Source organism: Somniosus microcephalus, chromosome 29 (genome assembly GCF_052327205.1).
Source record: "Somniosus microcephalus isolate GS21.2 chromosome 29, FLI_Smic_1.0, whole genome shotgun sequence".
Classification (NCBI taxonomy): domain Eukaryota; kingdom Metazoa; phylum Chordata; class Chondrichthyes; order Squaliformes; family Somniosidae; genus Somniosus; species Somniosus microcephalus.
In genome coordinates this window covers 26,503,695-26,647,873 of record NC_141015.1, presented here as the reverse complement: position 1 = coordinate 26,647,873, position 144,179 = coordinate 26,503,695, and the positions used below count along the sequence as shown (strand labels likewise).

General features: G+C 48.0%; 1 protein-coding gene across 1 annotated transcript; it reads right to left on the bottom strand.

Moving 5' to 3' along the window:
• Positions 1-53,159: 53,159 nt before the first annotated feature.
• On the bottom strand, positions 53,160-125,630 carry LOC147098577 (catechol O-methyltransferase domain-containing protein 1-like). The gene is made up of 7 exons (XM_085970431.1): positions 125,400-125,630; positions 120,385-120,521; positions 116,528-116,633; positions 109,875-109,993; positions 95,191-95,245; positions 63,292-63,425; positions 53,160-54,898 (listed from the first exon to the last, which is right to left on the bottom strand). The coding sequence occupies exons 1-7, from the start codon at positions 125,473-125,475 to the stop codon at positions 54,749-54,751; spliced, it is 777 nt and encodes a 258-aa protein (XP_085826557.1). The 5' UTR covers positions 125,476-125,630; the 3' UTR covers positions 53,160-54,748.
• Between the last annotated feature and the right edge of the window lie 18,549 nt (positions 125,631-144,179).

The following is a 144,179-nucleotide window of genomic DNA, read 5'->3' as shown; positions in this document are numbered from 1 at the left end:
TTATCCCTCAATCAACGTCACTGAAACGGATTATCTGGTCACGATCACATTGCTGTTTGTGAGAGCTTGCTGTGTGCAAATTGGCTGCCGCGTTTCCCACTTTACAACAGTGACTACACTGCAGAAGTACTTCATTGGCTAAAAAGCGCTTTGGGACGTTCTGAGGTTGTGAAAGGCGCTATATAAATGCAAGTCTTTCTTTTTAAGACAACGGCCCCTCTTGTGTTGCCCGATACAATGCCTGTAATTTTACTGATTAACCACACCAATATACCTCTGAATCCTGTTACTTTAGTGGCAAAAATACCTTTGGGCTATGATTGGTTTTTCTGCTACAACATTTTACTGAATACTGACATTTTAATTAACACAGCCCTTCACTCCTGTGAGACAAATTACGGCTGGACACTGGATGGCAGCAAATCTGCCGAGTCCGCCAAATATTTATATGGCATGAGATATGGCAACACGTGAAGCAATCAATCATGGATGAATTGCTTTTTTAAAGTAATGCCTTTTTGGCTGATGGTAATTTCATTATAAAGGTGTCTAACCGATGATTGCAGCTCGCCTGCTCTCCGCATTACCAGCTCGGCGTAGCTTCACTCTCCCTGAGCCAGCGACAAAGGTTTGAGGTGAGAAGCAACCGATCGTTTTCAAATGAAATCCTGCAGCCCTTCAACAGCCTCCCCCCCCCGCCCATCCCCGTAGAATTCTTCCGTGTACAAAATTGTAAATGAGCACTTTCAAAGTTTTGGTAATAAATCTGTTTTTATTGCACTCTATAAAGTACCAGTTGTTTCCATAACTTGGTTTAATTATGACTTATTTACAGCTGTTTAAGAAGGAGCAAACTGTTAGTCCTTGAAATGGCTTTTCATTGTTGCAATCTTCAAAGAGTGTGAATGTTTTCTAAAGTATCTACATACTTTAAGAGCAAGTTTTCCCCCAATCTTAAATGTTACAAAAGGGATATAGGTTTACTCAGACAGCCGACTCTCACTCGCTGTTTGTTATTATGTAATAATATGCTTTAACCGTCAGGTAGAGGAAGCCTGGTTGCTGACATTTCATCCTTGTAATGTATGTACCTTTAAGGGGGGAACTACTTTCTACAGCTCATGTACACTGTAGTACCGGCAGTGACCACACCTGTATATAACGCTGAGTAGTAATCTGTTGTTTCAGTTGCAGTTTGAACCACGTTGAGTAAACACCTGTTGTACTGTTCTCTGCAGTCCTTTTCTTATTATTACACGGACGTAACAGTGGCGACGAGCAAGTTCGAACCTACCTGCAACTCTACATCACCTCCCAGGGATTCGCTCCTGGAGAACAGTGGAAGAAGGTCGAGTCCAGAAGCACGGGCGTCGACCACGGGCAACCGCCCAGTCATCCAACGGAGATTTGAGCATCGCAGGGGGAGCCTGTCGAGAGCCAGGCTTGGCTTTCCAGTCACGGTGGTCCAGCGAAACGGGCTGGCAACAGGTACTGCGCAGACCCTTCCCGGACAGCGACGGGCTAGAGCCCAACCGAGCGGCACAGAAAAAGGCCGAGCAGCGTCGACGGGGGAGAGAGAGAGGGCAGAGCGCACAGGGCGCAGCCGGTGTTCAGGACCGAGCGGCGTCAACGGGGGAGAGAGGCGAGATAGAGCAGAGCGCAGCCGGTGTTCAAGGGCCGAGCAGCGTCAACGGGGGAGAGAGGTGCACAGGAAAACGTGAGGCGCTGCCATTGCCACGGGGACCGCAGAGAGCGGCGTTGGCAGCAACGCAGGAGCAGCGCGCGAAACCCACAGGGCGTCGCCATTTGCCACGAGGACCGCCGAGAACGGCGTTGGCAGCAGCGTGGGAGATGCCATTTTAAGCCGCAGCGGGGAAGAAAGGAAAGCGCGGGAGACACCATTTTAAGCCAGTCTAACCACACCCAAAAATGCCGAAGAGTGGCAGTATCACAGCGTTCGACAATGAAGTCGAAGATTGGACGACATATGTCGAACGCATTGAAGTATACTGCAAGGCGAATGAAGTGCCAGATGACAAGAAAGCGCTGGTATTGTTGAATTCAATGGGTGCAAAAACGTATGGCTTACTACGAAACCTAGTAACCCCAGAGAAGCCAGTAGAAAAGGATTTTGAAAACATAGTGTCAATCCTACAGGACCACTTAAACCCCACACCGCTGCTGATAGCAGAAAGATTTAAGTTTCACAAAAGGAACCAGCATAAAGATGAAAGTAATGCTGAGTATTTAACGGAACTGCGCAAGCTATCGAAACACTGCTAGTTTGGAACGGGACTAGCAGATACTTTAAGGGACAACTTTGTGTGTGGGCTTCAAAGTGAAGGGACCCAGAAACGGCTTCTATCAGAAAAGGATCTTACGCTGGACAAGGCTTTCAGCATTGCAGTATCACACGAAGCAGCAGCACGGGGCACTGCAGAGATACAACGGAGACCGCAAGAATATGGCACAAATGAAATGTCATACGGAACAGTGAAGTGCTATTGCTGCGGCAGAACAACACACGGCCATAATGATTGCTGGTTCAAGGACAAAGTGTGCAGACAATGTGGAAAAGTAGGACACATAGCACGAGTCTGCAGGTCGGGAAAGAAAACCAGCAATAAGAAACCGACCAAAGGGAAGTACAAGAAGGTACATAAGATAACGGAGAATAGTTCAGACGAACAAAAGAGTGATAACGACTCCGAAAGCAGGGAACTGAGTTGTCTGAAACTACATAATGTGATCACAACGGAGGATCACCGAACCATTTGGGTCACTCTCAAGATAGCAGGAGTCCAGGTAAAGATGGAATTGGACACAGGATCAGCTCTAACAGTCATAAACCGAAGGGACTATGAGCGGCTATTCTCACACATACCCTTGAGAGACACAAAAATTATTTTGAAGACGTACACGGGGCAAAAAGTCTACCCCAAAGGAAAAATAAGGGTGACCATTATATATAACGATAAGGAAACACCAAAACTAGACCTGTATGTATTGCAAGATGGAGGACCACCATTACTGGGACGTGAATGGATCCGGAAAATACAACTGGATTGGCATTCCATACAGGCACTGACTGTGGCTGACAAAAAGGATGACGACGTCACACCTGGGCGACTGTCAAAGATCCTAACTGACGCGAAAGAAGTGTTCCAGCAAGGACTCGGAACACTAAAGGGCATGACAGCAACGATTAAAATTGAAGAAAACGCAAGCCCAAAGTTTTTACGGCCAGACCGGTACCTTATGCGATCTGCCCAGCCGTCGAAGCAGAGCTGGAGAGTCTGGAACGTTCAGGTGTACTGTCCAAGGTAGACTGGAGCAAGTGGGCTACACCCATCGTCCCTGTGATGAAAAAGTCGTTGAGCAGCACGCCTGGGGAACCAAGGAAGGTTCACATCTGTGGGGACTTTAAGTTAACAGTGAACCCGGTCCTTCACACCGTACAATATCCACTTCCGCGGATTGAGGATATTTTCGCCTCGCTATCTGGAGGGAAACGCTTCACTAAGATTGATCTGGCCCAGGCGTATCTGCAAATGGAGGTAGAAGAAGCATCAAAAAAAACCTCACAATCAACACCCATAAAGGTCTCTACCAATACAACCGGCTGGTATTCGGGGTAGCATCAGCTCCGGCTATTTGGCAGAGGGCAATGGAACAAGTCCTGCAAGGGATCCCAGGGACCCAGTGTTATTTGGACGACATCCTGGTCACGGGCGAAAATGACAGTGATCACCTTGCCAACCTGGAGCAGGTGCTCACTAGATTGCAGGAATATGGGCTCCGAGCTAACCGCCCCAAATGCGAGTTTTTTAGAAAACAGATCTCGTATTGTGGCCATGTTATCGATAAAGAGGGGTTACATAAGTTCCCAGAGAAGATTGAGGCAGTAGTCAAGGCTCCAGCACCGGAAAATGTGTCGCAACTGAGGTTGTTCCTCAGGCTGGTAAACTACTACCATAAGTTCTTGCCAAATTTGTCTACAATACTACACCCACTGAACACCCTACTGCAAACTGGGGTGCCATGGAAGTGGAATGACGAATGTAGACGAGCTTTCCAGAAGAGCAAAACACTAATCACATCGAAAGAGGTATTGGCCCATTACAACCCAGCATTACCAATTCGGTTGGCTTGTGATGCGTCACCCTACGGCATTGGAGCGGTGCTGTCGCACAAATTCTCAGACGGCTCAGAGAGGCCAATAGCCTTTGCGTCACGATCACTAACCTCAGCCGAGCGTAACTACGCCCAGATTGACAGGGAGGCACTCAGCCTAGTGTGGGGAGTGAAAAAGTTCAATCACTATCTGCACGGGCAGAAATTCACCTTGCTGACTGATCACCAGCCTCTTGTCTCCATTTTTAATCTGAAGAAGGGCGTTCCGGTGATGACTGTGCAACGACTACAAAGATGGTCACTTTTTCTAGGGGCGCACCACTATGAGATTGAATATAAGGGCACGAAACAGCATGGAAATGCTGATGGGCTATCACGCCTGCCACTGCCTACTGCAGAGGAAGCACCAGCAGTGGATCCTGTCAAAATATTCCATTCAACTATAGTTGAATACCTACCAGTAACTAACGCTTGTATCGAAAAGGAAACCTGAAATGACCCGACACTGTCTCGGGTATATGATTTGATGGTGAAGGGATGGCCAGCATATGGCGACTCACTGTTGCCAGCAGTCTCGACAAGGAGAGAACAGCTGTCAGTGTGCCGGGGGACCTTGATGTGTGGATCCCGAGTGGTAATTCCACCCAAGTTAAGGGATAGAGTGCTCAATGAGCTTCATGAGGGTCATCTGGGAGGGGTAAAAATGAAAAGCCTAGCCAGGGCTTATGTGTGGTGGCTGGGAATCGATAAACAAATCGAGGACCTGACCAAGAGCTGCTCAGGATGCCAAAAAGTCCAAAATGCACCACCACAGGCCCCTCTACACCCATGGGAGTGGCCCTCATCTCCATGGCAACGGGTGCATATTGATTTTGCTGGTCCATTCATGGACTCAATGTTTTTAATAGCCGTGGATGCGCACTCGAAATGGCCTGAGGTGATCAAAATGTCCTCCACCACCACTGTAAGGATTTGGAGCTTCTTTAAACTGGTTTAAAGTAATTTTCCTGGTCTTGCAGCCTTTGCCTGCACTCAGACCAATTTTAAAATAAAACCAATTTTAAAACAGCGGTTTCGAATCGCTACCCCACTTTCCAGTTCTGACTGCAGGGCTTATAATTATTGATATTAAAACAGACACGTAGTTTGGATGAGAGAAAAAAATCAAGTTTTATTAACTAAAAGAAACTATAATCAAAATATCAAACTATCCCACACGAACACAGTAATTACAGTAAAACTATATAACAGGGGTTGCAGGCGGCGAAAACGAGGGATACAATGGCTACAATGTTATTTAAACAATCTTAGCAATTCCCTTAAATCACCATCCCCCAAACTCCTTAACTAGGTTGCTATGCTGAGGAGTCAGAACACTTGGCTCACCTGTGGTCCAGTGAAGTAAGTGAGCGAGATAGCTTCAGCATCTATCTTTATACCTGGTGAGCCCCCCCGCCATTCTGCCTTGCAAGGGCTGTGTGCAAAATTCCCCACCCAAAAGGGTCCAATACACAAGAGAAAGCTGTGATTGGCTAACTCAAAGTGGTTAGACTGGATTAATGTGTCTTCCGGAGCTTCCTGGGCTGAAACAAAAGGGAGATACAACTGCTCTATTGTCCAGTGCTGGGTGATTTAGAACCCATTCAAATCTTGAACGATTCCCATTCAAGGTGCAAAAGTCTCTTCTGCAGTTTAGATGTATCCACTCGATATACAAACAAATGCTAATAGCATTCAATTGCTTTGTAAACAAAGCATTGTCCTTTGTCTTCATTGAACCTTACTTCCAGACACAGAAAGCTGCATTCCAAGCCTCTTTTGTCTCGGCCATTTGGTGCCCGCCATTTTTATCCCTGGAAATTTAAAAGCACATCTCCCAGGGATACTTTAATCAAAAAAATGAATCTTCAGAACTGTAAATTATTGCGAATTCTTACACCACGGAGAAAACTATTGCAGTCCTACGGACCATTTTTGCCAGGAATGGCTTGCCAGAACAGATTTGCTCCAACAACGGACCACAGTTTGTGTCCGAAGAGTTCCGGAGGTTCTTGAAAAAGAATGGGGTAAGGCATTACACATCCGCCCCATATCATCCAGCCACAAATGGATTGACTGAGAGGTTCGTACAAACCTTTAAGAAGGCAATAAAGGCTATGTACAATGACAACATTCCGCTGCAGCACAAGGTGGACAATTTCCTGTTCACCTAACGGAATGCAACACAGGCAGTCACCAACCAGGCCCCGGCCATGATGTTCTTTAACCAAAGGTTAAGATCTCGCCTGGATTTGCTCAGACCAAACGTACGAAGAGATGTTGAGAGTAAGCAATTCCAGCACATCCATGAGAAGCCAACAAGGAGCTTCAATGTAGGGCAACCAGTCTTGGCCCGCGACTACCGAACAGAAAAATGGCAGCCAGGAACGATATGCACATGGCAGGGCCCACTAATGTACACAGTGGACGTTGGGGAGAGCATCGTGAGACGCCATGCTGACCAGATCCTAGAGTCACAGGAACAAGTCAACCCCATGCCTCGCCCATACGTACCTGGTGATGAACCCAACGTACAGGTAGCATCTACCCCAGAAACAGTAGCATCGGAAGCTGATGAACCAACCGACGACAGGGGGCCAGAATCGCCTCCGCACCAAGAGCAAGACACTCGGGAAAGGCGCTATCCAGAAAGGATCAGGAAGCCTCCCCAAAGACTGAATTTATAAATAGACTATTTTCAGCTAATGTTGCATGTTAAAAGTGTTAATTGTAATTAGTTTGATATTTAATTGTTAAATGAGTGTTATGGTACTGTTAATCTAAAAGGGGAGGAATTGTAATGTATGTACCTTTAAGGGGGGAACTACTTTCTACAGCTCATGTATACTGTAGTACCGGCAGTGACCACACCTGTATATAACGCTGAGTAGTAATCTGTTGTTTCAGTTGCAGTTTGAACCACGTTGAGTAAACACCTGTTGTACCGTTCTCTGCAGTCCTTTTCTTATTATTACACGGACGTAACAACCCTCAGCACATTATCTGCTTTGGTCAGTTAGGTGCCCATTTTTTCAGATGGCAGCTGTTGCTGATGATTCTGCTATTCCCATTTACACCTCCTCTAGACCCATCTTTTGTTTCTTTACTTGTCCCATTACCATCCCCTTTCACCTCGCACCATCCTCCCTTTTGTCATTTAATCTCTCCTGCCTTCCACCCTATCACGGTCCTTCCCTTTTGTTCTTTCCTCTCCACCCCACCTTTCCCTGCCCCTGCACTTGCTTAAAACCTGGTGCATCTCTCTAACTTTTTCCAGTTCTGACGAAGGATCATCGGCCTGAAACATTAACTCTGTTTCTCACTCCACAGATGATGCCTGACCTGCCGAGTGTTTGCAGCACTTTCTGTTTTTATTTTGGTCAGTTAGGTGTCTGGCACACATAGAATCCCATCATCATGCTCAAGAGTGTCTGAACCAAGTGTCAGCTTGGTTCAACTGGTAACCCTCTTGTTCAAGCCCCACGCCAGGACTTGAGCACATATGTGAGCTATATAGCCTCGATCATAGCTTGGATCACTGATGAAAGAAGACTAATAAATCCAATAGGGAATTCAGGAGCAAATTCTTTACCCAAGGTGATTGGGCAGAAGCATGGCAGATGCAATATAACGTGGATAAATGTGAGGTTATCCACTTTGGTGGCAAAAACAGGAAGGCAGATTATTATCTGTATGGCAATAGATTGGGCGAAGGGGAAGTGCAACGAGACCTGGGTGTCCTTGTGCACCAGTTGCTGAAGGTAAGCATGCAGGTGCAGCAGGCGGTTAAGAAGGCAAATGGTATGTTGGCCTTCGTAGCGAGAGGCTTTGAGTACAGGAATAAGAATGTCTTGCTGCAGTTGTACAGGGCCTTGGTGAGACCACATCTTGAGTATTGTGTGCAGTTTTGGTCGCCTTATCTGAAGAAGGATGTTCTTGCCATGGAAGGAGTTCAGCAAAGATTCACCAGGCTGATACCTGGGATGGCAGGAATGACATATGAGGAGAGATTGGGTTGATTGGGCTTATACTCGCTGGAGTTTCGAAGAATGAGAGGGGATCTCATTGAAACTTATAAAATTCTGACAGGACTGGACAGAATAGATGCAGGAAGATTGTTCCTGATGGTCGGGGAGTCCAGAACCAGGGGGTCACAGTCTAAGGATAAGGTGTGGGCCATTTAGGACAGAAATGAGGAGGAATTTCTTCACCCAGAGAGTGGTGAACCTGTGGAATTCTCTACCACAGAAGGCAGTAGAGGCCAATACATTAAATATATTCAAGAAGGAGTTAGATATATTTCTTAAGGCTAAAGGGATCAAGGGGTATGGGGAGAAAGCAGGGACCGGGTACTGAATTTGGATGATCAGCCATGATCGCATTGAATGGCGGAGCAGGCTCAAGGGGCCGAATGGCCTACTCCTGCTCCTATCTTCTACGTTTCTAAGAGTGGTGAGAATGTGGAACTCGCTGCCACAGGGAGTGGTTGGAGCGACTAACATAGATGCATTCAAGGGGAAGCTAGACAAGCACACAAGGGAGAAAGGAATAGAAGGATATGTTGATGGGGTTAGATGAGGAAGGGTGGGATGAGGCTCGAGTGGAGCATAATGCCAAAATGGACCTGTTGGGCCGAATGGCCTGTTTCTGTGCTGTAAATACTTTGTAATACTTTGCAACTTGTTAATGCTTTTTTGATGAACCATTTTGCCCCCTTACAAAGGGGGTTGAGCGAGCACTTGTCCTTTCTTCCACGGGGAGAGCCGCTCATTCCACCAGGACCCCTGCCCTTCTTTGGCACCCCTATCGATGCAAGGGCCTGCCCTGGTTATTTAAATTAAAAGACCTCTCCCTGAACTTGCACACTTTGATGGTGTCAGTACCTGTGGTCCCAGGATGTTGGCCCAGTAGATTTTCGGCCCGTGAATGCCTTGGAGCGAGGTGGGGAGGGGACAAGAGGGGAGGGGAAGGGGAAAAAATAGGTACTGTTTTTGCTACTTGTTTACGTTATTTCATTACTGTGCAAGTGTCAAGCTTCTTGAGTGTTGTTGGAGCTGCACTCATCCAGGCAAGTGGATTCCATCACACTCCTGACTTGTGCCTTGTAGATGGTGGAAAGGCTTTGGGGAGTCAGGAGGTGAGTCACTTGCCACAGAATACCTAGCCTCTGACCTGCTCTTGTAGCCACAGTATTTATGTGGCTGGCTCAGTTAAGTTTCTGGTCAATGGTGACCCCCAGGATGTTGATGGCAGGGGACTCAGCGATGGTAATCCCGTTGAATGTAAAGGGGCGGTGGTTAGACTCTCTCTTGTTGGAGATACCCGGCACTTGTGAGACGCAAATGTTACCTGCCACTTATCAGCCCAAGCCTAAATCTTGTCCAGATCTCGCTGCATGCGGGCACGGACTGCTTCATTATCTGAAGAGTTGTGAATGGAACTGAACACCGTGCAATCATCAGCGAACATCCCCACTTTTGACCTTATGATGGAGGGAAGGTCATTGATGAAGCAACTGAAGATGGTTGGGCCTAGGATGCTGCCCTCAGGAACTCCTGCAGTGATGTCCTGGGGCTGAGATGATAGACCTCCAACAAACAACCATCTTCCTTTGTGCTACGTATGACTCCAGCCAGTGGAGAGTTTTCCCCCTGATTCCCATTGACTTTGGTTTTACTAGGGCTCCTTGATGCCAGACTTGGTCAAATGCTGCTTTGATGTCAAGGGCAGTCACTCTCACCTCACTTCTGGAATTCAGCTCTTTTGTCCATGTTTGGACCAAGGCTGTAATGAGGTCTGGAGCCGAGTGGTCTGCTTGATTGGGAAGTTTAGTTACTAAACTGTCTAGTTGCCTACGTTAAGGTTTCAATGTTGCAGGAGAGAAAGATTTTGGGAAAACCAAAATAGCACCCGACTGGAAACACAATAGTGACTGCTTTGTTTCTGTGGGGACTGCAGTGGTGGCGGAGTTCATTTTGAGACTTGACTTATTCTCGCATTATAAACTTCCTCACAGAATGATCCAGTTCAAAAATCCCAGAAGAACACAAACTGAAGAAATGTAGGGGTCAAAAGCCATCTTGGGCGGTATTGGCTCGGCTACCTGTTATACGCCCGGCCCGATATTCGGTTCTTTGACTTGAAGAGAGCTGAATATCTGACGGAGCGTTTAACAGGAGGCCGATGCAATACCGCCCAGGCCGAACTCCTATCCCGGGGAATCCTGAGCGAAACGTCAAGCACTCAGTACACGGGGCCTCCTGATACCTGGGATGGCAGGAATGACGTATGAAGAGAGATTGGGTCGATTGGGCTTATATTCGCTAGAGTTTAGAAGAATGAGAGGGGATCTCATTGAAACTTATAAAATTCTGACAGGACTGGACAGACTAGATGCAGGAAGGATGTTCCTGATGGCGGGGGAGTCCAGAACCAGGGGTCACAGTCTAAGGATAAGGGGTAAGCCATTTAGGACTGAGATGAGGAGGAATTTCTTCACCCAGAGTGGTGAACCTGTGGAATTCTCTACCACAGAAGGCAGTTGATGCCAATTCATTAAATATATTCAAGAAGGAGTTGGATATATTTCTTAAGGCTAAAGGGATCAAGGGGTATGGGGAGAAAGCAGGGACAGGGTACTGAATTTGGATGATCAGCCATGATCTCATTAAATGGCGGAACAGGCTCGAGGGGCCGAATGGCCTACTCCTGCTCCTATCTTCTATGTTTCTATGTTTCAGTTGTCTCTCACTGACCCTGAAATTGCTACAGTGTGAACGCACGGTGAGATAGTTCTGCTGTCACCGTTCATAACAGTGGCAATAATGTAATCTTCCAGCTCTTGGATGACTTCATCATTTTGAGTTTTAAGAAATACACAAACTCTCTGCGTCGCGTTTAATTTTCTTTTACATCATTCCTCAATTGTCTATAGATTTATATTCCTGGTTTGTGTTTTCCCATAGGAGTTTATGAGTTGAAAGTTATTATTGAACTAAAACATAATTAGTGCACGGCACAATGTGACCCCCCCCCCCCCCCCCCCCGCCAGATAAAGGGCTTCTATTGTGAAGTATCCCGGCCAAATCCCCTGGAAACCAGACAGCACAGTAAGATGTCACTGTATGATTAATGCAGTGTCCAAAGGCCAGCAGCAATTAAGCTTTAGTTGCACATCTTTTTGTTTTCGTTATTTCAAATGATTTCACAAATTATTAATATTCAAAGAAAGCTGGCTGTAGACTGGGGAAGGCTGGCTGTAGACTGGGGAAGGTTGGCTGTAGACTGGGGGAAGGTTGGCTGTAGACTGGGGGAAGGTTGGCTGTAGACTGGGGAAAGGTTGGCTGTAGACTGGGGGAAGGTTGGCTGTAGACTGGGTGAAGGTTGGCTGTAGACTGGGGGAGGTTGGCTGTAGACTGGGGGAGGTTGGCTGTAGACTGGGGGAAGGTTGGCTGTAGACTGGGGAAAGGTTGGCTGTAGACTGGGGGAAGGTTGGCTGTAGACTGGGAGAAGGTTGGCTGTAGACTGGGGAAGGTTGGCTGTAGACTGGGGGAAGGTTGGCTGTAGACTGGGGGAAGGTTCGCTGTAGACTGGGGGAAGGTTGGCTGTAGACTGGGAGAAGGTTGGCTGTAGACTGGGGAAGGTTGGCTGTAGACTGGGGGAAGGTTGGCTGTAGACTGGGGGAAGGTTCGCTGTAGACTGGGAGAAGGTTGGCTGTAGACTGGGGAAGGTTGGCTGTAGACTGGGGGAAGGTTGGCTGTAGACTGGGGGAAGGTTGGCTGTAGACTGGGGGAAGGTTGGCTGTAGACTGGGGGAAGGTTGGCTGTAGACTGGGGGAAGGTTGGCTGTAGACTGGGGGAAGGTTGGCTGTAGACCGGGAGAAGGTTGGCTGTAGACTGGGGGAGGTTGGCTGTAGACTGGGGGAAGGTTCACTGTAGACTGGGAGAAGGTTGGCTGTAGACTAGGGGAAGGTTCACTGTAGACTGGGGGAAGGTTGGCTGTAGACTGGGAGAAAGTTCACTGTAGACTGGGGGAAGGTTGACTGTAGACTGGGGGAAAGTTGGCTGTAGACTGGGGGAAGGTTGGCTGTAGACTGGGGGAAGGTTGGCTGTAGACTGGGAGAAGGTTGGCTGTAGACTGGGGGAAGGTTGACTGTAGACTGGGAGAAGGTTGGCTGTAGACTGGGAGAAGGTTCGCTGTAGACTGGGAGAAGGTTGGCTGTAGACTGGGGAAGGTTGGCTGTAGACTGGGGGAAGGTTGGCTGTAGACTGGGGGAGGTTGGCTGTAGACTGGGGGAAGGTTGGCTGTAGACTGGGGGAAGGTTGGCTGTAGACTGGGGGAAGGTTGACTGTAGACTGGGAGAAGGTTAGCTGTAGACTGGGGAAGGTTGGCTGTAGACTGGGGGAAGGTTGGCTGTAGACTGGGGCAAGGCTAGCACAGCCGATTGGGGCATTTGTGGGCTGTGCCATGGCATGCTCTAATCCATTTGCATGCCAATGATTCCTCACGCCGTTCATTATCTGGTCTCAGCGGTGCTGTTGTGGGGAGGGGCAGGGCAGGAGCGCGAGTTGTTGAGCATTAGGTCAGACACTTATCATAGGCAGGGATATTATTATTATTACTACTTTTCATAGTTCGCAGCAGTTCGCTTGATCAGCAGCCCATCCAGCACCTTAAACATCCATTACCGGCGCACCGTGGCTGCAGTGTGTGCTATCCATAGGATGCACTGCAGCAACTCGCCAAGGCTTCTTCGAAGGCACCTCCCAAACCCACGACCTCCACCACCTAGGACAAGGGCAGCAGAACACCATCACCTCCAGGTCACACACCATCCCGATTCGGACATATATTTTTCACCGTCGCCAGGTCAATATCCTGGAACTCCCTCCCGAACAGCACTGTGGGCGAACCTTCACCACACGGACTGCAACGGTTCAAGAATGCGGCTCACCACCACCTTCTCAAGGGCAATTAGGGATGGGCATTAAATGCCGGCCTTGCCAGCGACGCCCATATTCCCAAAATGAATTAAAATATAGATGAGGGGCGGTGGCTACTTTCATGAACCCTTGACTACTCACTTTACAGACCAATATTCGCAACAGTATTACATTACCAGCCTATTTTCTCAACGGGTGTATGTTTGGCATAGTGAGACTCAAACTGAGATATGAAGAAAATAAATATTGAAAAAAATACTAATGAGGTAGATTGCCTTCTTAATAACAACAGAGAATGCTGGAAAAACTCAGCAGGTCAGGCAACATCCGTGGAGAGAAATTTGAGTTGACGTTTCGGGTTGAAAGAAGGGTTTCTGTTGTATCCGTGTGTTAATAGAGACACTGAAGACAGGAGTTGGTTTCACAGGTGTTTACTGAACAAAGCCTGGAGGTGAACTAACTGATACAACACAATATACAGGCTTATATAGCCCGAATGGCCATTACCAGCATTACAGTACACAGGGGGCTCTTAAAGGCACATACACTACAATTCCTCCCCTTTTAGCCAACCAGTACATAATATTTTAAGTAATCATTAATTACATGTTACAAGAACAATAATCTACACATTGCTGCAGTTAATCAATTATAAGTCAGTCTCTCTGGAGGCTTCCTGACTCGGTCCAGATAACGCCTCGGTGGTGTAGTAGTTTCTGGTGGTGTAGTAGGTTCTTTTGGCAAGGCTGATTCGGCTTGAATGCCAGTGTCGGGTTCATCTGGTTCCAGTATCACCGGATCGGAGGTAGATAATATGGGTATCTCTACTTCATCATTAGGCGTATAGAGTTGTGGTGTAGGTTGTCCCTTTTCGGATGACTCTATGATCTGGTCAGCATGGCACCTTATTATGCTTTCTCCAATGTCCACGGTATACATCAGCGGTCCTAGTCGTGTGCAAATAGTTCCAGGCTGCCATTTCTCGGTACGGTAGTCCCGGGCCAAAACTTGTTGACCTATCTGGAAGGTTCTAGTTGGCCTTTCATTCATGCCTTGAAATTGCCGGTTCTCCACATCCCTTCTGATGTTTGGCTTGATCAAATCCAGCCGGCATCTTAGGCTTCTATTGAAGAACATCATGGCAGGAGTTTGGTTTGTAACCATATGTGTTGCATTCCTGTATGCAAACAAGAAGTTATCTACCTTATGCTGAAGTTTTATGTCTTCATTACCCATGGCCTTTATGGCCTTCTTGAAGGTCTGGACAAACCTTTCAGCCAATCCATTGGTGGCGGGATGGTATGGGGCGGACGTGTAGTGCTTAACCCCATTGTTTTTTAAGAACTTCCTGAATTCTTCGGACACAAATTGCGGTCCATTATCAGAACAGATCTGTTCAGGCAGCCCATTCCTGGCAAATATGGTCCTTAATACGGTGATGGTTTTGTCCGTGGTGGTGGAGGACATCTTTATTACCTCCGGCCACTTGGAATGTGCATCAACCGCGATTAAGAACATTGAGTCCATAAATGGACCAGCAAAGTCGATGTGTACCCTTTGCCATGGAGATGAGGGCCACTCCCATGGATGTAGAGGGGCTTGTGGTGGAGCATTTTGGACCTTCTGGCATCCTAGGCAGCTCTTGGTCATTTCTTCGATGTCTCCATCGATACCTGGCCACCATACAAACGCCCTGGCTAGGTTCTTCATTTTCACTCCACCCAGATGCCCCTCGTGAAGCTCCTTTAGCACTTTATCCTGGAGTTTGGGTGGAATCACCACTCTGGATCCACACATCAAGGTTCCTCGGCACACTGACAGCTGTTCTCTTCTTTGCGAGAATGCTGGCAACAGTGGTTCGCCATGTGCTGGCCATCCCTTCACTGTTAAATCGTAGACCCATGAGAGAGTCGGGTCATTTCTCGTTTCCCTTTCAATGGCAGAATTTGTTGCTGGTAGACATTCCACTATGGTAGAGTGGAACATCTCCACTGGGTCTACTGTAGGTGCCTCTTCTACCGTTGGCAACGGTAGGCGCAATAAACCGTCAGCATTCCCATGCTGTTTTGATCCTTTGTATTCTATGTCATATTGGTGTGCCCCTAGAAAAAGGGACCACCTCTGTAGCCTTTGCGCTGTCATAATGGGAACAGCCTTTTTAGGGTTGAATATGGAGATGAGGGGTTGATGGTCAGTCAACAAGGTAAATTTTTGTCCGTGTAGTAATGGTTGAATTTCTTCACTCCCCATACCAGGCTGAGTGCTTCCCTGTCGATTTGGGCATAGTTACGCTCAGCTGATTTCAATGAGCGTGACGCAAAAGCTATCGGCCGTTCCGAGCCATCAGGGAATCTATGCGATAATACCGCTCCTACACCATAAGGGGATGCATCGCACGCCAGTCTGATTGGCAGTGATGGGTTGTAATGAGCCAAAACTTCTTTGGACGTGATTAAGTCTTTGCATTTATGGAAGGCACGTTTACAGTCTTCGCTCCATTTCCAAATTACTCCTGTTTGTAGCAGTTCATTAAGAGGGTGCAGAAGAGTTGATAAGTTCGGTAAAAATTTATGATAGTAATTTATCAATCCCAGGAACGACCTTAATTGTGAAACATTTTCAGGTGCTGGGGCTTTTATGACTGCTTCAATTTTTTCAGGTGGCTTATGCAACCCTTATTAATTATGTGGCCACAATATGATATTTGTTTCTGGAAAAATTCGCACTTGGGGCGATTTGCTCGTAGGCCCCGTTCTCTCAGCCTAGTGAGCACCTGCTCCAAATTGGCAAGGTGCTCGTTGTCGTTTTCTCCTGTTACAAGGATGTCGTCTAGGTAGCATTGAGTCCCTGGAATCCCTTGGAGGACTTGCTCCATAGCTCTTTGCCAGATAGCTGGAGCGGATGCTACTCCGAAAACCAGTCGATTGTACTGGTACAGGCCTTTGTGTGTATTTATCGTGAGATACATTTTAGAGGCCTCTTCAACCTCCATCTGTAGATATGCCTGTGCCAAGTCAATTTTGGTGAAACGTTTCCCTCCGGATAGTGAGGCGAAAATATCTTCTATCCTTGGAAGAGGATACTGTATCATGTGAAGGACCGGGTTTACAGTCACCTTGAAGTCTCCACAGATGCGAATTTTTCTCTGTTCTTCAGATTTATCATTATTCAACATTTTCTTCATGACCGGGACGATGGGTGTTGCCCACTCGCTCCAATCTATCTTGGATAATACGCCTACCTTTTCCAAATTCTCCAGCTCTGCCTCGACTGCTGGACGAATTGCGTATGGCACCGGTCTTGCCTTAAAAAACTTGGGAATTGCCGCATCTTTCACTTTTATTGAGGCGGTGATGCCTTTCAAGGTTCCTAGTTTCTCTTGAAACACTTCCTTGGCGTTGGCCAAGATGTCTTTTAGTCGTTCAGGTATGACGTCATCATCATTTTTTTTCTTACTGGTCACCGTCAGTGCCTGAATGGAGTGCCAGTCTAAACGTATCTTCCTGATCCATTCACATCCCAACAGCGGTGGACCACCATCTTGTAGTACGTATAAATACAACTTCTGTATTTCCTTGCCGTTGTATACAACAGGCACCCTTATTTTTCCTTTGGGGTATACTTTCTGCCCTGTATATGTTTTCAAGATAATGGATGTGTCTTTTAAAGGTATATGCGGAAATAGCCGCTCGTAATCCCGTCGATTTATGACGGTCAGAGCTGATCCTGTATCTAGCTCCATTTTAACTGGGGACCCTGCTATCGTGAGGGTAACCCAAATGGTCTGGTAATCTTCTTTGGCAATTACATTATGTAATTTGAGACAGCTTAGTCTCTTGTTTCCGGAGTCGCTATCGCTCTTCTGGTCTTCGGAGCTACTGTCCATCATCATTTGTACCTTTCTGTACTTTTCTTTATTGATTTTTTTTTCCAGTCCGTGGATTTTTTTTGTCCAGATCGGCATACCCGTGCAATGTGTCCAATCTTTCCGCATTGCCTGCATGCTTTGTCCTTGAACCAGCAGTCCCTCTGGTCATGGGTGGATCTGCCGCAGCGATAACATCTCTCGAAACCCTGTGTCATTTCATGGGTGCTGAAGTCCTGTGTCTTTTGTTGTATCTCTGCAGCTCCTCTTGCGGCTGCTTCGTATGATACAGCCATACTGAAAGCCTTGTCCAGTGTCAATTCTTTTTCAGAAAGCAGCCTTTTCTGTGTTCCTTCACTTAGGAGACCGCAGACGAATTTGTCTCGAAGAGAATCTGCCAGTCCTGCCCCGAATTGGCAGTGCTTTGATAGCTTTCTTAATTCGGTGAGGTAATCAGCGTTACTTTCATTCTTGTGCTGATTCCTCTTGAAGAATTTGAATCATTCTGCTATCAGCAGCGGTGTTGGGTTTAAGTGCTCCTGTAGGGTATCAACAATTTCCTTAAAATTCTTGTCCTTTGGTTTGGCTGGAGTGATTAAGTTTCTTAACAGCCCGTATGTCTTTGCGCCCATTAGATTTAGAAGTACTGACGCCTTTTTATCATTTTCTATTCCATTTGCTGTGCAATATACCTCCACTCTTTCCACATATGTGGTCCAATCCTCTATATCATTATCAAAAGCATCAATATTGCCAGCCTTAGGCATCCTGGAAAAAAATGGCGCTTCCCGCGCTTTCCTTTCTATCCTGCAGAAAAAATATGGCGCTCCCTGCGCTTTCCCGCCGCTGCTGCTGCTGACAACGCTGTTTTCCGCGTTTAAAAAAAAAAAAAATTATTTACAGGTGGAGACTCGTTCCCGCCGGACTCTCTGGGGCTTTTCCCCCCCTCTGCTAGGTCCAAACGCCGACCTGCTTTGCAGCGCCGGCCGTCTCCCGAGTGCTCCCCCCCGTCTGTTTCTGCTTGCCTCCGCCTTCGCTGCTCGGCCTCGCTGCAGAGCCAGCCGATGGAGCCCCAGCCCACGCCCAGGAAGCATTATTGCAGTACCTGCCACCAGCTCGGCCAGCTGGTGAAACCAGTTTTTTGGGGGGGTTTTTTCTTGCTTTTCTTCGACTTTGGACGTCTGAGGAATCGATGTCCTTGAGGTGCTGCCGAATTGCAGGTAAGTCCGTTTCCAATTCGTCGCCACTGTTGTATCCGTGTGTTAATAGAGACACTGAAGGCAGGAGTTAGTTTCACAGGTGTTTACTGAACAAAGTCTGGAGGTGAACTAACTGATACAACACAATATACAGGCTTATATAGCCCGAGTGGCCATTACCGGCATTACAGTACACAGGGGGCTCTTAAAGGCACATACACTACAGTTTCAACCCGAAACGTCAAATCAAATTTCTCTCCACGGATGTTGCCTGACCTGCTGAGTTTTTCCAGCATTCTCTGTTGTTATTTTGGATTTCCAGCATCTGCAGTATTTTGCTATCGTATAGATTGCCTTCTTACTTGGTTGGAGAAATAATCTACAACCAAGATACTTCATGTCTGCAAAGCCAAGCTGCCAGATACCCGAATGCCCCTTCAGATGTGTTTTTACTATCACATCTATTTTCAGACAATCAGAAAGTGGTCATCGGGATCGTGCTGTGCACTTGGTGGCAGACCAGCAAGCTGCAGCTGGAAGCAGCTGTGACAAAGCACAGATGCCTCACAAAGTTGGCCCTGCGGTCACGTCCTGCTCAGGGACACCTGGAGAATTTGCACTTTGGGTACTAATTAGGAATCCAAAGCTTTCCCGGGGGCTTAATGTGTATTCGCACGGTGTTTCAGCAAGTGATGGTTAACCTTGTGTTTGACCCTCTGCAGAGATCCAGATGGTGAGAGTAACAGTTCCACCGGCCAGAGAAGTGGTGCGTGAAACGTTAGTCCGTGCTGTTGTTTTGCGCGGATGCCGGGTTGAGGTGCAGCTGCTCTTGCGCTCCTGGTATAACGAGGGAGATTCATCGTAAGTACTGGTAATTGTCGTGGAGCCCTTTCGGCAACATTAGCAGTAAAAGCACCTGCAGATCAGAGCCCCATTCACTTTGGAAGTTGAGGGTCACGGATTGTATTATTTTCATATTTTATTCCTTTCAAAATATATGTTTATATGTTATAACAACAGAAAGTGCTGGAAACACTCAGCAGGTCAGGCAGCATCGAGGAGAGAGAAACAAAGTCAACGTGTCGGGTCGATGACCTTTCGTCAGAACTGGAAGAGATTAGGGAGGAGAGATTTTTAAGCAGGGGCAGGGAGGAGGGGAGGAAAGAACAAAGGGAAGGTCTGTGATAGGCTGGAAGGCAGGAGAGATTGAAAGACAAAAGGGATGATGGTGCAAGGCAAAAGGAGATAGTAATGGGACAAGTTAAGAAACAAAAGATGGCTCTAGATGAGGCGTGAATGTTTATGTGGTTTGACTGCTTGCTTCGCATTGTTTGTCGGCTTCTTACACTTCAGTACTTCAACAACAAAAAGAGATTTTCTGCCTTTGGGTTCGGCTTTATTCCAAACTAGGTCACTGTTAGTTTCAAGTTAATTTCATAAGTATAAAATTAAAGCACTGAAATATTTAGTGCAGTTACATTTTCTTACAGCATCAGCTGTGCATTGTATGTATCCCAAATACAATCAAAATATATGCACAAAATCATTCGTTTCAGAAGGGAAATGATCAGGGACAACCATGAAACGCAGCGTTCAATCTGCGGATCTTGGCAACGCCACCAGTATTTGCCATCATTTAAGTCTCCTGACAGAGCAGTTTTCTGTAAGTATTGTAGTGTCTGCTTGTCACAGTGCATATCAACCGCAAACCAGCTTTACCTGTGACACTTCCAATCCGTTGGCAAATCCTTTCCTAACAGATGAAAATCTGTCACAATGTTAGAGATATTTTGACCACAGGTGGACTGTTTAGTGTGTGCTAAGTTTCACCCTATTTAAATACTGGTCGGCCGAGAGAACAGTATGCTCCACACTCCGCAGCTGTTAAATTTCTCACCAATTTGATAACAGCAGCTTTCGACTGAAGGGAGCTGAAAAGCTGCCTCTCTGTTTCAAGTCATTTGGCACATCCTCTCCTCCTAATACCCAATGTGCTGCAATGCAGCTTTTCACTACATCGTCCAGTCAACAAGTCTCTTAACAACAGCAATGAAAGCATCGCCTGCCTTAGACAACAGCCACAGAACTCAAAGCACTCACAAAAGCAATGAAATACCCAAGTCGCTACTAAAAGTGAATTATGAGTTGTCAGATTGTTGCTAACAGAGAACCAGCCTGCATCGAAATAACCTTCACCATTTCCATTTCCATCGCAGGCTGCGGGGGAAGGAAGCCAGGCTCCATTCGATTCTTTTGTTGCTTAACTTGTCCCATTACCATCTCCGATCAGGCACTTTACAGCCTTCCGGACTCAATATCGAGTTCAACAATTTCAGATCATAACCTCGGCCCCCATTACATTTTGACTTATATTTTTTATCCACACCTTTGTTTTGGCCCTTTCCCCCGCCCCCCCCTTTTTCTCTCTCCCACATGGCAGCTGTCTCCCATTCTGCCAGCGCACTTCACACCTAATCTAGAGCCGTCTTTTGTCTCCACTAGTCCTATCACCGTCTCGTCTCGTTTTGAATACCTCTTAATGTCTCTTCACTTCTCTTTTGTTCTCTCCCAGCCTGGCCTTTTAATCTGTTTCATTTCCTGAGCTTTTTCAGTCTTGACAAAGGGTTTTGACCCAAAACGTTGACTCTATTTTCTCTCCACGGATGTTGCCTGGCCTGCTGAATTTTTCCAGCATTTTCTGTTGTTATTTCGGATTTCCAGCATCTGCAGTATTTTGCTATCGTACCATCTCCTTTTGTCTTGCACCATCATCCCTTTTGTCTCTTAATCTCTCCTGCCTTCCATCCTATCACAGACCTTCCCTTTTGTTCTTTCCTCCCCTCCCCCCTCTCCCTGCCCTTGCTTAAAAACCTGTTCCATCTCCAACTTTTTCCAGTTCTGACGAAGGGTCATTGACCTGAAACCTTGACTCTGCTTCTCTCTCTACAGATACTGCCTGACCTGCTGACTATTTCCAGCATTTTCTGTTTTTATTTCTGTTCGGTAGGACTCCTCTCACTTGTTGAACCAGCCATCGATCCTCCCCCGACCGGCTTCGACACTGGGGAAGTGGGAACTCCCAATGTAGGCAGTCCCTGTGTCTCTGGACCCGGCAACCCCGCCCAACCTTGTATGGAGTGAGTGGAACCTCCAACTCAAACAAACGTATAAAATTCTGACAGGGCTAGACAGACTGGATGCAGGGAGGATGTTTCCCCTGGCTGGGGGGGTCTAGAACGAGGGGTCACAGTCTCAGGATACGGGGTAGGACATTTAGGACTGAGATGAGGAGAAATTCCTTCACTCAGAGGGTGGTGAACCTGTGGAATTCTCTACCACAGAAGGCTGTGGAGGCCAAGTCACTGAATATATTTAAGAAGGAGATAGATAGATTTCTAGACACAAAAGGCATCAAGGAGTATGGGGAGAGAGCGGGAATATGGTGTTGAGATAGAGGATCAGCCATGATCATATTAAATGGCGGAGCAGGCTCGAAGGGCCGAATGGCCTACTCCTGTTCCTATTTTTCTATGTTTCTATGAAGGCTGGGACCTGGGCTATCCTGTCGGAGTTACGTTGGAAGTGCGTTGGAAGGGCCTAGGATTTTGGGCTCCAATTTGGCTCCTTTTCTCACTCCACAGAAATGCTGTGAACATGTTATAACCTCCACAAGATATCACAGACATTTTTGTGAGTTAATCGTGTTTCCTCATCACTGACTCCCCTCAGATCACAACAGGGGAATTATGCAATTTCTGAGTTCCTCATTCACTCAGTACTATTAAATTAAGATGACTGTAATCTGATCAACACATAATTAATGTGCCAAGAATGTTTGATTTGCATCAGGATTTTTATTAAAAATATTCGCAAAACTTGTACCTTAGTCTCTTTAATTATTCATGAATATAAATGAGAAGGCTTCATGACACCGTAGCAAATATGCTACTTTACAAATCCTTTTTAACGTGAAAAAGTGAGTTGGACACAATGTACCAAACAATGAAAACAGAAATAATTAATAATAACTTTATATTTGCAACAAGATTGTACCTTTATATGCTCTGAACTGAAATAATAAATCTCTATGATCGGAGTAAACAGACATTGATCGAGTGCGTGAGGAAAAGGCAACATATGCAGGGCTCTGGGGAAAGAGCAGGGGAGTGGGACTAATTGGAGAGCTCTATCAAAAAGCCGGCACAGGCACGATGGGCCGAATGGCCTCTTTTTGCGCTAGAGGATTCTACGATCCATATTTTATGCCTGACTGACCTGTTTGGACACCATTTACACCTTTGATTGCTGTGATTATCTCTCTGCCGAGGTGTGATAAATGGCAGTTAGAAAGATTACCTGTAAACACCTGACATTATTCTCTGACTATATAAGCTGTGTTTTTATGCATCTCTCCACTTCACCTGATGAAGGAGCAGTGCTCTGAAAGCTTGTGATTTCAAATAAAGCTGTTGGACTATAACCTGGTGTTGTGTGATTTCTTACATTTGTCCACCCCAGCCCAACACCGGCATCTCCACACCTTCCCTTTAAGGGAGGGACGGAGCCTTTGAACACGGCAGTGCTACGCGGCCCAGTGTGCAACGCTGCTGAAGTCTTCGCCCCGACTGCTGCCGATTGCGCTCCAAGAAGGAAGTGGGGTGGGGGGGGCGGGGCTTGATTTAGCGCTCCACTTCCTTCCTGGAGCGCAAACGGCGAATTTTTCAAAAGTTTGAAACCATTAGCGCCTGGCGCTAACTTTTCAAACTTTTTTAAATTTTGAATGGGACGATAGTGAATTTCACCCCCATGGAATCTCCCTTGAGATTCTTTGCATCGTGAGTTCTTAATCTCAGATGGTCCATCGGAATAAGAAACTGAGCATAGACAAAGCATTTTGCTGGAGAGAAGGAGGGAAAGTCTAACGAAGCGTGACCCTGCACCGCACTCATGCACCTCTTCACAAAACAGCATTGACAGAACCTTGGGAAAGGCTCACTTAGCTGTTCTCTTAGTCAGGGAAATATAGAACGCACAGCACACAAACAGGCCATTTTGCCCAACTGGTCTATGCAGTGTTTATGCTCCACATGAGCCTCCTCCCACCCCTCTTCATCTAACCTTATTAGCAAAACAACAACAACAACAGCTTTTACTTATATAGCGCCTTTAACGTAGTAAAACATCCCAAGGCGCTTCATAGGAGTGTTATCAAAAAAATTGACACTGAGCCACATAAGGTGATATTAGGGCGGATGACCAAAAGCTTGGTCAGAGGTAGGGGGAGAAATTCCGTATCGCCCCGTTTGGGACGCTAATTTTTGAAATTGTGAAAAATTAGCGCCAGGCGCTAATGATTCTGAGCTTCCCCCACATTGGCTGTTAGCGCTTCTGGAAAGAGCTGGAATGCTAAACCAAGCGCTGATGACTTACGCAGGGTGGTACAGGGGCGCTACCAGCAGAGCGAGAATGAATTTCAGGTGCAATGCAATCGGGAACGATCCTTCACACTGGCCCCTTCCAGCTCTTAAAGGGGAGGTTGCATCATTGTGCAGATGCTCATTATCAGCAGTGCTGGCTTTAAGGTAACCTGCGAGCAAGTGAATCCCCTGATGGCTCTGGCTGTTCCCACTCCCAGGAGAGAGCTTGTTGGTTCACACACTGGTATTGGAGGTATTGGTGGCTGGAGTGGAGCGAAGGAGGGCAATGCTGTTCCCGGCCACTGGAAGGAGGCCATCGCCTCAGGTGTTCAGGGCAATGTGGAGGGAAGTGGCCCAGGAGGTCTCGGCCAGTAGTGTGGTGGAACGCAGCCTGACACAGTGCCGCAAGAAATCCAAAGACCTCAGTCTGGTCGTCAAGGTGAGTACATGCTTCAACAGGTCCTACATACCAGCATCTCAACCTCAGTCTGTGCACCTATAAAAGGCTCCAGAGACCAGGTAAGGCCTCAGAGCGTCGGCGGGAAACTCGAGCGGCAGCGGGGCTATAAAAGGCTCCGGAGACCAGGTAAGGCCTCAGAGCGTCGGGGGGGAAACTCGAGCGGCAGCGGGGCTATAAAAGGCTCCAGAGACCAGGTAAGGCCTCAGGGCATCGGCGGGAAACTCGAGCGGCAGCGGGGCTATAAAAGGCTCCAGAGACCAGGTAAGGCCTCAGAGCATCGGGGGGGAAACTCGAGCGGCAGCGGGGCTATAAAAGGCTCCAGAGACCAGGTAAGGCCTCAGAGCGTCGGGGGGGAAACTCGAGCGGCAGCGGGGCTATAAAAGGCTCCAGAGACCAGGTAAGGCCTCAGAGCATCGGGGGGGAAACTCGAGCGGCAGCGGGGCTATAAAAGGCTCCAGAGACCAGGTAAGGCGCACTAATCTCCGAACTCGGAACTCAAAGGGAAGGAGAGAGGTAAAAAGAAATCGAAGTGTGACGTCACCAGAAAGCAGGTAAGTGATTGGTTGGTGAGTATTTCTCTCTTTTTAAACTTAAACTCTGTGGTTTATAGTTTCTAAGGTGTGATATTCATCATCTAGTTTGTTTGTAAACCAGAGCCCTTAAATATATCATTTAGCTGTATGGTAACTTCAATTCTGCAGTTTATATTTTCTAGGGTCTCTCTGGTGTAGCGGGGACTTCTGCCATACAAGCGCCCTAGAGTATATCTTTAATTGGTGGTATTGAATTAATTTAAATTAATTAAAGGGTAAGTCATGTCAGGACAGCCCAGGCCCGTGTTATGCTCCACCTGCGCTATGTGGGAATTCAGGGACACTACCGGTGTCCCTGACGACCATGTGTGCCGGAAATGTATCCAGCTGCAGCTACTAGCAGAGCGCATTGAGGCACTGGAGCTGAGAGGGTCGTGGATAACACGTTTAGTGAGTTGGTCACACCGCAGGTAAGGGCTGCACAGGCAGAAGGGAAATGGGTGACCATCAGGCGGAGCAGTAGAAGCAGGCAGGTAGTGCAGGGGACCCCTGTGGCCATCCCCCTCTCAAATAGGTATACCGATTTGGATACTGTTGAGGGGGATGACTTACCAGGGGAAGGCAGCAGCAGCCAACTTCCTGGCACCAGGGGTGCTTCTGCTGCTCAGGAAGGGAGGAAAAAGAGTGGGAGAGCAATAGTGGTAGGGGATTCTATCGTAAGGGGAACAGATAGGTGTTTCTGTGGCCGTAGACGTGACTCCAGGATGGTTTGTTGCCTCCCTGGTGCCAGGGTCAAGGATGTCACTGAACGGCTGCAGGGCATTCTGAAGGGGGTGGGTGAACAGTCAGAGGTCGTGGTTCACATTGGGACCAACGACATGGGTAGGAAGAGGGATGAGGTCCTGCAGCAAGAATTTAGGGAGCTGGGTAGCAGATTAAAGAGCAGGACCTCAAAGGTTGTAATCTCTGGATTACTCCCGGTGCCACGTGCTAGTGAGTATAGGAATAGGAGGATAGAGCAGATGAATGCGTGGCTAAAGAGTTGGTGCAGGAGGGAGGGCTTTAGTTTCCTGGATCACTGGGACTGCTTCTGGGGAAGGTGGGACTTGTACAAGTCGGACGGGTTGCACCTGAACCAGAACGGGACAAATATCCTTGCGGGGAGGTTTGCTAGTGCTATTGGGGGGGGTTTAAACTAACTTGGCAGGGGGATGGGATACAGAGTGGAGCTATAATAGGGGGTGATGTACAGCCAAATATAGAGGAAAAAACAAGTCAGCTTGGAAGGCAGAGCAAATATGTAATGGCACAAGGGAGTAGGGCAAGGCTGGATGGCATTTCTTTTAATGCAAGGAGTCTTGCGAATAAGGTGGATGAACTGAAGGTGTTGATGAACACATGGGAGTATGATATTGTTGCTATTACGGAGACATGGTTGAGGGAGGGGCAAGACTGGCAGCTCAATATTCCGGGGTATAGAATCTTCAGGCGAGACAGAGGGTGGGGTAAAAGAGGAGGGGGTGCCGCAATATTAATTAAGGAGTCAATTGCTGCTGTAAGGATGGATGATATATTAACAGGTTCCTCTAATGAGGCCATATGGGTAGAACTTAAAAGCAAAAAGGGGGCAAGCACTTTGCTGGGAGTGTAGTATAGGCCCCCAAACAGTCAGGGGGAGATAGAGGAACAGATATGTAGGCAAATCTCAGAGAAGTGTGTAAATAATAGGGTAATAATAGTGGGGGATTTCAACTTCCCCAATATTAACTGAGATAGTCAGAGTGTGAAAGGCTTAGAGGGTGCAGAATTCTTCAAGTGCATCCAGGAGAGCTTTTTGAGCCAGCATGTAGAAAGTCCTACAAGAGAGGGGGCGGTACTGGACCTAATTCTAGGGAATGTGGCCGGGCAAGTGTTAAAAGTGTTAGTAGGTGAGCACTTTGGTGACAGTGATCATAATTCGGTGAGATTTAAGGTAGTCATGGAAAAGGACAGAGATGGACCGGAAATAAAGGTTCTAAATTGGGGGAAGGCCGATTTTAATATGATATGGCAAGATCTGGCCAAAGTGGACTGAGATAAGCTACTTGTAGAAAAATCCACATCGGAGCAATGGGAGTCTTTCAGAAAGGAAATTGAGAGAGTACAATGGCAACATGTTCCCGTAAAGGTCAAGGGTGGGACCAACAAGCCCAGGGAACCTTGGATGTCAAGGGATATACGAGAATGGATTAGGGAAAAAAAGGGGTGCTTTTGGCAGATACAAAGGACTAAAGACAGAGGAAGCCCTAGAGGAGTATAAAAAGTGCAGGGGGATACTTAAAAAAGAAATTAGGAGAGCGAGGAGGGGCCATGAAATAACACTGGCGAGCAAAATAAAGGAAAATCCTAAGGTGTTTTATAAGTATATTAAGAGCAAGAGGATAACTAGGGAAAGAGTAGGGCCCATTAGGGACCAAAGTGGCAATCTGTGTGTGGAGCCAGAAGATGTAGGTGGGGTTTTAAATGAATTTTTTGCATCTGTGTTCACTATGGAGAAGGACGATGTAGACATAGAAATCGGGCAGGGGGACTGTGATATACTTGAACATATTAGCATCGAGAGGGAGGAGGTACTAGCGGTTTTAGCAGGCTTAAAAGTGGATAAATCCCCAGGCCTGGACGAGATGTATCCCAGGCTGCTGTGTGAGGCAAAGGAGGAGATTGCAGGGGCTCTGACACAAATTTTCAAAACCTCTCTGGCCACAGGGGATGTGCCAGAGGACTGGAGAACAGCTAACGTAGTACCATTATTCAAGAAGGGTAGTAGGGATAAACCAGGGAATTACAGGCCAGTGAGCCTAACATCAGTGGTAGGGAAATTATTGGAAAAAATTCTGAGGGACAGAATTAGTCTCCATTTGGAGAGGCAAGGATTAATCAGGGATAGTCAGCATGGCTTTGTCAAGGGAAGATCATGTCTGACCAATTTGATTGAATTTTTCGAGGGGGTGACTAGGTGTGTGGATGAGGGTAGTGCAGTGGATGTGGTATACATGGATTTCAGTAAGGCTTTCGATAAAGTCCCGCACAGGAGACTGGTCAAGAAGGTAAGAGCCCATGGGAACAGAAAATGCTGGAAATACTCAGCAGGCCAGGCAGCATCAGTGGGGAGAGAAACAGAGTTAACGTTTCAGGTCTGGGACCCTTCATCAGAACTGGAAAAAGCTGGAGATGTAACAGATATTAAGCAGGTGCAGAGACAGGGGGGGGGGAGGTGGTTAGGAGGGGAGGAAGAAATAGAAAGAATACCCTGTACTTTTGTAAGAGGCAGGAAAGATAAAATGTTGCAAATGGGAATGGCAAAAATCATACTGCATGAAAAATGGGGGCAGGGATAATTATCTGAAATTGTTGAACTCAATGTTGAGTCCGGCAGGCTGCAAAGTGCCCAATCGAAAGATGAGGTGCTGTTCCTCGAGCTTACGTTGAGCTTCATTGGAACAATGCAATAGCCCGAGGACAGAGAGATCAGAGTGGGAGTGAAGCGGTGAATTAAAGTGACAGGCGACCGGAAGCTCAGGGTCACCCGTACGGACTGAACGGAGATGTTCCGCAAAGTGGTCGCCCAATCTGCGTTTGGTCTCCCCAATGTAGAGGAGACCGCATCGTGAGCAGCGAATACAGTATATTAAATTGCAAGAAGTACAAGTAAATCGCTGTTTCACCTGGAATGGGTGTTTGGGGTCCTGGACAGTGGGGAGGGAGGAGGTAAAAGGGCATGTGTTGCATCTCCTGCGCTTGCACGGGAAGGTGCCAGGTGAAGGAGCAGGGCTGTTGGGGGTGATTGAGGAGTGGACCAGGGTGTCGCGGAGGGAGCGGTCCCTTCGGAATGCTGAAAGGGGAGGTGAGGGGAAGATGTGTTTGGTGGTGGGATCACGTTGGAGGTGGCGGAAATGGCGGAGGATGATCCGTTGAATGTGGAGGCTGGTGGGGTGAAAGGTGAGGACAAGGGGAACCACCCCGCTTCCTGTAACGACTCTATTCCTTTCTCCCAGTTTCTCCGTCTCCGTCGCGTCTGTTCTGACGATACCACCTTCCATACTAGTGCTTCTGACGTCTTCCTTTTTCCTCAACCGACGATTCCCCTCTACCGTGGTTGACACGGCCCTTGACCGTGTCCGTTCTATTTCCCGCACTTCTGCTCTCACCCCTGCCCCTCCCTCCCAGAACCACGATAGGGTTCCCCTTGTCCTCACCTTTCACCCCACCAGCCTCCACATTCAACGGATCATCCTCTGCCATTTCCACCACCTCCAACGTGATCCCACCACCAAACACATCTTCCCCTCACCTCCCCTTTCAGCATTCCGAAGGGACCGCTCCCTCCGTGACACCCTGGTCCACTCCTCAATCACCCCCAACAGCCCTGCTCCTTCACCTGGCACCTTCCCGTGCAAGCGCAGGAGATGCAACACATGCTCTTTTACCTCCTCCCTTCCCACTGTCCAGGGCCCCAAACACCCCTTCCAGGTGAAACAGTGATTTACTTGTACTTCTTGCAATTTAATATACTGTATTCGCTGCTCACGATGCGGTCTCCTCTACATTGGGGAGACCAAACGCAGATTGGGCGACCGCTTTGCGGAACACCTCCGTTCAGTCCGTACGGGTGACCCTGAGCTTCCGGTCGCCTGTCACTTTAATTCTCCGCTTCACTCCCACTCTGATCTCTCTGTCCTCGGCCTATTGCATTGTTCCAATGAAGCTCAACGTAAGCTCGAGGAACAGCACCTCATCTTTCGATTCGGCACTTTGCAGCCTGCCGGACTCAACATTGAGTTCAACAATTTCAGATAATAATCCCTGCCCCCATTTTTCATGCAGTATGATTTTTGCCATTCCCATTTGCAACATCTTATCTTTCCTGCCTCTTACAAAAGTACAGGATGTTCTTACTATTTCTTCCTCCCCTCCTAACCGCCCCCCCTGTCTCTGCACCTGCTTAATATCTGTTACATCTCCAGCTTTTTCCAGTTCTGATGAAGGGTCCCAGACCTGAAACATTAACTCTGTTTCTCTCTCCACGGATGCTGCCTGGCCTGCTGAGTATTTCCAGCATTTTCTGTTGTTATTTCAGATTTCCAGCATCCGCAGTATTTTGCAATTTTATAAGAGCCCATGGGATCCAGGGTGCCTTGGCACATTGGATCCAAAACTGGCTTAGTGGCAGAAGGCAGAGGGTGATGGTCGAAGGTTGTTTTTGTTACTGGAAGCCTGTGTCCAGTGGGGTACCACAGGGATCGATGCTGGGTCCCTTGCTGTTTGTGGTCTACATTAATGATTTGGATGTGAATGTAAAAGGTATGATCAGTAAGTTCGCAGATGACACGAAAATTGGTGGGGTGGTAAATAGCGAGGAGGGTAGCCTCAGTCTGCGGGACGATATAGATGGGTTGGTCAGATGGGCAGAACAGTGGCGAATGGAATTTAACCCTGAAAAGTGTGAGGTGATGCATTTTGGAGGGACTAACAAGGCAAGGGAATACACAATGAATGGTAAGACCCTAGGAAAGACAGAGGATCAGAGGGACCTTGGTGTGCATGTACATAGATCCCTGAAGGCAGAACAGGTGGATAAGGTGGTTAAAAAGGCATATGGGATACTTGCCTTCATTAGCCGAGGCATAGAATATAAGAGCAGGGAGGTTATGTTGGAGCTGTACAAAGCGCTGGTTAGGCCACAGCTGGAATACTGTGTGCAGTTCTGGTCGCCACACTATAGGAAGGATGTGATTGCTTTGGAGAGGGTGCAGAGGAGATTCACCAGGATGTTACCTGGGCTGGAGTGCTTCAGCCATGAAGAAAGACTGGACAGGCTGGGGTTGTTTTCCTTGGAGCAGAGAAGGCTGAGGGGGGACCTGATTGAGGTGTACAAAATTATGAGGGACATAGATAGGGTAGATAGAAAGGAACTTTTTCCCTTAGTAGAGGGGTCAATAACAAGGGGGCATAGATTCAAGGTAAGGGGCAGGAGGTTTAGAGGGGATTTGAAGAAGAACTTTTTCACCCAGAGGGTGGTTGGAATCTGGAACTCACTGCCTGAAAGGGTGGTAGAGGCAGGAACCCTCACAACATTCAAGAAGCACTTGGATGAGCACTTGAAACGCCATAGCTTACATGGCTACGGACCAAATGCTGGAAAATGGGATTAGATTAGACAGGGCTTGATGGCCGGTGCGGACGCGATGGGCCGAAGGGCCTCTTTCTGTGCTGTATAACTCTATGACTGCACAAACAACCACACCCCCACCACTCACCCACCAAACACCTTCACCTACTCAAACTCACATCCACATCTCACGCCTTGCCTACAATCACAGCTATACAATGATGGTAGGCGTATCTCCCAAACACAAAGCTGGACTCTGACTCACTTTGTTTCTCTTGCAGGCCAAGATGGCCCACAATAGGAGGGAGCAGCAGAGAACAGGGGGTGATGCGCAGCTCCAGCAGCTCTCAAACCTGGAGGAGCGAGTGCTGAGAGTCATTGGGCGCCAGGTGGTGGGTGCCGTGGCCATTGGCGACGTCGACCCCCTTTGGGGCAACAACGGTATCTTCATCCCCTCTCCTCTCATCCCACTTCCCCCTCACAGCACAATCCTTTCCCACTTTCCAGCTCCTGATACTGTCTGCATTCCTTGCTCCCTTCCTGCCCCCCTGCCCTCACCTTAACGTGAGCCTTGTGCCTTTATGCTTTCAGAGAATCAGCAACCTGATAACCAGCCTGTTCCTGAGCCTCCCACTGAGAGTGAGGTGGAAGAAGAGGAGGAGCAAAGCACCATCACTGCATGTCTCACATCAGGCACCACCTCAGACACTGGCACTACGCGATCTTTAGAGGCAAGTTTAGCAGAGGGGTCTGCACTGGGCGATGTACCAGGGACGAGCGGGCTGCAGCAAGGCCGGGGGAAAGGGTAGCTCGGGAGCCATCGCTGCTTCTCTCTGGTGATGGGAAAGGAAATGTAGTCCCTTCTCCTTCTGTAGAGAGTCTCTGTGACCTCGCGGATGCAGTGATGGACGGCGAACTGCAATACATTAGATATGTCTTCTGTTGCAGACTGGAAGGATCCGCTGGCGTAGAAATTGCGGGCGACGGTGACCTTGACTGCCACTGAGAGAGACGTGGTGCTCCTGATGTGAAGCCGGAGGTCTGGCTGCAGGAGGTGGCAGAGCTCTGTGACCACACCCCTGGTGAAGTGGAGCCTTCTATATGCTGTTCCTCAGTGAGATTGATGTAGGAGAAATGCTCCTGGAATACCCTGGGAGGGTAGGGCCTCCTGTTGAGAGCCCTGTTGGCCCTCCTCCCTCTGGCCACATTTGGCAATCTCTCTCTCTCTGCCTCCGCTGCCTCTGACGTTGACGCTGGAGGGCGAGGTCCAGCGCCAGAACAGCCCCCATTAAATTACAGAAATGTTGCACTTTAAAATCTCACCGAAATTAAAGCGATTAATTTTTCTGAGGCAGAAGACTCCTTCAAGTGGAAAGCGCTGAAATCGCTCAAAACACCTGTTTGCCTCTGTCAAACTGACAAGGCAGCATTCTTTGCCGACTCAAAATAAACCGGATATTCACCCCTTTATATTGCGCATCTCCAGCGCTACTCCGACTGCAAACCGCCTCCTGTAGGGGGCCAGAGTGAATTTCTGAGCCAAGGCACTGTGCTCCCGGATGACGTCACGATCTCCAGGCGCCTGGAGATCGTGGCGCGAGTGGTTACCGCCGCCTCAAACGTTATCCTCAATTTTGCGGGCATCGGTGCTAGTGCCGCGCCCGGTCGCAAAGCCGGAGGCGTTAAGGTACCGAATTCCTGCCCCGTAGGTTTTAAGAAACGTCTTAAAGGAGGAAAGAAAGGTAGAGAGACGGAAAGGTTTAGGGAGAGAATTCCAGAGCTTCGGACCTCGGTAGCTGAAGGCACGGCCACCAATGGCGGAGCGATTAAAATCAGGGGTGCTCAAAAGGCCAGAATTGGAGGAGTGCAGAGATCTCAGAGGTTTGTAGGGTTGGAGGAGATCAGAGAGATAGGGAGGAGTGAGACGATGGAGGGATTTGAAAACAAGGATGAGAATTGTAAATGGAATAGTCATGTCTAGAGGTAACAAAGGCATGCATGAGGGTTCCAGCAGCAGATGAGCTGAAGCAGGGTGGAGAATATCATAGAAGAGGGGAATAAAGGAAGAAATCTAAGTGATAAATAGTAGGGCAAGAGATACATTATTGATGTAATGTAAAGAGCCAGTTTGAGAATCCCAGCTTCAATTTGTAAATCCTCAACATCAGGAAGCCCGAATGAAATCTTGCTTATATTAAGGAGATAAAGTGAAGCCCTGCTTGATCCTTCTTTCCAATTTGAACACAGCACGTTCAGCGGAGTCCCAGACTCAAAGTTCTTTGTAACAATTCCAAGCTCCATTCCGTCCAAATCTTTCCCTGTAACAAACTACACCAGATTGTTAACTGACCAAAAATATCTGCTGCTGTGCACATCCGTCTAACGAGTCCTTGCTGGTACTGATAGACCAGGCTGGAGATGACATCTAAACAGAAAGCAACCATCTAGCAGCAAATACCTTGCGGGAGTCGATCTATAACCATTGAGGAGGCCCCTTCAGCATTTAATGAGCAGCTGTCATTACAGCCAGAATATTGCTTCAGACCATTGCCCTTTAATTAGGCCCCACTTTAGCCTCAGCAAGACTCGTGGGTTTAAACTTTATGAAATAAACTTAAGCCATTTGATGTGGGTGGCCTATTCATCAGCAAAACTTAACAAAGTGTTTTGCGAAACGAAGGTGCAATCATTTCCATTTGACTAAAAGGTCACTCAGTGCGTCACGTGTCCCGCCTGTCAGCCAAGCTAGGAAAAGTCCATTCAGGTTCATAGTCAGTCGCCGTGTTCATAAGAACACAAGAAATAGGAGCAGGAGTCGGCCATTCAGCCCCTCGAGCCTGCTCTGCCATTCAATAAGATCATGGCTGATCTTCTACCTCATCTCCACTTTCCTGCACTATCCCCATATCCCTTAATATTCAAAAATCTATCGATCTCTGTCTTGAATATACTCAACGACTGAGCCTCCACAGCCCTCTGGGGTAGAGAATTCTAAAGATTCACCACCCTCTGAGTGAAGAAATTTCTCCTCATCTCAGTCCTAAATGGCCGACCCCTTATTCTGAGGCTGTGACCCCTGGTTCTAGACTCCCCAGCCAGGGGAGTCAGCCAGCCATGGGAATTCATTACACGACTGGGAATTGAACATTCAACAGCTCGAGCTAATAGAATCCCTTTATTTCCTTGTTCTATCGGATAAGTATATTGTATATTTTATTCAAATTTTTACACCAGTGTCAAAAGCTTCTTCATAAGCTTCAGTTTCTCTGGGGGCCTGTGATTAGATACTGTAAGATTTCATTTCATAAATATTTATGAAGCAAATATTTAACTAGAATGTTAGCAAAGCTGACAGAGTCCTACCCACAGGAATGAAGACTATTTGATGAGAACATTTATGGATGTGAAAGAAACCATAGTGGTTGCAAAATTCAGTGGAATTAATGGATAAGTTATATTTTCTGTGACTATGGCACACAAGTTCTTGTTGATTTGGAATGCAGTATGATTTCTTCTCAAGTAATGGAATTAATTTGTGTCAGATTGTACTGTCGGAGCACAATTCCGACATAACCATATTGACAGTAAGGCTCCATCTGTCCCTGACTGGGCCATTATGGCTATTTCTAAAGCTCTGTGGGTGGCTCAGTTGGGTCAATTGTTGCCCAGTGTGGAACTGGACAAGACAGACCAGAAAGCTCTCAAATGTGGTTGTCAGTAAGTGTTGAGCTAATTGATCTTAGCCAAAGAGATACTGCAATTGGCTTCAAAGCTCCTGTACCAGGAGGAGGGAAAACTGACTATAGTTCCTGGTCCTGATCACGAGGTAGTGATTCCGGCCGGATGCTGCGCAAGGACAGGATTGGCTCTCATTTCCCCCATGGATGAATAGCCTGGCCCCTCCATGTAAGCTCACACATGAGGAATGGCTACTTGGGTGAAACCATTCTCCAAAATTAGGTGAGGGTCTGGGCTGATGCTCATAGAACCATAATTCATTATGAGCCATTGCCTTCAGTAGGAGAAATAAAAACCAAAACTCTGGTGAACAGTTTATATTCCATTCAGGGTTTTATCTTTAGATGTTATGTTTGGATCAACCCTGTACAAGTGCAGTGAATGGGCAGCTTTTTGGTATATTGAAAGTCTATATTTTGATCATCTAGATATTTATCTATAGTACACTTAGCTTGTGCCAAGTAGCCACATCAGGTGGATGCTAAGGATCCCATGGTGCTATTTGAAGAAGATCAGGGAGTTCTCCATCAACCAAGACCACTAAAAAACAGATTGACAGGTCATTCATCTCATTGCTGTTTGTGGGACCTTGCTGTGGACAAAATGGCTGCCGCATCTATCTGCATTGCAACACTTCAAAACAATTCATTGTATTTGGAAAACTTTGGGACATCCTGAGGAACATGATAAGGTGCTCGGTAAATGTGACTTCTTTATTCTTTATGTTATTTAAGCTAATTCTGTGCCATATTTACGCTGGTCAGGTGCAAGTGTGACATACATTTTGCATCGTGACATGCGCTAGACATAAAACTTTATTATAATGAACTGGCAGATTAAATAATGGGAAACTAAGCATGCAGAACCAGAAGACAGAAATGGAAAAGTGGAAAGTGAGTTTTAAACATACCAGGAAACACTTGTTTACTCAAATGATGATAAATGAATCGACTAGGAAATGTAACAGAAGCAAAACATCAGAGTTATTCAAAATACGATTAACTACAAGAGTTAATGTACTGGAGGCATGAGCTTCAATGGATTGAATGGCTTTTCTCATGTGCGACTTTTCTTAAGTTCTAATAATAAGTGAAATTGTTGGATGGGATGAAGCATAAAAGTTACTAGACTAATATGGTGGAAGCTGCCGCTGTTTAATTTATGCTTGTTGGACAGGATGAATTTGTTTGTGCTTTGAGAGTGCCGGGGATTGGAAAACTTTAACTTTAGCCTCCCAGCCTCAGCACCAAACATTCCCAGGTTAAGTCGTTCCAATCGTACAGTAAAGCTGCCTCTCCTCTTACAACGTGCCTTAGCTGCGACCTCAAGATCCGACAGCATCACTGAGAATGCTTCCATTTCCACTACCAGCTGTCTTTAAGGCATTTCTGAGCGAGACTGCCAAATCATGCTGAACGGTGGGGTCGTTTCATACTGTGAAAATGCAAGCGCGAAGTGTCATGTTTAGAGAAAGATTCTATTTTCATACACTTGGCCCTAGTATGTGAACCAGATGTTTTTTGAATGGCATAACACTGAAACCATATGAATACTGCAAAGTAGACGTCAGCAGTGAGGAATATTGAAAGCAGTAATTTTTTTAATTTATTCATTCTCGGGATGTGGGCATGGCTGGCATTTATTGCCCATCCTTACTTGCCCTGGAACATAAGAAATAGGAGCAGGAGTCAGCCATTCGGCCCTTCGAGCCTGCTCCGCCATTCAGTAAGATCATGGCTGATCTTCTACCTCAACTCCACCTTCCCTCACTATCCCCATATCCCTTAGTGTCTAAAAAATCTATCGATCTCCTGTCTTGAATATACTCGATGAATGAGCAGCCGCAGCCCTCTGGGGTGGAGAATTCCAAAGATTCACGACTCCCCGAGTGAAGAAATTTCTCCTCATCTCAGTCCTAAATGGCCGACCCCTTTATTTGGAGAAGGTGGCGGTGAGCCGCCTTCTTGAACCGCTGCAGTCTGTGTGGTGAAGGTACTCCCACAGTGCTGTTAGGGAGGGAGTGGTGAAGGCGACCATCTGTTTTATAGTGAAGTAATTTTATTCAGCAGTTTATCGAGTTATGTTTTGTGCTCACTCATTCAACACCTTTCCAATTAGAAACAACCGCTGGAGAAATAGACTTCCCGGCAGAGTAACCAACGACTGGTTTCAGGCACAGCTGGAGCACAGATGCTTGTGGAACTGGCCTTCCATTTTCCATTAGGAAAATCTGTTGAAGAGATGTTACTTTTATTGAAATAATATCAAGATATATTTCACGTTATTGCACAAATCCAACAGATAGAACTTTGGAGGCAATGAATGAATCCATATTTTTTTAAATATATAAATCTATAGCCTGGAATCCAATCACGGCTGAAAGTCATCTTTAGTCCGTCTTTTTTTAATTCATTCATGGGATGTGGGCATCGTTGGCAAGGGCAGCATTTATTACCCATCACTAATTGCCCTTGAGAAGGTGGTGGTGAGCCGCCTTCTTGAACCGCTGCAGTCCGTGTGGTGAAGGTACTCCCGCAGTGCTGTTAGGGAGGGAGTTCCAGGATTTTGACCCAGCGACGATGAAGCAACGGCCGATATAGTTCCAAGTCAGGACGGTGTGTGATTTGGGGAGCGGAGCTTTGGGTCGGTGGTGTTCCCGTGCGCCTGCTGCCCTTGTCCTTCTAGCTGGTAGAGGTCGCGGGTTTGGGAGGTGCTGCCGAAGGAGCCTTGGCGAGTTGCTGCAGTGCATAAGTCTGAACACCGAGGTCTGTGGGAGCAGCATTGCACCAAAATAGAAATGGAACAAGGTTACACGCAAGTCTAGCCTTTTAAAAAGTTGCAAAGGAAATCAAGTGCCGGATTTTTGAAATGTTTTCTTTCACACAGCTGGGTAATTGCATTGTGAATCAAGGCTGTTACTATATAAAAGCAAGGGATCAGCTTACTTTTTATTCTCGGGATTCTGCTTAAATCACAACAAATGGCCAATTTCAGGAACTTCCATGGAAACACTGCAGTGATTAATATTTTATTACAAAGTACAAGTGCCTTGGGAGCTGCAGTGCGGCTCTTCAGGAGCGAGAGGGATTTTATTCTGCTTTTAGGCAGGCTGAGGACCAATTAGCCAGCTTTTTCTGGCTGCCCTCGGGATAAGTAAATGACCCTGTCACTAATAACACTCTCCTCTCCCCAGCAAAAATAAGGGGTTTGTGGCTCGAGTAGTAAGATGAATAGCTTGCACTGAGAAGAGATGGGTGACTGCCAGCTGATCTCAAATCCCGCTTGGAACACCAAATCCCTAACCAGAGGATTGCACATTCAAACCCAACCTTGAGACACATTCAAGCACATTTGCATTGGCTTAGCATGAGACGACGGCTATCTTCCAACTGGAATAAGAGATTGAGGACTGGGCACCAGTACAGCCGAGCATCCATGGGGGAAATGAGAGGGCAGTTCATTCCGTACAATATGATAAGGTAGTCCAGTGATTATAATACTGATTAGACCCCCTCAGCAGGGGGGGATCATGAGTTCAAATCCCATCATAGCAAGTTGTGAAACTGAATTTAATCATTCTGGCATAATAGCAAAATACTGCGGATGCTGGAAATCTGAAATAACAACAGAAAATGCTGGAAATACTCAGCAGGCCAGGCAGCATCCTTGGAGAAACAGAGTTAACGTTTCAGGTCTGGGACCCTGCATCAGAACTGGAAAAAGCTGGAAATGTAACAGATATTAAGCAGGTGCAGAGACAGGGGGGGGGGGTGGGATGTTGGGAGGGGAGGAAGGAATTGAAAGAACATGCTGTGAAAATGTTGCAAATGGGAATGGCAAAATCATACTGCATGAAAAATGGGGGCAGGGATTATTATCTGAAATTGTTGAACTCAATGTTGAGTCCAGAAGGCTGTAAAGTGCCGAATCGAAAGATGAGGTGCTGTGCAATGAAGCTTGCGTTGAGCTTCATTGGAACAATGTAATAGGCCGAGGACAGAGAGATCAGAGTGGGAGTGAAGCGGAGAATTAAAGTGACAGGCGACCGGAAGCTCGGGGTCACCCTTACGGACTGAACGGAGGTGTTCCGCAAAGCGGTCGCCCAATCTGCGTTTGGTCTCCCCAATGTAGAGGGGACCGCGTCGTGAGCAGCGAATATAGTATATTAAATTGCAAGAAGTACAAGTAAATCGCTGTTTCACCTGGAATTAATCATTCTGGCTACTGGGTTGCTGTAAACACCTAAAAGATTCAGTATTGCCCTTCAGGGAAGGGAACCAGCCACCCCTACTCAATCTGGCCAACACGTGACTACAATCTTACGTCTGTGATTGGCTTTTAATGCCTTCTGAAGTGGTTTAGCAAACCGCTCTGTTGTAAAATCTAGCAAGACGATGACAGTAAGGTTTTAAAACCTGCCATTTATAAATTGGTACCCCCTGGCCCAGAGGTGACCAACCTGCGGCTCCCAGTCCTGGAAACTCTATACACACACACACACACACATCGCTTATTCACAGGTTTGTCCAACATATTCTGGGGGCCCGGACGGTCTTGGTTCTCCTGCCTCACTGGTGATAAATCCTCAATCAGAACACCCAGATCTGTATCAGCAATTCGGAATATATACAAATGAATGGGAATGTGGATTTAACCTTCATGTGTGGTTCACAGGGCTCTCGAAGACAGAAGATTGGACGCCTCCTCTAACCTGTGAACGGCGGCCAATTGGCAAAAAGCTCTGTGAATTCCAGTGTGAAGTATTGTGTGCAGTTTTGGTCGCCCTTTCTGAGGAAGGATGTTCTTGCCATGGAGGGAGTGCAGCGAAGATTCACCAGGCTGATACCTGGGATGGCAGGAATGACGTATGAGGAGAGATTGGGTCGATTGGGCTTATATTCGCTGGAGTTTAGAAGAATGAGAGGGGATCTCATTGAAACTTATAAAATTCTAACAGGACTGGACAGACTAGATGCAGGATGGATGTTCCCGATGGCGGGGGAGTCCAGAACTAGGGGTCACAGTCTAAGGATAAAGGGTAAGCCATTTAGGACTGAGATGAGGAGGAATTTCTTCACCCAGAGAGTGGTGAATCTGTGGAATTCTCTGCCACACAGGGCAGTTGAGGCCAATTCATTAAATATATTCAAGAAGGAGTTGGATATATTTCTTGAGGCTAAAGGGATCAAGGGATATGGGGAGAAGGCAGGGACAGGGTACTGAATTTGGACGATCAGCCATGATCGCATTAAATGGCGGAGCAGGCTCGAGGGGCCGAATGGCCTACTCCTGCTCCTATTTTCTATGTTTCTTACAAAGCACAGGTACGGCAGCCTAGTGGTAATGTTATTGGACTAGTAATCCAGAGGCCTGGATTAAAAATCCAGAAACGTGAGGTTAAATCCCACCATGGCGGTTTGTGGATTTGAATTCAGTATTTTATAAAAAATGAATTAAAACGCCAGCATCAGTAAAAGTGATCATGAAGCTGTTGGATTGTCGGAAAAACCCAACTGGTTCACTAATGTCCTTTAGGGAAGGAAACCTGTCATCTTTATCCGGTCTGGTCTATATGTGACTCCAGTCCCGCACTAATGTGGTTGACTCTTAACTGCCCTCTGAAATGGCCCAGCGAGCCACTCAGTTGTATCAAACTAGGCGTTGGATTCGAATACGACAAAGGCAAACCCAGCCCAGTCGACCCTGCAAAGTCCTCCTCACTGACAGCTGAGGACTGGTGCCAAAGTTGGGAGAGCTGTCCCACAGACTAGTCAAGCAACAACCTGACATAGTCATACTCATAAATCATATCGATCAGCCAACGTCCCAGACTCCTCGGGTAGGCATGCCCCTGGGAGTCCTCAACATTGACTCCGGACCCCATGAAGTCTCATGGCTTCAGGTCAAACATGGCCGAGGAAACCTCCTGCTGATTCCCACCTACCGCCCACCCTCAGCTGGCGAATCTGTACTCCTCCATGTTGAACACCACTTTGAGGAAGCACTGAGGGTAGCAAGGGCACAGAATGTACTCTGGCTGAGGGGTCTTCAAAATCCATCACCAAGGGTAGCTTGGTAGTACCACCACTGACTGAGCTAGCCAAGTCCTAAAGGGCATAACTAGCAGACTGAGCCTGCAGCATGAGGGAATTATCAATCTACCTGTTGCAGATGCATTTGTACACGACAGTATTGGTAGGAGTGACTGCCGCACAGTCCTTGTGGAGACCAAGTCTTGTCTTCACACGGAGGACACCCTCTATCGTGTTGTGTGGAACTACCACCGTGTTGTGGGATAGATTAAGAACAGATCTAGTAGCTCAAAACTGGGCAACCAAGAGGCACTGTGGGCCATCAGTGGCAGCAGAATTGTATTCCACCACAATCTGTAACCTCATGGGTCGGCATATCCCTCACTCTACCATTACCATCAAGCCAGACGTCCAACCCAGGTTCAATGAGGAGTGCAGAAGAGCATGTCAGGAGCAGCACCAAGCGTACCTGAAAATGAGATGCCAACCTGGTGAAACTACAACACAGGACTACATGCACGCTAAACAGCGAAAACAGCATGCTATAGACAGAGGTAAGCAATCATCCGAAAGACGGTGTCCCCGACAGTGCAGCACTCTCTCAGTCAGCCTACCTTTTGTACTCAAAATCCCTGGAGTGGGGCTTGAACCCATGACCTTCTGATGTAGAGGCAAGAATGCTGTTACTGAAGCGAGCTGACAAAGGCCGGGGACAATGAAAGGTAGGGTGTGGCGGGTGGCGTGCAGCTGGATTATAAAACAAATTAGATTAACCATCTCTGTAGAAATTAAGTGCACACTTGCCATAACAAAAACCTAGGACCACCCAATTCTGTACCTCTCACAGGCCCCCATAAAACCTGCCCCTTGAGCACAATAACACATCACATAATATTTATATGTAGAGCCATAACATCTGACCTTGAGAAAAATAAAAAGGTAACATCTCACTTTGCCATCGGGTCTGCGGCATGATTTCACCTGACACAATATTCTAACCGAATATGGATCTATCAAAATGGAAAATGAACAACCTTCCCTGGAGGACCTTTTAGATACATAATTACTTCAGCCACAGAAAATAAATGATGTGCCCACATCACCATTAAAGATCCTTCCAGCAAACTCCCTCTGCTGACTCTGTAGGTGATCATACCTCAGCCTGGAACACCATAAGTAACCAAAGTAAACTTCAAACTAAATCATCTCAAGCGTGTTAATTAAATAACAACAGAAAACGCTGGAAAAACTCAACAGGCCAGGGCAGCATCCGTGGAGAGAGAAATAGAGTCAACGTTTCAGGTCGAAGACCTTTCGTCAGAAGTTAATGAGATGCCTTGCCAACTAAAAATAACTGCATCCCTGATTAAACATTTATACATTAAACATCTAGAGGTTTTACTCTCGTCATAAACCAGGTCAAATTGTTCCTCCTTATATTTTCAACTTAATGCATTAATGGCCCGGAACTTGCGGTCCTGATGACGGCGAACTGGCAGCACTCGCCATCATTTCGCCTTTGAAACAGACGGCAACTTCAGGATTTAGCGCATGTGCAGCCTAACGCGGAAATCCTGAAGTCGTGGTCCGTCTTTCACTGCTCCGACACAGGCTGTGCTGTGGACACCACCGCCCCCCCCGCCCCCCACAGAGCCGACAATCAGTGAATTCATTGATCTGACCAAAACTTCCCCTTTTCCGAACAAATATCGCTGTTAAAAACCCCATTAAAAAGTTAGACGCAATCAAATGAGGTGCAACTGGGTTTTTAGAAACATAGAAAAATAGGAGCAGGAGTCGGCCATTCGAGCCTGCTCTGCCATTCAATATGATCATGGCTGATCCTCTGTCTCAATACCATATTCCCACTCTCTCCCCATTCCCCTTGATGCCTTTTGTGTCTAGAAATCTATCTCCTTAAATATATTCAGTGACTTGGCCTCCACAGCCTTCTGTGGTAGAGAATTCCACAGGTTCACCACCCTCTGAGTGAAGAAATTTCTCCTCATCTCAGTCCTAAATGTCCTACCCCGTATCCTGAGACTGTGACCCCTCGTTCTAGCCGCCACCCCCGCCGCACCCCCCCCCGCCCCCCCCCCCCGCCCCCCAGCCAGGGGAAACATCCTCCCTGCATCCAGTCTGTCTAGCCCTACATTTTGTACACCAATCCCTGGAGTGGGGCTTAAACCCATGACCTTCTGATGTAGATCTAATGGTGATCTGAGTCATAACTACTGATAAACAACCGCTCTGGCCCTGAAAAACTAATTTTATATTGGTGGGATGGCAAATTTCTCCATTAAGGTAAAAATGATTAGATTTTAAAATTAATAATTTAAAAAAAAGTTTGTTCATGATATTTCAGCTTCTACCTTAACCCAGTGTATGTAAAAAAAAAAAAAAAAATTTTGTTCTCTGTAAAAGTGATTATTGGTGCTTTTTATATCCTGGTTCTCAGGCTGTGAGAATTCTGCATCGTGATTGGCTGCTTAGACAGCTTGTTGATGTCACAGCAGCTCGCACTAGGGGATTCCCACTGTATTATGTTGATTTCAGCCGCACGTCGGGAAAGCTGAGCTTCTCGCCGCCGAGATCGCGAGACCTTTGTGGGAAGCTCACTTTGGGGCTGGCGGTGAATTACGGGGCCAATATTTACCCCCCCCCCCAAAAAAAAGAAATGCTTCTTAATTTGAGTTTTCCTCCATTTTCACACAAAAAATACCTTCAAATACTTTATAAGTTTCACTCTTACACCAGCCCTGTGTTGAAAGGGCAGTTTTTGAACTTTATTTCACGTGTGGTAAGTCAAAATTAATTAACAGTTCTGAGCGATTAATTACAATATACACCAGAGAAATAGGCAGTTTAGCGAGAACAAGCCAAAATAACCTAAAGACAATTTTAACCTGAACTGACGGGATCAGGTGCAACACCAACTTTACACCATCTCCCCGGCTCTCTACGCGGGTGTCCTCCCTTTATCTATTGGGGACTTGGCCTGGAGGGTGTTGCATGGAGCAATCCCATGCAGTAATGTTTTAAGTTGGTTCACGGACTCCCAAGGCCGCCTGCCTTTTCTGCGGCCTGGAGGAGTCCGTGTTCACGTTTACATAGAGTGTGAGTGGCTGCAGCCCCTCTTCCATTATTTAAAGGGGGCTGCTCCTCGATTTCTGGCTGCACTTCAGTCCCACGCTCCTGATCTTTGGTCACCCGGTGCGGAGGGGGAGCGGGCAGGTCGGGGGACCTCCTCGTGGGACTGCTCCTGGGCCTGGCCAAGGTGGCCATCAACTGGTCCAGGCAGCAGGCGGTCAAGGGGGGTCGTTCGGCCCGACTGCCTGCCCCTCTTCTGCGGCCACGTTCCCACCCGGGTGGCCCGGGAGATGGAGCACACGGTGTCCGCCGGCACGCTCGAGGCCTTCCGCGACAGGTGGGCACCACGGGGACTGGAGTGCATCATCACCCCCGGCAACCAAATTTTAATTTAATTTGTTAAGTTTCCCTTAATGTTTTAAGTTACAGTTTATTTGTTTAGTGCATTACCAAAAGAGAACACCATCTGCCTGATTGTACTCTCCATTGAAGTCATTCAGTAACGGGTGGGGTGTAAAACCTTCCCGCCAGCTGAGTTTGGTTCAAATTACCCCTAAGGCTTCCTCAAGGAAAGTGTTTGTTAAGTCTGTGTGTTATAGTGATAATTACTACACAGACTACAAGAGTAAATTCAACAGGTCTTTACTGGTTGGAGTAGGGACTATACTGAATACAATATTACTACACAGTGCTTATATACCGGTGTGGTCACCACCGGTATTACGTATACAGCAGCCAGAGAAAGTAGTACATCTCTTAAGGTGGAACAGGCTTAAGTTCTCTTAAGGTGGAACAGGTTACATACACCACAATCCTCCCTTTTTAGCTTAACAGTCATATCCCCATTTAACATAACATAATAACATATATAACTTCAGGTATAACAGTTCAAAGGTTCAGTCTCTCAGGAGGCTTTCTGAGGCGGCTTGGATAACGCCTCTCAGTAGTCTCTGATTCTTGTTGTTGAGGTGCCTCCTCTATTTGGTTTCCAATGTATTGGGTGTCATCATCATCAAGTACATTCCCTGCCGAGGTAGATGCTTCAGGTTCATTAACGTCTTCCACAGTTGTCTCTGTCACAACCATGGGTTCGACCCTTGCTCTCGACTCTACCAGTTGATCCGCATGACGCCTTATCACATTATGACCAATATCTACTGTGTACATCAGAGGTCCTTGTCTGGCCCGAATTGTTCCGGACTGCCATTTTTCGTTTCCATAGCCCCTTGCCAACATTGGTTGTCCTACGTCGAAAGTTCGAGTGGTCTTGTTGTTAATATGCCGAAACTGTTTGTTTTCCACTTCCCTCCGCACATTTGGTTTTAACAAGTCCAACTTGGACCGCAACCTCCTGTTATAAAACATCATGGCAGGACTTTGGTTAGTCACTGCATGATCGGCGTTTCGATATGACATCAGGAACTTGTCGACCTTGTGTTGCAGCGGAATCTGATCATCGTTCATGGCCTTATTTGCCTTTTTGAATGTCTGGACAAATCTTTCAGCCAACCCGTTTGTCGCCAGATGATATGGGGCAGAGGTATAATGTTTTACTCCATTCTTCTTTAAGAATTGTCGGAATTCTTCCGATACAAACTGTGGTCCGTTGTCCGAACAGATCTGTTCTGGCAATCCATTCCTTGCGAATATTGTTCTTAACACCGCAATTGTCTTTTCTGGAGTAGTGGTATTCATCTTGATGACTTCTGGCCATTTGGAATGTGCATCCACCGCGATTAGGAACATGGAGTCCATGAATGGACCAGCAAAGTCAATGTGTACGCGTTGCCATGGGGCTGAAGGCCATTCCCATGGGTGTAGCGGTGCTATCGGAGGTGCATTTTGCACTTTTTGGCACCCAGCGCAGCTTTTCGTTAACTCCTCAATCTGTTGGTCAATACCCGGTCACCATGCATAAGCCCTAGCAAGACTTTTCATTTTAACTCCCCCCAGATGACCTTCATGCAGTTCGTTTAAAACTCTTTCCCGTAACTTGGGAGGAATAATCACTCTTGTCCCGTACATCAAGGTACCATGGCAGATGGACAGCTGGTCTCACCTTGCCGAAAATGCCGGTAACAGAGGATCACCCCGTGTTGGCCATCCTTTCACGGTCACCTCGTAGACTCTGGACAGTGTCGGGTCGTTCCTGGTTTCTCTTTCAATACTTGCATTGGTGACTGGTAAACACTCGATGATGGTCGAATGAAATAACTCAACAGGGTCAACTTTCGTCGTGTCTTCTTCTTCAGGTAGTGGCAGGTGCGACAGCCCATCAGCATTGCCATGCTGTTTCGTACCTTTGAATTCTATTTGATATTGATGTGCCCCTAGGAAAAGAGACCATCTCTGGAGACGCTGCGCTGTCATCACCGAAACACCCTTCTTAGGGTTAAAAATGGATACCAACGGTTGATGGTCTGTCAGAAGTGTGAATTTTTGGCCCTGCAGGTAATGATTAAACTTCTTCACTCCCCATACAAGGCTAAGAGCCTCCCTATCGATCTGCGCATAGTTGCGCTCAGCGGAGGTCAATGATCTGGATGCAAACGTGACTGGCCTTTCTGTGCCATTTGGCAACTTGTGTGAGAGTACTGCCCCAATACCATATGGGGAAGCATCACAAGCCAACCGAATAGGCAGTGTCGGGTTGAAGTGAGCCAACACTTCCTCTGAGGTGATCAATTCTTTGCTTTTGCGAAATGCCTTCTTACAGTTTTTGTCCCATTCCCATGGTACCCCTTTCTGTAAAAGAGCGTTTAACGGGTGCAGTACCATGGATAGATTTCGCAGAAATTTATGGTAATAGTTAATTAATCCTAGAAACGACCTCAACTGAGAGACATTCTCTGGAGCGGGAGCCTTTACAACTGCCTCAATCTTGTCAGGAGACTTATGAAGCCCCTCCCGGTCAATGACATGGCCACAGTACGAGATCCGCTTCTGGAAGAACTCACATTTCTGCCGATTTACTCTAAGTCCATACTCTTTCAGTCTGTTGAGCACCAGTTCCAAGTTTGCGAGATGTTGTTCATCACCATCACCTGTGATCAGAATATCGTCCAGGTAACATTGTGTGCCTGGAATTCCCTGTAATACCTGCTCCATGGCCCTCTGCCAAATTGCTGGAGCCGATGCCACTCCAAAAACCAGCCTATTGTACCGGTACAACCCTCAATGCGTGTTGATCGTGAGGTATTGGCGTGACTCTTCCTCAACCTCCATCTGCAAGTACGCCTGCACCAGGTCTATCTTGGTGAAGTGTTTCCCACCAGACAATGAAGCGAAAATATCCTCAATCCGTGGAAGCGGATACTGCACCGTGTGAAGCACCGGATTAACGGTGATTTTGAAATCTCCACAGATGCGAACCTTCCCTGGATCTCCTGGCTTGTTGCTCGCAGGACGTTTCATAACGGGAACAATGGGCGTAGCCCACTCACTCCAATCTACCTTAGACAGTACACCTGAACGTTCTAGTGCTTCCAGTTCCGCTTCAACAGTAGGTCGTATTGCATAGGGTACCGGTCTGGCTTTAAAAAATTTTGGTTGTGCATGTTCATCAATCTTGATGTTTGCCGTAATTCCTCTCAGTGTTCCCAGTCCCTGCTGGAACACCTCTTTAGCATCATCCAATATTCTGGACAATCGTTTAGGTTTGACATCTGTTTCCCCAGAATCTACCGTTAGTGCCTTCAAGGAGTGCCAGTCCATATTCATTTTCCTAATCCACTCCCGTCCTAGTAGTGGTGGACCTCCTTCAGGTAGCCCATACAAGTCCATTATTTGGCTTTCTTCGCCCTTGTGGACCACTTCTACCTCTATTTTTCCGATGGGGTACACTCTTTGCCCCGTGTATGTTTTCAATATAATCTCCGTATCCTGTAGGGGAATATGTTGGAATAACCTTCTGTAATCTTTCTTATTCATGACCGTCAATGCCGATCCAGTGTCCAATTCCATTTTTACTTGGACTCCTGCTATCTGAAGAGTGACCCAAATTGTCTGGAGATCTGCATCCTTACCAACGTTGTGTACTCTTAAGCTATCCAGTTCATTACTGCTAGCGTCTGAATCTGACTTCTGTTCGGTCAAACTGTTCTTTGTCACCTTGTGTGCCTTTGCGTATTTTCCTTGCGGTGACTTTTTGTTGCTGGTCTTCTTTCCTGACCGGCATACTTTAGCTATGTGGCCAAGCCTGCCACACGTTCTGCATTCTTGGTTTTTAAACCAACACTGGTTCTGATCGTGCGTTGTCTTTCCACAACGATAACATTTGACAGAACTCAAACCCAATTTGTTTGTACCGAGTTCCGGTGACCGTAGCTGCATTACTGCCGTGCCTCTCGCTGCGGCTTCGTGTGCTGCTGCCATAGTGACCGCCTTCTCAAGCGTCAGCTCATTCTCCTCGAGCAGTCGCTTTTGTGTATCCTGTTTAAATAAACCACACACAAATTTATCTCGTAGTGCCTCTGTCAGTCCCGTTCCAAACTGACAATATTTTGCTAGCTTATGTAATTCCATACAATATTCAGCATTGCTTTCATTCTGCAGCTGCCTTCTGTCGTAAAATTTAAATCGTTCCGCTAGCATCAGCGGCGTGGGGTTTAGATGATTTTTCAGGACTGTAGCAATCTCCTCGAATGTCTTATCCGCTGGTTCATCTGGTGATACAAGGTGTTTCAATTGCCCGTATGTCTTCGCACCCATTAAATTTAATAATGTTAGTGCTTTATCTGCATCAGGAATTTTATTTGCCTTACAATAATTTTGTATGCGTTCTACATACATGGCCCAATCTTCGATGTCACTATCAAAGGTATTAATGTTCCCATGTTTAGGCATCGTTGCAATTTATTGTATTTTTATGTTATCCAAGATGGCGGCTTCCCGCTCTTGTCATCGTCCTCCGCCCACAAAATGGCAGTTTTCCCGCGCTTGGCGGTCTTCAACCGTCCCCCGACGCTGTCTCCGCTTCACCGCGGCTCTCACGCCTTCAGTTTCCCCAGACGCTGCGCCTTTTAGCCCGAATGCGGCCCTTATCTCCGGTTGCGATCGATGTCCCCGCGCTGCACCTCTCGCTCGAAAGCGGCCCGGCCCTTATCTCCGGTCGCGATCGATCTCACCGCCCTTATTCCTCCCTCTTCCCAGCCCTGTCTGTACAGCCAACGCGGTTGACTTTCTGTCGCGTCGCTGCCCGGCTTACCCACCACTGAGGTAGAAAGAAGAAGCTGACAGTCGCTGATGGAGGCTTCGAGGTCAGGATGTCTTCTGCCCTCCGGTTTCTCGATGCCTGCCGCTCGACGTGTCTTCCAGTAGGGTGATGAGGGTGGAAACCTCTCTTCGACGTCCTGTCTGTGGACGAAGCCGCCGTGGAAATAACTGCCACAGGGTAAGAATCGGACTCGTCGCCACTGTTAAGTCTGTGTGTTATAGTGATAATTACTACACAGACTACAAGAGTAAATTCAACAGGTCTTTACTGGTTGGAGGTAGGGACTATACTGAATACAATATTACTACACAGTGCTTATATACCGGTGTGGTCACCACCGGTATTACGTATACAGCAGCCAGAGAAAGTAGTACAGGTAGACTACCCTTTATCCGGACTTCCGAAAACAGAAACCCTCTAAAAACCGAAGGTTTTTTCGTTCAGCGTAAGTCGTGCATACGACTTACGCTGAACGAAAAAACCTTCGGTTTTTAGAGGGTTCCGGTTGCGGAAGTTCGGATAAAGGGTAAGTCGTGCGCACGACCCCCCGCCGACCCCCCCAGCCCCGACAACCGCCGACCCCGCCAACCGCCGACCCCCCCGCGGACCCCGCCGGCCCCGACAACCGCCAGCCCCGCCAACCGCCGACCCCCCCGCGGACCCCGCCGGCCCCGCCAACCGCCGACCCCGCCAACCGCCGACCCCCCCCGCGTACCCCGCCAGCCCCGACAACCGCCGACCCCCCCCGCGTACCCCGCCGGCCCCGACCCCGACTGACTTACGCTGAGCGTCAGCGTAAGTCGTGCGCACGACCCCCCCGCGGACCCCCGCCGACCCACCTTCCGAAATCCGAAATTCTCCTTTATCCGAAACTCGGCTGGTCCCGAGGTTTTCGGATAAAGGATAGTCTACCTGTACATCTCTTAAGGTGGAACAGGCTTAAGTTCTCTTAAGGTGGAACAGGTTACATACACCACAGTGTTAATCCAGTGACCTTGTAAAAAGAAACAGCAGTACATCTGGTATAGATATTTCAAACTAAGCACATTAATGAGGCACAGTAATTCAGATTCTTTGCCAAAGTATCTTGACAGACCTCGCTGGAACAAGAATGTCTGCTGTGTGAAACATTCGCCTCAAATGATTAAAGTAATAATACTTCTGCATCGGCGGAGTTGGCAGTCGGGATTCTTCACACGGTGAGTATCCTGGTCTTACTTTCCAAAAAGCAGACAAGCTTCTTGGCCAAACACTTAAGACAAATTAAGGCAAATGCGTTTTATGGGGGAGTTGGCACCAGGTGCGGTGCCAAAGTTTCCAGTTTTTTCAGCAGCTACTGAATTATTCATGAGAACGAGTTTGTAGTTTCAGTACGTTTTAGTGGAGGCGGTTGTTACTTTATTCCCTATGCTGTTTCCTGAGGGAGGCGTCTGCTATATTTGCATGAAGAGTTTATCGTGGCACTTCTCATCGGCCAGTCTGCCTCACTCCTCTTCCCTCGAGCACTGTATAGCTGTTTGCAGTTGCAGACTGCGGGCGTGGTTTGAATCAAAGGTTGGGCTTCAGTTTATTGTAAAAGGTCTCATTTGAATTTCATGGGATTTAAATTTTTGCAGTTTCAAAATTACTGAGTCACTGGGTGAATTTTTCACGCTTTCTCCAGTACTAAAAGCAGTCGGATTCAGACGCATTGGTTGAAACGTTCCCCAGGTGATTTTTCAATCCACGTTTTTAACAACATGATTGTCTCTGGGTTTTCATTATGACATTGACTGTCTTTGGCTGTTGGAATATCCACTCCCCTTTAATGCGAGGGGGGAGGGAAATTGTGTGGAAGTCATTGGTTCTGCACAAGGTAGGATTTTTCTATAACTTGTTTAAATTACCCATTTTATAAAATCTGCTAATTCCAGTGATGGTTTCTGCAACATGTTAGGTGCTCATCACAGATGATTTTTAACAGCTGTCTGTTCAATTGTGTCTCTCTTGCTGCAAACTGACCTGACAGGCAAGTACAAGAGCTCGCGGTACCTTCTTTATAAAGACAGGACCGATAAGGAAAGCAATTAAATCACTGGTTGGATTGGAAGCCAGTTGCCAGAGGTAAAAGGCCAATGTGGCAGTCTGTACCTTTACCCACTTCCTTTGTCCCCCTTTAATCTTTGCATGTTAAAAAATAAAGTTGTCCCCGAATGCCATTTTCTGAGCTCGGTTTGTTCATCAGTATACTCCTGTGATTGATCCCAGTTAAGCAGATGTCTAACAGCAAACGAAAATGCTGGAAAAACTCAGCAGGTCAGGCAACATCCGTGGAGAGAGAAATAGAGTCAACGTTTCAGGTCGAAACCCTTCGTCAGGACTGACGAAAGGTCTTCGACCTGAAACGCTGACTCTATTTCTCTCTCCACGGATGTTGCCTGGCCTGCTGAGTTTTTCCAGCATTTTCTGTTGTTGTTTCGGATTTCCAGCATCCGCAGTATTTTGCTATCGGCCTAACAGCAACCAATTAGTTGCAGGGGCCCGGAACTTGCGGTCGGAGCCTTCCCGCGAGGAAAAGCCTCCGATCCCCAAATAAACTCCGCGCCTACCCGGGGCCTCGGGATCCACGGAGACTCGCGCTCCCGGGCCTCTCCGGGTACCCGCAGGTAGAGGCCCGCATGTCCTGGGGCGCAGGCGGTTCACGAGCACCTGGGCCGGACCGACAGAAGGGAATCCTGCTTACGGGGATTCTGTATGTACGGAAACCCCATAAGCATGAATGGGAATACCCCCAAAAATATACCTAGACATCAAATTAAAAACTCATCACATATTTAAAATTAATTAAAATTGCAAAACAAAACCAAAATTTAATTTTTGGAAAAATATATTTACATGTTTTAAAGGGTAAACTTACCTTATTTAACAAGTTTTTAAATGTATAAATTATTGATGACGTTTTATTTTTCTGTTTTGCTGGTAAAAGCAGGCCTTACACCTGCTTTTCGCGCCCGGGTGGCCCTGGAGATGGAGCAGGCGGTGTCCGCCGGCACGCTTGAGGCCTTCCGCGACCTGGGGGTGCCACGGGGACTGGAGTGCATCATCAACCCGGCCAACCAAATTTTAATTTAATTTGTTAAGTTTTATTTAAAGTTTTATTGATTTACAGATAATTTGTTTATCCACCCCCATCAAAAAGAGTACACCTGCTTTTACCAGGCATAAGAATTTCACGGGCATTCGCTGGGCAGAAGTTGGGCAAATGGCCCAACGCTCCACCCGCGGATGCCCTTTTCCCGGGGGTGCGTTGGATCAGAAGTTACGGGTTTTAGCGCACGCCTAAACCCAGAGCTTGCACGGCCACTCCGGGCGCGGGTGCACCTCGTACACACCCGTGGGGGCCGCAAATTACGGCCCAAGATTCAGCGTCTGTTGGCTGCCACCTTCCCTCACAGCCCAATGGTGGCCTTCTCTCTTCGCCCACGTGCTCCCGGCCTTCACTCCCTCCGAGCCGGAGGCCCACAGTTACTGCCGTCTAGGCTTGTTGCGTGGGTGAGGCAGCGACAGCTACTTCCTTCTTTGGAATGGTTCAGTAAAGGAAAAGAAAGGATTTAGAGAAGTTCCATAAAAGGGTATGAGTGAGTTGGAAAGACTTGCATTTCTATAGCGCCTTTCACGACCTCAGGACTTTCCAAAGCGCTTTACAGCCAATGAAGTACTTTTTTTTGAAGTGTAGTCACTGTTGTAATGTAGGAAACGCAGCAGCCAATTTGCACACAGCAAGCTCCCACAAACAGCAATGTGTGAGTGACCAGTTAATTTGTTTTAGTGATGTTGGCTGAGGGCTAAATATTGGCCAGGGCACCGGGGAGAACTCCCCTGCGCTTCTTCGAAATAGTGGCCACGGGATCTTTTATGCCCACCTGAGAGAGCAGACCGGGCCTCGGTTTAACGTCTCATCCAAAAGACGGTACCGCTGATAGAGTGTCAGCCTAGGCGGAGGCAGGAGGAGCTGGATGGTGATGAACACTAACACCAGCTCTGCCCACAGACCAGCCCAGGTGGAGTTCAAGGTAGGGTCAGGAGATAGTGTCCCGGGATGGTGATGGAAATGATCACCTGGTCTATAAATTGGACTGAAATGTTTCTGCTGTGCTCGGTTTCTTCCCAAGGGGATTTCCAGGATTATGCCGATGTTTGAGAGAAGAAGCATGGTTTCGCACTGGTGGGTAGTAGAGGATTGGAGCCTCGTGCGTCTGCATCCTGGTCACCATGAGAGGAGAAAGGGCGACAGAGTCACACGTAAAATACAGAAAGAGGGAGATAGAGATTGGACCTACAAAATGAGTTAGGTCAAATGTGAAAATGGCCAGAGCAGTACAAAATTTAAGTATAAAGTAGTGCACATTAAAAATGAGCAACAAAAACATTCTACGAATGGTGCCAAAATGGCTACAGGTGAAGTTGAAAGGGCTCGAGGGAGCATTAGTAGACCTGGTGCCTGATACTATGATCAGTCGTAATGGAGCAGCAAGCAACACAACAAACAGAGCATTGAAATATACAGTAAAATCAGCACAATACAAGGCAGAACATGTCCCACTATAATGGTTTTGGTTAGTCTCCATCCAAGTACCTTATCCGATTTTGGTCACTGGAACACGGGAGACACACAGGGGAAATGGTGCAGAGGGGAGCCACGAGCTTGATCACAGGGGCGACTAACCCCGGAAATGGTGCAGAGAGTCACCACGAGCTTGATCTCTAGTGTCAAGAGAATCACATTGTGAGGAAAAATGACCACTGAAACTCGAGCTTGTCGGCCTTGAAATGAGGTCACCATGTGGGGACCTCTCTCGAGGCACATAAAAGGTAGTGAATGTTACTGACAAGGTGGATCCAGAACACTTTTAAATTAAAAACAGTAAGACAAGGGGGCACAGCTTCAAAAGGCAAATTTAGGACTGAGGTCAAGAAGCTCTTCACACAAGGAGTGACCAATGAGTGGATGGCAAAAAGCCATTTAAAAGCAGTGGGGTGCCGTGACTGAGGGCGACCAAGTTTTCACCAAACGGATGAGTTACGATGGGCCAAATGGCCTTCATCGTCCATACCTAACTCATTCATTACAGACTGGGAGACGAGCAGGAAATGAGGGGGAAATTTTACTTCCGTTTTTTTGTTACTGAGCAACACCACGTGAGATCAGCTAGTGGTTAAGTTTACATAAACAGACCTATCAAATTTATTAGAAAATTACATTTGTAGATGGTAGCCAATTATTTCTCCCCTTTGAGTTGCTGTTAACAGTGCTGGACAGCAGCGCTATACAATACAGAGCCTGCCAAGGCTCCAGGGAACATGTGCAAATAAGGCTGAGTGAGTGCTCACAAGACCCGTGTACGTGTCCGCAGATACCAGAGTGCAGCCTGACCAGAGCCAGTTGTTTTTTTTTGATTGTATATGAATTCAAGGTTAAAAGCATTTCAATTTCATACCGTAGGTTAAAAGCATTTCAATTTCATTCCGTCTACCAGTAATATTAAAAAATCAATTTTGATGCCGTGAAAAATCTTACAAAGATACCCTCATGTGCTTTGTTTTCAACAGTGTCTCATGCACTGGTGAACGATCCTTTCAGAGAGCGGAAGATGGTAGATGGCATAATTTTCCCCGTGCGCGGTCCCTTTAAATTTTCTGCGCGGTCGCACGCGGTATCTCTTCCAGCTTGTGAGCGACCTGCACGCACATCCCGAGTGATGTGGCTGCGCACCTTAGGGGGACCGTCGTTTGGGGCGTTTAAAGAGGTAGGAGGAATAAGTGCGTAGAATTTAAAATGTCGAGAGAATGTTAAAAGGAGGGAGAGGGGATAGGTACGGTGAAAGCTGTGAGGATCTTCCACTATCTGATGTTACACTTGCACAAGCTGTTAGAATGCGCGCTTGCTGGCGTTGGCACTACAGCTTGAAGGCCAAGGTGACTCCATCGCCAATGGTGAGCATGCTCATATTGACTCTGCTGTCTCTGTAAATCTTCTCGTTGAGTTTAGCGATGCTCAGTGTGTCTGGGTCATTTCCTGGATTCAGCACTTTCCCGCCCCAGAGCACCTGTAGGAAAAAAAACACACGCAGATTATTTCTGAGGACAAACAGAAACCAGCATCGGCCAAAATTATTTACCTTCCCTGGCGGAATGGCACGGAACAGCAAGCATTTTTTTCTTCGAATTAAATATCCCCAATAGTCCAAGAGCATCCAAAGTTGTTCAAATGGAACTTTTTAGCTATAGTCAAGAGCGCGCCTCCACTTACCCATTCACTCTTGTACAATCCCCCAAAATATTTTATATATATATGTCAGCTGTGGCTCAGTGGGTAACACTCTCGCCTCTGAGTCAAAAGGTTGTGGTTTCAAGTCCCAAGGGACTTGAGCACAAAAATCTAGGCTGACACTCCAGTGCAGTGCTGAGGGAGTGCTGCACTGTCGGAGGTGCCGTCTTTTGGATGATACCCGTCTGCCCTTTCAGGTGGATGTAAAAGATCCCATGGCACTATTTCGAAGAAGAGCAGGGGAGTTAGCCCCGGTGTCCTGGCTAATATTTATCCCTCAATCAACATAACAAAAACAGATTATCTCGTCATTACCTCATTGCTGTTTGTGGGAGCTTGCTGTGCGGAAATTGGCTGCCGTGTTTCTGACATTACAACAGTGACTACACTTCAAAAGTACTTCATTGGCTGTAAAGGGCTTTGGGACATCCGGTGGTCGTGAAAGGCGCTGTAGAAATGCAAGTCTTTTTTATATAAATAATTAGGGTAGTGTGAGAAGGTTGCACGCCAGAAAGATTCCTGCACTCTAACCACTACAACTAGAGTTTCACAAGACCAGCAAACCTTTAAATAAAAAGAGTTCGATTCTCCAAAGCTGCCTTCTTCTTTTGATTTTTTTTCCAGATATAAATGAATTGAATTTACCTAAAACCTGTGAGATAGTTTTTCCAGACCCCGATGACCTCCTCAACTTCAAACTTATCATCTGTCCGGATGAAGTAAGTGATAAGCAGATGTTCTTATCGGCCTGTTTGTGGGGGGGCGGGCGGAGGGGGAGAGGGCTGTGTGTGTCTGGTATTGAAGAAGGGAGAGGGGTGGAGTAGAAAAGCCTTTACTTAATCACCCATGACACAGCTCAGTGCGTCAGAGGATACGGTGCAGATATAATTGCATGTGATGGCCTGTCTTCAATTATAGCATCATTGTTCACTGGGAGAATTCCCACTGATCGCACAGACATTTGCTGTGTCTAATGTTGACCTAAAAATCATTACGTCAGGATGCGAATTCTGCCTGTCTACATGCAGATTTTTTAAAAATATACTATCGATGTTTAAAAATCTTACCCACTGTTCTGGTTACCACATTACAGTAATGATGTGATTGCACTAGAGAGGGTGCAGAGGAGATTTACCAGGATGTTGCCTGGGCTGGGGAATTTTAGCTATGAGGAAAGATTGGATAGGCTGGGGTTGTTTTCTTTGGAACAGAGGAGGCTGAGGGGAGATTGAGGTGTATAAAATTATGAGGGGCCTAGATAGAGCGGATAGGAAGGACCTATTTTCCTTAGCAGAAGGGTCAATAACCAGGGATCATAGATTTAAAGTAATTGGTTGGAGGTTTAGAGGGGATCTGAGGAGAACTTTTTTCACCAAGAGGGTTGTGGGGGGTCTGGAACTCACTGCCTGAAAGGGTGGTAGAGGCAGAAACCCTCATCACATTTAAAAAGTACTTGGATATGCACTTAAAGTGTCGTAACCTACAGGTCTACGGACCAAGAGCTGGAAAGTGGGATTAGGCTGGATAGCTCTTTGTCGGCCGGCACAGACACGATGGGCCGAATGGCCTCCTTCTGTACCATAAATTTCTGTGATTCTGAAAGCTTCAGTAACATTGCAAAAAGTCGGCTATCAGTAATAAAAATAGGGGAGCAGGCAAGAAATACGGATCAGTAACTCCAGCTTGGAAGGGAGCACAGACAGAAGTAGGTTTAAGGGGAGAGCAGTTGACAAGTTAAGGTTGAAAGGGTGCAAGGGAGAGGAACCAAGGTGAAATAAAATACCCATGGGAGGTAGATGACAAAAGGGACCATCTGAGACAGACCATAATATACAAGAACACCTGGAGGCACCAGATAGAAGTAAATTCAAAAGTGGAATTTAAAAAAGTTACAGATACAGACTCAAAAACTCACAGGAACCAGACACTGGGGAACACAAGAGGAGGCAAATCTATAATAAGCTCCACATACATGAATGGGAACGGGAACGGTAGCATAGTGGTTATGTTACTGAATTAGTAATCCAGAGGCCTGGACTAATGATTCGGAGACGTGAGTTTAACTCCCACCACGGCGAATTTAAATTCAGTTAATTAAATAAATCTGGAATGAAAAAGCTAGTATCAGTAATGGTGACCATGAAATTACCGGATTGTCGTAAAAACCCATCTGGTTCACTAACGTCCTTTAGGGAAGGAAATCTGCCGTCCTTACCCGGTCTGGCCGATATGTGACTCCAGACCCACAGCAATGTGGTTGACTCTTAACTGCCCTCGGAGTTGTACCAAACCGCTACAAAGAAGTATCACCCCATGGACTGCAGCAGTTCAAGAAGGCGGCTCAGCTCAAGGGCAATTCGGGATGGGCAATAAATGCTGGCCTTGCCAGCGACGCCCACATCCCATGAATGAATAAAAAAAATGCTAGAAGCTTTAGCGATAAGATGCTGGAACTGGAGGCTGTTGTGTCAGTGGGGAGCAGCAATGTGGTGGGAATCTCAGAAACACGGCCAAATCTTGAGGATGGAAATGCTTATAACATTCAGGGGTATAGAATGTATAGAATACAGCGTGGACAAAGAAGGGCGACATAGCCCCACACCATAGAATGACAGAGGTCAGGGGCACCTGGGAGGTAAGAGAAGTTGATCCTGCGAGAAGTTGAAATCCACTACTCTGGTCAGACATCTCTAAGTGCTAAAAAGATCCAATGTAACAGTAGGGATTTAGAGGTTTATAGAGATTTAGCTCTATGACGAGATTGGAAGGGTATGAGAGAACAGGAATGTTATTTTAATGGGAGATTGCCTGATATAAACTGGAAAACCCCAAGTGGTTTAGCGTCCGAGTTGCTAGATGCAGTAGAAGATTGCTTCTTGACCCAGTCTTTCAAAGAAGTCACGAGAGGCAATGCTGAGCTTGATCGGGTATTCAATAATGATCCAGAACATTTATAAAAATGGAAGTTACAGCACTCCTGGGGCACAGCAAATACAGAACATAAGAAATAGGAGCAGGAGTAGGCCATTCGGCCCTTCGAGCCTGCTCTGCCATTCGATGCGATCATGGCTGATCTTCTGCCTCAATTCCATTCACCGGCCCTACGCCATATCCCTTGATGCCCTTACTGGTCAGAAATCTATCGACTTCTGTTTTGAATATACCCAATGACTGAGCCTCCACAGCCCTCTGGGGTAGAGAATTCCAAAGATTCACTACCCTCTGTGTGAAGAAATTTCTTCTCATCTCAGTCCTGAATGGCCTACCCTTTATCCTGAGGCTGTGGCCCCTGGTTCTAGACTCCCCAGCCAAGGGAAACATTCTCCCAGCATCCATCCTATCAAGCCCTGTAATAATTTTGTATGCTTCAATGAGATCCCCTCTCATTCTTCTGAATTCAAGAGAATACAGGCCTAGTTTACTCAATCTCTTCTCATACGACAGTCTCGCCATCCCAGGAATCAATCTCGTGAACCTTTGTTGCACTCCCTCTATGGCAAGTATATCCTTCCTTAGGTAAGGAGACCAAAATTGTGCACAGTACTCCAGGTGTGGTTTCACCAAGGCCCTATATAATTGGAGTAAGACTTCTTTACTCCTGTACTCAAATCCTCTTGTAATGAAGGCCAGCATACCATTTGCCTTCCCAATGGCTTGCTGCACCTGTACATTCCATTTCAGTGACTCATGTACAAGGACACCCAGGTCCCTTTGAGCAGCTGCATTCCCCAATCTTTCACCATTTAGGAAATACTCTGCCTTTCTGCTTTTTCTACCAAAGTGGATAACTTCACATTTATCCACATTATGGGGGAAAAATTCAGTTGTTTGCGCCTCCCGTTAGCGCCTTAAAAGGGCGCTAATGGGGCGCAAAGCAACTAGCGCCCGGGCGCGGCGATGTTTGCGCCGCTCGCGAAATTAACTAGACATTTTGCAGCGGTGCTAAACACTACCGCCACGATCTCCTTTGCCAGCAGATCATGACGTCAGTCGAGTGCGCAACGCCCCGGACCGGATATTGAGTGGCACCCCCTGCCTTACCGCCTGCCGCTAGCAACGACAGGTTGAGGGGAGCGTTTTGCAGTCAGGAAGGGACTGGGGGAGCGCTATTTAAAGGCGACCGCTTCCTGCCTTTTTTTGTTGGCGACATTTTTGCACCACGCATTCTGAGAGAGAGAGAGAGAGAGAGACTTCTGGAGAGGTTCAACGCTGTGTGAAGGAGTTTTGGGTACTGAGCAGCACTTTGCAGGTTCATTTTGATTTGCCCTTCCTTGTATCGATTTAGAAGAGACTGTGGGGGCTGCACTCTGAGCTCTTTCCCTGGGCCTCTCCATTGTTCTTTCCAGCAGATTTGATGTACAGGTCTCTCCAGGCTGAGATTCAAGGCTGCAATGAACAGGATGTGGATGGAGACCAAGATCAACCCTCCACTTTAAGATAAAAACAGAAAATACTGGAGAAACTCAGCAGGTCAAGCAACATCTGTGAAGAGAGAAACAGAGTTAACGTTTCAGGTCGATGACCTTTTGTCAGAACTCCCCTTTAAGAACTGGCCGGAGCCAGTGTGTCTGTGTTCCATTGCTGACTGACATCACATGAGCTTTGCCCGCGCTCTGAGGTAGCGCCTTGCTCCTCGGCCTTTGCACCTTAAGACAGGTGTGAAGCGCCTGATTTAGCGCTTCAATCACCTCCGGGGCGATAAAAGCCAAGTTTGCCGTCGGAGGCGATAATTAGCGCCAGCCTTGCGCACGGGCGATAATGGCGCCCCAAACAGGGTGATACTGAATTTTCCCCCCTATATTCCATCTACCATGTTCTCGCCCACTCACTGAGCCTGTCGAGATCCCCATGAAGCCTCTTCACATCCTCTTCACAACTGACACTGCCACCTAGCTTTGTATGATCAGCAACTTTGGAAAGGTTACATTTAGTCCCCCCAGCCAAATCATTGATATAGATTGTGAATAGCTGGGGCCCAAGCACCGATCCTTGCGGTACCCCACTAGTCACAGCCTGCCATCCTGAAAAAGACCCGTTTATCCCTACTCTTTGTTTTCTGTCTGTTAACCAATTCTCAATCCATGCTAGTATATTACCCCCAATTCCATGTGCCCTAATTTTGTTCACCAACCTCTTGTGTGGGACCTTGTCAAAGGCCTTCTGAAAATCCAAATACAGCACATCTACCGGTTCCCCTTTGTCTACTCCACTAGTTACATCCTCAAAGAACTCCAATAGGTTTGTTAAACAGGACTTCCCTTTCATAAATCCATGTTGACTCTGCCCAATCTTACTATTAGTTTCTAAGTGCCCAGTTATTGCATCCTTTATAATAGATTACAGCATTTTCCCAACTACTGATGAGAGGCAACAGGTCTGTAGTTCCCCGTTTTCTCTCTCCTTTCTTAAATAGCGGGGTTACATTTGCTATCCTCCAATCTGCAGGAACCGTTCCAGAATCTATAGAATTTTAGAAGATGACAACCAGTGCGTCCACTATTCCAATGGCCACCTCTTTCAAAACCCTAGGATGTAGGTCATCCAGTCCTTGGGATTTATCGACTTTTAGTCCCATTAATTTTGCTAGTACTGTTTTTTTACTAATAATAATTTCTTTAAGTTCCTCATTCTCGCCACACCCTTGGTTTTCTCGTATTTCTGGGAGGTTTTTAACAATAACGTTTAATATGATCTAGGGTCCAAAAGTCACTAAAACTAGGAAGCCAGGTACATTAAAACATAAGAATTAGGAGCAGGAGTCGGCCATTCGAGCCTGCTCCACTATTCAATAAGATCATGGCTGATCTTCTACCTCATCTCCACTTTCCTGTACTATCCCCATATCCCTTGATTCCTTTAATATTCAAAAATCTATCGATCTCTGTCTTGAATATACTCAACGACTGAGCCTCCACAGCCCTCTGGGGTAGAGAATTCCAAAGATTCACCACCCTCTGAGTGAAGACATTTCTCCTCATCTCAGTCCTAAATGGCCGACCCCTTATTCTGAGACTGTGACCCCTGGTTCTAGACTCCCCAGCCAGGGGCAACATCCTCCCTGCATCTACCCTGTCAAGCCCTGTAAGAATTTTGTATGTTTCAATGAGATCACCGGTCATTCTTCTAAACTCTAGAGAATATAGGCCTAGTCTACTCAATCTCCCCTCATAGGACAATACCCCAATCCCAGGAACCAGTCTGGTGAACCTTCGTTGCACTCCCTCTATGGCAAGTAAATCCTTCCTTAGGTAAGGAGACCAAAACTGTACACAATACTCCAGGTCTGGTCTCACCAGGGCCCTATATATACATAATGTACATAACTTTAAAAGGGCTAAATTCAAAGAGGGCAAAAGGGAAGAACTAAAACAAATAAATTGGGGAAGATCGTTCAACATCACTTCTGTAGAAGACAAGTGGAGCACCTTTAAAAGGTATAATGCTGAGCATGCAAGATAAATACAATCCCCAAACCAACAAGCTCTCACTAAGCAAACATGACCCTAAATGGATCGACAAACAAATTAAAATTTGTTCAGGAAATTGGCCTGTACAGATCCTGTAGGGAGAAAGGAGAAGAGGTTCATTGGGATGAAAACAAGAAAATGCAGAAACACATAAAAAATGTGATCAGAGGGGCAAAGAGAGACAGAGAAAGGCATAGTAGCGAGGCTAAATAAAACAGTAAGATATTCTTTCAGTTCCACAACAGTCAGAGAAGAGGTGAAAATCATAAAAGATGCAAGTGGGGTGAAAACAGAGATCCATTACTTCTGGTTCTGTCTTTTCTCTTGTCAGAGGTTGAGAGTCTTCATTTCCAATTTTTATGCTTTTATTTGATTTCCAGAGTTCACAATTATTTTCCTCTATCTCTTTATTATACTGTACATTGGGAAACATTAAATTGAATTACGGCAGAAGAGTTGTATTTCTGTTTTACCGTGCGTGTAATATGAATACTTGAGTTATTGGCTTATAGAAATGTTAGCTGTATTTGTAGTGCTGTGAGAAGTATAAAAATTCAGAACAATTCTTGGGACAGAGGAAAGAGCAGGTCCACGTACCCCCCATTAACCTTCATCCAGGCATTACACAGGCTGTAGAGTGTCTGCCTCGCAGCTAGATGGAGAGTAGTGTCTCAGAGCTAGGCGATGATGGGATGTTCAATCCCTGTAAACCAAATAGAGGGAGAGAGCACGAGCGAGAGAGCGTGAGAGCAAGAGAAAGAAATATACTCACCAGATCTAGGAAGGGATGAGAAAGAACTTGCATTTATATAGTGTCTCACGACCTCAGGATGTTCCAAAGCACATTACAGCCAATTAAGTACTTTTGGAGTGTAGTCACTGTTTTAATATAGGAAACACGGCAGCCAATTTGCACACAGCAAGCTCCCACAAACAGCAATGACATAATGACCAGATAATCTGTTTTTTTTTAAAGTGATGTTAGTTTAAGGATAAATATTGGCCAGGACACTGGGGTGAACTCCCCTGCTCTTCTTTAAATAGTGCCAGGGGATCTTTTACGTCCACCTGAGAGAGCTGGTTTAACGTCTCGTCCGAAAGACGGCACCTCCGACAGTGCAGCACTCCCTCAGCACTGCACTGGAGTGTCAGCCTGGATTTTGTGCTCAAGCCTCTGGGGGTGGGACTATGAACCCACAACCTTCTGACTGAAAGGCAAGAGAGAGAGAGAGCGACCCACTGAGCCATGGCTGACAATTATTACAAGTGGATCCACTGCTGTTGGCAGATTGCACGACAAGTGGATTTCCTGGCACCCGCTGCAGTTGTGGAGAAGGGGGGTCGGGTCTCAGGATCGCACGGGCACCCAATGAGATGACTGCTGACAAAAAGCTCTACTGGAAAGTTTGAGAGGGAGTGGGGGGGGAGAAGAGAAAGAAGCAGCAAGTTTCCCTCTATCAGGTTATGGTGGAGTAAGGCCATTAAAACAGCTCTAACCTCAATAACAGAAGCCCCCTGGCAAGAGAAGGTATTCTGTTGTCCCTACAAGTTTATCATGTAACGACTATCTCCACTTATGCCATTTAATAATTTGCTTAGGAATATAACTTTAGTGTTTTCTTAGCAATCACAAACACCCGTCAGCTGACAGACCTCATGAGCTAATTGAGAATGCCCGCTATTTCAGGACACGCTGCATACTCACATTGTCAATTGCTATTATTCCTCCTTTCCTGAGAAGTTGCAGACTTTTCTCATAATACGTGCTGTAATTCGTCTTGTCAGCATCGATGAAGACAAAGTCAAAGGATCCAGCTTTGCCAGCTTTCAGAAGCTCGTCTGTTGGAAAATCAGGAGAGCAAATGAACGTGGTTAGTTAAAAGGACCGAATCGTTTTCAAACCTGCTTACAGGAAACTCTTTTTTATCCGGCACCGACGGGACCGGCGTGGTGCCGGTTGATCAAAAAGTCCAGATTACAGAGAGGTATACTTACTAAGGTATGAGAGCCCTGTACACGGCCACAGGTGCAGGAGCCCCGGTTACACGGCACTTGTGCAGGAACCCCGGTTACACGGCCACAGATCCAGGAGTCCCTGTTGCACGGCCACAGGTGCAGGAACCCCAGTTACACGGCCACAGATCCAGGAACCCCGGTTACACGGCCACTAATATATAGTAAAACTTACCTGAACCTACTCCTGAATTTTGCCGGTTAAGAGAGATTTCCGGCTAAAGGGATCAAGGGATATGGAGAGAAGGGACAGGGTACTGAATTTGGATGATCAGCCATGATCTTATTGAATGGCGGAGCAGGCTCGAGGGACCGAATGGCCTATTCCTGCTCCTATCTTCTATGTTTAGGTGCCAGTTAAAAGAGTTTCCTGTAGTTAGCACAGGCAGCTGGAAGTCGCCAGCACCACTTAGTGGTAATGTTCACGTGTCTGAAGAACTGAAGCTTCGTGCTTACATGACGGTATCACCTGAAGACCTTGCATTGTACGTCACCCGTGGCTCAGTGGGTAGCACTCTTGCCGTCTGAGTCAGGAGGTCGTGGGTTCAAGCCCCACTTCAGGATGAGCACGTTATTTAGGCCAACACTTAGGTGCAGTGCTGAAGGAGTGCTGCTCTGTTGGAGGTGCCGTCTTTCGGACGAGACGTTAAACCGAGGCCCCGTTTACCCTCTCAGGTGGACATAAAAGATCCCATGGCACTATTTCGAAGAAGAGCAAAGGGAATTCTTCAGGTGTCCTGGGCCAATATATATCCCCAAAAAACAAACATCACTAAAACGGATTGTCTGGTCATTTTGAATCACAACCCGAGGGATAACCCAATATAAAATCTTTTGTTCATCTCTACACTATAACCTTTTACTTCCTTATAAATGAGTACTTCAGAATACATTTTTAATGTGCCGTAAAGAACTATAATTCATAACATTAGCCCAGTCTGCTGTGCAGTCTGGTCACTGAATGGAACAGCGAGGATGTGTTGAAATGGAATTTTCACGGTTCTTATAAAGTGACATGAGGAAAGACTTTTTTACGCAGCGAGTGGTTAGGATCTGGAATGCACGGCCTGAAAGTGTGGTGGAGGCAGATTCAATCGTGGCTTTCAAAAGGGAATTGGATAAGTACCTGAAGGAAAAAAATTTGCAGGGCTATGGGGAAAGGGCGGGGGAGTGGGACTAGCTGAAGTGCTCTTGCAGAGAGTCGGCACGGGCTGGACGGGCTGAATGGCCTCCTTCTGTGCTGTAACCACTCTATGAATCTATGAGGAGTTTTTGTGCCCTTTTTGTTGGCTGCTGCTTTTGTCTTCTTGCTGGTGAAACTGCTGCCTAGATCCATCAATGGCTGATCTCCATACATTGGAGGCATGGGCTCACTAGTGGCAGATTTCCTTCAATGTGGATAAATTCGGAGCGGTGCAGTTGGGTCGGGGGAACAGCAGGTAATGGTGAACCATGCAGGGTCACTGCTTGAGGTCACTGAGCTAGAGCGGGACAGGGGGGGGTGGGGAAGAATCGCAGTTGTCCTGGCAACATTTGAGGTCCACAACCACTGTTGTGAGGTCACGGGGAAAGTAAATGGAGTGTATAGCTAGAGCAGTTAGATATAGAACTAGAAATATGATGCCAAGGGGTAGAAATTCATCTTGGATGATATCATATCGGTGCCTGTTATACGCCCCGCTGAATAATCAGTTCTATTGAAGTTAATGGAACTGAATATCAGGTGGAGGGCATATGGGCAGATGTGATACCACCCGTGATGAGTTTCTACCCTTTAGTATCCTAGATGCAGCCTTGCTGAAGCTTTGTGTAAGCTGTGTCCACATTTGATCCCCCTCACATGACGGGGAATGTCAGGGCCTTGAAGAAGGTCCAGATCGGGCAATCAGACGGACACCTAATCTTAGGGCTTTCAGCCAACAGGATAGGCTCAGGAAACTGGGGCTCTTTTTATTATGTCCGTGTATAATTGCGACACGGACAGCAGGAGTTGATCATAACAAGTCTTTACTGAATGGAGACAAACGGGAAACTGAAACTACAGAGGCTGTTAGTGCCTTTTATACAGGGGTGGTCACTGCCGGTACTGCAGTCTGAGACCAGTTATTCCCTTAAAGGTACATACACAACAATTCCTCCCCTTTTAGATAAACAGTACATAACATTCATTTAACAACTAAATAATAACTAATTACAATTACGGTTGCTAGATACATTGGTTGAGGTTAAGCAATTAGAAGTTCAGTCTTTGAGGAGGCTTCCTGATTCTGTCTGGATAACGCCTCTTTGGGGTATTAGGTTCTTCTGGTGAGGTTGAATCGGGATCAATGTCGTTGTTTGGTTCATCTGCTTCCAATATCACCGATTCTGCGGTAGATGCAATTGGTACTTCGGTTTCGTTGCCAGGTGTATCAGATCGCGGTGTGGAGTTGACGTTTTCCAGTGACTCTAGAATCTGGTCAGCATGGCGTCTTACAATACTCTCTCCAACGTCCACGGTATACATTAGAGGTCCTTGCTGTGTACAGATTGTTCCTGGCTGCCATTTCTCTGTGCGGTAGTCCCGGGCCAAAACTGGTTGGCCTATCTTAAAACTCCTGGTCGGCCTTCCATTCATATTCTGAAACTGCCTGTTCTCCACATCTCTTCGGACGTTTGGCTTAACCAAATCCAAGCGGCATCGTAGTCTTCGATTGAAGAACATCATGGCTGGAGTTTGGTTGGTAACCGCATGTGTCGCATTCCGGTAGGCAAACAAGAAGTTATCCACCTTGTGTTGTAGGGGTATGTCTTCATTACACATTGCCTTGATAGCCTTCTTGAATGTTTGAACGAACCTCTCGGCCAATCCATTAGTGGCTGGATGATATGGGGCGGATGTGTAATGCTTAACACCATTGTTCTTTAAGAACCTCCGGAACTCTTCAGACACAAACTGTGGTCCATTGTCAGAGCAAATCTGTTCAGGCAGCCCATTTCTGGCGAATATGGTTCGTAAGACTGATAGTTTTTTCTGTGGTGGTTGAGGACGTTTTTATTACCTCTGGCCACTTTGAATGTGCATCCACCGCAATTAAAAACATCGAGTCCATAAAGGGACCAGCAAAATCAATGTGCACCCTTTGCCATGGAGATGAGGGCCACTCCCATGGATGTAGAGGAGCTTGTGGTAGGGCGTTTTGGACCTTCTGGCATCCTGTACAGCTCTTGGTCATCTCTTCGATTTCTCTATCGATTCCCGGCCACCACACAAACGCTCTGGCTAAGTTCTTCATTTTTACCCCACCCAGATGACCCTCATGAAGCTCACTGAGCACTCTATCCTTCATCTTAGGTGGAATTACTACTCTGGATCCACACATCAAGGTCCCCCTGCACACTGACAGCTGTTCTCTTCTCGGCGAGAATGCTGGCAGCAGTGGATCGCCATGTGCTGGCCATCCCTTCACCGTTAAATCATAGACCCAGGAGAGTGTCGGGTCATTTCGTGTTTCCTTTTCTATGTTTGCATTCGTCACAGGGAGACATTCGACTATAGTCGAGTGGAATAACTCCACTGGATCCACCGCCAGTTCTTCTTCCACTGTCGGTAACGGTAGGCGCGACAATCCATCAGCATTCCCATGCTGTTTAGTTCCCTTGTACTCGATGTCATATTGGTGTGCCCCTAAGAAAAGGGACCACCTCTACAGCCGTTGTGCCGTCATTATCGGTACGCCCTTCTGAGGGTTGAAAATGGAGACGAGAGGTTGATGATCCGTTAGTAGAGTAAATTTCTGACCGTGCAGGTAGTGATTGAACTTCTTCACCCCCCACACCAGGCTGAGGGCCTCTCTGTCAATCTGAGCGTAGTTACGCTCGGCTGAAGTTAACGAGCGTGACGCAAAAGCTATCGGCCTCTCTGAACCATCAAGGAATTTATGTGACAGTACCGCCCCAATGCCGTAGGGAGACGCATCACACGCCAGCCTTATCGGTAGTGATGGGTTGTAGTGAGCCAATACTTTTCTTGAAGTGATTAGGTCCTTACTCTCCTGAAAGGCCCGCTTACATTCATCGCTCCATTTCCATGCTACTCCCGTTCATAGTAGGGCGTTCAGTGGATGCAGAATAGTGGACAAATTCGGCAAAAACTTATGGTAGTAATTCACCAATCCGAGGAATGACCTCAGTTGTGACACATTTTCAGGCGCCGGAGCCATAACTACCGTTTCAATTTTGTCAGGGGACTTATGCAACCCCTCTTCATCAATCACGTGGCCACAATACGATATCTGTTTCTTAAAAAACTCGCACTTGGGGCGATTGGCTCGCAGCCCATGTTCACGTAGTCTAGTGAGCACCTGTTCTAGGTTGGCAAGGTGTTCACTGTCATCTTCACCTGTCACTAGGATGTCGTCTAAGTAACACTGAGTCCCCGGAATCCCTTGCAGGACTTGTTCCATCGCTCTTTGCCAGATCGCCGGAGCTGATGCTACTCCGAATACCAGTCGATTATACTGGTAAAGACCTTTGTGAGTGTTTATCGTGAGATACTTCCTAGAGGATTCTTCAACCTCCATCTGCAAATATGCTTGTGCTAGGTCAATTTTTGTAAAACGCTTCCCTCCAGATAGTGAGGCGAAGATATCTTCTATCCTTGGAAGAGGATATTGTACTGTGTGAAGGACTGGGTTCACCATCACCTTGAAGTCCCCACAGATGCGAACCTTCCTTGGCTCCTCAGACTTATTGCTTAACGTTTTCTTCATGACAGGAACGATGGGTGTCGCCCACTCGCTCCAGTCTACCTTAGATAACACGCCTGCATGCTCCAGATTCTCCAGCTCTGCTTCGACGGCTGGGCGAATTGCATATGGTACCGGTCTTGCTTTGAAAAACTTGGGAATTGCATTCTCCTCTATTTTTATCGAGGCGGTTACGCCTTTAAGAGTGCCCAGTTCTTGTTGAAATACCTCTTTGGCGTCAGCTAAGATTGTTGACAATCGTCCAGGAGTGACGTCGTCATCTTTTTTACCCGCCACCGTCAGTGCCTGAATGGACTGCCAGTCTAAACTTATCTTTCTGATCCATTCACGTCCCAATAACGGTGGTCCACCATCTTGCAAAATGTAGAGATACAATTTCCGTATTTTCTTGCCGTTGTATTCGACAGGCACCCTTATTTTTCCTCTGGGGTATACTTTTTGCCCCGTATACGTCCTCAAGACAATGGATGTCTCTCTCAAGGGTATGTGTGAGAATAGCCACTCATAGTCTCGTCGATTCATGATGGTTAGAGCTGATCCTGTATCCAATTCCATTTTGACTTGGGACCCTGCTATCGTGAGGGTGACCCAAATGGTTCGGTGATCCTCTTTTGCGATTACGTTGTGAAGTTTGAGACAGCTTAGTCTCTTGTTCCCGGATTCACTATCGCTCATCTGGACTTCGGAACTACTGTCCGTCATCTTTTGTACTTTCCTGTACGGTTCCTTAGTAGCCTTTTTGTTGTCCTTGGTCTTCTTCCCAGACCTGCAAACTCGTGCAATGTGTCCCATCTTTCCGCATTGCCTGCATATTTTGTCCTTGGACCAGCAGTCCTTCTGGTCATGGTTAGTTCTGCCGCAGCGATAACATTTTGCAAATCCCCGTGTCATTTCGTGGGTGCCATATTCCTGTGGCTTTTGTTGTATTTCCGCAGCTCCCCTGGCTGCTGCTTCGTACGATACTGCCACGCTGAAAGCCTTATCTAGCGTCAGCTCTTTTTCTGAGAGTAACCTCTTCTGGGTTCCTTCACTCAGGAGTCCACAGACAAATTTGTCCCGTAGGGTATCTGCCAGTCCTGCTCCGAACTGGCAGTGCTTTGATAGCTTGCGTAGTTCCGTAAGGTACTCAGCATTGCTCTCATCTTTATGCTGAGTTCTCCTGTGGAATTTAAATCTTTCTGCTATCAGCAGCGGTGCAGGCTTTAGGTGTTCCTGTAGGATAGCAACAATTTCGTTAAAACTCTTCGCCTTCAGTTTGGCTGGAGCAATCAGGTCCCGCAATAGGCCGTACGTTCTTGCGCCCATTAAGTTTAGCAGTACCGATGCCTTTTTCTCATCGGCTATTTCTTTTGCCTCGCAATATACCTCGACTCTTTCCACATACGTGGTCCAGTCCTCTATTGCATTATCAAAGGCAGTGATACAGCCAGTCTTCGGCATCTTGGAAATCTAAAATGGCGCCTCCCGCGCTTTGCCTTCTTCCCCGATTTAACAAAATGGCGCCTCCCGCGCTTTGCCTTCTTCCCCGCTGGATTAAGATGGCGCCTCCCGCGCTTTGCCTTCTTCCCCGCTGTTGCTAGCGCTGCTTTCCGCGGTTTCCGTTGCAACCTGCAGCTCCTTGCGGCTTTCTGCGCGTTTAATATATATATATTTTTTGTTATTTTATTATTTTCCCGTCGTGGAACAACCCTGTGGGACTCTTGCCTCCCTCTTCTCGGGTCTGTACGCTGCCCGGCTTCATAGCACCGGCCGCGCCCTGTGTGCTCCACCCTCTCTCCTCTTCCCGACAACGCTGCTCGGCCCCGTTGCAAGCCACCCGCTCGAGTTCTAGACCGCCGCAGCCCAGGAAGGATCAGTGTACTACCTGCCACCAGCCCGATTAGCTGAAGCACCGTCGACAGGAACCAAGCCCCGCTCTCGACAGCCTCTCCTGCAATCTTCAACTCCGCTGACTCAGGGGCGGATGCCCACGGTCGACGCCCATTTCTACTGCTTCTTTCTTCCTTCTGGCCTCGACCTCTGCGCACTTCGCTTCAGGAACGGATCCCAGGAGGTGGTGCAGACTGTAGGTAAGTTCGTATCTGCTCATCGCCAGTATTATGTCCGTGTATGATTGAGACACAGACAGCAGGAGTTGATCATAACAAGTCTTTACTGAATGGAGACAAACGGGAAACTGAAACTACAGAGGCTGTTAGTGCCTTTTATACAGGGGTGGTCACTGCCGGTACTGCAGTCTGAGACCAGTTATTCCCTTAAAGGTACATACACAACACTTTTCATGGGAGAAGCGTGGATTTTGAGGCGACTGGGGAATGGTGGGGGGGTGGTTGATGGTAGACTGCATCGTATCTAGATGGCCTAGTCTTCCTTGGCATGTGTTTGTGGATCTCAGCTAAAGCGGCAGTAGGAATGACCTCAGTGTCACTGGACTGGGGCGAGGTGGTGGGGGGTCAGTGTTCTTCCTCCTGATTGTTAATCATCAATCCCATCTGATTGGTATTAAGCCAAAGAGGTGAGCATTTTCGGACATGTAACCGCATGCGCACGCGTTTAAAAAAAAACGGGCAGGCCCCAGAGTCAGGCTGGCAGTGGCCATTTTGTTTGGGCACCATCGACATTCATTCAACTGTAAGTATTAGTTGTGATGAGGAAACGACATTTAAAACCAGATTTGATGCCTCCAACGTTTGGAAGCCCTACTCTTAGTCGATGATTTTTGAATTCCATTAATTAATTAAGCGTTCAGTTGGTCTCCATTTACTGATACAAATAAGGTAGTGTTTCTTTTGTTGAAAAGAAAATACTAATTAAATTCTTGATCCTAGCAATTTGTACCCTTCTTCTTGCTTTCTGGAATGTTTGATTGATGGCTGGAGACAGTTATTTTCCTCTCCATATTGATTCAACGCCCTCGGTTACTCAGATAAAGGCAAACATTGAGGAGCAATAGCAACAATCTGGCTGGAGCAAGTAAGCAGGTCTTAGATAAGGGAAAAACAAACTGGCCTAGAAACTGGACAGCACCAGCCTGCTGGCACGAACTGGGTGCAGGGGATGATCCCCGAGCCAGAACCGGGTAGGCCCAAGGCCCACCCAATATTGGGCCTCAGGCCTCATTTACATGCCTGATTCAGTGGGTAGTGCACATCGCCTCTGAGTCAGAAGGTTGTGGGTTTAATTCCCTCTCCAGGGACTTAAGCACATAAAAGGTAGGCTGACACTCCTGCTGAGGGGGTGCTGCACTGTTGCCGGTGCCGTCTTTCGGATAAGACGTTAAACCGAGGCCTTGTCTGCTCTCGCAGGTGGATGTAAAAGATCCCATGGCACTATTTCGAAGAAGAGCAGGGGAGTTATCCTCGGTGTCCTAGACAATATTTATCCCTCAACCAACATAACAAAAACAGATTATCTGGTCATTATCACATTGCTGTTTGTGGGAGCTTGCTGTGCGCAAATTGGCTCCCATGTTACAACAGTGACTACACTTCAAAAGTACTTCATTGGCTGTAAAGCGCTTCGAGACGTCTGGTGGTCGTGAAAGGTGCTATAGAAATTAAAGTCTTTCTTTCCTTTACCAATATGACGGACAGCGCGCGCACACCGTCCACCGTATTGGACGCTTTTGCGCCCGTTTCGAGCCTGTAACAGGCGCAGCGCCATTTAATTTCTGGGCCACTACGTCCCTCAAGCTGCTCAACTGCGAACATCCTGAGGGAACGATCGCCTCTTACTGAAAAGACCTGATGGTGTAGACCACTTTCTATTGGACATCCCTTCTCTTCAGCAAGTTAGACTATCTCCTTTAAAAAAAAACTTTCGTCTAAGAAAACTGGAAAACAGACCTCCATTGGTTGATTAGTGACTCTCCTCCCCACTGAATCCCAGGAATGCCCCACAGTTCCTTTCCTTGTATTTATTTTAGCAGCTACACAAGGGGGCTAAGCAGGATACCACTCTGATTTAATATGAATCATCGATAATTTAAGCTCAAAGATTTGTCTTCATCCTTTCAGCAAATTTTCAAACAGAAAGGTCAGTACAATAGTGATCATTCTGTTACCTCCAGGCAACATCACAATAAGCCTTTTCATGCCTCATTAAAAGTGTGATCAAACTTGAAAAGAACTGTGAATTACTTCCACTGAGATGCAGGTCAAGTATTGAGAAAGCTGAGTGTTCGGAAGTACTCTTCCCCTCCTAATCTCTCCTGAGGCTGCTAACTCTCGCTGACCCAACAGTTCCAGGAGTGCCGTGCAGCCCCAGCCCCCCCCCCCCCCTTAACCCACCCACGTGGCCATTCTTTAGCTGTGATTCTAGTCACTGACTGCTGGCAGGCTATTCGACCATAAGGAGGGGCCACATCAGTCAAGCCTGATCCTGTCCCCGTGTAACGTTCATACAGCAGGGCTTCCTGGAACCATCAAGAGTTAACGGCCATCTCGGCAGAGACCAGGGTTTCACTCAGCGAATTCCACAGTCTGCATGGCTCAGTGCTACTGGTGCATTAACCCACTAATTATTGAAGCAGCTCTGGATAGTATAAATAACTGTCAGTTTGAAGACTATTTGACCTCAAATGTCCTTTTTAAACATGCTCTATTTGAAGCACCAAGGCTGTAATACAAATAGTTTAATTCCTGATCCACAACCTGTAAGAACATAAGAAATAGGAGGAGTAGTAGGCCATTCAGCCCTTCGAGCCTGCTCCACAATGCAATAAGATCATGGCTGATCTTCCACCTCATCTCCACTTTCCCGCAGTATCCCCATATCCCTTAATATCCAAAAATCTATCGATCCCTGTCTTGAATATACTCAACAACTGAGCCTCCTCAGCCCTCTGGGGTAGAGAATTCCAAAGATTCACCACCCTCTGAGTGAAGAAATTTCTCCTCATCTCAGTCCTAAATGGCCGACCCCTTATTCTGCGACTGTGACCCCTGGTTCGAGACTCCCCAGCCAGGGGAAACATCCTCCCTGCATCTATCCTGTCGAGCCCTGTAAGAATTGTATATGTTTCAATGAGATCACCCGTTGAAGGTACAGAATTCTTCAGGTGTCTATTCCTAGGTTAGTTCGTGACTGGACCAGTGCATTAAAAATAAATCCTCATATTGTCCAACTGCAGTTCAGAGAATTTTAGACTTCATTTGATTTTAGTGGGGGCGGGGGGGGGGGGGGGGGGGGGGCGTTGGAGGTTAATTAGAGATGAGCCAGCTCATCTGGTGCGACTGAAGATTTCAGCATTTATTGAAGAGATGAATCTGATATTTAGAGTCACTGCTCCTTCTGCTTCACGTCAGCGTGTTGCTGTGTTAGACTGAAAGCACACGTGCGCGCACACACAGCCTAATAACTCAAATAACAACAGAAAACGCTGGAAAAACTCAGCAGGCCAGGCAACATCCGTGGAGAGAGAAACAGAGTTAATGTTTCAGGTCGAAGACCCTTTGTCAGGACTGAGAAAAAAGCAGGAAATGAAACGGATGAAAAAGCAAGTTTGGGGGCTGGGAAATGGGGGAGGGGTTGAAAGAACAAAAGGGGAAGGTCGGGAGGTGAAGAGACATTAAGAGATATTCAAGGCGAGACGAGATGGTAATAGGGCAGGTAAAGAGACAAAGGACTCGTTCCCCAGAGGATGGAAGAAGCCTAACTGACAAAAACAAACAATGATTCAAAGACAAATCAAGATTTTATGTCTGTAGCATGCCAAGAGCGGTATTGTGCAGTTCATTTAAACCCTGAGCCGTCCCCTGCTCTTCAGCACAGGTCCCTGTTGACGAGAGAGTCAGGAGTCAGTGCTGCTGTGTCGAAGCTGGCCATTTGCTTCATATAACAAATGGATATTCCCACTGCCGATCCAAACTACCCTTTAAAGAGCAAGGTCAACATCAGCACCTCGTCTCGAACAGTTAGAAAGAATAATTTCTCTCACTTATTTTTGGTTAACCAGTGAATATGGTAACCATTACAGAAGAAAGACTTGCATTTTTATAGCACCTTTCACGACCACCAGACATCTCAAAGTGCTTTACAGCCAATTAAGTGCTTTTGAAGTGTAGTCACTGTTGTAATGTGGGAAATGCGGCAGCCAATTTCCGCACAGCAAGCTCCCACAATGTGATAATGACCAGATAATCTGTTTTTGTTATGTGGACTGAGGGATCAATATTGGCCAGGACACCGGGGATAACTCCCCTGCTCTTCTTCAAAATAGTGGCCGCGGGATCCACCTGAGAGAGCAGACGGGGCCTCGGTTTAACGTCTCATCCGAAAGATGGCACCTCCGACAGTGCAGCACTCCCTCAGCGCTGCACTAAAGCATCAGCCTAGCTTTATGTGCACAAGTCACTGGAGTGGGACGTGAACCCACAACCTTCTGACTCAAGAGGCGAGGGTGCTACCCACTGAGCCACAGCTGACACTGAAGGAGAGAAGAGAGGGGAAAGTACGCCAAGATGCTCCGGCCCCTTTCTGCTTTAAAGCTGTTCGAGACTGCAACATGGAGGTATACTGCCTGCTCTGCACTGCCCACTGGGTCAGGCAAGGCAGAGATTGCATAAGTACTGACAGAGCTTCGCCCAGTGAGATCCATTTTCTTTAATAGGACGGTTGGCTCTTTGCTAACATTGAAAGGCTCCCTCCATATAGGAGTACCAGTATCCAGGCCAATAGACTCAGAGGACGTCATGAACATTGACTGTTTAATCTAAAATCAACAGCAAGCAGCAAAAGCTGGAAAGTTTTGAAAGTAGCACAAGGAATCAGGAAGTCCGCAATCTGGCTCGTCTGTTGATTTGTTACTTTCACACCCGGGTCAGGGTCCAAAATCTATATCCGAGCAAACAGCGGATTCAGCCAAAAGGAAATCGTAGAGCCTGTGCTTCACGACATTTGTTTTACCCAGGAGCAACAAAAAGGAAGAGTGCAATATCCGGGAATCTATTTCCTAGCTCTTGCAGCAATTGACATGGGATCTATTCCATCACTGCCCCAGGGATAACCAAATATTTGAGGCCCTCCGCCAACCAATGAAATTGGGGGTAACCATAGCCTGAATTACAAGGCAAGAGTTCAGCCAGCCCAGCATATTCCATATTCTGAAATGTTACCCAAATTGATCTGCTAACGTTGGGCTGATAGATCAATCTTTCAAGGTTGGCCAATAAATAAATACCAGTTTACACTTGTGGGCATCAGTGCCAATAGAACCCACTGAAGGTCAAAGCGAAGGCATATTTGCACTACTGAAGAGCCTAAGGCAGCTGTGTCTCATCCATCTGGGTAAATGGCCTGTATCCAGAGGACAAACCCATCTCCCCACAGGATGCTGAACCAGCAGAAATACTCCACTTGGGTAAAAATACGACAATGTCATTCAGAAATCAACGCCAAGATATCTAAAAAAGCTGTAAAAGAAAGACTTGCATTTATATAGCGCCTTTCACAGCCTCAGGACGTCCTAAAGCGCTTTACAGTCAATGAAGTACTATTTGACGTGTAGTTACTGTTGTAACGTGGGAAGCGCGTCAGCCAAAATGCACACAGCAAGCTCCCACAAACAGCAATGTGATAATGACTGTCGTGTCCGTCAGTAGTAAGACACAGACTGCAGGAGAACGGTACAACAGGTGTTTACTCAACATGGCTCACTCTGGAACTGAACTGTACAGATTACTACTCAGTGCTATATACAGGTGTGGTTACTGCCGGTACTGCAGTATACATGAGCTGTAAAAAGTAGTTCCCCCCTTAAAGGTATATACATTACAATTCCTCCCCTTTTAGATTAACAGTACCATAACACTCATTTAACAATTAAATATCAAACTAATTACAATTAACACTTAACATACAACGTTTGCTGAAAATAGTCCATTTATATATTCAGTCTTTGGGGAGGCTTCCTGATCCTTTCTGGATAGCGCCTTTCCCGAGTGTCTTGCTCTTGGTGCGGAGGCGATTCGGGCACCCTGTCGTCGGTTGGGTCATCAGCTTCCGATGCTACTGTTTCTGGGGTAGATGCGACCTGTACGTCGGGTTCCTCACCAGGTACATATGGGCGAGACATGGGGTTGACTTGTTCCTGTGACTCTAGGATCTGGTCAGCATGGCGTCTCACGATGTTCTCCCCAGCGTCCACTGTGTACATTAGTGGGCCCTGCCGTGTGCATATCGTTCCTGGCTGCCATTTTTCTGTTCGGTAGTCGAGGGCCAAGACTGGTTGCTCTACATTGAAGCTCCTTGTTGGCTTCTCATGGATGTGCTGGAATTGCTTACTCTCAACATCTCTTCGTACGTTTGGTCTGAGCAAATCCAGGCGAGATCTTAACCTTCGGTTAAAAGAACATCATGGCCGGGGCCTGGTTGGTGACTGCATGTGTCGCATTCCGGTAGGCGAACAGGAAATTGTCCACCTTATGCTGCAGCGGAATGTTGTCATTGTACATAGCCTTTATTGCCTTCTTAAAGGTTTGTACGAACCTCTCAGCCAATCCATTTGTGGCTGGATGATACGGGGCGGATGTGTAATGCCTTACCCCATTCTTCTTCATAAATCTCCGGAACTCTTCGGACACAAACTGTGGTCCGTTATCGGAGCAAATCTGTTCTGGCAAGCCATTCCTGGCAAAAATGGTCCGTAGGACTGCAATAGTTTTCTCCGTGGTGGTGGGGGACATTTTGATCACCTCAGGCCATTTCGAGTGCGCATCCACGGCTATTAAAAACATTGAGTCCATGAATGGACCAGCAAAATCAATATGCACCCGTTGCCATGGAGATGAGGGCCACTCCCATGGGTGTAGAGGGGCATGTGGTGGTGCATTTTGGACTTTCTGGCATCCTGAGCAGCTCTTGGTCAGGTCCTCGATTTGTTTATCGATTCTCGGCCACCACACATAAGCCCTGGCAAGGCTTTTCATTTTTACCCCTCCCAGATGACCCTCATGAAGCACTCTATCCCTTAACTTGGGTGGAATTACCACTCGGGATCCACACATCAAGGTCCCCTGGCACACTGACAGCTGTTCTCTTCTTGTCGAGAATGCTGGCAACAGTGAGTCGCCATGTGCTGGCCATCCCTTCACCGTCAAATCATATACCCGAGACAGTGTCAGGTCATTTCGGGTCTCCTGTTCTATACGAGCGTTAGTAGGTATTCAACTATAGTTGAATGAAATATTTCGACAGGATCCACTGCTGGCGCTTCCTCCGCAGTAGGCAGTGGCAGGCGTGATAGCCCATCAGCATTTCCATGCTGTTTCGTGCCCTTGTATTCAATCTCAGTGGTGCGCCCCTAGAAAGAGTGACCATCTTTGTAGTCGTTGCGCAGTCATCACCGGAACGCCCTTCTTCGGATTAAAAATGGAGACAAGAGGCTGGTGGTCAGTCAGCAAGGTGAATTTCTGCACGTGCAGATAGTGATTGAACTTTTTCACTCCCCACACTAGGCTGAGGGCCTCCCTGTCAATCTGGGCGTAGTTACGCTCGGCTGAGGTTAGTGATCGTGACGCAAAGGCTATTGGCCTCTCTGAGCCGTCCGAGAATTTGTGCGACAGCACCGCTCCAATGCCGTAGGGTGACGCATCACACGCCAACCGAATTGGTAGTGCCGGGTTGAAATGGGCCACTACCTCTTTCGATGTGATTAGTGTTTTGCTCTTCTGGAAAGCTCGTTTACATTCGTCACTCCACTTCCATGGCACCCCAGTTTGCAGTAGGGTGTTCAGTGGGTGTAGTATTGTAGACAAATTTGGCAAGAACTTATGGTAGTAGTTTACCAGCCGGAGGAACGACCTCAGTTGTGACACGTTTTCCGGTGCTGGAGCCTTGACTACTGCCTCAATCTTTTCTGGGGACTTATGTAACCCCTCTTTATCGATAACGTGGCCACAATACGAGATCTGTTTTCTAAAAAACTCGCATTTGGGGCAGTTAGCTCGGAGCCCATATTCCTTCAATCTAGTGAGCACCTGCTCCAGGTTGGCGAGGTGGTTACTGTCATTTTCGCCCGTGACCAGGATATCGTCCAAATAACACTGGGTCCCTGGGATCCCTTGCAGGACTTGTTCCATTGCCCTTTGCCAAATAGCTGGAGCTGATGCTACCCCGAATACTAGCCGGTTGTATTGGTAGAGACCTTTATGGGTGTTGATTGGGAGGTATTTTTTTGATGCTTCTTCTACCTCCATTTGCAGATACGCCTGGGCCAGATCAATCTTAGTGAAGCGTTTTCCTCCAGATAGCGAGGTGAAAATATCTTCAATCCGCGGAAGTGGATATTGTACGGTGTGAAGGACTGGGTTCACTGTTACCTTAAAGTCCCCACAGATGCGAACCTTCCTTGGTTCCCCAGGCGTGCTGCTCAATGACTTTTTCATCACGGGGACGATGGGTGTAGCCCACTCGCTCCAGTCTACCTTGGACAGTACTCCTGAACGTTCCAAACTCTGCAGCTCTGCTTCGACGGCTGGGCGGATCACATAAGGTGCCGGTCTGGACTTAAAAATTTTTGGGCTTGCGTTTTCTTCGATTTTAATTGTTGCGGTCATGCCTTTTAGTGTTCCGAGTCCTTGCTGGAACACTTCTTGCGCGTCGGTTAGGATCTTTGACAGTCGCCCAGGTGTGACGTCGTCATCCTTTTTGGCAGCCAGTCAGTGCTTGTATGGAATGCCAATCCAGCTGTATTTTCCGGATCCATTCACGTCCCAGTAATGGTGGTCCTCCATCTTGCAATACATACAGGTCTAGTTTTGGTGTTTCCTTACCGTTATATATAACGGTCACCCTTATTTTTCCTTTGGGGTAGACTTTTTGCCCAGTGTACGTCTTCAAAATAATTTTTGTGTCTCTCAAGGGTATGTGTGAGAATAGCCGCCCGTAGTCCCGCCGGTTTATGACTGTTAGAGCTGATCCTTTGTCCAATTCCATTTTTACCTGGACTCCTGCTATCTTGAGAGTGACCCAAATGGTTCGGTGATCCTCCGTTTTGATCACATTATGTAGTTTCAGACAACTCAGCTCCCTGTTTTCGGAGTCGGTATCACTCTTTTGTTCGTCTGAACTATTCTCCATCACCTTATGTACCTTCTTGTACTTTTCTTTTGGAGATTTCTTATTGCTGGTTTTCTTTCCCGACCTGCAGACTCGTGCTATGTGTCCTACTTTTCCACACTGTCTGCACACTTTGTCTTTGAACCAGCAATCGTTGTGGTCGTGTGTTGTTCTGCCGCAGCGATAGCACTTCTCTGTTCTGTATGACATTTCGTTTGTGCCATATTCTTGCAGTCTCTGTTGTATCTCTGCAGCGCCCTGTGCTGCTGCTTCATATGATACCGCAATGCTGAAAGCCTTGTCCAGCGTAAGGTCCTTTTCAGATAAAAGCCGTTTCTGGGTTCCTTCACTTTGAAGCCCACACACAAACTTGTCCCTTAAGGTATCTGCCAGTCCCGTTCCAAACTGGCAGTGTTTCGATAGTTTGCGCAGTTCTGTTAAATATTCAGCATTGCTTTCATCCTTATGCTGGTTCCGTTTGTGAAACTTGAATCTTTCTGCTATCAGCAGCGGTGTGGGGTTTAAATGTTCCTGTAGTATCGTCACTATGTCTCCAAAACTCTTTTCCATTGGCTTCGCTGGGGTTACTAGATTTCGTAATAAGCCATACGTCTTTGCACCCATTAAATTTAACAATACCGGCACTTTCTTGTCATCTGACACCTCATTTGCCTTGCAGTATACCTCTATTCGTTCGACATATGTAGTCCAATCTTCGACTTCATTATCAAATGCGGTGATACTGCCACTCTTCGGCATTTTGGGTGTGGTTTAAACGGCTTAAAATGGCGTCTCCTGCGCTTTCCTTCCCCGCTGCTGCCAACTCCGCTCTCGGCGGTCTTCGTGGCAATGGCGGCACCCTGTAGGTTTCGCGTGCTTCTCATGCGCTGCTGCCAATGCCGCTCTCGGCGGTCCTCGTGACAATGGCGGCGCCTCGCGGGTTTCTGCGCGTCTCTCTCCCTCTCCTCGACGCTGCTTGGCCCCTGAACACTGGCTGTGCCCTGTGCGCTCTGCCCTCTCTCTCTCTCTCCCCCATCGACACTGCTCGGCCCTTTTTGCTGTGCCGCTTGGTCGGGCTCTAGCCCGCCGCTGTCCGGGAAGGGTCTGCGCACTACCTGTTGCCAGCCCGTTTCGCTGGACCACCGCGACTGGAAAGCCAAGCCTGGCTCTCAACAGCCTCCCCCGCAATTCTCGAGTCTCTGCTGGATGACTGGGCGGTTGCCCGTGGTCAACGCCCGTGTCTCTGGCCTTGACCTCCAATCTACTGGTCTCCAGGAATGAATCCCTGGGAGGTGATGCAGAGTTGCAGGTAGGATCGAATTTGTCTCATCGCCAATGTTGTGTCCGTCAGTAGTAAGACACAGACTGCAGGAGAACGGTACAACAGGTGTTTACTCAACGTGGCTCACTCTGGAACTGAACTGTACAGCTTACTACTCAGTGCTATATACAGGTGTGGTTACTGCCGGTACTGCAGTATACATGAGCTGTAAAAAGTAGTTCCCCCCTTAAAGGTATATACATTACAATGACCAGATAATGTTTTAGTGATGTTGGTTGAGTGATGAATATTGGCCCCAGGACACCAGAGCGAACTCCCCCCTGCTCTTCTTCGGAATAGTGCCATGGGATCTTTTACATCCACCTGAGAGAGCAGACGGGGGCCTCGGTTTAAGGTCTCAACTGAAAGACGGCACCTCCGACAGTGCAGCACTCCCTCAGCACTGCACTGGAGTGTCAGCCTAGATTTCTGCGCTCGAGTCTCTGGAGTGGGACTTGAACCCACAACCTTCTGACTCCGAGGCGAGGGTGCTGCCCACTGAGCCACAGCGGACACTGTAACTAAAACTCTGCAGGGTCCACTTACTGAAACACTGCGTTTCACCATCACCCTGTAGAGCTGATGGTGGTTTAAAAAGTCGACCCCAACTGTTCTGGCGATGAGGAGTGGGAGGTTTCTTTGCACTAATGGACGTATATTTGAAGGAACTCTCATTTCAGTTATGTGCTTATTGGCAAAATAAAGTTAAAATTTGGCCAGGCCCAGGCTGGCATTTCCTTCGAGACATGCTGACCTGAAGCATGATTAATAAGTTTTGCATTGCTAATGGAGACATTCAGTTACTTGCCATCCATCATTGATTAGTAAAAGCTTGGCTCATTTGAAGCACAGCTCCAATTACCATTTCTTTCAGATCACTCCCAGATGTAGCCAGTGATTTACTCAGTAACATTATCAGACTTATTCATTATCAGACTTATTCTTCAATACTGCTTCACCCTGCGTAACACTAGGCAGTCTAGCACATAATCATCTCTCAAACTGGCCCCATTCTGTCCAAACCATGGATAATATGGTTCTGAAACCTATTTAAAGATTTCTCCCATGTCAACTCATGCATCATTTCTGAACTATTGTTTTGTGTATACTAGAATTAAAAGAAATTAAAATAAATAAAAAGCAAGCCTTTGAGAAACTTAATACTGGTGTTGGACTGGTCAACCACACAGGAGGCCACAGAACTGAGAAATTATAGGCAGCACAAGAAGGGTGGGTCTGCCTCACGATGCAGAGGCCTCCTGTGTTGATCTCCAGGTCGCGCCAAGTCTCCCAAGCCCTCAGTTCTCTCACTTATGCTTCACTGCCCCTACTACCCCAGTGGCAGCTGAGATAACCTAATACCAGCCAGGGCTGTTAAAACATCCTTGGCCAGCACCATGTTGACACTTCCTCATGGAAATCCTGGAACATCTTGTACCCTTGGAAACCAAGAACTAATTTGGGACCAGCCTATGATGACTGCAAGTACACAAGCTGCCCTTGCTCAGCGATTTGGCTGGTTTGAGGGCCTGCCAATAACAATTTCAAAATACAAGATACCTGCTTGATTATATGCTTTGTACGTTTCTGTCCAACCAGCGCAGTGGAAATGTACAGCTTTGCAGTTCACTAATCATACATTGGCCGGCTAATTCCGATTGGAGGACTTACATCCGTGTTACATGTAACAAGCTCATGTTTCAAGGACACGGTGACAGGTCAAGGGTCAAGAGTTTGACAACCACCGAAAAATAGTTGGCCTAAAATCCTGTTGAAGGAAGTGCCTCTTTGAAAGTGATCGTCACAGATGCTGCCGGTTATAAAACTTCTCCCCTCTCATGGTGGGTGATATAGAGGTTTTGGAAAAGGTTCAAAGGGGGGCTACAAACAAGAATGAGAGTCATTTTAAAAGACCAGACTTAACCAGATAGGCTGTGTCTTTTTACTTCAGAGATGCATAGACTCTGAGGCGATCTGACAGAGGTATTTATACTTGCCTTGGAGGCGGTGCAACGAAGGTTCACTAGATTGATTCCTGGGATGAGAGGGCTGTCCTATGATGAGAGATTGTGTAGAATGGGCCTATACTCTCTGGAGTTTAGAAGAATGAGAGGTGATCTCATTGAAACATACAAGATTCTGAAGGGGATTGACAGGGTAGATGCTGAGAGGTTGTTTCCCCTGGCTGGAGAGTCTAGAACTCGGGGGCACAGTCTCAGGATAAGGGGTCGGCAATTTCAGACTGAGATGAGGAGGAATTTCTTCACTCAGAGGGTTGTGAATCTTTGGAATTCTCTGCCCCAGAGGGCTGTAGATGCTGAGTCGTTGAGTATATTCAAGGCTGAGATCGATAGATTTTTGGACTCTAGGGGAATCAAGGGATATGGGGATTGGGCGGGAAAGTGGAGTTGAGGTCGATGATCAGCCATGATCTTATTGAATGTCGGAGCAGGCTCGAGGGGCCGAATGGCCGACTCCTGCTCCTATTTCTTATGTTCTTAACGTAATGAAGGGACTAGACGGTGTTCACATTGACAGATCATATCACTAGGTCAGGGAGGACTGGGGTCATGCGTATAAGTTACGCAAGGGCAGAACTAAGTTAGATGTGTCTGGCGGTTCTTCTTTTCCCAGAGGATAGTCGACTGCAGGAACAAGTTGCCAGCTTGTGCGTTGTGCGCTAATTTGCTGGCTACCTTCAAAAGACAGCTGGAGCAGTTCCTAGTTGTGGCAGATATCACCGCACACGAAAGGTAGGTGGAATCTCAAGTAATATACATCAATATGATCTCCTGGACGAGGTTTGATCGCATAAGGAGGGTCAGAGAGGAATTTTCCAGATTTTTTTTCCCTCCTAAGTTGACCATGGCTTTTCAAAATCTGTGGGGTTTTTTTTTTGCCTCTCCCAGGAGATGACATAGCAGCTGGTGGGCGTTGTGAAACATGATGCTGAAGAGGCATCACGACTGTGTGGGGCAGGCTCGTCGGTCTTTTCCTGTCCCTCATTTTCATATGTCCGTCTGTCTGTAGGTTTAGAGGACCAAAGGCCATTCAGGACGCAAAAGGGTTAAGCAGCATATGCAGAGTGAATCTGAGTGTTGGCTGTGTGCTGGTGACGGGGAGATGGAGCATGTCCTGATTTATTACTGTGATTCATTACAATGCAGAGGTTTGAACAATGAATAACTAAATCACTCAATCTGGAAATGAAAAAAACCCCTGCTTTCTAAATCTGTGGATGGATGATATACAGGACAGATTTTGATTATATATATTAACATTTGGATCAGTAATTATGTGTCAAGCTTTTCCAATATTTCTATCAGTGCCTCTGGGATTTCCAATAAATCTATAAAAAAAAAAATCACTCATAAGGTTGTAAAGTTAATGCTATCAGACTCACCGCGCCATCCATCTTAATGCATATCCGGTGGGATTTTGAGTGAGCTGGAATTTGATTCTGCTCCCTCTCGTTTTCTTGCTCTCTCGGAGAAGCATGGAAAGACTGGTCATCCCCGACAGCAGTTTGCAAAAAGCAGTAATTTCTGGAAATCACCGACTGAACAAAATGGGTCAGATCAGTGGGTCGAGCATTCAATTTGAAATATTTGAGGTGATTGGCATCATGTGATTTCGTTTTTTTTTAAAGTAACGGGTGTGATTGACAGCTTTATCTTCGTTGGAGATTGGAGTCAGGTTTGAGGGGGGAGCAGGGTCATAATTCTCCAATAATAGTAGTACTGCAAGGGTACACGACAGTGGAAAGAAGCGGCAAGGCACATTTTGTCGTCGGGCAGTACACCTCCATGTTGCAGGACAGTCGAGGGATCACCATCGACCACTGGCTCCACCAAGTGAGTGTGTTTGAAGCCCCGATTCGAACACGAGGAAGTGGCCACGTGTTTCGTGGCCGCCCCGGTGGATGGAGAATAAAATGAGGAGAGTAGATCAGGGTCACTCTGCCAGTTCACCTTTATCTCTACAGGGAAACAGGAAGCCAGGAAAATTGCTACAGGAAACTTTTTTTTATCCAGCACGGACGAGACCGACGTGGTACCAGTTCATCAAAAATTCCGGATAACCGAACGCTATAGTAAAAGATACGGAGCTGAGAGCTCCGTATAAAGCAACAAACCCTGTTGCTTAGCAACAGCTTCAGAACAATGGGCACAAGTTGCAAGCGTCTCTGTAGCTTAGCAACAGCTGCAGCCACACCCTTGCACAGCAACAAATGGAGTAAAAAAAGTAATAAAAGTTACCTGAACCTACTCCTGAATTTTGCCGGTTAACCGAGATTTCCGGTTATTTAGGTGCCGGTAAATCGAAAGTTTCCTGTACTAGGTTTCCGCCATCTGTTCTTGGACAAGCCACACTATTCAAAGCAGTTTATACACCTTGTAAACACAGGGACTTTCAAATCAGTGCACCCGCATGCAAGTCCCGCGCCACAGTGTGAGGCAATGTACAGCTAGAGAGGTACAGGAGATGCTGGTCCTGGGAGCAATACGGCCATCTCAGCGCCTTTTGCCGGTGGTGTTGGTCATTAAGGAGGGCAAGACCACACATTTCTAGGTAGATCATTGGAAGCCAAATGATTTGATAGAAGCCTTACATAGAGGAAATGTTAAAGAAGCCAAGCGGCAGAGTGTTTGCCAATTCTAGACCTGACCAAAGGTTAATGCAAGGTGCCACTTAAAAGGAAAAGAAAGACTTGTATTTCTATAGCGCCTTTCACGACCTCAGGATGTCCCAAAGCGCTTCACAATCAATGAAGTACTTTTGAAGTGTAATCACTGTTGTAATGTACGAAACGCAGCAGCCAATTTGCACACAGGAAGATCCCACAACAGCAACGTGATGACAATAATCAGATAATCTGGTGTGTTTTTTTTTTTAAGATGTTGGTCGGGGATAAATATTGGCCAGGACACTCCCCTGCTCTTCTTCAAAACAGACCTTGTATGTCCACCTGAGAGAGCCTTGGTTTAACGTCTCATCCAAAAGACGGCACCTCTGACAGTGCAGCACTCCCTCAGTACTGCACTGGAGTGTCTGCCTGGATTTTGTGCTCAAGTCCCTGGAGTGGGAACCCACAGCTTTCTGACTGAGAGGCGAGAGTGCTACCCACTGAGCCACAGCTGACCATTAGAGCAGAGACCGAGTCATGCTGTGCAGTCGTTATCATCAGGGCTATACAAATTTGTCTTTCAAAAAAATGAAAAGCCCATCTGCCACATTCCGACAGCTAGTGGATTCAGTTGCGACACAGGCTGGGGATTGTGCCCTGACCCAGAAATTCCGGATCACCCTTCGGGCGCTGGGTGCATTCCCAATCAGTTCGGCGGATCAGGGTTGCCAGGGAAAGCCGGGCCGGAGAGCCAAGGATTGGGTTTGGAGATCGAGGGTCGGGGCTAGGGTGGCCAACTCTGGTTGGATATATTCTTGGAGGTTTCATCACATGACCTCCGGCCCCCAACTGTCCCGCCCCCACTCTCCCACCATTGGTCACCCAACACGTCAATCCTCAGGGTGCACCGCCTTCCTACACCAATCGGAAAAGGAACAGATTCTTCTTTACTAGATCAAATAATTCTTCACTGTCAACCCCCCACCCCCCCAGTCCAATAAACAATTTTTTACTGCCTCTATGAGTTTTCGCCTGCGTTCCTCACAGCAGTGTTCTGGAGATTAATCTTTAATTTCTGGAGGGTTGGCAATCCTAATTACATAACATAAGTAGGAGGAGCAGGAGTAGGCCATACAGCCCCTCGGGCCTGCTCCGCCATTCAATAGGATCATGGCTGATCCGAACCTAGGCTCACGTCCACTTCCCTGCCCGCTCCCCGTAACCCCTAATTCCCTTATCAGCTAGGAAACTGTCTATCTCCGTTTAAAATTCTTTACGATTCTGTCAGAGTTTGGCTGCAGGAGGCAACTGTCAGTAACGAGAATCAGTAACCGGAATTCCCCCCTCCCTCAGTTGCGTCTAGGGTTGCCGACTGTGGTTGGACATCTTCCTGGAGGTTGGATCATGTCACGCTCGATCACATGACGATTGATCACGTGATCGGTCACATAACAGGGGGTGGGGGTGAGGGTCAGGTGACGATTGGTCAGTAACAGTTAGGTCCCCCTGTAGTTGAGTGTCTTTACACCCACAGAATGAGACCCAGCAAGAGATAGTGTCCACAAGAGGGGAAAGAAGAGGATAGGAAAAAGAATGCCGATATGTGCCCTCAAGCCCAATAGGCAGGAACAGAATGAAATAGCTAAATTATTTCAAACTGTACACTGGTGGCCCTATTAGATAGGATCCTTGGACTATGCATTAATCATTTATACTGAAAGTCAACCATATTTTCAATACAGAGTTAGAACAGCGTAGAGACAAGCAATTGTCAAAAATAATAACATTTTTATAAAAGAGGCTCTGGCTTTAATGAAAGCAATGCTGCAATTGGGTAATCCTATAGGTGCGGTATCCATAAACTGACTGAAAATTCCTCATGAACTGGGTTGAGAGTGCGTTGTGTGTGGTGGTATAAGCAGAATTCATTTGATACGATAGCAAAATACTGCGGATGCTGGAAATCCGAAATAACAACAGAAAATGCTGGAAAAACTCAGCAGGCCAGGCAACATCCTTGGAGAGAGAAATAGAGTCGACGTTTCGGGTCGAAACCCTTCTACAGAACTGAGAGAAAAGGCAGGAAATGAAACAGATTAAAAGGCAGTTTGGGGGCTGGGAAATGGGGGAGGAGATGAAAGAAGAGACATTAAGAGATATTCAAGGTGAGACGAGATGGTAATAGGACAGGTAAAGAAACAAACAATGGCTCTAGATGAAGTGTGAAATGCACTGGCATTCACTTGATGCCTAGATTTACTTTGAACGTTTCTGAAGCTGATCATCTCCGTCGATTGGATCTTGTTGTGAAATGCGCTCTGCGCTGCTATTTTTCACCATTCAGTGCAGACCAGCTAACGCCGTGCATTCCCCACCCCCCCCGCCTTACCCGTTCTTTCCCTTGCTCAAGTACCCACCTGCCGCCCTGGTCGTTCGGAAAGTCGGGATTTCCCTTTGGCCAGGGCTGGGAAGCGCGCGCGCACGCACACATGATCCCGCGAGCGCGAGCCGGTCACCTGCACTTTGAAAAGGGCGACAGAGACCCACTCGCACATTGCAAATAAAGAAGGACAGAGAAGGACTCCACGGACTCCTTGCGGACAAATCAGTCTGGAAAAAGAACATCCAAATCCCGAAGTGCAAACTCTTAATTCCCTACGGTCTTTCTCCCGGGTTGCTCGCAGAAGTGCTCGGGAGATAACTCCTCAATTCCTGGAGAGTCCCGGCCAATCTGGGAGGGGTCGGAACCACAGTCGGGAACAGGGAAGCAGCGGTGATCGGTTCCTTTAACGTAGTTTGGCATAAAAATTAAACAAAAAAGGTGACTCAACCATGGCTAACAAGGGAAATTAGGGATAGCATAAGATCCAAGGAGAGGACATATAAATTGGCCAGAAAAAGCAGTAAACCTGAGGATTGGGAGCAGTTTAGGATTCAACAAAGGAGGACAAAGGGATTAATTAAGAAAGGGAAAATAGAATATGAGAGTAAGCTTGCAGGGAACATAAAAACTGACTGTAAAAGCTTTTATAGATATGTGAAGAGAAAAAGATTGGTGAAGTCAAGCATAGGTCCCTTGCAGTCAGAATCAGGGGAATTTATAATGGGGAACAAAGAAATGGCTGACCAATTAAATACATATTTTGGTTCTGTCTTCACAAAGGAGGACACAAATAACCTCCCAGAGATGTTGGGGAACATTGGGTCTGATGAAAGGGAGGAACTGAAAGAAATCAGTATTTGTAGGGAAATGGTGTTAGGGAAATTGATGGGATTGAAGGCCGATAAATCCCCAGGGCCTGATAATCTACATCCTAGGGTACATAAGGAAGTGGCCCTAGAAATAGTAGATGCATTGCTGATCATCTTCCAACATTCGATGGAATCTGGAACAGTACCCATGGATTGGAGGGTAGCTAATGTTACCCCACTATTCAAAAAAGGTGGTAGAGAGAAAACGGGGAATTACAGACCGGTATGCCTGACATCGGTAGTGGGGAAAATGCTAGAGTCCATTATAAAAGATGTAATAGCAGAGCACTTGGAAAACAGTGACAGGATCGGACAAAGTCAACATGGATTTACAAAAGGTAAATCGTGCTTGACTAATCTACTGGAATTTTTTGAGGATGTAACTGGTAAAATAGATAAGGGAGAACCAATGGATGTGGTATATTTGGACTTTCAGAAGGCCTTCGATAAGGTCCCGCATAAGAGATTAGCGTGTAAAGTTAAGGCACATGGGATTGGGGGCAAGGTATTGACTTGGATAGAGAATTGGTTGGCAGACAGAAAGCAAAGAGTTGGAATAAACGGGTCTTTTTCCGAGTGGCAGGCAGTGACTAGTGGGGTACCGCAGGGATCGGTCCTTGGACCCCCAGCTATTCACAATATATATTAGTGATCTAGACAAGGGAACTAGATGTAATATCTCCAAATTTGCAGACGACACAAAGCTGGGTGGGCATGTGTGCTGTGAGGAGGATGCCGAGAAACTCCAGGATGATTTGGACAGGTTGGGTGATTGGGCAAAAGCATGGCAGATGCAATATAACGTGGATAAATGTGAGGTTATCCACTTTGGTGGCAAAAACAGGAAGGCAGATTATCTGAATGGCAATAGATTGGGAGAAGGGGGAAGTGCAACGAGACCTGGGTGTCCTTGTGCACCAGTCGCTGAAGGTAAGCATGCAGGTGCAGCAGGCGGTTAAGAAGGCAAATGGTATGTTGGCCTTCGTAGCGAGAGGGTTTGAGTACAGGAACAAGGATGTCTTGCTGCAGTTGTACAGGGCCTTGGTGAGACCACACCTGGAGTATTGTGCGCAGTTTTGGTTGCCTTATCTGAGGAAGGATGTTCTTGCCATGGAGGGAGTGCAGCGAAGATTCACCAGGCTGATACCTGGGATGGCAGGAATGACGTATGAGATTGGGTCGATTGGGCTTGTACTCGCTGGAGCTTAGAAGAATGAGAGGGGATCTCATTGAAACTTATAAAATTCTGACAGGACTGGACAGACTAGATGGATGTTCCCGATGGTCGGGGAGACCAGAACCAGGGGTCACAGTCTAAGGATAAGGGGTAGGCCATTTAGGACAGAGATGAGGAGGAATTTCTTCACCCAGAGAGTGGTGAACCTGTGGAATTCTCTACCACAGAAGGCAGTAGAGGCCAATTCATTAAATATATTCAAGAAGGAGTTGGATGTATTTCTTAAGGCTAAAGGGATCAAGGGGTATGGGGAGAAAGCAGGGACCGGGTACTGAATTTGGATGATCAGCCATGATCGCATTGAATGACGGAGCAGGCTCGAGGGGCCGAATGGCCTACTCCTGCTCCTATCTTCTATGTTTCTATGTAGGGTCCCGGAGGAGCACTCCAGCTCCTCATGGCTCCAAATTCAGCTGAGATACTCAGACGTAAGAAAACTACTAGGCACTTGGTCTAAGCGTTAAACAAAGCTTTAATCAACTGTTTTACAACATGGAGGTCTAGTTGTGTCCTTCACTAGTTCCTGTTAAGAATGTCCTGCGCAAGCTGGGCCCGTGCCCGAGTATTTATACTCTCCCTGGACAGCGCCACCAGCAGGCCGCCCAGTATATTTCATAAGTCCTTTCTACATGAATGACTGATTCATGTCACTCACCTTCCTCGTTGCAGGCTGGTTTCCAGTGATGGCGCTGGCTGCTTCAAGGGGGGAAACAAACAATCTTGGGAGAGGAGACCTCAAGCAGGCTCTCTGCCTATGCAAATAAGGGGCCTACCGCCTGCTTCAGGCATGGGTAAAGGACGCCTGCTGTTTGTCCTCATCCAATATGGCAGGCGGCGCACTTTCAGCCGGAAGCAGGCGCATGCTCGCTGCCCGCCATTTTGGGGTCTTAGTCGTCCTGAGACGCGCCCAAAGAATGGAGACCAAATCTAGGCCACTGTCAGGCAAGGAATTATTGCTGTTTCGGTGTGTGCAGGCACCATGTCCGCCGTACTCACGACTACCGAGAGAGGGGGAGGGAGAGAGGGGGAAGTAACGGAGAAAAATAAAGGTATTTTTGGCCAGTTTTGACTTGCTCGCTTTTACCTCCGGTAAAATGCATTAGCAATTTATAGATTGCGGTCCAGATTCCTGCACCACGCCTGTTTCTATCCAATGCCACCAGCTTCAATAGTTACAGGCTGGCGGGCCGAATAATTCAAACCTAAACAACGGTTGTGCGATTGGCTCCGTTGGTGCTGGAGGTGACGGTTCCCGGTCAGGTATTCACAATCCAGGATGTCCCAAATGTAACTCTTTCCCGGAATATAACGAGACGGATTCGGCTTTAATCGGGGAGTCCATTTGAAAATCCGAGAAATTAATCATCAGCTGAAAACTCCAGATTGAAAACTCGATTTGAATTTCCGAAAACCAGTTCAGATTAATTAGGTTCCCACACTAGCAAAAATAGACACTATTATTTGGAAGTTAATTACAAACGCATTAATTTTGCTCTTAGCACTGTATTCTCATTATTTTGTCCACCCAAGGAATTAGATTGAAGGATGTGTCGCGTGTTAATGTTAATGTATCACTGCATTACACAAATCTTACTGACGTACTTGTTCGTCTTTTGTAACCACCTTACTAGCCAAACCCTCACCACAGTCCCACAGGCATTAAAACGACAATATTCTGTTGCAGAAAATGGGAACATGAAAAGTTGTTACAATGTTAAAGCAGAATTTAAGGAAATGGCGCAGATGGTGTTTAAAGCCAATGAGCAGCGAGCTGCTTCTAAAAGGACATAGGCACCACCTAGAGGAACCATGGGCATATGCCAACTGGGCAAGACCACATCTGACATTTTAACAAATGAAGTAAAATTTAAGAAAGGAAAAAAGATTTTTCCTAATTTCCTGTGTTCTGATTGTTAAGTTGCATTAAGCCTAGAAGCGATGACCAGCAATGGAAAGCGGACACTCTTGTGTGCTACTGAACTGCATTAGGAACCGATTGTAACTCGCAAATTTTTAAAAAACCAACTCTGACCGCATGCATCTACTCTGGGACGCTCACAGTCCTAGAAGCCTATTTGTGTGTGGATGGGGATGTCCTGACACGAGTCAGCTTTCCTCCATTTTATAGCGTAGCCCCTGTGGTAATTTAACATTTTCCAGGATCACTTGGAGCTCACCATTTCCCATTGTGCCTTAACTGTGGAGAAAATGGTGGCTCGCACAGGCTGCACGGCACCATGGGAAATGGTGGCTCGCACAGGCTGCACGGCACCATGGGAAATGGTGGCTCGCACAGGCTGCACGGCACCATGGGAAATGGTGGCTCGCACAGGCCACACAGCACCATGGGAAATGGTGGCTCGCACATGCCGCACAGCACCATGGGAAATGGTGGCTCGCACATGCCCCAAAGCACCATGGGAAATGGTGGCTCGCACAGGCTGCACAGCACCATGGGAAATGGTGGCTCGCACAGGCCACACAGCACCATGGGAAATGGTGGCTCGCACATGTCGCACAGCACCATGGGAAATGGTGGCTCGCACAGGCCACACAGCACCATGGGAAATGGTGGCTCGCACATGTCGCACAGCACCATGGGAAATGGTGGCTCGCACAGGTCGCACGGCACCATGGGAAATGGTGGCTCGCACATGCCCCAAAGCACCATGGGAAATGGTGGCTCGCACAGGCTGCACAGCACCATGGGAAATGGTGGCTCGCACAGGCCACACAGCACCATGGGAAATGGTGGCTCGCACAGGCCACAGCACCATGGGAAATGGTGGCTCGCACATGCCGCACAGCACCATGGGAAATGGTGGCTCGCACATGCCCCAAAGCACCATGGGAAATGGTGGCTCGCACAGGCCGCACAGCACCATGGGAAATGGTGGCTCGCACAGGCCACACAGCACCATGGGAAATGGTGGCTCGCACATGCCGCACAGCACCATGGGAAATGGTGGCTCGCACAGGTCGCACGGCACCATGGGAAATGGTGGCTCGCACATGCCCCAAAGCACCATGGGAAATGGTGGCTCGCACATGCCCCAAAGTACCATGGGAAATGGTGGCTCGCACAGGCCACACAGGACGATGGGAAATGGTGGCTCGCACAGGCCCCAAAGCACCATGGGAAATGGTGGCTCGCACATGCCCCAAAGTACCATGGGAAATGGTGGCTCGCACAGGCCGCACAGTACGATGGGAAATGGTGGCTCGCACATGCCCCAAAGCACCATGAGAAACGGTGGCTCGCACATGCCCCAAAGTACCATGGGAAATGGTGGCTCGCACAGGCCACACAGTACGATGGGAAATGGTGGCTCGCACAGGCCCCAAAGCACCATGGGAAATGGTGGCTCGCACATGCCCCAAAGTACCATGGGAAATGGTGGCTCGCACAGGCCGCACAGTACGATGGGAAATGGTGGCTCGCACATGCCCCAAAGCACCATGGGAAACGGTGGCTCGCACATGCCCCAAAGTACCATGGGAAATGGTGGCTCGCACAGGCCACACAGTACGATAGGAAATGGTGGCTCGCACAGGCCCCAAAGCACCATGGGAAATGGTGGCTCGCACAGGCCACATAGCACCATGGGAAATGGTGGCTCGCACAGGCCACATAGCACCATGGGAAACGGTGGCTCGCACATGCCCCAAAGTACCATGGGAAATGGTGGCTCGCACAGGCCACACAGTACGATAGGAAATGGTGGCTCGCACATGCCCCAAAGCACCATGGGAAATGGTGGCTCGCACAGGTTGCACGGCACCATGGGAAATGGTGGCTCGCAGAGGCCGCACAGCACCATGGGAAATGGTGGCTCGCACAGGTCGCACAGCACCATGGGAAATGGTGGCTCGCACAGGCCGCACAGCACCATGGGAAATGGTGGCTCACAGAGGCCGCACAGCACCATGGGAAATGGTGGCTCGCACAGGCCGCACAGCACCATGGGAAATGGTGGCTCGCAGAGGCCGCACGGCACCATGGGAAATGGTGCCATCCAGGTCATGCCAGACATGCGCTGGCTGGTCGCTCCATCGTAAACATGCCAGGCTGGATCGGCATGTAAAAGGACCACTCATGCCCGTGAGATACACCCATTTGCACAGTGCGGGTGATGGGACATCACAAGTAGTCTTTTCAAATTGCCGTTGAACATTTTTAAACTATCAAATAGTTAATTCAATTAAGAACAGGAGGCTCTAAAGAGATTTGGGGCGCTGGAAGCTTCACTGTGCCGTTGTGTGTGTTTATTTCTATTTTTAAAAATGTTTAAAGGGATTCAACCTTTTTGATTCCCAATCAGATTCACCACAAGAACGACCTCAGGATGCTGCAAAGCCAATGAAGCACTTCTGTAGTAACAGAAAACGCTGGCAAAACTCAGCAGGCCAGGCAACATCCGTGGAGAGAGAAACAGAATCAACGTTTCAGGTCGAAGACCCTTCGTCAGGACCGAGAAAAAAGCAGGAAGTGAAACAGATTAAGAAGCAAGTTTGGGGGCTGGGAAATGGGGGAGGGGTTGAAAGAACAAAGGGGAAGGTCTGGGAGGGGTGAGGAGACATTAAGAGATATTCAAGGCGAGACGAGATGGTAATAGGACAGGTAAAGAGACAAAGGATAGCTCTAGATGAAGTGTGAAATGCACTTCTGTAGTGAAGTTACTGTCGCAATGTACATCAGTAAAAGTTGTATAATGCAGTAACACGGCAGCCAAATTGCACACAGCAAACTTCCACAAAGAACAAGGAGATAAGGACTAGATAATCTGTTTTAGTGTTGTTGATTGAGAGATAAATATTGGCCAGGACACCAGGAAGAACTCCCCTGCTCTTCTTCGAAATTAGTGCCATGGGATCTTTTACATCCACCTGAGAGGGCAGACGGGGCCTCGGTTTAACATCTCATCCGAAAGGCGGCACCTCCGACAGTGCAGCACTCCCTCAGTACTGCACTGGGAGTATCAGCCTGGATTATGTGCTCAAAAGCGGGACTTGAACCCACAACCTTCTGACTCGGAGGCGAGAGTGCGTCCCACAGAGCCACTCCTGACACGGAGGGCTTTAGAAAAATAATTTGCATTAAAATGCTGGCAATGGGCCTCAAGAGTCCTACAAATATAGAGACAGCTGCTTGAGTATCTGATATTGTATAGCAATGGATACAGTAAAGGAACATGAAGGTGTGAACTCCCCCACCTCCACCACATTTACTCTATTAAATCAAGGGGAGAGGGCAAATGGGACTAGATTGTAATTGAGGTGCAAAATGAATTGCAAGAGTTAACATATTAATCATTACTTGAATGCCATTTCACGTGTGCTTCACTTACCAAGTGTTTCAGCTGCTGGTTTAATCCGTAGGTCAATTTTATGCTCCACTCCAGCCTGCAATTAAAACAGCACAGAAATCGAATTAGAAAAAAAACCCAGCATGAATGAATAAATAAATAAACTGGACAACTTTTCTGTTTGTTTTCAGTGCAGTGCGGAGTTATCTGAAAGCGGTTTTAATAGACAGGAGAATGAGCCACCCGGGCAGAACGTGCCGAGGTCCGCCCCCCCCCCCCACCGGGAACAGGGTAAGCCAGTGAGCTCGAGCAAACAGCCCGGGCCTCAATTCATCACAGGCCCCGCAGCCGCACTGATCGTTAGTCAGGACAACCAGAACGAGGGCCAAACAGAGGAGCAGAACAGCACCAGCTCGCAGCTATCTACATAACTAATGACACACCAGAAGCAATCAAGCATTCCCCACCCCCCCGCCTTGCTCCGAAGAGGAAAGGGAAGAGACAGGAGATTTATTATTGTTAGACACCAAGTACATTAGGACCTTGACACCTTTCTCCACACGAGGACAGTGAACAGGATTACCTCATAGCTGCTCCAGGCAATTTGCGACTGGATTTTTAAGCACCGAGTAGTAAGCAGCTGCTTCAGTACCTAAAGCAGGCCTATTAAAAAAGATGCCAATGTCTCACCAGCATGTGGAGCTACAATAATAAATAAAAACAGAAAATGCTGGAAACACTCAGCAGGTCAGGCAGCATCTGTGAAGAGAGAAACAGAGTCAACGGGCAGGATTTTAACTCAGGAGTCGGGTAGGAGGCGGGACTACAACTTTCGGGGTTGTAGTCCCGCCTCCATCGAGATGCAGCCAATCCACGCGATTTAGACTTGATTAAGGGCCAATTAAGGGCCACCCGGCAACAGGTGACGTCACAGACTGAAATTTCACCTGTCAAGAGGTTTTGACTGATGAAATATCAGCGTTTCACAGCTGTTTGAAGCTGTCAAACACTGACAGTCTTACTTCTAACCTGAGTCCTTCTCCACAGACTCAGTTAGAAATCTCTCCGGCACTGAAAGCTGCAGGCTGTCACTTTTGACAGTTCGCAGCCATTCTGCTTTCTGTGCCAGTGAGATGAGGGACTCCCGAGACCTAAAGGAAGGAAGGCTGTAAAGGTAAGAAAAGGTCATTTACATTTCATTAATCACTTTAGACACACCAAACACACTTACCTTTGCACTCATGCACCCATCACTCACCTGAACACTGACATCTCGACCCCTCCAAGTCCTTCAACCCGACGGCCCGACTCCCCTAACTTGACGTGGTTTGGAGCCGTCGGGAATCCCACACTTCAACCTTCAAAATAGGGATTAGGCTAAAAACTGCCTGTTAACTACCTGTTAACAGGCAGTTAATTGGCACTAATCCCTTCCCGCCTCGGGGGGGGGCGGGTACCCGCCTCCTTTGAAACTGGCATGGAGGCGGGTTGGGGGCGGGATGGTGTCGGGACTCCTGATTTTGGGATTTTAACCCCCCGCACGCCTCCAATCCCGACTCCATGGCCCAATGAGAAGCCTGCCCAACGTTTCAGGTCGATGACCTTGGAGTTACAACATTCTGCTCAGGAATCTTTTTGAAATGAAACGATAGGGAGAGCAGTGATTAAACACAGGGCCCCTTGCAAACTGGCATCATAACAAAGAGGGTAATCTTTTCCCCAGCAGGCTGAACAGTTCCAATTTCTCCAGAGTGAAGTCACGGGCTTAGAAATTGGACTGCGTGCCCGCCCACTTTACAGGCGCTCCGCGGCCTACTAAGAGCCCACGTGGCGGGCAGGAAACCAGCGCACACTTCCGGCTGGATGAGCGTCAGTCGCCATGCTGGGCGAGGACAAGCAAGGGGGCGTCCTTTACCCACGCCTGCGAGCAGGTGTCGGGCCCCATATACAAAGGGCCCAATGTCCACTCGAGGTTCCCCGCTCCCAACACTGGTTTGCCCCGAGGCAGCCAGAGCCATCGCGGGAAACAAGCCCGAGGGGGTCACCTGCAAACAAAGGCAAGTCATTTAGCTACCAACCACCCCCCCCAACCCGACCTCACATTAACAGTCCATTATAAAAGATGTAATAGCAGAGCACTTGGAAAACAGTGACAGGATCGGACAAAGTCAACATGGATTTACAAAAGGTAAATCATGCTTGACTAATCTACTGGAAATTTTTGAGGATGTAACTGGTAAAATAGATAAAGGAGAACCAGTGGATGTGGTGTATTTGGATTTTCAAAAGGCTTTCGATAAGGTCCCGCATAAGAGATTAGCATGTAAAATTAAGGCACATGGGATTGGGGGCAAGGTATTGACTTGGATAGAGAACTGGTTGGCGGACAGAAAGCAAAGAGTTGGAATAAACGGCTCTTTTTCCAAGTGGCAGGCAGTGACTAGTGGGGTACCGCAGGGATCGGTCCTTGGACCCCAGCTATTCACAATATATATTAATGATCTGGACGAGGGAACTAGATGTAATATATCCAAGTTTGCAGATGACACAAAGCTGGGTGGGCGTGTGTGCTGTGAGGAGGATGCCGAGAAACTCCAGGATGATTTGGGCAGGTTGGGTGATTGGGCAGAAGCATGGCAGATGCAATATAACGTGGATAAATGTGAGGTTATCCACTTTGGTGTCAAAAACAGGAAGGCAGAGTATTATCTGAACGGCAATAGATTGGGAGAAGGGGAAGTGCAACGAGACCTGGGCATCCTTGTGCACCAGTCGCTGAAGGTAAGCATGCAGGTGCAGCAGGCGGTTAAGAAGGCAAATGGTATGTTGGCCTTCGTAGCGAGAGGGTTTGAGTACAGGAATAAGGATGTCTTGCTGCAGTTGTACAGGGCCTTGGTGAGACCACACCTGGAGTATTGTGTGCAGTTTTGGTCGCCTTATCTGAGGAAGGATGTTCTTGCCATGGAGGGAGTGCAGCGAAGATTCACCAGGCTGATACCTGGGATGGCAGGAATGACGTATGAGGAGAGATTGGGTCGATTAGGCTTATACTCACTGGAGTTTAGAAGAATGAGGGGGGATCTCATCGAAACTTATAAAATTCTAACAGGACTGGACAGACTAGATGCTGGAAGGATGTTCCTGATGGTCGGGGAGTCCAGAACCAGGGGTCACAGTCTAAGGATAAGGGGTAGGCCATTTAGGACAGAGATGAGGAGGAATTTCTTCACCCAGAGAGTGGTGAACCTGTGGAATTCTCTACCAAAGAAGGCAGTAGAGGCCAATTCATTAAATATATTCAAGAAGGAGTTAGATATATTTCTTAAGGCTAAAGAGATCAAGGGATATGGGGAGAAGGCAGGAACAGGGTACTGAATTTGGATGATCAGCCATGATCGCATTGAATGGTGGAGCAGGCTCGAGGGGCCGAATGGCCTACTCCTGCTCCTATCTTCTATGTTTCTATGTAAATGATCAAATTGCTGCTCCCAACCTCCACCCGCCCCCACCCCGGGATCATGAACTGCAGGCTGCTCCCCCTCGACCCTGGATCGTGAACTCCAGGCTGCTCCCCCTCGACCCCCGGATCATGAACTCCAGGCTGCTCCCCCTCGACCCCAGATCGTGAACTCCAGGCTGCTCCCCCTCAATCCCCGGATCATGGACTCCAGGCTGCTCCCCCTCGACCCCGGATCGTGAACTCCAGGCTGCTCCCCCTCGACCCCGGATCGTGAACTCCAGGCTGCTCCCCCTCGACCCCGGATCGTGAACTCCAGGCTGCTCCCCCTCAATCCGCGGATCATGGACTCCAGGCTGCTCGCCCTCAATCCCTGGATCGTGAACTCCAGGCTGCTCCCCCTCAATCCCCGGATCGTGAACTCCAGGCTGCTCCCCCTCGACCCCCGGATCATGAACTCCAGGCTGCTCCCCCTTGACCCCCGGATCATGAACTCCAGGCTGCTCCCCCTCGACCCCCGGATCGTGAACTCCAGGCTGCTTCCCCTCGACCCCCGGATCATGAACTCCAGGCTGCTCCCCCTTGACCCCCGGATCATGAACTCCAGGCTGCTCCCCCTCGACCCCCGGATTGTGAACTCCAGGCCCTGACCGCACCCCACCCCTTGCCTTGACCCTTGATTCCACGCCCCCTCCCCCCAAATTTCTAGGCATAAACTTTGGCAATAGAATAACAAGACAACAGAGAGCGGATAAACAAGAGAGAGTGGGTGGGGAGGAAAAAGGAGAGGAATCAGGTTATTTTTCATTTTCAATTAATTTTATTTCCCAAGTGTTTCAAGTTTTATTTTCTTTTAAAATGAAGTCCAAAATTGAATCAGGGAATAATTCAAAAATAATGCAGCAATGTTTCTGTATACTTTTTTCACGATCTCTTGCTGCACAGGTCATAAAATCTATCAAGTGAAAGCAATTCTGTAAAATCTGATAAGGAATAATCTCAAATTCAACACAATGTGAAAATGAATCTTAAGCTTTACTGGGCTCGCAATTCATTAACATTCAGCAGGTCAGAGAGAGAATAATGGAGATCAAGCACAAAATACAAGTCTCTAATCTAAAGTCAAAGAATTGAGACAACATCAAACAACACGAGTAAGTCTAGACACCAAATTAATTCACACCATCAGACTCTTCTCACTTTAGTTAGATAAGTTTATTGCTAACTCAGAACACATGCATTGTGGGACATGTAAATCCTTTCTGTCCCCTCCCCCCCTCCCACCCCCCATACACAAACATGTCCACTTCAAGAGTTCAATGAAAGCAGCAGCTCTCACACAGAACCGGACTCGAACCCATCCTCACAGAACCAGACCAGAACCCATCCTCACAGAACCAGACCAGAACCCATCCTCACGTGGAATCCGACCCAAACAGGTCCTCACAGAACCGGACTCGAACCGGTCCTCACACAGAACCCGACCTGAACCCGTCCTCACAGAACCGGACCCGAACCCGTCCTCACACAGAACTGGACTGGAACCCAACCTCATGTGGAACCCGACCCGAACCCCACCTCACACAGAACCAGACCCAAACCCCACCTCACACAGAACCGGACCCGAACCCCACCTCACACAGAACCGGACCCGAACCCGTCCTCACACAGAACCGGACCCGAACCCGTCATCACACAGAACTGGACCCGAACCCGTGCTCACACAGAACTGGACCCGAACCCGTGCTCACACAGAACCGGACCGGAACCCATCCTCACAGAACCCCACCTGAACCCATCCTCACACAGAACCGGACCCGAACCCGTCATCACACAGAACTGGACCCGAACCCGTCATCACACAGAACCGGACTGGAACCCAACCTCATGTGGAACCCGACCCGAACCCCACCTCACACAGAACCGGACCCGAACCCGTCATCACACAGAACTGGACCCGAACCCGTGCTCACACAGAACCGGACCCGAACCCGTCATCACACAGAACTGGACCCGAACCCGTGCTCACACAGAACCGGACCCGAACCCGTCATCACACAGAACTGGACCCGAACCCGTGCTCACACAGAACCGGACCCGAACCCGTCATCACACAGAACTGGACCCGAACCCGTGCTCACACAGAACCGGACCCGAACCCGTCCTCACACAGAACCCGACCCGAACCCGTGCTCACACAGAACTGGACCCGAACCCGTCCTCACACAGAACCGGACCCGAACCCGTGCTCACACTGAACCTGGCCCGACCTCACTGTAAGCCAAAAACGTCACCAGCTCAGCTGCAAAGTCAGCTCTTGCAGTGCCAGCTGATGTTGGTGGTAGGAGCTAATCCTCTGCTGAAAGTCATCTCCTCCTCTCAGGATCAGCAAGCACAGGAGCCATCAATGCACTTGCGTTTCCAGCTGACAGCAGAGGTGATCCAGGTAGAGACACATTCTTCGTACTCTGGCGGAGTTCCCACATTGATTCATGCAGGCCAAGGAGCCCTGGTTGTTTTGTCTGGTGGACCCAGGTGTGAGGGAGGTGAAGAGCAGCAACAAGACTCCAGCAAGAGTGGGGCCGGGTAGAGTTGTGCTTCGTGCGAGCAGCGGGGTCGGATGGTGGATTGATTTACAAAAGAATTAAATTAAAAAAGGGAACTTCAGGAGGGGAGGATACAGAGGCCTAGAAGTGTAGGTATCACAGATGGGCATTGGGCTCGAGATTGAGGGGAGTCTTCTGTAAATGTTGTCATTTTATTCCTAGGATCATATAATAATCCACTCACCACAGAATTCATGACATTTAAAGTAACATAATTGACAGCTTCTCACACAGTTGGAGTGGTTTAACTCATTGTTTTTTTCTATTTCCGCTGGTTGGGGAGTCTAGGACTAGGGGCCATAGCCTAAAAGTTAGAGCTAGGCCTTTTGGGAGTGAAGATTGGAAACACTTCTACACACTCTTTCGCAAACGGCAGATGATGGTGGGTCAATTGTTAATTTTAAATCGGAGATTGATAGATTTTTGTTAACCAAAGGTACAGGAAACTCTCTTTTCACCGGCACCTAAATAACCGGAAATCTCTCTTACCTGAATCTACTCCTGAATTTTGCCGGTTAAGTTTTACTTCATATTAGTGGCCGTGTAACCGGGGTTCCTGGATCTGTGGCCGTGTAACCGGGGTTCCTGCACCTGTTGCCATGCAACAGGGACGCCTGGATCTGTGGCCGTGTAACCGGGGTTCCTGCACCTGTTGCCATGCAACAGGGACACCTGGGTCTGTGGCCGTGTACGGGGCTCTCGTACCTTAGTAAGTGTACCTCTCTGTAATCCGGACTTTTTAAATCAACCGGCACTACGCCAGTCCCATCGGTGCCGGATAAGACAGAGCTTCCTGTATTAAGGGAGATGGAGTTCGGTCGCCGGTCAGCCATGATCTCTATGAATGGCGGAACAGGCTCGAGGGGCTAAATGGCCTCCTCCTGTTCCCATGTCCCTCTGTTCTGCAATGTGATTGGAGGACACTGAATTGAGGGAGCAGGCTTGTGCAATGTGATTGGTGAATGACCAAAGCAGAAAATAACAAATTGGAGAGGAGGAAAAAGCAACTGAAACCAATGGCGAAACGGTGACAGATGAGATTCAATGTGCACGACCAACAACACAAGGTGAAATAAATTTGCAGTTCACCAGGAAATTCTATGGTCAGCATTTATATAAAGAGCCGGCACAGGCACAATGGGCCGAACGGCCTCCTTCTCTCCTTTACCATTCGATGATTCTAAGTCCAGCCACAGCTAATATTTTAATAAATAGACTTGTGATTTGAATGATGACCGAATCCCCGATCGCAGCCTTGCACTTCTGTTCCACAATGGCCCTCCTGCCACTGACTAATGGATTGTTTTCCTGTAAATCTATATTGACGGCTTTAAAAAAAAAATGTAATTAAGCAATCCCCCCAACCCGCCCTCGAGCGCCATCCCCCAACTTAATGTTGCCAGAAGACATCCAACAGGAGCCTAGGCCCACCGACTGACAGCTGGGGCCCACTCGGCATCTACCCGCAGACACCCGGCCCAGACAACAGCACAGGGATCAAAACCACTTCCCCCCCCCCCCCCTCCCCCACTGACCTGCCACCAGGCACCGGTATTCAAGCTTAACTCCGCCGCCAGCGAGACAGTCCTGTTTAAACCTGCTCTCACAGCAGGGCAGTGGCAGTAAAGACAAGGTAACGAGATGTAATGGATCTGGCTCCACCCAGTGTGCTGTCCCCGGCTCCACCCGGCGTGGTCACCCCGGCGTGGTCACCCCGGCTCCACCCGGCGTGGTCTCCCCGGCTCCACCCGGCGTGGTCACCCCGGCTCCACCCGGTCTGGTTACCCTGGCTCCACCCGGTCTGGTTACCCTGGCTCCACCCGGTGAGCTTTCCCTGGCTCCACCCGGTGTGGTCTCCCTGGCTCCACCCGGTGTGGTCTCCCTGGCTCCACCCGGTGTGGTCTCCCTGGCTCCACCCGGTGTGGTCTCCCTGGCTCCACCCGGTGTGGTCTCCCTGGCTCCACCCGGTGTGGTCTCCCTGGCTCCACCCGGTGTGGTCTCCCTGGCTCCACCCGGTGTGGTCTCCCTGGCTCCACCCGGTGTGGTCTCCCTGGCTCCACCCGGTGTGGTCTCCCTGGCTCCACCCGGTGTGGTCTCCCTGGCTCCACCCGGTCTGGTTTCCCTGGCTCCACCCGGTCTGGTTTCCCCGGCTCCACCCGGTGTGGTCTCCCCGGCTCCACCCGGTGTGGTCACCCTGGCTCCACCCGGTCTGGTTACCCTGGCTCCACCCGGTGTGGTTACCCTGGCTCCACCCGGTCTGGTTACCCGGTCTGGTTACCCGGACTCCACCCGGTGTGGTTTCCCTGGCTCCACCCGGTGTGGTCTCCCTGGCTCCACCCGGTGTGGTTTCCCTGGCTCCACCCGGTGTGGTTTCCCTGGCTCCACCCGGTGTGGTCTCCCTGGCTCCACCCGGTGTGGTCTCCCTGGCTCCACCCGGTGTGGTCTCCCTGGCTCCACCCGGTGTGGTTTCCCTGGCTCCACCCGGTCTGGTTACCCGGTCTGGTTACCCGGACTCCACCCGGTCTGGTTACCCCGGCTCCACACGGTCTGGTTTCCCCGGCTCCACCCGGTCTGGTTACCCGGACTCCACCCGGTCTGGTTACCCTGGCTCCACCCGGTGAGCTTTCCCTGGCTCCACCCGGTGTGGTTTCCCTGGCTCCACCCGGTGTGGTCTCCCTGGCTCCACCCGGTGTGGTTTCCCTGGCTCCACCCGGTGTGGTTTCCCTGGCTCCACTCGGTGTGGTCTCCCTGGCTCCACCCGGTGTGGTCTCCCTGGCTCCACCCGGTGTGGTCTCCCTGGCTCCACCCGGTGTGGTCTCCCTGGCTCCACCCGGTGTGGTCTCCCTGGCTCCACCCGGTGTGGTTTCCCTGGCTCCACCCGGTCTGGTTTCCCCGGCTCCACCCGGTCTGGTTTCCCCGGCTCCACCCGGTGTGGTCTCCCTGGCTCCGCCCGGTGTGGTTACCCCGGCTCCACCCGGTGTGCTTTCCCCGGCTCCACCCGGTGAGCTTTCCCCGGCTCCACCCGGTGAGCTTTCCCCGGCTCCACCCGGTGAGCTTTCCCCGGCTCCACCCGGTGAGCTTTCCCCGGCTCCACCCGGTGTGGTTTCCCCGGCTCCACCCGGTGTGGTTACCCTGGCTCCACCCGGTGTGGTTACCCTGGCTCCACCCGGTGTGGTTACCCTGGCTCCACCCGGTGTGGTTACCCTGGCTTCACCCGGTGTGGTTTCCCTGCCTCCACCCGTTGTGGTTACCCTGGCTCCACCCGGTGTGGTTACCCTGGCTTCACCCGGTGTGGTTTCCCTGCCTCCACCCGGTGTGGTTACCCTGGCTCCACCCGGTGTGGTTACCCTGGCTCCACCCGGTGTGGTTACCCTGGCTCCACCCGGTGTGGTTACCCTGGCTCCACCCGGTGTGGTTACCCTGGCTCCACCCGGTGTGGTCTCCCTGGCTCCACCTGGCTGCACTTATCACCATGACGGTTTGTTACTGAGATATTGTTGGCATTTAGACGCCGTTCATTGTTCCTAATTTCTAGGTATCGTTTCCAAACCTGCTTTTCTTTATTTCATAATTAAAATGTATCTTTATTATCTCTCTGTCCTATCATCCCACATTATCTAGGTTGAAATAATAAGGAATTCAGAAGAAACTCCTATACCCAGAGAGTGGTGAGAATGTGGAACTCGCTACCACAGTGAGTGGTTGAGGTGAATAGTATAGATGCTTTCTAGGGATAAGCTCATGAGGGAGAAGGGAATAGAGGATTACACTGATAGAGTTAGATGAGGAAAGACGGGAGGAGGCTCGAGTGGAGCATAAATGCCGGCATGGACTGGTTGGGCCGAATGGCCTGTTTCCGTGCTGTATATCCTGTGTAATCCTATGTAATCTGGGTCACAGTAGTTCCCAAGGAAGCGGAGTACCAGCCCGCAGGGTCTCTGGTAGTCTCTGTTTCAGTGTCAGCTATACTCCGCAACACCCACCCCCCCAACCCCCCGCTTCGTATTTATACCGCTCCAATCTCAGGGGTAAATCGGTGACTTTCCGCAGCTGACTGCCTCCCGAGTGCTTTTACAGTCCAATTTGCTCCCGGACATCATCCGCATCAGATGTATTCCAGCACGCTTGGAACTGAAGCCGGGTCATTTTAGAAGCAAGAAGCCTCTCCAGGTGCTGCCGGAGCTCACTGCCGCCCTGCAGGTCCCTCAGCCTTGCGGCAGAAACCAGCTGGACCCGCCTTCGGGAAAATGTCACCTTCCAGGCTTTACTGCTGCGCTCAGATCGAAGCTTGTCATCTCCCTGCACTAACAATTCTGGCCACAGAGGTTTGCACAGATTTCCCCACACCTCAGACTCACAGTCATTCATCGCTGGAGGCTGAAGATATCCAAGGCAGCAGCCTTGATACTTTTTAACCCCCCCACAATTTCTATGGATATAGAGTTAGAGAATAAACGAGATTATTTACTCTTTTAGCACTTTGTTCCTCTTGCTCCCTTTCCCCCGCACCCCCACAACTCTCTGCTGGCAGCTGGTAAGCCACCTGCGCCCAGGCCGGAGCCTCTATCCCTCAGTAAGTTTTTTTTTTAATTCATTGATGGGATGTGGGCGTCGCTGGCTAGGCCTGCATTTAGTGCCCATCCCTAATTGCCCTTGAGAAGATGGTGGTGAGCCGCCTTCTTGAACCGCTGCAGTCCATATGGTGTAGGTGCACCCACAATGCTGTTAGGAAGGGAGTTCCAGGATTTTGGCCCAGCGACAGTGAAGGAACGGCGATACAGGTCCAAGTCAGGATGGTGTGTGGCTTGGAGGGGAACTTGTAGGTGGTGATGTTCCCATGCGTCTGCTGCCCTTGTCCTTCTAAGTGGTAGAGGTCGTGGGTTTGGGAGGATGCAAGGCCCAGGGTGCCCTGCCTTTTAAAGAGTTCATTTCTTTCTGGAGTAAGTGCTTTGCTTCATTTATGCGCAAATTAGCTACATGAATGTGTTTCCCTCCATTTCAACAGTGACTACACTTTAAAGAAAAAGTACTTCATAGAATCATAGAACAGCACAGCACAGAAGGAGGCCATTCAGCCCATCGAGTCTGCGCCGGCTCTTTCGAAGAGCAATCCAGTCAGTCCCACTCCCCGGCTCTTTCCCCATATTCCTGCCATTTTTTCCCCCTTCAAGTATTTATCCAATTCCCTTTTTGAAGGCTGCTGTTGAATCTGTTCCCACCGCCCTATCAGGCAGTGCGTTCCAAATCCTAACTACTACGTTGCATGAAACAGTTTTTTCCTCAGGTCGCCCCCTGGCTCTTTGGTGGTAAAGTGCTTTGGGACGTCCGGAGGTCGTGAAAGGCTCTATAAAAAAATAACTTGCATTTATATGGCACCCTTTAACGTAGCAAGAACGTCCCAAGGCACTTCGCAGGAATGATTATCAAACGCCGAGCCATGTGTTACTGTTATACTTCAACTGATGTGAGGAAAATCTTTTTCATGCAGCGAGTGGCGAGGACCTGGAACTCGCTGCCGACGGAAGTGGTGGAAGCCGAGACACTCGATGTTTTCAAGGGGAGACTGGATAGGCACTGGAGGGAAATAAACTTGCAGGGCTACGGGGATAGAGCGGAGGAATGGGACTGACTGGACTGCTCTACAGAGATCCCGTGGCACTATTTCGAAGAAGAGCAGGGAAGTTATCCCCGGTGCCCTGGCCAATATTTATCCTTCAATCAACATAACAGAAACAGATTATCCGGTCATTCTCACATTGCTGTTTGTGGGAGCTTGCTGTGCGCAAATTGGCTGCCGTGTTTCCCACATTACAACAGTGACTACACTTCAAAAGTACTTCATTGGCTGTAAAGCGTTTTGGGACGTCCGGTGGTTGTGAAAGGCGCTATATAAATGCAAGTCTTTCTTTCTGTCCTTTTCTCTTACAGATCCCAGTCCGCTGTGCTTTTTACAGCCTTTCCTGTTTCTATTTCAGGATTTTCTCTCCACATTAAAAGCCCAGCTGGATTTCACATACCAGATATTCCCAGAACTGCAGGATTGGCCCTTGCAGGCACCCCATACCAGCACTTCCATATGTTTCGCTCGGTAGGGGAAGAGGGCTTGCTCCTGTCCATTCTCGCTGTACAATGTGCCTCAAACATGCTCAATAACAGTGTCACAGAATCACAGCAATTTGTGGCACAGGAGGCCGCCATTCGGCCCATCGTGTCTGTACCGGCTGAAAAAGAGCTATCCAGCCTAATCCCACTTTCCAGCTCTTGGTCCGTAGCCCTGGAGGTTACGGCACTTACCAGCCTTTCAGGCAGCGAGTTCCAGACCCCCACCACCCTCTGGGTGAAAAAAGTTCCTCAACTGCCCTCTAATCCTTCTACTAATTACTTTAAATCTGTGCCTCTCTCTGCTAAGGGAAGTAGGTCTTTCCTATCCACTCTATCGAGGCCCCTCAATTTTATACACCTCAATCAAGTCTCCCCTCAGCCTCCTCTGTTCCAAAGAAAGCAACCTCAGCCTATCCAATCTTTCCTCAGAGCTAAAATTCGTGCAGATGGAGTGAGTGGGCTTGGGTCAGCTGTTGTATCAGGCTCCCGCTCACATCCGGTTACACACTGGGGCCTTGTGAACACCAGCAAACCTTTTTGCTTTTAAAAACTCTCATTCGCATTTCAACAAGTGAAGATGATGGCGAGGCCCTGCTTACTCCGCACCCTCTCAGTTAACCTGGCACACACCATATTAGATCGGAGTCACTCACTGTACTGTTTAAGGAGGCAAGATGTTGCATAGAGAACTGCAGCTACCCTCACAGGGCTACAAGTAAAATAAATCTAGCAGTCTCAACCTAGGTCCCAGTAGGGACAGGCCCATTTGTAGAGCCTCCTCCCCAACCCGGACCCCAAGGGTCACAACCATTAGTGTATGGGACCCTCTGCACCCATATTCCCCTACATGCAGGATCAACATAAGAACATAAGAAATAGGAGCAGGAGTTGGCCATACGGCCCCTCAAGCCTGCTCCGCCATTTAATGAGATCATGGCTGATCTGATCTTGGGCTCAGCTCCATTTCCCTGCCCGCTCCCCATAACCCTTGACTCCCTTGTCGTACAAAAATCTGTCAATCTCCACCTTAAATATATTCAATGACTCCGCCTCCACAGCTCTCTGGGGCAGAGAATTCCAAAGATTCACAACCCTCTGAGTGAAGAAAATCCTCCTCATCTCAGTTCTAAAAGGGCGACCCCTTATTCTGAAACTATGCCCCCGAGTTCTAGATTCCCCCACAAGGGGAAGCATCTTATCTGCATCTACCCTGTCGAGCCCCCTCAGAATTTTATATGTTTCAATAAGATCACCTCTCATTCTTCTAAACTCCAATGAGTATAGGCCCAGCCTGTTCAACCTTACTTAATAAGACAACCCCTTCATCTCAGGAATCAACCTCGTGAACCTTCTCTGAACTGCCTCCAATGCAAGTATATCCCTCCTTAAATAAGGAGACCAAAACTGTACGCAGTACTCCAGTGAGTGGCTTTTACTGTACCGGGAGCAGCTTTGTAGAATTCAATTCTCGTGCTGAAAGACCAGCTCACAGAATCGATTACACTCTGCGAGACACTCACCAGAGAAAGCAATCATGTTAATCATCGCCAGTCATGAAATACTCCTCTCGCAACGTTATTTTCAAAGAACAAGGTAAGGTCTCTGCTAAGGTCTTCCTAAACCCCCAGTTAGTAGAGAGAGTGTGGCTGCAGCTGTTTAAAGAGCCAGCACTGTTTTTAAAATACATCTCAAATCTCGGAGAAGTATGTATGTTAAGAGAATGGTAACACTTTAAAATGAGAAGAAGAACAGCGAGATGGATGAGTTCAGATACACAAATCTTTCAAAGTGAGAGGGCAAGTTGATAAGGCTGTTTGGATTTGGGCTCCGAGGTTTTATAAATAGGGGTACAGAGGGAAAAAAAGCAAAATAAGTAATGCTAAACCTATACAAGTCATTGAATGGCGGAACAAGCTCAAGGGGCTGAATGGCCTACTCCTACTCCTATATGCAACATCTTGTCCCCTCGGACAGTACAGGGAGCCATGCTCCCGCTAAGCTGCGCTTTGGTCTGTGTGGCCAGTTTCTTTTGGTGCGCGGTCCCTTTAAATTTCCGCGCATACAACGGAGAAGCCGGTGAGCGGCCTGCATGTTATCGGCCACACTGCTTAGAGCGAACATTGACAGGGAGCGGTTTCATTTTTGGGCCTACAAAAATATTCATTAGAATTCGTGTTAGCTTGAAAACTGGTCACCGACCTAAAAGGTTTTAAGCATTATAGTTAACCAAACAAACTACTGGAAACTCTTGATTTACCGGCACCTAAATAACCGGAAATCTCTGTTAACCGGCAAAATTCAGGAGTAGGTTCAGGTAAGTTTTACTTCATATTAGTGGTCGTTCCTGGATCTGTGGCCGTGTAACCGGGGTTCCTGCACCTGTTGCTATGCAACAGGGACGCCTGGATCTGTGGCCGTGTACAGGGCTCTTGTACCTTTTACAATACCTCTCTGTAATCCGGACTTTTTGATAAACCGGCACCACGCCGGTCCCGTCGGTGCCGGATAAAAAAAGAGTTTCCTGTAGACTTAACCATACTTGAACGGGAATCTTTTCTCACCTCCTTCCAAAACGGTTTTCCAATGTTGGCAAACTCCAAACTGATATCACAGGCGATGACTTTTCCATCGTCTGGTACTGCGAGCGCCATGTTCAAGGTGTTATATCCGGTGTAGACCCCTGAAGAAGCAAGACAAACCGAATATTGAGTTGACTAAAACGAAAAAGAGGCGGGGGGGGAAATATTTAAACCGAGAACAGGTCACGAAGATTTATTGATCCAACTCCTCGACAAAAACCACCACAAAAGTTGAAGTAAAATCGCACAGACAGCCTCTAGATTTGCAGACAGCTCACAGTGCTGCTCTACGTGAGCTGTTCATTCTCCTATTCTCTTCTCCCCTCCATTTTCTCCCCTCCTCACCTAAAGGTGCCGACTCCAGCCGAAACCATGGGAGGTGACATGAATCAGTCCTTCATGAAAGAAAGACTTATGAAATAATACTGAGTGGCCTACGAGTGGCGCTGTCCAGGGAGAGTATAAATACTCGGGCACGGGCCCAGCTTGCGCAGGACATTCTTAACAGGAACTAGTGAAGGACACAACTAGACCTCCATGTTGTGAAACAGTTGATTAAAGCTTTGTTTAACGCTTAGACCAAGTGCCTAGTAGTTTTCTTACATCAGTAGACATCCCAGCTGAGATGGATCCTGTCCTACAGAGTGTAGGAAGAGAGAACTCAGCTCATTGCTCCCTGCCCCAGCCCAGGGACACACGGGGCAACCTGCTCCTATGAAGTCAGATAACCCAGCACAGACTAGTGATGAAAGCTGGTAACCTTCGTAGCCTGTATAGCTTGGTACAAGATCACATGATGATCCAATGCCCATCAGTTAAACAATCAAAGTTTCTGGAGTTAACACACTGAGCTGTTCAGTCAGGTGTTGTCATTAACTGTCACTCAGCCACACCTCTGTACGATACGTAAAGAAAGACTTGCATTTATGCAGCACCTTTAACGACCTCAGGACCTCCCAATGAAGTACTTTAAAAAAAAATGAAGTGGAGTCACTGTTGTAATGTAGGAAACGCAGCAGCCAAATTGCACACAGCAAGCTCCCACGAACAGCAATGTGATAATGACCAGATAAGCTGCTTTTTAGTGATGTTGATTGAGGATAAATATTAGCCAGGACACCGGGGTTAACTCCCCTGCTCGTCTTCGAAATAGTAGCCACGGGATCCACCTGAGAGAGCAGACAGGGCCTCGGTTTAACGTCTCATCGGAAAGAAAGCACCTCCGACAGTGCGGCACTCCCTCAGCACTGCACTAGGAGTGTCAGCCTAGATTTTTGTGCTTAAAGTCTCTGGAGTGGGGCTTGAACTTTCTGACTCAGAGGTGAGAGAGTGCCACCAACTAAGCCCCCTACATGACCTCTGGTCCAGGTACTTCGGTTGAGGCCGTGCAAAGCCCAACCCAGGATGATGGTGAATCTTACAAAGCACTTTTCACATAACACAAGACCCCCAAGGTGTCATAGAGTTTTACAGCACAGAAAGAGGCCCTTCGGCCCATCGTGTCTGCGCCATCCATCAAGCCCTGTCCAATCGAATCCCATTTTCCAGCATTTGGTCCATAGCCTTGTATGCAATGGCATTTCAAGTGCTCATCCAAATGCTTCTTGAATGTTGTGAGAGTTCCTGCCTCTACCACCCTTTCAGGCAGTGAGTTCCAGACTCCAACCACCCTCTGGGTGAAAAAGTTCCTCCTCAAATCCCCTCTAAACCTCCTGCCCCTTACCTTGAATCTATGCCCCCTTGTTATTGACCCCCCTACTAAGGGGAAAAGTTCCTCTTTATCTACCCTATCTATGCCCCTCATCATTTTGTACACCTCAATCAGGTCCCCCCTCAGCCTTCTTGAGGTGCCTTACAGATAACTGGAGACAAGTCGGAGGAGGCGACTGAAGGGACCGAGATGGGGTTTCATGGCAGGTTCTGAGGTGGAGAGTGGGGCAGAAGGGTTTAGCAAAGTAATTCCAGAGCGCAAGAGCATAGTGGCTAAAGTGGGGCGGCGGGATAGAGGATAGACCAAAGTTGAAGAGCGAACGGTACAAGTTGGGTAGCAGGGGAGGAGAATATTACAGAGATCAGGTGAAAGTAGGCCGTGGAGGGACTCGAAATTGAGGACAAGGATTTTAAAGTTGGCGCACTGGGAATGGGAAGCCAATGGAGGCCAACAAAAGGCAGGAGTGTGGACTTGGGACAGGATGGGGCAGATGAGCTGGAGTTATGGAAATCAGCAAGGAGAGCATTGGGAGAAAATCACGCCTACAGGTACCAAAGGTGGAAGAGGCAGTGTCAGTGAGGAAATAGGTATATGGATGGGTAACGTTACCAAGGAGGAAAAACTGGATGTGGGCTTGAAGCTCAGCATCAAACAGGATGCTTGAGGTCACGCACCAAGCTGCTGGGGAGCAGGATGGAATCGGCATCAGAGAGGCACATTGTCAAGTGGAAACTTAACAGCACGGGCCCAGTCTTACTGATGTTCAGCTGGAGAAAGTCCGGGCTCATCCTTAGCTTGATGTTGAAATACAAAGCAACAGTTATGGAGCCAAGGGTGGTGAGGTAGATGCAAAGTCTACACAGGGGACCTCTTGTTGTTTAATGTGCAAGAGACGTATCGCACAGGGAGGAGCGAGACCACGATGGGGAGGTGCCACGGAGGCTGGCCATGGAAGAGAGGCAGTGGAGGTAATCCATGATGACAAAAGCCAGAGAGGTTCATAGAGAATGATGAGGGACAATCACAAAGGAGATGGGGATTTTGGCCAGCCAGCTTTGATGTTGTGGATGGGATTTCAACACAGAATTATATTGTAGCGGAAAAACCTTAGAGAGGACAGGAAGAGTCAGAAAGAGACACCAGTTAGAAAGAACAGAGGAGAAGAGGGCAGATTTTTTTAAAGAAAGAACTGATTGGAGCAGTTTTGGAAAAGAGGCCAGGAGGTGCATGAGAAACAATGGTAATGAGAAGCAAGCAATGAGCCAAGGAATGGTAGTTCAGCTGTCAGGAGTTGGGCAGCCATGTCAAGATTGGTGCAGTGAGGGGAGAATTATTTAAGACACTATTACACTACAGTAGATGTGTCTTATAGGAACAATCTATTGATAAAACTTAGCCCAATGGTCCCTATTCTCAAATAGTTGGCATGGGAAATGAATCAGTGTTTGGTCATTTCTTGAACAGGGTTAATTGAGGGTTTCAAGGATACACCTGTTATAAATCTCATCATCATAAAGAACTACTCATGAAATACCACTGGACGGCCAGCTGGTGGTGCCGTCCAAGGAGTATAAATACTTGGGCGTGGGCCCAGCTTTCCAGGGACATTTTGTAAGGCAAGGAACTAGTGAAGTACAACTAGACCTCCATGTTCTGAAACAAGTTGATTAAAGCCTTGCTTTATACTCAAACCAAGTGTGTAGTGAGTTTTATTACATCAACACCCAAGCACCGTAATCCTCTCATTTAATTTTCACTGTCTAGGCTTTTATAAAGTGGATTATTGTTCTATTTCACCTCCCTTCCCTCCTCAAGGTGTCGTCCACTTGCTGAGTTAGTGTCACGGGGATCCCGCCCACCAGCCATTCTTCACACGGAAGCTTAGACCGCGGTTTTTTTATTTCAACTCAGCCGGCTCTGCAATGTTGCAAATGGGAGTGGCAAAAATCATGCATTTTATCTTTCCTGCCTCTTACAAAAGTACAGGATGTTCTTTCAATTCCTTCCTCCCCCCCTAAACCACCGCCCCCCCCTCCCCGTCTCTGCACCTGCTTAATATCTGTTACATCTCCAGCTTTTTCCAGTTCTGATGAAGGGTCTCAGACCTGAAACGTTAACTCTGTTTCTCTCTCCACCGATGCTGCCTGGCCTGCTGAGTATTTCCAGCATTTTCTGTTATTACCCAACCCATATGTCAGACACCAACTAAACCAGTCCACAACTGCATACAGGAAACTCCGCGATATCCGGCACCGACGGGACCGAGCTGCTGCCAATCTATCAAAACTTCCGGATAGACCAGCGCTAATGTTGAAGGATACGGAGGTTTTCATCTCCGTATCTGACAACAAACACTGTTGCTTAGCAACAGCTTGTAAACACTCGGCCCGTACCTTGGAAGCGTCTCTGAAGCTGTTGCTAAGCTACAGAGACGCTTTCCAGAGCCTGACTGTTAAAAAAAATGCTAGAAGAAAAAAAAACCTAACCAAAACGGCTGCTGATTTCTGCCGTTAGATCGAGGTTTCCGGACATACAACCTCCGGATAAACCAAAGTTTCCTGTATATCCTCTTGTAAACTGCAAGCAGTAGACTTGCTACCAAGCCAATCAGAGCGCATGCTGCTTGACCCACAGCATTACATTAGTTTCAGATTGGCAACATGGCAACATTTAGGTGAAAAGAACATTTGGCAATACATTGCGACAGCCCATCTGTGTACATAAACTAATGTGTAGCAAATTCCAATCAACAAGTTGTGCAATCTAGTCATCTGACTCAATGCCTTGTGCTGATTTCATTCCAGCACTGTTTCCAATTGCTTACTCAAATTCGGCACTCGGCACAAGGGGGCGGGGAGTTGCAGCTTTGCTTGTCTGATGACAAGAGTCCCTTGTACCAAAGATTTGTGGATCATTTTGCTTTCCACAAACTTCTCCCTGGCCTCAAAGGGATTTAGCTTCTTCTGCCTGCCCTCTGATTAATACATCCATGTAAAAAAATCCTTTATGCACTATCTTAACCCAGTCTTTGACCCATTTAACTTACAGCATACAAATAACCTATACCAAAGCCTTTCCACCATCTACAAGGCACAAGTAAGGAGTGTGATGGAATACTCTCCACTTGCCTGGATGAGTGCAGCTCCAACAACACTCAAGAAGCTCGACACCATCCAAGACAAAGCCGCCCGCTTGATTGGCACCCCATCCACCACCTTAAGCATTCACTGCCTCCACCACCGGCGCACCGTGGCTGCAGTGTGTACCATCTACAAGATGCACTGCAGCAACTCGCCAAGGCTTCTTCGGCAGCACCTCCCAAACCCACGACCTCTTCCGCCTAGAAGGACAAGGGCAGCAGGTGCATGGGAACACCACCACCTCCAAGTTCCCCTCCAAGTCACACACCATCCTGACTTAGAAGTATATCGGCGATCCTTCATCGTCGCTGGGTCAAAATCCTAGAACTCCCTCCCTAACAGCACTGTGGGAGTACCTTCACCACACGGACTGCAGCGGTTCAAGGCAGCGGCTCACCACCACTTTCTCAAGGGCAATTAGGGATGGGCAATAAATGCTGGCCTTGCCAGCGATGCCCACATCCCATGAATGAATTTTTAAAAAAATACTGGCTCTATTCCCCCCAATAGGTCAGATTTATAGTCCTCATCTACAAATCGCTCCATGGCCTTGGCCAATCCCACATCTGCAGCCTTCCACATCTTCATGTCCCTTCCTATACCCGCCTGCTTTCTGGCTCTAGCATCCTGTACACCCCCACCCCACCCCCTCCCCCTCCCCCTCCAACGGTAAAGCCTTCAGCTGCTTGAACACTAACCTCGGAGAATCTCTCCCTTCAACCTCTCTAACTAGGACGTCAGCTGCGGTCCAGTGGTAGCACTCTTACCTCCGAGTCCCTAGCACAAAATCTAGGCCAACACTCCAGTGCAGTACTGAGGGAGTGCTGCACTGTCTGACATAATGTCTTTCGGATGAGACGTTAAACCATATTATTTTGAAGAAGAGCAGGTGAGTTTATCCTGGCCAATATTTATCCCTCAACCAACATCACTAAAATAGTTTATCCAGTCATTATCTCATTGCTGTTTGTGGGAGCTTGCTGTGTGCAAATTGGGTGCCCCATTTCCTACATTACAACAGTGACTACACTCCAAAAGAAATGAACTGGCTGTAAAGCACTTTGGGACATTCCCGAGATCGTGAAAGATGTAATATAAATGCAAGTCTTTCTTTCGATCTCTCTCCTACCCTTTGAAGGACCTTCTCAAAAGCCATGTTTGACCAAGCTTTCACTCACCTCTTCAAACCTGCCCCCAAAAAATGTTCAACATCAGCCCCCTTTTCTTCTCTATGAATCAGAGAGATTTCTACAGTTAAAAGCACTTCCTACACTGGCTGCAGAGCGTAGGAACCATCTCAAAGCGGACCATCAAATTTCTCTAAGAAAACACACAACCCTGCAAGAAATTGCATAGAATCTAAAGAGAATCACAGTGGCCACTTTAGAATGATCCCTACAAATAGTCCACCACTCCACCTGACCAAAACCCAATGATTGCCTCACTCTAAGGCAATGACCAATTTTTGATTGAATGCAACTGTTGATCACATATCCTGATTATTACAAAAACTTCAGGTAATTCGATCCAGTTGTACAAAGTAAAATATAGTTGACTATTAGGAGTCCATGGGATGTCCATTGGCAGGTCAAGATGCCCTCTCACAGCTTGCGTCAGCTGCAGTGAAGCATTAGTTACCCTTAGCTGTACATTATTCCGTATTGACTGAATATGATTCTTTGCCCATCTGTGTAGATTTATGCACAAACACAGGTTTACCAAATGGTGTTCCGGTGATGTGTAGAAGTGAAGGCTCTGCCGGAGGTATAACTCGGTGTACCCACCTACTTCAATCACATTCTTTGCTTTAATAAGCTTTGCCAAGTTGGCCATCAGCTGTGCCTGTTCACAAGCCACCATCATCCTACACATTCGATCCTCAAGGGTCCGCTGGGAAGGAATTTTAAAAGAGAAACAAAATAAAAAGGTGAGAAAAAGGTTTCCAAAACACTTCACTTTTTCTTCGAAGACATGCTGCTGTGTTGTGCTCCCATGGATCGCGGTCGGTGAGAACGAATGAGTTGATTGTGCCTGTCTTGTTCCTTCGCGCTTTGACCATTGCCAAGGCTGTGTCACCCGTCACTGATTCTAAAACTAGGTGGGGATAAAATCATGGCTTGAATTCTGATAATTCTAATGTTTCCACATCATAAGACAGAAGTGAGTGATAAAAACAGAGGCCAAATTACAGCTGATAAACTTCTGCACAGCTTACTGGGTTGCAACAGTCTGTCAACAGATCCCAGTCCAGCTGTGTGCATGAAAGCCCTTTGATAAATTCAGATTTGTATCTGTAATAATAATTGTTGGTACCATTCCAACTGCTTAGGAGATAAAATGGTGCATAATTTATGTGAATGTCTTAGTGTGCTGCCAGGAGAAATTAAACCTCTTCAGGCCAAGTAAGAGAACACAAAAGAATAATCGCAACTACAAATCCCACCATCCATTGTACAAGGACTCTTGGCAAATACACCAAAACTACAAGTCCCAGCATTCCGTGCACAACTGGCCAATCCACAACTCCGCAGCCTGACGACACAACCAGCTGATGTAACAGCAGCTATTAGTATCCATAGAGTCATCGGCCTAGAAATTCAGTATCGCCCCGTTTGGGGCGTCAGCCTCGCCAGGGCGCTAAAAGTAACGCCCCGGAAACATTCGCGGCCGTCCGCCGGAAATTCAGTGGTAGCGCCCCAATGCCCCAAGTGCCGAGGATCGCGAGTGCCGGCAAAAGAGCCCGGCACCGAGGAGAAGTGCCAGGCTCTTGGAACGCAGCCGGCACTTCGCAGGGGTGGGGGGTTTCAGGAGGCCGGGGGCGGCAGCGCAGAGAGGTGCTGGCAGGCGGCCAGCAACAAAAATGGCCGCCCCGCACGTCTCCTTTAATTGGCGCCTCCACCGCCGCAGTTAGGCCCCCCTGAACTGGTCGCATATAGCGTCCGGCGGTAAATCAGTGGGCGCTTCCTAATATTGCGGCTGGGGCGTCAGCGGTGCACTGCGCACACCGATGACGACATCGGTAGCGGCGCAGCGTTAACGGCTAGCGCCACCACTAGCGTCCCGCTGAATTTAGCGGGAGGCGTGGCCAGTGGCTTGCGACCCACATAGCGCCCTCTTAAGGCGCTAACAGGTGGCGCAGCCAACTGAATTTCTCCCCCATAGAGTTATACAGCACAGAAAGAGGCCCTTCGGCCCATCGCGTCTGCACCGGCCATCAAGCCCTGTCTATTCTAATCCCATTTTTCAGCACTTGGTCCATAGCCTTGTATGCTATGGCGTTTCAAGTGCTCATCTAAATGCTTCTTGAGTGTTGTGAGGGTTCCTGCCTCTACCACCCTTTCAGGCAGTGAGTTCCAGATTCCAACCACCCTCTGGGTGAAAAGGTTTTTCCTCAAATCCCCTCTAAACCTCCTGCCCCTTACTTTGAAACTATGCCCCCTGGTTATTGACCCCTCTACTAAGGGGAAAAGTTCCTTTCTATCTACCCTATCTATGCCCCTCATAATTTTGTACACCTCAATCAGGTCCCCCCTCAGCCTTCCCTGCTCTAAGGAAAACAACCCCAGCCTGTCCAGTCTCGCTTCATAGCTGAAACGCTCCAGCCCAGGTAACATCCTGGTGAATCTCCTCTGCACCCTCTCCAATGCAATCACATCCTTCCTATAGTGTGGCGACCAGAACTGCACACAGTATTCCAGCTGTGGCCTAACTAGCGTTTTGTACAGCTCCATCATAACCTCCCTGCTCTTATATTCTATGCCTCGGCTAATGAAGGCAAGTATCCCATTGTCAGGACTTGGAAACAGGCTTGTGGCTAAGACAGAATCTCAGCTGGGTCAGAAGAATAGGGCCATTGCCCCCACACAGAAAGAGCGTAAGAGTCATCCCAGGAACACTGGAATAGCTCCCAGTGGCAGTTACAAAGCTACACTTGGAGAGAGACACACAGGTGGGAAAGTAAGTGGAGAGGAGGACACAAAGAGCCTGCAAAGGGATACAGACAGATTAAGAACATAAGAAATAAGAGCAGGAGTAGGCCATACGGCCCCTTGAACCTGCTCCGCCATTCAATAAGATCATGGCTGATCATCATTAAGTGAGTGGGCGCTAAGGTGGCAGGTGGAGTATAATGTGGGCAAATGTGAGATAGGAAGAATAGAAAAACAGATTTTTTATAAATGGTGAGAAATTATTAAATGTTGGTGTTCAGACAGATTTAGGTGTCCTAGTACAAGAGACACAGAGAGTTAGCGTGCAGGTACAGCAAACAATAAGGAAGGCAAATGGCATATTGGCCTTTATTGCAGGCCCTTGGTCCTGTACCTTCATTGCAAGAGGATTTGAGTACAGGAGCAAGGATGTCTTACTACAGTTATACAGGGCCTTGGTGAGACCACACCTGGAGTACTGTGTGCAGTTTTGGTCTCCTTACCCAAGAAAGGATATACTTGCCATAGAGGGAGTGCAGTGAAGGTTCACCAGACTGATTCCTAGGATGGCAGGACTGTCGTAGGAGAAGAGATTGGGTTGACTAGATCTGTATTCACTAGAGTTTAGAAGAATGAGAGGGGATCTCATTGAAATGTATAAAATTGACAGGGCTAGACAGACTGGATGCGGAGAGGATGTTTCCTCTGGCTGGGTGGGGTCTAGAACGAGGGGTCACAGTCTCAGGATACGGGGTAGGACAGTTAGGACTGAGATGAGGAGAAATTTCTTCACTCAAAGGGTGGTGAACCTGTGGAATTCTCTACCACAGAAGGCTGTGGAGGCCAAGTCACTGAATATATTTAAGAAGGAGATAGGTAGATTTCTAGACACAAAAGGCATCAAGGGGTATGGGGAGAGAGCGGGAATATGGTATTGAGATAGAGGATCAGCCATGATCATATTGAATGGCAGAGCAGGCTCGAAGGGCCGAATGGCCTACTCCTGCTCCTATTTTTCTATGTTTCTAAGATTGATTCCTGGGATGAGAGGATTGCCCTATGTTGAGAGATTGTGTAGATTGGGCCGATACTCGCTGGAGTTTAGAAGAATGAGAGGTGATCTCATTGAAACATACAAGATTCTGAGGGGGATTGACAGGGTAGATGCTGAGAAATTGTTTCCCCTGGCTGGAGAGTCTAGAACTAGGGGGCATAGTCTCAGGATAAGGGGTCGGCCATTTAGGACTGAGATGAGGAGGAATTGCTTCTCTCAGAGGGTTGTGAATCTTTATAATTCTCTGCCCCAGAGGGCTGTGAATGCTGAGTCGTTGAGTATATTCAAGGCTGAGATCGATAGATTTTTGGATATTAAGGGAATCAAGGGATATGGGAATAGGGTGGTAAAGTGGAGTTGAGGTCCGAGATCGGCCATGATCGTATTGAATGGCGGAGCAGGCTCGAGGAGCCAAATGGCCAACTCCTGCTCCTAATTCTTATGTTCTAATCAATCACGTGCACACTTCCCAAATTGCTCAAACCCATCTCTTCTTGGATGGCCAGGGATAGAGTCCATGAAATAATTATCTGTTGGGATCACCAAGCTCACTTTCTTCATCCAGCTCTCGTCAGTCAACTGCGGCCAATCTTTGTTTTTGTGCATCGCAATAAATCCCACGGAATAGTTAACAGCAAAGTCACTGCAACTCACTGACCTTCCCCAGCTTCTTCAGGACTGGATGCTCTCGGAGAGAATTCTGTAACACGTACGCCATTAAAGGATCTCCTTTTGCGTCACCATGGCTCTTAAAGGTGCGTAGCGTTGAGTAACGACGCAGAACCAACTTACTCCCTACAAAAAAATGTCAGAAGGTGACTAATCAAATTGCAGAGAGTTCTTACATAAACCTAACCCTAACCCTAAATATTAAATGTAACACAGGCAAATGTCCTTTGTGTGCCTTTAAGGTACGCACAGTAATACCAACAACATGGGTGTAATAATAAAAATAATAATAACGGTAGTGGGCAGTGAGGGAACATAGTGCCACAGGTACAGGAAACTCCCACTACTTTACAGAATCCTACAGCACAGGAGACCATCCAGCCCATCATGCTTGTGCCGGCCCTTTTGAAAAGAGCTATTCAATTCGTCCCACTCCCCTACTCCCCACCCGCTCCCCAACCACCTTCGAGTATTTAGCTAATTCCTTTTAGAAAGTTACTACTGAATCTGTTTCCACCCCCATTTCAGGCAGTGCTTCCCAGATCATATCTCGCTGCATAAAAAGAATTCTCCTCATCTCCCCCTCCGGCTCTTTTACCAATCACCTTAAATCTGTGCCCTCTGGTTACCGACCCACCTAGGAACAGGAGGAGGCCATTGAGCCCCTCGAGCCTGTTCCGTCATTCAATGAGATCATGGCTGATCTGCGACCTAACTCCATATGCCCACCTTTGGCCCTTATCCCTTAATACCTTTGGTTAACAAAAAGCTATCAATCTCTGATTTAAAATGAACAATTGATCGAGCATCATCTGCCATTTGCGGAAGAGAGTTCCAAACTTCTACCACCCTTTGTGTATAGAAGTGTTTCCTGATCTCACTCCTGAAAGGTCTGGCTCTAATTTTTAGACTATGTCCCCCTAGTCTTAGAATCCCCAACCAGCGGAAATAGTTTCTCTCTATCTACCCTATCTGTTCCCCTTAATATCTTGAAAACTTCGATCAGATCACCCCTTAACCTTCTAAATTCCAGGGAATACAAACCCTAATTTGTGTAATCCTGCCAGTGGAAACAGTTTCTCCCTATATCAAAAACCCTCATACACATCATTGCAGTGTTTGAACTCGGCACACCCAGATACACAATATATAATCGATGCACGCACACACTTGCCATAATCACACTATTAATTCTGCTGTATGAATGTTTGTATGCATTACTGTGCCAGCACCCCCTGCATCTGCACCTTTAACCATCCGATTTCATTGACTAAAACTTGAAGTCAAGTGATGCGCTATCAACAACACCAAAGACTACGAGATGGACTTATATGAAGTAGGCTTTTATTGACTAAGAACTGGAGCATGCCTCTGTTAGTGAATCCATCCTAAGAGCTCCCGGGGGAAGGGTGGTGAGTCACCTTTATACCCGGGCTTAGGGGTGGAGCCAGGGGTGGAGACATGCCCGGACTTGTACAGAGTTAACAGTGGTTTACCACACAGACATGTACAGGGTTAACAGTGGTTTACCACATCAAGATATGAAGTACTATTCTATGAAGTGAATGTAAACTCGGGTTCGGGTAATGGTCGTGAACCATTCACGCCTGCCTTCAAGCTTTCAGCAATTTATCTGAACCTCTCAATTAGGTGCTGTGAACACTTTTAGTTTTCTGCTGTTCCCTGTGTGACTAGATTGGAAAAAGTATAGGAAAAAAAATAGAAAACTTGAAGTAAAACAGGGCGTACACACCAGTTTTTTACACAGGATTACATCAGATATACAGCACAGAAACAGGCCATTCGGCCCAACCAGTCCATGCCGGCGTTTATGCTCCACTCAAGCCTCCTCCTGTCTTTCCTCATCTAACTCTATCAGCATAACCCTCGATTCCCTTCTCCCTCATGAGCTTATCCCTAGAAAGCATCTGTACTATTCGCTTCAACCACTCCCTGTGGTAGCGAGTTCCACATTCTCACCACCCTCTGGGTAAAGGAGTTCCTTCTGAATTCCCTATTGGATTTCAACCTAGATAATGTGGGATGATAGGACAGAGAGATAATAAAGATACATTTTAAATATGAAATAAAGAAAAGCAGGTTTGGAAACAATACCTAGAAATTAGGAACAATGAACAGCGTCTAAATGCCAACAATATCACAGTAACAAACCGTCATGCTGATAAGTGCAGCCAGGTGAAGTCAGGTGAACCACACCGGGCGGAGCCGGGGAGACCACACCGGGCGGAGCCGGGGTGACCACACCGGGCGGAGCCGGGGTGACCAGACCGGGCGGAGCCGGGGTGACCAGACCGGGCGGAGCCGGGGTGACCAGACCGGGCGGAGCCGGGGTGACCAGACCGGGCGGAGCCGGGGAGACCAGACCGGGCGGAGCCGGGGTGACCAGACCGGGCGGAGCCGGGGAGACCAGACCGGGCGGAGCCGGGGAAACCAGACCGGGTGGAGCCAGGGAGACCACACCGGGTGGAGCCGGGGAAACCAGACCGGGTGGAGCCAGGGAGACCACACCGGGTGGAGCCGGGGAAACCAGACCCGGTGGAGCCAGCATGGAGAGAAGGAGAGAAAGAAAAACAGTTGATTACTCGAGTGATTTTTTTTCCCTGAACATTAAATTTACTGTGGCCTTGTGGACTGTGTTTTTAGACTTTGGTATTTGCCTCTTATCAAAAGATTTGAATGCAGAAAGTTGAAAGCAACCAAGGCTCGTCACATGGGCGGCCATGGAAAGTAACACAAAAGATAAAGAAATCAAAGCGAGCTGTTGCCAAGGCCTCACCAATTATGCAACAAGCAACTCAATTCAATTTTTTTTTAAATTCAGTCACAGGATGTGGGCATCGCTGGCAAGGCCGGCATTTTATTGCCCGTCCCTAGTTGCCCTTGAGAAGGTGGTGGTGAGCCGCCATCTTGAACCACTGCAGTCCGTGTGGTGAAGGTGCTCCCACAGTGCTGTTAGGGAGGGAGTTCCAGGATTTTGACCCAGCGACGATGAAGGAACGGCCGATATATTTCCAAGTCAGGATGGTGTGTGACTTGGAGGGGAACTTGGAGGTGGTGGTGTTCCCATGCGCCTGCTGCCCTTGTCCTTCTAGGTGGAAGAGGTCGCGGGTTTGGGAGGTGCTGCCAAATTCGATGTAAGGCAGAGGGTTTTAGGTTCACTGAGCTACACTTACTCGCCCAACTATTGGGAAAAGGAAACTACAGGGACTGTGAAAGCTCACACACCTACCATGGTATCTGGTCCTCTCCTAGAAACATGCAGTTTGCACAACACCAGGACTCAGCACCATCATTACAGAGCTACTTATTGCAGTAGTTGTACAATATTAGCACAATTTTACAGGTGTTGGTGTCAGGGTGAATAAAAGTCCCATTTTCTAATTAACTGCACTACTGGACGTGTATGAATGCAATAGCTCAATAAGTCATTTAACTTTATTTCCCTCCTCCTAACACCAGTTTCCTCCCCTCTTGACTCCGTGCAGTGATGCCTCATCCAAGTGAACAATTATTCATGGGTGATTGTCACCAAGCTATGAGAGTGCAGGGGGCATCCCGGCTAATCCAGATCCTGCCATCCCCACAATCACACTCATTCCCTACAGAAACCAACAGACACCCAGCCACCAGCAGGAACCAACAGACACCCAGCCACCAGCAGGAACCAACAGACACCCAGCCACCAGCAGGAACCAACAGACACCCAGCCACCAGCAGGAACCAACAGACACCCAGCCACCAGCAGGAACCAATAGACACCCAGCCACCAGCAGGAACCAATAGACACCCAGCCACCAGCAGGAACCAATAGACACCCAGCCACCAGCAGGAACCAACAGACACCCAGCCACCAGCAAACCAATAGACACTGAGACACCAGCAGGAATCAATAGGCACCCAGCCACCAGCAGGAACCAATAGACACCCAGCCACCAGCAGGAACCAATAGACACCCAGCCACCAGCAGGAACCAATAGACACCCAGCCACCAGCAGGAACCAACAGACACCCAGCCACCAGCAGGAACCAACAGACACCCAGCCACCAGCAGGAACCAATAGACACCCAGCCACCAGCAGGAACCAATAGACACCCAGCCACCAGCAGGAACCAACAGACACCCAGCCACCAGCAAACCAATAGACACCCAGCCACCAGCAGGAACCAATAGACACTGAGACACCAGCAGGAACTAATGGGCACCCAGCCACCAGCAGGAACCATTAGACACCCAGCCACCAGCAGGAACCATTAGACACCCAGCCACCAGCAGGAACCATAAGCCACCCAAACACCAGCAGGAACCAATAGACACCCAGCCGCCAGCAGGAACCAATAGACACCCAGACAGCAGCAGGAACAATTAGACACCCAGACAGCAGCAGGAACCATTAGACACCCAGACAGCAGCAGGAACCATTAGACACCCAGACAGCAGCAGGAACCATTAGACACCCAGACAGCAGCAGGAACCAATAGACACCCAGCCGCCCGCAGGAACCATTAGACACCCAGCCACCAGCAGGAACCAATAGACACCCAGACACCAGCAGGAGCCAATAGACACCCAGACACCAGCAGGAGCCAATAGACACACAGACAGCAGCAGGAACCATTAGATACCCAGAAACACAGTCCAAAGATGTGCAGGTTAGGTTGCGGGGATCGGGGGTGGGATATGTGTCGGTGCAGGCTCGATGGGCCGAAATGGCCTCTATCTGCACTGTGAGGTTTCTGTGATTCTGTGAAACCAGCAGGAACCAATAGACACCCAGACACCAGCAGGAACCCTGGCCAATTTCCCCCACCGTAACCCAGTAACACTGAAGTCAATTGCAGCCTTCAACTTACAACCCCAGGTTCGACCAGCTTACTCCAATGAACCTGGGCTTAGATGAGGGACGGGGTGTAGAGATTGTACTGTGCGGGAGGGCGGATTGCTGGAACATGTCTCCAGACTGTGGCCGTGCTGTGCTCACTCACCCAGCCACAGACCAGCGGTGAAAGTCACTCCCAGCGCAGCAGCGCCCAGGAGCGCGTCCTTACTGAGCCAGGACATCTTCAGCAGGAGATCCGGATGGAGCCAAGCAACAGCACTGGGGAGACCGAGAGCTAAAGTACACCGAGCACCGCCTCTTCAACCGAGCAGTAACGAGTGCTATAAAAGAAGTTTGGAGTTAGAAGGAAGATCACCCCTAATGGACCGGAACTTCAAGCCTCAATATCTAACCAGCGACATCTGCAGGGCGGAGAGATCCCACTCCGGATTTCCAGCTCTGCACACACTTAAATCAACATCATCCTCGCTGGCTCAGGTCTCTAATCTCGCTCAGCTCTTTGAATGGGATTCCTTCCGTCTTTAAAACTTTTGCATCATCTATTTTAAAGGTTCACTGACTCACTAAGAAAGGGGCCAGTGTGATAAATGGCAGTTGGAAAGATTATCTGTAAACATCTGACATTATTCTCTGACTATATAAGCTGTGTCTTTATGCATCTCTCCACTTCACCTGACGAAGGAGCAGCGCTCCGAAAGCTTGTGATTTCAAATAAAGCTGTTGGACTATAACCTGGTGTTGTGTGACTTCTTACATTTCTCTATGAAGATGTGACACACGCAGATCGGGCATCTCGACACCGTGTTGTGTCTCTGTTGTGAACAATGGTGTTTAATGCCCTCAGGGCCAACTAGGGATGGGCAGTAAATGCAACCCGGCAGCATTGCCCAGCTCCTGGGAACAGCCCGTGGTTCAGTGGGTAGCACTCTCGCCCCTGAAGGCTGTGGGTTCAAAGTCCCACTCCAGAGACTTGAGCACACAAATCCAGGCCGACACTCCCAGTGCAGTACAATAGCAAAATACTGCAGATGCTGGAAATCCGAAATGACAACAGAAAATGCTGGAAAAACTCAGCAGGCCAGGCAACATCCATGGAGAGAGAAATAGAGTCAACGTTTCAGGTAAAAACCCTTTGTCAAGACTCAAGGGTCTGTCGGAGGTGCCGTCTTTCGGATGAGACCTTAAACCGAGGTCCCCTCTGCTCTCTCAGGTGGATGTAAAAGATCCCATGGCACTATTCCAAAGAAGAGCAGGGGAGTTATCCCCGGTGTCCCTCAATCAACATAACAAAAACAGACTATCTGGTTGTTATCACTTGCTTTTTGTGGGAGCTTGCTGTGCACAAATTGGCTGCTGCGTTTCCTACATTACAACAGCGACTACACTTCAAACAGCACTTCATTGGCTGTGAAGCGCTTTGGCATATCCGGTGGTTGTGAAAGGCGCTATAGAAATGCAAGTCTTTGACTAAAATCTCCCGACAAAGCAAGGTGAGGTTTATAACCAATGGCCTCCTGACTGCACTGATTAAAACGTTGCGGCTTAGTGGAAGGATGAGTGCCAGAGGACATGCAAAGTCAAATATTAAAGACAGCTGCAGTCACACGTCCTTTTTTCCTCCTTCAACATTTCCTCCAGTTTTTGCCCTGTGCCCACTCTCTCCTGAAGGTAGACACACTTGGGCTGGAGTAAGGAGTTTTGATTTAAATGCGAGAGGTGCTTTTCATGGGTTTGGGGCGCCCTCTGGTGGCGGCCCTCCAAGCTGATGAGAGAATCTGATGGAGGAGCTGAGACTACATGAAACAAGTAAAAATGCCTTATTAAAAGGGGTAAGGCCTATACAGAGCACGTGGCCACACCAGGCAGCCTTTACTTGGCGTTTGCGAGGCGGAGGACTTAGAAGTGGATTCCAACAACAACTTGCATTTATATAGCACCTTTAACATAGTAAAATGTCCCAAGGCGCTTCACAGGAGCGTTATCAGACAAAATTTGACACCGAGCCACATAAGGAGGTATTGGGACAGGTGGGGTAGGTTTTAAGGAGCATCTTAAAAGGAGGAGAGGTTGAGAGGTGGGGAGGTTTAAGGAGAGAATTCCAGAGCTTAGGGCCCAGGAAGCTCAAGGTACGGCCGCCTAGTTATGTTGTCAGAACTTCTTGGCTTGTTAACCTTTTCCATACTGGACACGTCTGGTGTCTTAAATGACTTCCATTTTATAACTTTAAATGACTGGAACTATCAGCCATTTTGTAGCAAGAAGAGACTCCTATTTGACTCTCTGTAGAATTCTCCGTCCCCACATCAATAATTGCCGTGTAATGTCACTCTGGACTCCAGGACCTGTGGCTAGGACCCAGTTTTTAGTTTAACCCTGAGACTGTGGCAGGTTCATGCAGTTCTGTTAAATATCTCCTTGGCAAAATTCTTCCTTGGATAGGCCACAGCCTTGGACCTCCAGTGTGTGGAGCACGTCAAATGGTTTCCCCAGTTCAGCTTATCTCGCCCATGGTTCTTGCGGTTTAAGAACCAAAGGAATTTAGAATTTCAGACATATTATTGTGCAATTCTAACCATATGTGATTTATCTACATTAATCTAAAGGCAAGGTATTAACTGGGTCAGGACAGTTTCCAGTCCGTAGCCAAAGATTTGGAGATACCGATTGTATTCTAAAGAAAAGAAAGGATAGGTATGATTCTGAGGACTGGGCAGTGCCTCTTAGTGAATAAAATTTCTGGTATCCCTGCTGCCAAACCCACTCGATTCCTTTACTAATACTAATTTTCTGTCCATCTTAAGCTGGGTCGCGTCACTTTGAAGTGTTAATTGAACACAGACTGTCCCGTGGGCTGCCGCGGAGCACTGGAATAAACCCAGTGCTTTGAGCTGTGGGTGGGGTTGCCATCTGTCCTACTTTGGGCTGGATAGCTTGGCTTTCGGGTTCAGTGTCCAGAATCCTCTAAAGTGCAAAGCACGGGGGTACATTAGGGTGAGTGAGCCCTGGCAGCTAGCAACCACACCCCTACCAGGGCATGCCGAAAAAACGACCACATACAGCAGGCACCTCAAAGCACTGGAGAGGTACCACCAACGCTGCCTCCGCAAGATCCTGCAAATCCATTGGCAGGATAGGTGCACCAACGTCAGTGTTCTCGCTCAGGCCAACATCCCCAGCATCGAAGCTCTGACCACGCTCGATCAGCTCCGATGGACGGGTCACATTGTCCGCACGCCCGATACAAGACTCCCAAAACAAGCGCTCTACTCGGAGCTCCGGCACGGCAAGAGAGCCCCAGGTGGGCAGAGGAAACGTTTCAAGGACACCCTCAAAGCCTCCTTGAAAAAGTGTAACATCCCCCACCGACACCTGGGAATCCCTGGCCCAAGATCGCACAATGTGGAGGAGAAGCATCCGGGAAGGCGCCGAACATCTCGAGTCTCTTCGCCGGGAGCAAGTGGAAGCCAAGCGCAGGCAGCGCACGTCAACCTAAGCACCTCACCCACCCGCCCCTTCAACCACCATTTGCCCCACCTGTGACAGAGACTGTAGGTCCCGCATTGGACTCATCAGTCACCTGAGAACTCATTTTTTAATGTGGAAGCAAGTCATCCTCGGTTCCCGAGGGACTGCCTAAGAAGAAGAGGAGACCGGGGCATGCCGAAAAATCACAGGCGTGCTGGCCACGAATTTCTGTTCCTTGATTTTAATTGACGGATAATCACGGGTAACCCACCCGTGTGCTGGTTCAGTGGTTCTCTGGTACTGTAACGCCCAGTGCAACATCAATGTCTATCTTTGAATGAATCAGCAACACTGCCCACTGCCAAGCTGTTTTTCTCACCAACATAGGATTCAACAGATTGTGGAATTCCTAGTTCGACACACACAGGACAATCCATTTCCAGTCGCGCGCACACAAGACAATGGCCTGGATTTTGCAGTCGGCAGCGTATCTACAGAGTGCGCCGCCGGCATCCGAATAGAATGCGCACTTACCCGACGGGGACCCTCCTTCATGAACCCGCTCTCTGACGCTGCGTACAAGAGGGCAGCGTAACGGCCCACGGTTCCTAGGGGCGCAGCGAGCGCTGAAGCGTACCCGGGATCAGGTGGGCCGGTGCGCCAACCAGGAAACAGAAGCAACATGTATTTGGAGAATTGATCTTTGAAGCTTTCTCAGAGAAAGAATAAAATGAAATCAAAACAGGAAAAGAATAAATAAATCCAAGGAAAAGAGGAGGCAGATTCCAGTCGTGTAACGGCACCCAGGAGAAACAGGGTGAAATTTAGTTAAATGAATATCTGCTACATTCCCATTTCTTTTAATGAAACACAAATATAACAACACCCACTATAAGTTATTCGATGATTCTGTCTGTACGCCTGTCTATTTGAGCTAATATTCCACATTTTCTCCGGGTGACGTCCCAAATGAGACACTCAGGTTCGACAACTTTACACGTTCCTGGATGTCATCTAATTGGGGGAAAAAAGCATTAAAACAAATTCTATTACAGTACTCAAGCAATAGATGAAGATTCGGGTATCCCCTGACGCTGTGGAAACAGGCCCTGTGCCTGTTTGCACCAGCCCTAAAATTTTCGTACGGAATTGCTGCAATTAGCCCAACTCTGCGGCAGCAATTGGGATTTCCATGTCGGAGCGGTGTCGGAACTTGACAGATCGCAAGTTTGGTACAGGCGGAAATCCCAAACTTGCTGTCCCTTTCAAAGGAGTATGCCGTCATACCCACCTCAAATTCTGGCCCAATGAATTCCTCGTCATGCACACACAGGACAGTTAATTCCTAGTTATGCACACAGAGGACAATTGCTGCTCCTATCCACACCGGACAATGAGGCAGAATTCCACTCATTGTAACAAAACTGTCAACATTTTCTTCATTCACACGTCTACAATTGTGATACACAGAGGGAACAGGAGAGAGCGCGATCTTCAACCTACATTTTATTTAAAGTATTCTTGATCTATCCACTGGGTGGTGCACTATCCAAATTATTCTCATGAGTGTGCTGTGAACCGCAGTGGAAAGTTATGTTCTAATTCACATTGGCTGAAGTGTTACAGACTTCGAGTCTCTGTTTGGTTAAACAACAATGCCATTTATGTGCTGAGCTTTGCTTCCTGAAAGCACAGTAGGTTTTAGTTTTTGACCAAACATAGCATTTCTGTTCGAGTGCCACAAAACAAGAAACGGCCATTTCATAGAATCGTAGAAATTTACAGCACAGAAGGAGGCCATTCGGCCCATCTTGTCCGTGCCGGCCAACAAAGAGCTATCCAGCCTAATCCCACTTTCCAGCTCTTGGCCCGTAGCCCTGTAGGTTACGGCACTTCAAGTGCATATCCAAGTACTTTTTAAATGCGATGAGGGTTTCTGCCTCGACCACTCTCTTAGGCAGTGAGTTCCAGACCCCCACCACCCTCTGGGTGAATAAAGTTCTCCTCAACTCCCCTCTAAACCTTCGACCAATTGCTTTAAATTTGTGCCCCCTGGTTATTGACCCTTCTGCTAAGGGAAATCGGTCCTTCCTACCCACTCTGTCTATTGGTCCCATCAAATCTATTCCCTCCCAGACTGTGTCCCATTGGCCCATTGTGGACCCACCCACTCACAGATAAACCTCCAAGCGGGAGTGAACTTTTGAGCCATCTTTCATCTCTCAGCTACTACCCCTCACCCAGCGGTGTCACTAGGAAACCAATTGGAAGCTAAGCACTTTATAGGCATCCCCCCTTCCCACCTTTAAAACATGGGGCAGACAATGTGGATCCCATCAGCTCCACAAACGCTCCTTTAAATCTAAATGTTAGGTATTTTCCTATATTTTTGTAGCCGTTCACAATGGACTCCAGCTCAGAAAGCAGTGGGCGAATGATTTTGAATGCGGCCACCGACCTTGCCTGGATGAGTGCAGCTCCAACAACACTCAGGAAGCTCAACACCATCCAGGACAAAGCAGCCCGCTTGATTGGCACCCCATCCACCACCTTAAACATTCACTCCCTCCACCACCGGCGCACCGTGGCTGCAGTGTGTACCATCTACAAGATGCACTGCAGCAACTCACCAAGACTTCTTTGGCAGCACCTCCCAAACCCGACACCTCTTCCACCTAGAAGGACAAAGGCAGCAGACACATGGGAACACCACCACCTCCAAGTTCCCCTCCAAGTCACACATCATCCTGACTTAGAAGTATATCGCCGATCCTTCATCGTCGCTGGGTCAAAATCCCGGAACTCACTCCCTAACAGCACTGTGGGAGTACCTTCACCACACAGACTGCAGCGGTTCAAGAAGGCGGCTCACCACCACCTTCTCGAGGGGCAATTAGGGATGGGCAATAAATGTTGGCATTGCCAATGACACCCACATCCCATAAAATGAATTTTTTAAAAAGCTGAACCCCTACACATTCACTGGTGATGGACTCTCGGTGAGTTGCGTCACTTCCTGCATGCTGACGATGTGATGATATCACAGCCAGTGCCTGGTGGCGAGGAACAGGCCAGGAAAACGAACCTTGTGCAGTTCACCTTTCATCACATGAGAGCGGGGGGGGTGGGGGTCGGGGGAAGCTGGTGATTGGGAGGGCTGGGGTGGGGGTGGAGGCCGAAGGCTTTCTTGAAGGGCCTGGGGGGCGGGGGAGGGGAGGCACTCCAGCTCCTCCTGGTCCACAAGGAGTGCTGGAAGATCCACTTACCTTGGGGATTCGGCAGGTCCCGCCTCTTCACGGTGGGACGCACGGACACCCCTGATATCAGCTGCCGTAAAATTGGCGGTGGGCACTTGTCCGGTGGGTTGGGGCCGGGCTACGCGGATTTCATATTTTAACCTGCCCCCCCCCCCCCGACCCGCTCCCACTCGCCATGGGGGCTTAATATCGAGACCTATGGGATTCACATGACATTCACATTCCATGTAAGCCTTTCTCTCAAAGCTGATGACACGATCAGATTCCAGCTTTCCATCCTTTCCATGTGTTTATTATTCTGTATAAAACTTCTGCCAGCACCCCAGGATTGCCCTGGAGTCTCCAGGAATGAACAATTAATCTCCAGGATGCTGCTGTGAGCAAACCTGGTGAGAAAAATCATAGAGGCGTTAACAATAAAAAAAAAAAAATTTTTGACTACTTTTACTTATTAGTTATAAAAATGTCAGACATGGGGGGAAAAGGCTGTAATCAGATAATGAAGAGCCCATAGACCTTTGATTGGCGTGGGAAGGTGGGGCACCATGAGGATGGACAGGTCGGGCAACCAATGGCGGGAGTGCGGGAGGGCGGGGCAGTTGGAGGCAGGGGGTCACGGCCTCGCCCCTCCCTATCGCTGTAATCTTCAGCCCCAAATCCCCCCGAGATATCTGCGCTCCTCTAATTCTGCCCTCTTGAGCATCCCTGATTATAATCGCTCCACCATTGGTGGCCGTGCCTTCTGTTGCCTGGGCCCTAAGCTCTGGAATTCCCTCCCTAAACCTCTCCGCCTCGCTACCTCTCTCTCCTCCTTTAAGACGCTCCTTAAAACCTGCCTCTTTGACCAAGCTTTTAGTCACCTGCCCTAATTTATCCTTATGTGGCTCGGTGTCAAAATTTTATTTGTTTCTTAAAATACTCCTGTGCGGCGCCTTGGGACGTTTTACTACGTTAAAGGCGCTATATAAATACAAGTTGTTGTTGTCATGTGATGAAAGCTCCAGGAATATGTCTGACCAGAGTTGGCGACCAGACGTGACAGTCTGAATCTTTGCCTCCTAAGAGTTACTGGAGATCAAAACTCAAGAGGCAGCACAGCGTGGCAGCGCTGAGGAGAGACCCATTCGGTCGTTTTACACTAGTAAGAAAAGAAGTGAAATTGCAGACTGTAGGGCAGTTTGATTTGCTGAGTAAGTTATAAAAGTGTTGCTCAATTCTGGGATTCAAGGAGCTTTATAAACTGCCCAAGCTTCGCATCGCTAATTATGATTTCATTTGAACGCCTCGATTGTGTTGCAGCCTCGGAATACACTCTAAGGTTGTTGATGTTCTACATATAGTCTGTTTTGTCACAGAGCGAATCCCTAATATAATCCACTGCCAAGAAGTCTGTAATGGTCTTCTGTAAATCACATGATCCCATGGATACCAGAAAGTCTGAAGTCAGCCGGTCACTGACAGCACTTTGATTTCATGTTCTTTGAAAATGGAGCAAAAACCAGTGTTTATGATCTAAAATAACAGGTTTCAAGGATTTAAAGGTAGAGATTTTTGGCCCTAATATTTAAGGGGAGGCGGCGGGGAGGGTGAGGCCGAAAACGGGCAAAGAACAGCCAAGGCCGGGGACGTGGAGGTGCTGCCGATCTTAACGGCCGGGCCTCATTTGCATCTTGTAGATCCGCCACCCACTCGGCAACCGGCCGAACGGACCCACTAGCCGGCAGGTGGGAGGGCTGGTGAGGGGAGGCTGCAGATCGTGGCTTGAGGGGGGGTGGGGGAGGGCAGGCCGAAGGCTCCCTTGAGGGGCCCATAAGGTGGGGGGGAGCGTTCCTGCTCCTCCTAGCCCACTAGGGGTGCTGGAAGATCCAGTTACCCTGGGGAACAGCAGCTCCCGCCTCTGTTTCACTGTCGAGTGTCCCGATCCCCAGGAAACCCGCGCTACACCAGTTCATTTCAAATTGCCCTGACTTAAATATGTTAATAAGCGTTCCCGCCTCTCTATGGAGGGTCACTTGGATGCACCGATATCCGGCGGCGTAAAAATGGCGGTCGGTGCGTGCACGGCGTTTTGGGGTCGGGCTACGCAGATTTCACGTTTTAACCGCCCCGACCCTCTCCCGCCTGTCGCGGGTGGTGGGCTGGGTGGGTTTAATATCGAAGCCTATGAGTCGACCATGGGATTCAAATGGCATCCACATTCCATGTAAGCCTTTCTCTCACGGCCGATGACATGATCAAATTCCAGCTTTCCATCCTTTCCATGTGTCTATTATTCTGTATAAAACTTTTTTTTTTAAATAAACTGCTCCCTCCTCTCACAATTCTCACTGAAAAGCGACAGTCTGGCTGGCGAGAATATTCCGCTCGTCTGCTCCCCAGTGTGAATTTATCATCTAACTACCATCTTGCCTGACCCAGGGCACCTTTCCCACAATCTGTGGCCCCACTGTATGTGCTCATTGACATTTCTGGCAGATTTCCGATATGTGAAAATAAACCAGAGATGGGTTCCAGTTGTTTGCATTTCCTGTTTTACAAGCGCTTATTAACTGCTGAAAAATAGCAGGAAGGGTTAAGCAGCTTTGGTCTGAAGGGCCTTGAGTCAAGTTTGAGTCACCACATTCCGCCAGCAGATGCATCTAATGTGCTTTAAGCCTTGCCCACAAAATTCAACGGACTCTCTTGTACTAATGAGATGGTAATAATGGACAAACTTCCCTCATCCTGTTGAATTGGGATTTATTAATTGATTACTCATTGAGATAACGGTTACCAGTTTAGTTTTTATCTCAGTTGTAAACATGCTGAGCAATTAGTCATGATTAATGTTTGAGCCTCCCTGTCCTGACTGGGTGAACTTTACCAATGCTCAGTAAGGGATTCTGGAGAGAGAATCTTTCCATCGAAACTACAGGGAGGGTGGGGGAGAGCTGCAGAGGGGAGGGTGGGGGAGAGCTGCAGAGGGGAGGGTGGGGGAGAGCTGCAGAGGGGAGGGTGGGGGAGAGCTGCAGAGGGGAGGGTGGGGGAGAGCTGCAGAGGGGAGGGTGGGGGAGAGCTGCAGAGGGGAGGGTGGGGGAGAGCTGCAGAGGGGAGGGTGGGGGAGAGCTGGGGAAGGTCTGGGGGGGGGTGGGGGAGAGCTGGGGAAGGTCTGGGGGGGGGGGTGGGGGAGAGCTGGGGAAGGTCTGGGGGAGAGCTGGGGAAGGTCTGGGGGGGGGGGTGGGGGAGAGCTGGGGAAGGTCTGGGGGGGGGGGGAAGCTGGGGAGGGGAGAGGAGAGCTGGGGAGGGTGGGGGAGAGCTGGGGAGGGTGGGGGAGAGCTGGGGAGGGGGGAGGAGAGCTGGGGAAGGTGGGGGAGAGCTGGGGAGGGGAGAGGAGAGCTGGGGAGGGGAGAGGAGAGCTGGGGAGGGGGGGGAGAGCTGGGGAGGGGGGGAGAGCTGGGGAGGGAGGGTGGGGGAGAGCTGGGGAGAGCTGGGGAGGGAGGGTGGGGGAGAGCTGGGGAGGGGAGAGGAGAGCTGGGGAGGGTGGGGGAGAGCTGGGGAGGGGAGAGGAGAGATGGGGAGGGGAGAGGAGAGCTGGGGAGGGTGGGGGAGAGCTGGGGAGGGGAGAGGAGAGCTGGGAGGGGGGAGAGCTGGGGAGGGTGGGGGAGAGCTGGGGAGGGGAGAGGAGAGCTGGGGAGAGGAGAGTTGGGGAGGGTGGGGGAAAGCTGGGGAGGGGAGAGGAGAGCTGGGGAGGGTGGGGGAGAGCTGGGGAGGGTGGGAGAGAGCTGGGGAGGTGTGATGAAATAACTGTGTTCTGATATTTGTACTTGTACTTGTAATGTCTGGAATGTTCCACCGGGGGGAACCACTAATGCTCCTCCCTGGCCCCGCCCCTCTTCTGGTATGTTCTACCAAGGGCTCGGTCGATGATGAACTCTGTTAACTCTGCCAGGATTCTTACTTAATAAAAGCCTTCAGTCTTAAACTTTAACTTCACGGATTCGGGCAGTTATTTGGCACATCAATTTTATTAAGTAACAACTTTTGGAAGATGGATCGATTTTTGAAACCAGAGTGTCTGGATATCGATCCGCATTCGGCAGACGCGTCGAAGAAATTTACGCATTGGCTGCGATGTTTTGAACACTTCATCGCATCGTTCGATTCGCTGGTTAACAAGTTGGGTCTTCTAATCAACTTGGTAAGTCATCAAACTTACTCTATAATTGAAGATATTACTACATATGAAGAGGCCCTCACAGCTCTTAAGGCCCAGTACCTTAAGTTGGTTAATGAAGTATACGCCAGGTATCGCCTGTCTACTCGCAGGCAATTACCTGAGGAATCTCTGGACGATTTCCTGTAGGACCTTAAGGCTTTGGCTAAGGGTTGCAACTACAAGGCTGTCTCTGCCATAGTGTATCAGGAAGAAGCCATCCGCGATTCTTTCATATCTGGCCTCCGATCTAATTATATTAGACAGAGACTCCTCGAGAACGACTCGTTAGTTTTAAAAATGGTCGTCGCTGCTGCTCGATCGTTAGATGTAGCCCAGAAGAATTCAGAAGTGTATGCATCAGCCCATGCATCTCTCTCAGCCTTGTGTGTTCCGAGTATGGAGGCATCCATAACACCAATGGAGCCCCCACTTAATCCTATTGTTGCGGCTGTGTCCCATGGGTCTAAGTGTTATTTTTGTGGCCAATCTAAACACCCCAGGCAAAGTTGCCCAGCCAGAGAGGCTACCTGTTTTAAATGTAAGAAACGGGGACATTTTAGTAAAGTGTGTAAGGGTAATCCTGTACCCGAGGTCTTCTCTGCTGCCGCCTATCGTTTTACTCTAGCCTCGGCTATGGTTGACCAGACCATACCGTGTTCCTTGTCAAAATCTATGATGGACATCAAGATTAATGGTCGTCCTACTGGGTGTTTGATAGACTGTGGCAGTACTGAAAGTTTTATACACCCTAACCTTGTTAACTCCTGTTCATTGAAGGTGTATCCTACTCAAAGTGAAATTGTGATGGCGTCCAAATCCCTTACTTCGGAGGTAACTGGATATTGTAAAGTCACATTGACCGTTAAGGATACGGAGTATAAGGACTTTAAACTCCTCATATTACCTCAGTTGTGTGTGAACTTAATATTAGGCTTGGACTTCCAGTGTCAGCATGAGAGCGTTACCCTTAAGTATGGTGGATCTCAGCCTCCACTCACAGTCTGCGGCCTTTCTACTTTAAACGTAAGTCCGCCTTCTTTGTTTGCGAACCTTGCTCCTAATTGTAGACCTATAGCGACTAAGAGTCGACGGTATAGTTCAGAAGATAAAACATTTATAAAAGAGGAAGTGGAAAGGCTTCAACGGGAGGGAATCATCGAACACAGTGGTAGCCCGTGGCGTGCCCAGGTGGTGGTGGTTAAAACTAATGAGAAGAAAAGACTTGTGGTCGATTATAGCCAGACTATAAACTTGTATACCCAATTAGACGCCTATCCTTTGCCTCGTATTTCTGAGATGGTGAACCAGATAGCTCAGTACCGCGTGTTCTCCACCATTGATTTAAAGTCTGCCTACCATCAACTCCCCATCAAAATAGAAGACCGACCTTATACGGCCTTCGAAGCTAATGGGCACCTGTACCAATTCCTTCGGGTGCCCTTTGGAGTGACGAATGGGGTATCCGTCTTCCACCGGGAGATGGATCGTATGGTGGATGAATACGCATTGGAAGCAACATTCCCGTACCTGGACAATGTTACCATCTGTGGGCGTGACCAACGGGAGCATGATCAAAATCTTGCGAAGTTCCTAGAGACTGCAAAGAGGTTAAACCTGACCTACAACGAAAACAAGTGTACCTTCAATACTACACGTTTGTGTATTCTCGGTTGCGTTGTGGAGAATGGGGTAATCGGGCCAGACCCTGAAAGATTACGCCCACTTAAGGAATTACCTTTACCTCACACTGTAAAAGCTTTAAGAAGGTGTCTGGGATTATTCTCGTACTATGCCCAGTGGGTGGCTAGCTACTCAGATAAAGTCCGACCTCTTATTAAGTCGACGTCTTTTCCGCTATCGGCGGAAGCTCAGGAGGCTTTCCTTAATATCAAACGGGACATTGAGAAGGCAGTGGTATGTGCCGTGGATGAGAAGATCCCTTTTCAAGTGGAAAGTGATGCATCTGATTTTGCGTTGGCAGCAACTCTTAACCAAGCTGGTAGACCAGTAGCTTTCTTCTCTCATACATTGCAAGGACCAGAAGTTCGACATTCTTCAGTGGAAAAGGAGGCACAGGCGATTATTGAAGCAGTCAGGTATTGGAGACATTATCTCGCTGGCCAACGTTTTACGCTCATTACTGACCAGCGATCCGTGGCCTTTATGTTCAACACTAAGCAGAGAGGCAAGATCAAAAATGATAAGATTTTAAGATGGCGAATAGAACTGTCAACATATGACTATGATATTCAGTACAGGCCTGGAGTATTTAATGAGCCATCGGATGCTTTGTCACGAGGAGTATGTGCTAGTCTAGGTACAGATAAGCTTCAAAGTCTCCACGACGCACTCTGCCACCCTGGGGTTACCAGAATGAACCACTTCATTAAGTCCCACAATCTACCCTACTCTATTGAGGAGGTCCGGACAATGACCAGAACCTGTCATGTTTGTGCTAAATGCAAACCCCGCTTCTATAAGCCGTCCGAGCCAGCTCATCTTATTAAAGCAACTCGACCATTTGAGCGTTTGAGGCTCGATTTTAAAGGTCCCCTTCCATCGAGCGACCGTATTGTCTATTTTCTTAATATTATAGACGAGTACTCTCAGTTCCCTTTTGTTATCCCCTGTCCGGATGTGACTAGTGCTGTTGTAATTAAATGCCTCTGCCAACTGTTTTCCTTGTTCGGCATGCCTAACTATATACATAGTGATAGGGGTTCTTCCTTTATGAGCGAAGAATTACGACAGTTTTTGCTATCGAAGGGGATTGCAACGAGTAGAACTACCAGCTATAACCCTCGTGGTAATGGGCAGGTCGAGAAAGAAAATGCGACAGTGTGGAAGGCTATCGTACTGTCTCTGAAGTCACGAAGCCTGCCGACCTCTTGCTGGCAGGATGTCCTGCCAGACGTGCTGCATTCCATAAGGTCTCTTTTGTGTACAGCGACGAATGCCACCCCTCATGAAAGGATGTTTAGTTTTCCTAGAAAAGCTACTAATGGAGTATCGTTACCCACATGGTTGACGACCACGGGCCCTGTGTTGTTGCGCAGACATGTGAGAGGCCACAAGACTGATCCACTGGTGGAGGAAGTACAACTCCTCCATGCTAATCCCCAGTATGCGTATATTCAATATTCGGATGGGCGAGAGGATACGGTCTCTATTAAAGATCTTGCACCTGCTGGAGCTCGAAAAGAGTTCGACTCTGAGAGTAGAGTTTTCAATCGTGGTATTAGACCTTCAGAGACACAAACCCTCAGTGTGGAAAATACTGATGATTCTGGGAATTCGAATGAACCGGAGTTAGTACTCCGGGAGGAGCCTCAGCAAGAGTTACGTCATTCCCAGAGGATTATCAGACCTCCTGACAGACTGAATCTATAGCAGGGGGTAAATGTGATGAAATAACTGTGTTCTGATATTTGTACTTGTACTTGTAATGTCTGGAATGTTCCACCGGGGGGAACCACTAATGCTCCTCCCTGGCCCCGCCCCTATTCTGGTATGTTCTACCAAGGGCTCGGTCGATGATGAACTCTGTTAACTCTGCCAGGATTCTTACTTAATAAAAGCCTTCAGTCTTAAACTTTAACTTCACGGATTCGGGCAGTTATTTGGCACATCAGGAGGGGAGAGGAGAGCTGGGGAGGGTGGGGGAGAGCTGGGGAGGGGAGAGGAGAGCTGGGGAGGGGAGAGGAGAGCTGGGGAGGGTGGAGGAGAGCTGGGGAGGGTGGGGGAGAGCTGGGGAGGGTGGGGGAGAGCTGGGGAGGGGAGAGGAGAGCTGAGGAGAGCTGGGGAGGGTGGGGGAGAGCTGGGGAGGGGGGAGGAGAGCTGGGGATGGGAATGCTGGGGGATGGGAGTGAGAAATTGGGAGTGGGGGAGCAGGGAGCTGGGGGTGGGGGGATGATGGGAACTGGGGGTGGGGGGTGATGGGAACTGGGGGGGTGATGGGAGTTGGGGGGGTGATGGGAGCTGTTAGTGAGAGAGATAAGGGGGAGTGAGAGAGCTGGGGTGGAGCAGGTTGGGGAGCTGGGGAAACAGAGGTGGGGGAGTGCGGAGCTGGGGCTGGGGGGAGCTGGGGGTGGGGGAGCGGAATGGAAGGGGAAGGGGCAGCTTTCTCGTCCTGTTTTCATTCTGCCGCATGTCCATTTTCAGAGATGTGCAAATGCTCATTTGGAATGATTGGGCTTCCCCTGACAATCTGCAGGCTTTTAACATCCAATGTTAAATCACTACTTCTTGATTGGCCGTCTGCTCACTCCTACCCTTTCCCGCCTCGGTGAAATGAAAACCTCGGTGAAGGATCAAAGGGCGACACAGCTTCATGGTTAGTGGAAGAAAAGTTAAAGCAGAATGGCTTAAAAAGACAATGGGCCAGAATTTGCTGGCAAAATAGCGGTGGGTTAAATGTGCATTAGTGTGTAAATCCCCTGCAACTTGTGACGCGGAAGAGGTACACCGTGAGGTGCGAATCACCACAAACTGCTGGACAACTTGCGTCGCTCCGCCGTTAGTCTCGCGAACATGGGAGCTGGCCACCAAACTTCCCGTGAGTTTCAGGAAATTGCAGCATTTGCGCATTAATTACTAATTAAACTCACCGTAGAAAGTCAGGACTGGTATTGAACAGCAGAAGGAACCTTTAATGACAAGATTTATGTTCCTGCAATGCCACCCAACCTCTCTAGCCCAGAAACTCATTCCTGCAAGTAGTAAATTGAGATTTTAAAATTTTAAAATTAACATTTTTTTCATACTTTTCCTTTCTGTGTCTTTCTCTCTCTCAGCCAATGTTTCTTACCCTCTCTTTATTTCTCTTTCTGCACCTGATTTGACTCCAATTCACCCGACTTCCTTCGCAGTCGTTCCTCTGTTTCTTTCTCTATCCTTAAATCTCATTGGTTAAGGAGATACTCTGTTGGTCCCGTCGTTCACCAAGGTCCCAGATACCCCGTTGTCCTTGCTATCAGTTATCTCCGTTATCAGATCGCACTTTCAGCAACTTGCGGCTTCAAAAACATTTTGAACTGAAAAGTGAGGGGGAAAAGTCTAACTAACGGGGCAGCAAATCCTGGGCCAATGTGCGTGATTTTACAATTCTGTTCTAGCATAGGTACTGGAAATCATTTGTCACTGAACAAGAACCAACATGTGTAGGACTATGTGTGCAGACAATAACAAATACAACAGGGTCGTCAATCCTACATCCGCACCATTAATCACACAGACTGAAGAAAGCTTTCTTAACTTTCCCGTAACCTGGAAGGTTGGACATGTCGGAGCACTCTGTAAGAACCTGCTTGTATGGATTTGTTTTTTTTTTTTTTATATTCCTCACACCTTGGGAAATGTTCCATTCTCTGATGCTCTCAGAAAATCAAGACCGACTGAAGGAGTTTCTGTAATGCATTTACCCAGATGTGTGCAGATAGAAACATAGAAACACAGAAGATAGGAGCAGGAGTAGGCCATTCGGCCCCTCGAGCCTGCTCCGCCATTCAATGAGATCATGGCTGATCATCCAAACTCAGTACCCGGTCCCTGCCTTCTCCCCATATCCCTTGATCCCTTTAGCCTTAAGAAATATATCTAACTCCTTCTTGACTATATTTAATAAATTGGCCTCAACTGCCTTCTGTGGTAGAGAATTCCACAGGTTCACCACTCTCTGGGTGAAGAAATTCCTCCTCATCTCTGTCCTAAATGGCTCACCCCTTATCCTTAGACTGTGACCCCTGGTTCTGGACTCCCCCGCCATCGGGAACATCCTTCCTGCATCTAGTCTGTCTAGTCCTGTTAGAATTTTATAAGTTTCAATGATCATTCCGTTGCGACCTGTTCGCCAACTCCACGTTGGAAACTGCACTGTCGGAGAATGGGACGTGACAGGGAAACTTAAGTTGGAACAGCATTCTAAAATGCCATTCATTCTCAAGCACTCAAATATTGATCAAGGATGTGGGCCTTAGAAATGTTATATTGCCCCCTGTGCCTGACGATATTGATAAGCCAGTGTACCAATCCATTCTCTTATGAAGTACTGGAGGACAAAACTTGACAGTGACTTCACTAAATGTGCGTGCCTATTTTTCTTCAGATGTCAGATATCCAAAAATAAAACCTTACAGAAGGAACCATGCATTGGTGCAGAGCACTGAATTAACTAGATACCATGCCATGGAGTGACAGGAGTGCCCTGGGCATCCCATAATAACCGGGAGCAACACCTGCGATGGTATGAGATACAGGCAGAAAATAATTCATACCTTAAAGAAATAAAAATATTTACAAAGTATTTAAAAACTGTACACATGCAAAAATTGTCCTAATATATTCATGCACCCATTTCATCAGTCCCAAACTCATTAAGACCCACTCTTGGTGATGGTCATTGAAGTCCCCCACCCAGAGTACATTCTGTGCCCTTGCTACTCTCAGTGCTTCTTCCAAGTGGTGTTCAACATGGAGGAGTACTGATTCATCAGCTGAGGGAAGGCAGTAGGTGGTAATCAGCAGGAGGTTTCCTTGCCCATGCTTGGCCTGATGCCATGAGACTTCATTGGGTCCAGAGTCATTGTTGAGGACTCCCAGGGCCACTCCCTCCCGACTGTATAGCCCTGTGCCGCCACCCCTGGTGGGTCTGTCCTGCCGGTGGGGCCCCACATACCCAGGGATGGTGATGGAGGAGTCTGGGACGTTGGCTGAAGGTATGATTCGGTGTGCATGACTATGTCAGGTTTGACTAGTCTGTGGGACAGCTCTCCCAATTTTGGCACAAATCCCCAGATGTTGGTGAGGAGGACTTTGCAGGGTCGACTGGGCTGTGTGTGCCTTTGTTGTGTCTGAGTCCGATGCCAGGTGGTACGTCCGGTTTTATTTTTAATATACTTTGTTGTGGTGATTTGGATACAACTGAGTGGCTTGCTAGGCCATTTCAGAGGGCAGTTAAAAACCAACCACATTGGTGTGGGTCTGGAGTCACATATAGGCCAGACCGGGTAAGGATGGCAGGTTTCCTAAAGGACATTAGTGAACCAGATGGGTTTTTACAACACTAGATTTTTATTCCAGATTTATTTAATTAACTGAATTTAAATTCCCTAGCTGCTGTGGGATTTGAACTTATGCCTTTATTAGGATCTATTAGTCCAGGTCTGCTGGATTAACTAGCCCACTAACATAACCACTATGCTATTTCCATTCATTACAAGGGGCCTGACTATAGCTGAGTCTACTAAACTGAGAGGAGTTATAGAAAAAATCAAAAATGTCAGCACTAGAACTCATTTAATGATGAGACCAGATGTTGGTGAATAATTAAAAAGCCAATACTAAACGCAGAAACAGAGTTGGTTGTCTTTATCTCTGTAGTTTCTATGATGGTGCTGGGATTGTGGGATGCCTGCTCACTCTGTGGCTGTGCCTGATTATATTTCTGTTCTATCACACTCATAAGTCGTGTACAAAACTGTCGGTGTAGCAGAACACTGCCAGTACATGTTTAACATCGCAGTGGTGAGCAGCTATTTACTGTCACAGTTGCTGCTAATGATCCGTGCAGCAGAAGCCAAGTTGTCTTCTCGCCATAGAGTCGTTTTGACACATCACAACTTGTAAATATGTTCGGCACTCAGATATCGCTTTTTCAGTTCTAGTTTTGCACGCCTGTTTTCTGTGGAAGATTAAAATACAATCGCACCATAATCATGACAGGTTGACCGTCTGCAGTTTTGGTACGTTCAGGCGGTCCTTGTGCTGATGCTGTGTACACATTCATAGTGTAAAAGAAAGAAAGATTTGCATTTATTTAGCGTCTTTCATGACCGCAGGATGTCCCAAAGCACTTTACAGCCAATGAAGTACTCTTGGAGTGGAGTCACTGTTGTAATGTAGGACATGTGGCAGCCAATTTGCGCACAGCAAGCTCCCACAAACAGCAATGAGTTAATGACCAGATAATCTGTTTCAGTGATGTTGAAGGATAAATACAGGCCAGGGCACC

Bases quoted from the DNA above. Each gene is read 5' to 3' on its own strand.
- LOC147098577 (XM_085970431.1), bottom strand. From the start codon at position 125,475: ATGTCCTGGCTCAGTAAGGACGCGCTCCTGGGCGCTGCTGCGCTGGGA. The intron at 120,522-125,399 runs GTGAGTGAGCAC...ATTTTTTTGTAG, and splicing joins CACCGCTGGTCTGTGGCTGG to GGAGTAAGTTGGTTCTGCGT. The intron at 109,994-116,527 runs GTGGGTACACCG...TTGCTTCTTCAG, and splicing joins AAAGAATGTGATTGAAGTAG to GGGTCTACACCGGATATAAC.